Here is a 144,179-nt window from a genome sequence, read left to right as displayed (position 1 = left end):
ATGCAACAGAGTTTGGTTGTTATCTGCGAAGTGGGGTGCTAGGCAAACTCGTGATGTAGGGGAATGCAATGGGCCTGAAAGTGGTAACCATGGTAGTAGACAGTAACCCATAGTGCCAATGGCAGGAGGCGGTACTGGAAACTGGGTTCGAAAGCAGCTGATGTAGTAGCACAAAACAAAACACATGGAGGATGAGGTTATGTGATTTGTATGGTTGCAGGGGATCTTCCTAGCATAAAGTAATTTGGGATAGACCAAGAAGGCGATGAGTGAGGAGTGGAAGGGTTTGTTTATTTTCAGCGTGGTCTTTTATATTATTGGTAATACTACATGTACTTATTGTGGAGTGGAGTGTTTTAAGATTATGACGATGATGAGAGAAGGGAGAGGGCGAAACCCGGTGCCGGTACAAAGCCTACTCTTCGTGAATAACACCATGGGGGTGCCAAGCTTAATATCCCCATCCAATGAACGGATCACCATTAACAGTTCCACAAGACCTTACTTCACGAGACTCTTCGGAGAGGTTTGTTCTTTAAATCAGGACACTGGCGTGAAGTCTGGTGATCAGTATCTTTACACCACCACTTCTCCTCCTCTTACCACCCAAATACTGTAATGGAAATTTTTTCAACCAGCAGTATTTGAACCGGCTTACCCCTAGCCGAACGCCACCGTAGAAGCATGTGTTAGCGACCTTTTTCTTTTCTTCTTTTTTTTTTAGCTTCATATTAATCTTGCCGGCCGCGGTGGTCTAGCGGTTCTAGGCGCTCAGTCCGGAACCGCGCGACTGCTACGGTCGCAGGTTCGAATCCTGCCTCGGGCATGGATGTGTGTGATGTCCTTAGGTTGGTTAGGTTTAAGTAGTTCTAAGTTCTAGGGGACTGATGACCACAGATGTTAAGTCCCATAGTGCTCAGAGCCATTTGAACCATTTTTATTAATCTTAGGCTGAGAAATGGACAGCAGAGGATAAATGAATTTACTTCGCGAAAAAACAATTCACTTTTTTGGAAAGCACTGTTCATAGTGAAGATGTCACTATACGCCCACAGTACAACGAGGCATAGGGCAATGAGGATCCTTGTTAGACAGTATGAAGATAAAACATTGATTCCAACAAAGCAAAAAGTGTGTGGTCACATTAACTAGAAAATATCTTTTTCAACGTGACGACCTCGGCCACGGAGGCGACTTAACGGTTGGAGGGGTAAAACTGAAGTAAAGGAAAGAATTTCTGAGAACCGACTGGGAAGCATAGAGTAGTGTAATGTGTGGAAGGCAACAGAGTAAGCATTTAGAGGTAAAATACGTCTTTAAAGTGGAATAATAGAAATGGTTGTACTCATTGTTCTGTGTTGATATTAAAAAATGTATGTGTTTTGTATAAGAGTTGCCGTAATTAGCGTTTAATATTTAAGAAGCCAGACGCCAAATTACACAGCCTAAAATTAGAAAATAAAAATAAAAATTATATCTGCACCCAGAATCGAACTCTCAAACTCGCGTATCTTAACGTAAAACTCTAACTACTGCATTAATGACGACACCTGTAAGCAGACGACGGACTAGAAACGAGCTAATTCACTGTCTTTTCTCAGTGGTCGCTGACGACGTATATTTTTGCCCGTCACAACACGGATTTTTGTACTAGCCTTCAGGCAAGCGTCCCACTCACTTGTAAATAGTACGACTGCTGCACGAAGGCACTCACCCTTAGGATTTGCACCACGTCGCTCACAAACTGAAAGCCTGTGTTATATCTATACCACCTATGGGTGAAAATGTATCGATGGCAGAGACCATGGACATCATAGGTTTAGCGGCTCTGCTGGAAGCGGCAGTACGTACGTCATGCATGCCGGTTGCTTATATACACGCCTGGCAATTAAAATTGCTACACCACGAAGATGACGTGCTACAGACGCAAATTTAACCGACAGGAAGAAGATGCTCTGATATGCAAATGATTAGTTTTTCAGAGCATTCACACAAGGTTGGCGCCGGTGGCGACACCTACAACGTGCTGACATGAGGAAAGCTTCCAACCGATTTCTCACACACTAACAGCAGTTGACTGGCGTTGCCTGGAGAAACGTTGTTGTGATGTCTCGTGTAAGGAGGAGAAATGCGTACCATCACGTTTCCGACTTTGATAAAGGTCGGATTGTAGCCTGTCGCGATTGCGGTTCATCGTATGGCGACATTGCTCCTGGCGTTGGTCGAGATCCAATGACTGTTAGCAGAATATGGAATCGGTGGGTTCAGGAGGGTAACACGGAACGCCGTTCTGGATCCCAATGGCCTCATATCACTAGCAGTCGAGATGACAGGCATCTTATCCGCATGGCTGCAACGGATCGTGCAGCCAAGTCTCGATCTCTGAGTCAACAGATGGGGACGTTTGCAAGACAACAACCATCTGCACGAACAGTTCGACGGCGTTTGCAGCAGCATGGACTATCAGCTCGGAGACCATGGCTGCGCTTACCCTTGACGCTGCATCACGGACAGGAGGGCCTGCGATCGTGTACTCAACGAGGAACCTGGGTGCACGAATGGAAAAACGTCATTTTTTCGGATGAATCCAGGTTCTGTTTACAGCATCATGATGGTCGCATCCGTGTTTGGCGACATCGCGGTGAACGCACATTGGAGGCGTGTATTCGTCATCGCCATACTGGCGTATCACCCGACGTGATGGTATGGGTTGCCATTGGTTACACGTCTCGGTCACTTGTTGTTCGCATTGACGGCAGTTTGAACAGCGGACGTTACATCCAAATGTGTTACCACCCGTGGCTCTACCCTTCATTCGATTCCTGCAAAACCCTACATTTCAGCAGGATAATGCACGACCGCATGTTGCAGTTCCTGTACGGGCCTTCCTGGATACAGAAAATGTTCGACTGCTGCCCTGGCCAGCACATTCTCCAGATCTCTCACCAATGGAAAACGTCTGGTCAATGTTGGCCGAGCAACTGGCTCGTCACTATACGCCATTCACTACTCTTGATGAACTGTGGTATCATGTTGAAGCTGCATGGGCAGCTGTACCTGTACACACCATCCAAGCTCTGTTTGACTCAATGCCCAGGCGTATCAAGGCCATTATTACGGCGAGAGGTGGTTGTTCTGGGTACTGATTTCTCAGGATCTATGCACCCAAATTGCATGAAAATGTAATCACATGTCAGTTCTAGTATAATATATTTGACCAATGAATACCTGTTTATCATCTGCATTTCTTCTCGGTGTAGCAATTTTATTGGCCAGTAGTGTATGAAAATGGCAGAACAATCAGCCACAGAGTAGATGGGATTGAGCTCTATTCGGGTAGCCACCTCCAGCAGATAATTGCCGTTTACACTAATTCATCGTCTTCTCATTGTCATTGTCGGTGACCCCTGAGTAAGCCACTCCGCTCGACTGTACTCGGCTGAATCCATCTTCTCATCCTGCTGTGCTACCACGTACTTTGATAGCAGTACTCGACTACAGATAGACTGGAAAATATTTTCTTAGAATATCCGTGCCCCTTTCGCCTAAGCCTTGTATAACAATAACTTTTTCAATTTAGTATAAAATTTCAGTTTTATGGAATTGGTGGTTTTACACACAAATGTTCCCAGTCCTACTTAACAAACAGAAGGACAAAGTTGTGCTCGATAATAAATCCAAACAATGTTCGCAAAGTAGAAAATTTTAGTGACAGGGAAGCAATCACAAAGGGAATCCCACAAGATTCAGTTTTGGGTCCACTCGTATTCCTTAACTATGCGAATGATCTTCCTCTTAACACTCAATGAGCAGAACTGGTGCTTTCTGCAGGCGATATTAGATTCAGAATAAATTTCATGAGAAAGAGAGAGAGAGAGAGAGAGAGAGAGAGAGAGAGAGAGAGAGAGAGAGAGAGAGAAAGAGAGAGAGAGAGAGAGAGAGAGAGAGAAAGAAAGAGAGGATATTGTTAACAATGCTTCCGAAAGAATTATCGAGTGATTCTTTGAAAGTGGCTCCCCATAAATTTTGAAAAAACACACTATATTCAGTTCTGTAAAAAAATATAGTCATACCAGCAATTGATGTAGGACTTTAACAGGAGTCAGTAAAAAGGGCAGAGTGCCACAAATTTTTGGGAGTACATATTGATGATAATTTGAACTGGAAGAAGCACAATATCGAGCTTCTCAGGTAAATAAGTTCAGCTACTTTTGCTCTTCGTATAATTGTTGGAAACAAAGGAATCAACCTCATGATATATTTTGCATAATTCCACTAAAATATCCGATGCAACAATTTTCTGCGGTGTGTTACCACTTAGAAAGGAAGTATAGAGTGCACAAAAGCGAGCAGTAACAATCATATGTGGTGTTCACCCCCGGTCGCTATGCAAGTATCTGTTCCAAGAGTTGCAGTCGAATCGGTGTAAGATGATCACTGACATCTGACAGCCCTGTTGTCAATTTTCAACTGCGAAGCGCAAACGGCTCCGGGCGAAGGCAGGAGCCATCAACAGAGAAGTGACAACACTGAGGCGTTGCCATAGGGACGTTTACAATATCGTTGAACGTGAATGGTTGAGTTGGGCGTGTGATGCTGCTGTGCCCCGCCCACTATTCAAATGGCTCTGAGCACTATGGGACTTAACATCGAAGGTAGACTTAGAGCTACTTAAACCTAACTAACCTAAGGACATCACACGCATCCATGCCCGAGGCAGGATTCGAACCTGCGACCGTAGCAGCCGTGTGGTTCCGGACTGAAGCGCCTAGAACCGCTCGGCCACAGCGGCCGGCCCGCCCACTGTAACCGTCACAGTTCAACTTACGAAGACTTGACTACAGGCATTGTAGTTGCACTAACAAATACACATAATCACCAGTGTCATTCGTTATAAATATTCCGTCACAATTTGAGAAAAGTAGTTGTGTCCACACCTGCAACATCAAAGCAAAAAATTTCCATTATTATCCATTACTGAAGCTATCAGTTGCTGAGAAAGGAGTTCAGTACACAGGAACAAATATATTTGTGCCCAATAGCAAAGTGTCTGACAGGTAGCAAACCAACTAACTTTTAATTCTAATCTAAAATTCTTTCTACTGGGAAATCTCTTCTATTCCATGAACGAATTTCTATTTGAAAGCTGAAAGCCTGAAAAAAATGTATTTGCATGAGTATGACTAAAACACAATGCGTTCATTAGTGTTAAGACTAATCATGTCTACATATCCAGTAAACTGACTCGTTACACATACTTTCAATAAAAGAGTCGTTATAATGAACCATGGAGCATGTAACTAACTAGTTAATTGTCTCTGATTGTATCTTGTGATGGAGGCTGAACACCTGCAACTTCATCCATCAGTTCCTTGTACTTCTTTTTTCCTCTAGTAGACAGTACTTTTTCCTAGATAAAAGGATCTACCGAATAAAATTGCATTAATGTTTGATGGGCTGCAAATACTGTAGGTGTAGAAGTGTTTATTTGTTGTTGTGGCTTGGATATATTGTTTAATTATTGATGACTCGACCTTGTTACACTGTCATATTTAAAAAATACAACACACACTACATTTATTTGTTTTATTTTAGACGAAAACTCGCACTTCCTGTTCCAACTTTTTTTTCCGACAACGAATTGCTCACCCTCCTTAACAGTCACAGTCTGAAGACGTTACTCTCGCTAGCTCTTGACTTAATAGGGGCGGAAAATATCGATATAGTATCTCACTAAATTAAACAGGGGGCGTTTCACACTACTGGCCATTAAAATTGCTACACCAAGAAGAAATACAGATGACAAACGGGTATTCATTGGACAAATATATTATACTAGAACTGACATGTGAAAACATTTTCACGCAATTTGGGGGCATAGATCCTGAGAAATCAGTACCCAGAACAACCACCTCTGGCCGTAATAACGGCCTTGATACGCCTGGGCATTGTGTCAAACAGAGCTTGGATGGGGTGTACAGGTACAGCTGCCCATGCAGCTTCAACACGATACCACAGTTCATCAAGATTAGTGACTGGCGTATTGTGACGAGCCAGTTGCTCGGCCACCATTGACCAGACGTTTTCAATTGGTGAGAGATCTGGAGAATGCGCTGGCCAGGGCACAGTCGAACATTTTCTGTATCCAGTTAGGCCCGTACAGGATCTGCAACATGCGGTCGTGCATTATCCTGCTGAAATGTAGGATTCGCAGGTATCGAATGAAGGGTAGAGCCGCGGGTCGTAACACATCTGAAATGTAACGTCCACTGTTCAAACTGCCGTCAATGCGAACAAGAGGTGACCGAGACGTGTAACTAATGGCAACCCATACCATCACGCCGGGTGATACGCCAGTATGGTGATGACGAATACACGATTCGAATGTGTGTTCACCGCGATGTCGCTAAACACGGATGCGACCATCATGATGCTGTAAACAGAACCTGGATTCATCCGAAGAAATGACGTTTTGCCATTCATGCACCCAGGTTCGTCGTTGAGAACACCATCGCAGGTGCTCCTGTCTGTGATGCACCGTCAAGGGTAGCCGCAACCATGATATCCGAGCTGATAGTCCATGCTGTTGCGAACGTCGTCGAACTGTTCGTGCTGATGGTTGTTCTCTTGCAAACGTCCCCATGTGTTGACTCAGGGATCGAGACGTGGGTGCACGATCCGTTACAGCCATGGGGATAAGATGCCTGTCATCTCGACTGCTAGTGATACGAGGCCGTTGGGATCCAGCACGGCGTTCCGTATTACCCTCCTGAACCCACCGATTCCATATTCTGCTAAGTCATTCGATCTCGACCTACGCGAGCAACAATGTCGCGATACGATAAACCGCAATTGCGATAGGCTACAATCCGAACTAAGTCGGAAACGTGATGGTACGCATTTCTCCTCCTTACACGAGACATCACAACAACGTTTCACCAGGCAACACCGGTCAACTGTTGTTTGTGTATGAGAAATCGGTTGGAAACTTCCCTCATGTCAGCACGTTGTAGGTGTCGCCATCGGCACCAACCTTGTATGAATGCTATGAAAAGCTAATCATCTGCATATCACAGCATCTTCTTCCTGTCGGTTAAATTTCGCGTCCGCCACCGGCACCAACCTTGTATGAATGCTATGAAAAGCTAATCATGTGCATATCACAGCATCTTCTTCCTGTCGGTTAAATTTCGCGTCTGTAGCACGTAATCTTCGTGGTGTAGCAATTTTAGTGACAAGTAGTGTATATTATGTACTGACATGAGAATCGTATGCTTCAGCGGCAGCTAAATTTTGTTCTTAATTGATATGCAGCTTGATTGTTAAGCAGTCATTTTACTTCGTCTCCACTCAAAGAGCATATTATATTAGCATACAGAACTTTTCTTAGTCAGACACTGAGTTTACATGCATGTAACTGCTCAAGCTGATTGCTGTACACAAATTTTCTATGTAATATGCCGTTGCTTTAAAAACGCGACATGTACATTTGAACAGCGAAAGATAGTAGTTCCGTGGCAGGCGTTCCCAAGACGACCTGGCCAGATGGTGAAACCAGACCACGTCCTAAGCTATTAGGCTGAGCGGCAATTGCGTCCTGCCCTGACATATGTAGATGCGGCCACCACAAGACACAACATTTCGCTCCATTCATTTGAATACCAAATGTACGACGGCACCGTCGCAGCCCTGTCTTATTGTCCTAGTCTTGTGGTAACGGCGGGTAAGACAACGCCAGGCGCTGTAACTTGTCCGACCTCGACGCAGGAAAACTTTGGCTGAACAAGACAGTGAGGAATAGCTTCCTCTACCTCAGGATGTGCTGCGGCAGCCAGTGCGGTTCTCCGGCAAGAACGTATTGCAGATGCCACGCTTCGTTTAAAGATGTGATTCGCTAACAACTATGCTCTTTTTTACCGTCGACACTATTGTCAACGTGTCTGCGGCATTGCATGCGTATAAAAATGCAGAGAATTGATGTTTTTGCCACACGTTGGATATCAACTAGATCTGCAGGTCATGCATAACCTCACATAATTTCCACGCCAATCTCATGACTTTTTGCTGAGAATTCAAACCAGATAAATAAAAAAGCATACTTTCTGGTTCTATCTAATTGGTTAAGTCAACAACTTTGACACTGTAGTATATAGTCGTTAGTAAAACAGGTGGCTGCTACTGTCGCAGTTTCGAATCCTGCATCTGGCATAGATGTGTGTGATGTCCTTAGGTTAGATAGGTTTACCTAGTTCTAAGTCTAGGGGACTGATGACCTCAGATTTTAAGTCCCATAGTGCTTAGAACCATTTGAACCATTTGAAAACAGGTGTCAGCCTTGGGTTCGTAAGAAGTGTACTAGGAAAATGAAAAGTTGAAGTACCTTTCCTTATTTCGCGAAAGATACAATGTTAACCCAAAACGTGGGTCATACCGTTTGAGAGAATCAAAGAAGAAATTGTGGATAAACGTCGGGGATATGCAGCCACCGGAGACTTTCAGGTCGAAAATAGCGCTGGAGAGGCCTAGAGCACAGGCTGTCCAGTACTTTACAACATAAGGAAAAAGATCGTGGTGCTTGGAGCTATGAGAGTTATGTGCTTGGAACCAGGACAGAAATACTGCCATTAGGGCCTTCTATCGTATGAAGTTGGATGGAAGAATGATCAGGCTGTTAGAACCCTTGAAACAAGCAGAGAGCGGTCTGTCTTGAAATGTAAAAGCGTAATTGCCTTAAGAAGCTGAACATGCATGTTGGACAAAATGTGGCCTGACAAGTGCAACCGTTCACAAAAATAATTAATGCATCTGGCTATAAATGAAGTGAATGAGCTAAACGCTAGAGGACATCCCCTGTTAGCATCTTTATTTCTGTTGCGCTGAAGGGGACGTATGGAAATGCAAAACAAGTTAAATAAAATAACAGCAAAAGAAAGTGCAGGGTCTTAAGGACAAGTCAATACGTGGTGGAATGTTCTTTGTGTATCCGATCCTTCAGGTAGAAAGTATGTTAAGAGAGTTCTATGTAGTAACCACCAGCAATTATTCTGTGGTGCCCTCTTCATCGAGTTACGCAATTAACCGGCAGCTTCACAATATTTAAAGTGTGTTTCAAAATTTTGATTACATGTCTCGAAAACGTGTAGTGGGAACTGAGTATGTATTACGTTGAATAGCGATTCGTATCTGGAAACGTGCCATTTCCGTGCTACAGAAAGTGTATCACGTCCTTGCTTGAGTTGGTTGAAATAATAGTGAGCCTCATGGCAATAAACTTGGTAGATTTTTTGTTTCGTGCAGCACTGGCTTCAAAATAAATAATTTGTTTTTATTGCGATGAATGTTCTTTTTTTGGTCTGGCAACGTTTACTCTCACCTCCTTGCTCTCTACGACCTAAAACAGTGCTAATTAATAATGACAGAGTTATTGGATTTGTCAACAACTATTTCGTGTCGTTGATAAACTAAATGTGTCTAGCAAATTCCTAGGGTTTTCAAAACGAATGGGTTTGAAAATGAAGGGCAACAATCGGCGTAGTTTCGCAGTGCAGGTTAGGGCAGTGAGGATGAACATTCTAGCACTGAGGGTGCTCAGTGAGCTACGGAGATAAATGTCTCGAGAATTATTAAGAGAGGCGCAAAGACAAACATCGGTTTGGGGAACATATTGGGCAGGGAGAGACATGTAGCCAGAAGGAGTGACAGATGGACCAAGGGAGGCATTTGAGGTATTACAGGGGATGAGAAAATGTTGATTCTGGTTGGCAAATGGGATTAGAGGAAATAAGAAAGAGACGTGGATGTGTTACCTAAAGACCGCAATGTTAGGTGAAGTCTAAAGAAAGACTTTATCGATAAGGGCATGTCAAAAATCTGCTGCTGATGATGATGAACAGCCATCGGAGACTAAATAACCACCCCATTAAATAGGACGTAATGCACCCAATAAAAAGAGGTAAGACAGCATAATATGAATGTAATCACTATATTGTTGTTGTTGTGGTCTTCAGTCCAGAGACTGGTTTGATGCAGCTCTCCATGCTACTCTATCCTGTGCAAGTTTTTATCTCTCAGTACCTAATGCAACCTACATCCTTCTGAATCTACTTAGTGTATTCATGTCTTGGTCTTCCTCTACGATTTTTACCCTCCACGCTGCCCTCCAATACTAAACTGGTGACCCCTTGATGCCTCAGAATATGCCCTACCAACCGATCCCTTCTTCTAGTCAAGTTGTGCCACAAAATTCTCTTCGCCCCAATTCTATTCAGTACCACCTCATCAGTAATGTATCTACCCATCTTATCTTCAGCATTCTTCTGTAGCACCACATTTCGAAAGCTTCTATTCTCTTCTTGTCTAAACTATTTGCCGTCCATATTTCACTTCCATACATGGCTACACTCCATACAAATACTTTCAGAAACGACTTCCTGACACTTAAATCTATACTCGATGTTAACAAACTTCTCTTCTTCAGAAACGCTTTCTTTGCCATTGCCAGTCTATATTTTATATCCTCTGTACTTCGACCATCATCAGTTATTTTGCTCCCCAAGTAGCAAAACTCCTTTACTACTTTAAGTGTCTCATTTCCTAATCTAATTCCCTCAGCATCACCCGACTTAATTCGACTACATTCCATTATCCTTGTTTTGCTGTTGTTGATGTTCATCTTATATCCTCCTTTCAAGACACTATCCATTCCGTTCAGCTGCTCTTCCAAGTCGTTTGCTGTCTCTGACAGAATTACAATGTCATCGGCGAACCTCAAAGTTTTTATTTCTTCTCCATGGATTTTAATACCTACTCCGAATTTTTCTTTTGTTTCTTTCACTGCTTGCTCAATATAGAGATTGAATAACATCGGAGAGAGGCTACAACCCTGTGTCACTCCCTTCCCAACCACCGCTTCCCTTTGATGTACCTCGACTCTTATAACTGCGACTGGTTTCTGTACAAATTGTAAATAGCTTTTCGCTCCCTGTATTTTACCCCTGCCACCTTCAGAATTTGGAAGAGAGTATTCCAGTCAACATTGTCAAAAGCTTTCTCTAAGTCTACAAATGCTAGAAACGTAGGTTTGCCTTTCCTTAAGCTATCTTCTACGTGAGGTCGTAGGGTCATTATTGCTTCACTTGTTCCAATATTTCTATGGAATCCAAACTGATCTTCCCCGAGATCAGCTTCTACCAGATTTTCCATTCTTCTGCAAAGGATTCGAGTTGGTATTTTACATCCGTGACTTATTAAACTGATAGTTCGGTAATTTTCACACCTGTCAACACCTGCTTTCTTTGGGATTGGAATTATTATATTCTTGTTGAAGTCTGAGGGTTTTTCGCTTGTCTCATACATCTTGCTCATTAGATGGTAGAGTTTTGCTAGGCCTGGCTCTCCCAAGGCTGTCAGTGGTTCTAATGGAATGTTGTCTACTCCCGGGGATTATATGGAACTATATGGAACGAAGAAAAAGTTAGTAGATGTGATGGCGCAGGCAGCACTGTGTCAGTGTGTACTGGTGAAACCAGTAATTGTAACGTACTAGCATCAGACCTGATACCCACAGTAAGAGAGGTGCAGATTATACTCACACACTTGTAAATATCCCAGTAAAGCACTAGCATAAACCAAGAAGTGTTCTAAAAAGTTCTCCATGTCAATAACAAGGGTGAATTTTTACCACGGAGTTTTTAAGGAAGAAGTACGCAGAATATACTTGTCACAGACAGCACTCTGCGAATGCAGCTCCGAAAAAAGGACGGAATCGCTTGTTGTTCCACTATGACACCAACCGGGATAAAACAGATTCGATGCTGAAGAATTTGTGACCACTGGACAACTGTCTACGAGAGATCAGGTATTCCTTGCAACAAAAATCAATAAAATTTGTAAACTTTTTACAAATTTGCTACCGGAACACAAATGCCTTTAGATAATGGGATTTGCTTTTCAGTGTGTAAGAGTATCACACTGCTCCCAGTTTGCTATAGCGGCTAGACAACGGTGTTGTGGCTACTGCTGTGCTGAAGCACAGTTTTATCGCAAAGCTTGGATGATAATATGGAAGAAGCGCTGTATGAGTCCAGGTATTCCGAGTTGTGTGAATTAAGGATTGGCAGTTAACGACTAAGAGCATTATGTCAAAGAAAAGCCGGCCGCAGTGGCGGAGCGGTTCTAGGCACTTCAGTCCGGAACCGCATGACTGCTACTGTCGCAGTCTCGAATCCTGCCCCGGGCATGGATGTGTGTGATGTCCTTAGGTTAGATAGGTTTAAATACTTCTAAGTTCTAGGGGACTGATGACCTGAGATGTTAAGTCCTATAGTGCTCAGAGCCATTTGAACCATGTCAAAGAAAATCTCCGTGGAAAGTAGAAAGGTGTAGCCTGCGTTGCATAGCACACACATATTTACACTGAAGTGGCAAAAGTCATAGGACATATCCTAATATAGCAGAGGACCTTAATTTGTCTGGGGTCGTGCAGCAGTTCGACGTGGCATGGACTCAACACATCGTTGGCAGTCCCTTGCAGAAAGTATTGAGCCATGATGCTTCTACAGCAGTCCGTAATTGTGAACGTGTTGGCGCTGCAGGATTTTGTGCACGAACTGACCTGTCGATTATGTCCTACAAATTTTTGATCGGATTCATGTCGGACGATCTGCGTGGCCAAATTATTCGCTCGAATTGACCAAAATGTTCTTCAAACAAACGTGGCCTGGTGACACGACGAATTGTCATCCACAAAAATTTCATCGTTATTTGCTGCAAGCCGGCCGCTCTGACCGAGCGGTTCTAGGCGCTTCAGTCCGGAACTGCGCTCTGCTACGGTCGCAGGTTCGAATCCTGTCTCGGGCAGGGATGTGTGTGGTGTCCTTAGGTTAGTTTGGTTCAAGTAGTTCTAGGTCTAGGGGACTGATGACCTCAGATGTTAAGTCCCATAGTGTTTAGAACCATTTGAACAATTTGTTTGCTGCAAATGCTCTCCAAGTAGCCGAACATAACCACTTCCAGTCAATTATCGGCTGAGTTGGATCAGATGACCCAGTTCATTCATGTAAAAACAGCCAACACCGCGGACTGATGACCTCAGAAGTTAAGTCCCATAGTGCTCAGAGTGCTCAGAGCCACAGCCAACACCATTATGAAACTATCATCGGTTTGCACAACGTCTTATTGACTAGTTGGGTCGATGGCTTCGTGGGGTGTGCGCTACAGTCGAACCCTACCATCAGTTCTTATCAAGTGAAATCGGGACTCATCTGACTATGCCAAGGTTTTCCAGTCGTCTAGGATCCAAACAATATGGTTATGCGGTCAGGAGACGGGCAGCAGGCGGTCGTGCCGTTAGCAAAGGCACTCGCGTCGGTCGTCTGCTGCCATAGCCCATTAACGCAAAATTTTGCAGCACTGTCCTAAAGGATACGATCCTCGTACGTCCCGTATTGATTTCTGCGTTTATTATGCGCAGTGCTGCTCCTCCGTTAGCACTGACGCACGATGCGAACGCTGCTGCTCTCGGTCACTAAGTGGAGGCCGTCGATCGCTGCGTTGTCCGCGGTGAGAGGTAGTGCCTGCAATTTGGTTTTGTCGGCACGCTCTTGACGCTGTGGATCTTGGAATATTGAATTCCCTAACGATTTCCGAAATGGGTTGTCCCATGCATCTAGCTCCAACTACCATTCCATGTTCAATGTCTGTTAATTTCCGTCATGCGGCCCTAATTACGTCGGAAATTTTTTCACGTGAATCATCTGAGTAAAAATGACAGCTCCGCAAATGTACTGCTTTTTTATACCTTGCCTTGTTTACGCGATACTACCGCCATTTGCATATGCGCATCTCTCTATCCCATCACTTTTGTCACTTCAGTGTATATTGCACGAAAGGTGGAGAAAAAAAGAAGTGTAAGAGAATGTTGCACAAAAATATGGAAACCTTTTCGGTTCAGTACCATATTTTGAGGATATATAAATTAAATAATGTTGTAACTGACTTTTGACGATGGTTTGATAATAAGTCTTAAATACGTAATACAAAAACATAAAACTACGTTTGTAGTGCGCACGTATTCTTTTGTGAACGTTCCTCAAACGATTTAGGACTGCCACATCAGTACAAGATTCTGCTCGATATCTAATGGTGTCGTCGATGGAACGTTAAACCCCGACTTTACTTACTCTCATAAACAATACCATCATATCGTACATGGTCATCCAACCACCCTGATATAGTGGTCCAATATAAATCAAGCCACAGCATATGGTTCGTTGACGTATCAGTTCCAAACAACAAGCCACATGGAGAAAATAAATAAGTATACTGAGCAATAAGTATAATGATAAGGGAATGGGAAAGGTTGCCATTATCTACATCTGCATCTACATACAACTTCGGAAGTCATCGTTCGGTACATGGTGAAGGGTACCTTCTTCTACTGGTAGTCAATTTCTCTCTTTTATCCACTCACAAATGAAGCGAGGGAAAAACAACTGTTCATACGCCCTAATTTCTGTTATCTTGTCTTCAGGATCCTTTCGCAAAATGTACGTTGATGACAGTAGTACAGTTCTGTAGTCAGCTGCAACTGCATGTTCTCTAAATTTTCTCAGTAATATTTCGCTACGGGAGGATCGTCCTCCCTTCAGGGATTCTCATTTGCATTCACGAAGCATCTCCGTAACTCCCACACGTTTATTGAACCCACCGGCAACAAATCTAGCAGCACGCCTCTGAGTTGCTTTGACGTCTTCCTTTAATCCGACTTGGTACAGATTCCAAAAATTCGAGCAGTAGTCAAGAATGGGTCGCACTAGTATTCTATACGCGATCCCCTTTACAAAAAATGGTTCAAATAGCTCTGAGCACTATGGGACTAAACATCTGTGGTCATCAGTCCCCTAGAACTTAGAACTACTTAAGCCCAACTATCCTAAGGACATCACACACATCCATGCCCGAAGCAGGATTCTAACCTGCGACCGTAGCAGTCGCGCGGTTCCGGACTGAGCGCCTAGAACCGCTAGACCACCGCGGCCGGCGATCCCCTTTACAGACGAAACATATTTTCCTAAAATTTTCCCAGGAGACCGAAGTCGATCGTTAGCATTCTCCACTATCATAATTGCGTGCTCGTTCTGTTTCATATCGCTTTACAACTGTACTCCCAGATCTTTGAACAACGTGACTGTGTCAGCAGCACACCACTTACACCGTAATCGAACGTTACAGCATTGATTTTCCTACCCATCTACATTAATCTATATTATTAGACATTTAGGGACAGCTGCCACTAATCACATCAAATAGAAATTCTGTCTACGTCATCCTCTATCCTTCTACACTCATTTAACGACGACTTTTTGCTGTATACCACAACGCCAACAGCAAACAGTCGCAAATTGCTGCTCTCCCTATCCTTCAGATTGTTTATGGATATAAAAAGCAACAGAGGTTCTATCACACTTCCCTGCGGCCCTTCTAATGATCCCCCTATCTCTAGAACACTCGCCAGCGAGGACGACGGACGGCGTTTTATTACTTACGGAGTCTTCGCGCAAGTTACGTACCTCGGAACCTATTCCGTATGCTCCTATCCTCGTTAAAAGTCTGCAGTGGGACACAATGTCAAATGTTCCGAATGTCTAGGAATATGGAATCCGCCTGTTCTCCTTCATATATAGTTGGCACGGTATTATGTGAGACAAGGGAAAGCCGAGTTTCGCACGAGCGACGCTGTTTAAACCCGTGCTGATTTGTGTACAGAAATTTTTTTGTCTCAACAAAGTTTTTGTATCCGAACTTAGAATATGTTCAAATGTGTGTGTGTGTGTGTGTGTGTGAATTTCAGCATTAATTAGCTTTGTATTCGAACTTAGAATATATTAAAATGTGTGTGTGTCTGTGTGTGTGTTAATTTCAGCATTAAGGAGTCAAGTTTACAATAATGAAAATGGCCATAAAGAAGGACATAGTTGTACATTATACAAAAAAATCTTGAATTATTTATACTAGTATGTCGAAATTCATACAGATTATGAAAATGGGTACATGTTTATATGTAAGTAAGTATGTTCCACACTCCTCCTAAAACGCTCAACCTATTTCAGCGAAATTGGTACACATATCACTTACTGTCTGGAATGGAATCGGTGTTCCCACACACATAAGAACCATCCGCCTATCAATGGAGTGGGGTACAAGTGTGGGTGAAAGAAGTAGTTTAGCCCACGACGCGCGAATACAGTTACTTTTGTCGTCCATTATTTGAGAATGACAGAACTTTGAGACATGCAACAAACTTTAAACAAATTTTCAAAGCTTTGCGAAACAAGTATTGTTTACTTGTCCTCGTCAGCGCTTCTTGTAGGATGATATCTTCATGGCTGGTTTGAGTCTGTGAGTCTTTTATTGTAAGACTGTGTCGCCATTCTTGATTCTTCAGTCCGTGCATTTCGATGTTTTTCGGTTTCTCTGCTTCTCACGGTGCTAATTGTAGTTCGCTGGAAACTTGAACGTGCTTCGTGTTCTTCGTCTGTTTTGTTTTTTGTTTTCGCCGTTTTGATTCAGAACTGGCAAAATCTCCTCCTGTTTTATAATTGGGCATTGTTTAAAATGTAAATCAAACAAAACTTTTTATTAACAGTTACACTAATTACACTTTACACACTTTTTTTCGATTTATATTCAGTCACTGTATCACTTTGACTACTCACTCTTCACTGTTTCCTTTTACTCACTCACTGCACTACTATTTCGTTTCTTCCATTCGTCGCCGGCCGGAGTGGCCGAGCGGTTCTAGGCGCTACAGTCTGGAACCGCGTGACCGCTACGGTCACAGGTTCGAATCCTGCCTCGGGCATGGTTGTGTGTGATGTCCTTAGGTTACTTGGGTTTAAGTAGTTCTAAGTTCTAGGGGACTGATGACCTCAGAAGTTACGTCCCATAGTGCTCAGAGCCATTTGATTTTTTTTTTGAACCTCCATTCGTCACTGATAAAAACTGACGTTCGAACCCGCAACGGGTTTTGATTTATATACTCCGACCAATGGGTAGCCCAAACAGTGGCGAATTCCAGAACAGACCAGAAAGGCTTCGAATGGTCCAGAATGTTCCAGAACAGGTTCCTCAGCACTCTGGAATCTTTCTGAACGTTCCAGACCTTTCCCGAACATTCGAGAACGTCTCGCATCATTGTAGAACACTCCAGAACATTCTGGAATGTTGTGGAATGCTCTCGATTACTCTTGAATGTTCTGGAATGATCTATAAATTTCTAGAGGGTGAACTTCCCAGCCTTTATATCTTAAAAAAGCACGCCCTTCAAGTGAAAACGAGAACCTTCTTCACGGAGATTGGGTACAGCGCTGCCACACCATATAACTCCTTGATTGTATCGGGACTCGTTCCTGAGTTTTAGTGGCACGCACATTGTACACTTACTTTTACATGGTGAATGAACTTACTCCTACATTGTCCCTGTTTGATTTTGTGTTTATTGTGTGTGTTTTTCTAACCTATCTGCGCTAGTAAGGGATCTAACACTTCCCGCTCCGATCCATAGAACGCCCGTTTTGTTTCTCCTGACGACGACATCCTGATTGGTCCGTGCCTTGAGATCCAAAAAGGTTCAAATGGCTCTGAGCACTATCGGACTCAACTTCTCAGGTCATTAGTCCCCTAGAACTTAGAACTAGTTAAACCTAACTAACCTAAGGACATCACACACATCCATGCCCGAGGCAGGATTCGAACCTACGACCGTAGCAGTCTCGCGGTTCCAGGCTGCAGCGCCTAGAACCGCACGGCCACTTCGGCCGGCGACCCAAAAAGGGGACTGTTTTACCCAAGAGGGTGCCACTACCTTTTAGCAACACAGTAGAGCTGCATGTCTTCGTGAAAAAAGTACGACTGTCCTTTCCCCTTGCTTTCAGCCGTTCGCAAAAGCAATACAGCAAGGCCGTTTCGATTGCCGTTACAAGACCGGATCAGTCAATCATCCGGGTTGTCGCCCCTGCAACTACTGAAAAGGCTTCTGCCCCTCTTTAGGAACCTCTCGTTTGTCTGATCTCTCAATAGATGCCCGCCGGTTGTCGTTGCATACCCATATCGCCGTGGCACGCAAGCCACCCCACCATCGCCAAAGCATGGTTCATGGAGGGTGGACAATATTATATTCCACGAATTATATATCTCTTTAGAATTGACTTATGTGTATCACTGTAATAATATGACGAAACAACGAATAAATATTAGTATTATTATTACTTCTTAATACCTATTTTGTTTCAGTAAAGACGTTGTTCAACCGCGCATCTCTTTCGTCACGATAGACTAGATGATGTGACCAAAATTTTGACGTACTAGGATATGGGTGCAGAACTTACCGACTGTGATGACTGTAGCAGTCAGGTTAATACAAGTGTTGACGGGTTCAGAACTAAAGCATAGTTGCCCAAACTGTCCATTAAGTGGTCGCTTTAATCACGTGAAAAATGTGTGGGGGTCATAGTTATGTTGGAAAAAAGTTTGCAAACTGGCAGCAGAACTTACTTCAGGTATTGTAGGAGGACCTGCTCAAAAGGGCCCACTCCCTAGAGAAATGCAATTACTCGGTATAAAGAGCTGCAGGAGACCTAGGATTTTTTGTAACAAACCGCTATGCAGATATACCTCATGGTGGATATTGTTTTTAAAAATAAATTTGTCAAAAACATTAATCGAAAGTAACGACTAAAACTGCTGAAATGCTTCCCACTGCTAACACATCTTTCACTATATCACACGTTATTGAAAGGAGGAAGTTGCTGATTTAACTATTTTCTGGAGTTTGCTCCATGATTTAGATACTGTGTCAGATTTAACATTTTTCCTACTATTATTACAGAAGAAACGAGGTATTTTATCATACAGTTCCACTGCCCAGTTGCCTGTGTCAATTTTAAGTTATTGTTTTAATATCAGTAATTTTTAAAAAAAAGATATCCGCTATATTGATTGCAAAGCGAGATCATGAACATAAACGCCGATATTTTAAGAACAATATCATTTATTCCTTTGGCTAGTTTCGGTCTAAGGGACAATTATCTGACAGAAAGTATTATAATGAAATCAGCAAGTGATTACATACTTCGTACTATAACCTTAGGTATAAAAAAGTAGTATACACATACTTATCTCTAAACGACAACTACAGAAAATAAAGAGAAATATATAAGCAATTTGTACAAACATTAAGACAAAAAAAATACGTCGCACCACCAAGGAGTGGGACGGAAATCGATTGATCTGATGAACGTGTACAGACAAACAAATGACTATTCAGAAAAATTTGATAACCTGTTGGAGAGAACGATTTTTACAAACAAAGTGCTGATTCACTTCTGGCCCTTACTCAAGCAGTTATCCGACTTCACACTGACTGATAAAGCTGTTGGATGTCCTGAGGGATATCGTCCCACATTCTGTCCAATTAGTGCATAATTGTGAAAATTCTGAATTGGGAAGACCTGCTCATAGTGCACCAAGTCTTTTCAGTTTGGCGCTGAGCAAGGTAGGGTTTGAGAAGTACGGAGACAAGCAGTAGAAAATCTCGCCATATGCAGGAGGGGAATATTTTGCTGAAATGTAAGTCCAGGGTGGCTTGCCATAAAGTGCAACAGAATGGGGTGTAGAACGGCATCGACGTAACGCCGTGCTGTAACGGTGCCGCGGATGGCGACCTAAGGGGTTCTGCTGTGAAAAGAAATGGCACCTCAGGACTCCTGGAAGTTGAGCCATATGGTGGGCGACAGTCCGTTTCATATTGCTGTCCAGGGCGTCTCTTGACACATCCCCAGTCTGGAATCTCATTGACTGGCGTAGAACTGTCATCCGTGATGAGTGTTGCTTCGAACTGAGATCCGATGACCAGTAAAAACGTGTCTTGTGACGCCTCTGATAGAAGTGGGTCTGTCGCTCCCCATATGGCCCAACGTCAAGGTGTGATGGCCTGAGGTGTCATCTCATTTAATAGCAGGACCCCGTGTGGTTGTCATCCACGGCACCCTTATAGCACAGCGGCATGTCGACGATATTCTGCGACTCATTTCGTTGCCCTTCATGGCATGTCATCCTGAACTTACCTTTCACGAAGATAATGACCACCCGCACATGGCGAGAGTTTCTACTGCTTCTCGTCATGCTTGTCAAACCTTACCTTGGCCAGAAAGATCACCAGATCTCTCCCCAATAGAGAACATTTGGAGCATTAAGGGTAGGGCACTCCAACCATTTCGGGATTTTGACGGTCTAACGCGCCATTTGGACAGAATTTGGCACGATTTCCCTCAGGAAGACATCCAACAACTCCATCAGTCAATGCCAACTCGAGTAACTGCTTGCACGAGAGCCAAAAGTGGACCAATACGTTACTGACTGGTTAAATTTGCTTCGTTTTCTTGAATAAATCATTCACCTTTTCTGAAATTTAATTATTTGTATGCCTGTACATGTACATTGCACCTAACGATTTCCATCCCATTCGGATAACCACTTCGTGGTGCTTCTTTTTTTTTTGTCGTAGTTTTGTAGCGGCACCACCATTTAAGATGGAAAAGGGTTAGCTTCGGTGCAATATTTCTGAGTGCACAAATTACACCCAGGCGCAGGCCTGCTGACAGTAAGTTACGCTACCAGCGGTTGCGAAGTAGAGTGGAGGCCACAGGGCTATAGACCCACTGAAAAGAATAAATGCAGTGGTGTGTATGGCTCAGGTTACAAGCAGAAGGGGCTCACTTGACCAACCTAGAGTACATGACTCGGAGTAGCGTGTTAGCAAAACAGAGGCACACAGCTGCGTATAAATAGGCGCCTGTTCACTAATAAGGCATCCAAGTGTGACAGCTCTCTTGGACTGTGAGCGTGTCACACCAGCAGCAACACACAACAGCAGATGGGGCGCCAGTGTTCCAGTCCATGGCAGGTCGCTGGTTCGACTCTCTGAGGCCAGCACAGGGTCCGCATCCAGCCACCTGCGGTCCACGCCACAGCTTGCTACTGCGGGCAGTCTTGTTAGCTCCCAACACACGCCGAAGGCATACCGAAATGAGGGAAGCAGATTGTGGGCGCTTGTTGTAGCCGTGATCTCAGACACACCGGCAAAGAAGCACACAACAGGCAACCTTGCTAGAAGCACTGAGGCAACAGGGATGGAGATAGCTGAGTTGACTGCCGGCGCAGCCTGACGTCATCACAACTCCACGGCTGTACAAGGCCGACACGCAGTAGTGTGCTACACGGGTTACTGAGGTAGCCATTCCATGCCAAGGCATTTTGCAGACAACAGAGTGGTGTCCTCAGCATTAGGGGAACCAGTGACGCAGACCGACAGGAATGGGGGCACTGTAGCTGGAAATAATAAATCACTTGGGAAACTCGGACGAGTTTTCATACAATGCATCCTGACAGCCCATCCTCATCCAACATTCCTTTACATTTGGTGTCAGAATATCAGGCGTCGTCTGTACACTACGACGTTCAAGCCCACCACCTGCATTACAGTCACAAAATGTGGGGAGCGTTGAGCAAGTTTGTAGAAGTAAAAACTGGAGAGGTACTGCTGATCTCAGCAGTTAATAGCCAGTACGCTGAAATGACAAGGGAGGAATTACGGAGCTGCCATAGATGGAAGATAATGGTATGTCCAACCAGGGTGATAAGCATCAAGCCAGACACATGCATGGTGCAGTTATTTTTAGCCAGGAGGGAAGAAATAGACTGTCCAAAGGACATCATGGAGCTAAAATTGAACTTGCAACGGGTTGGGATGGATTGGATCTTCTCCACCTATGTAGCTGGGAATAATAAATCATTTGGGAAACTCGGACGAGTTTTAAAACGGTGCATCCTGACAGCCCATCCTCGTCCAACATTTCTTTACAGAGTGTTGTATTAACTATTCTCCTTGCATTCTAATTACTGTAGTACAATATCAAAACTTTCTATACCAGACGACGGCGCCGCTCCAGAATCGAAAGAGTTCCCATTGTTTCTGATGCATTCTCCGTATCATAAGAGACTGACTGCGACAACAAAGGTAGTGACACTTTCGATTCTTAAGACTAATTCGCCACTATCAACATGTAATGGCATATACCAGTAAACAGTTGAGTCTCACTTCGAGCGCATTTATTTTAGTCTGTTCGCAGTGGCTGACAAAAATAATATTCTTCAAAAAAAGTATTGTTTTGCTTCACAGATCAGGATTTTGTATGAAGCAAAGATACGATGACATTATATTAGATACTGAGTTGATCTAAGATCGATATTTGTACAACACAAAAAACAAACATTATGCAGCAACAGATTTAACAATGAAAGGATATAAAATTCAAAGTCTTTTCCAGGTCTCTGTTGATCCATTGTGGAATTGTTTTCAAGTCTTAGAAACAAACACTCCAAAAGCGGATTCACTCTTTGTGCTTTCGTTTTAGAATTCACGGGATCCAAATATTCATGGCTCCAGCTATGTAAGTGTCGATATATCCGATAGTCTATACATGGATTGCACAAGGCTCTGAAGATGGTATGAATGGGATACTGAAACTGGTTGTCTAAATAAAATAACTTCTCAAAACATAAGGCTGTTTGGCGATTTTCCTTCGTAAAAATCATTCCCAGGTTGTGAATGGTGTTTCTGATGCTGTGTACATTGCTATAAACAAAATTACATTGTTAACTGTTGATTTCGGATTTCTTGACAAGGTGGAATGAGAGGTCACCTATTCCAGTGTCTGTCGGTTTCTCAGAAAACGCTAATGGTATCTGCCTCGGGAGCAACGCGCAACATACTGGGAAGTCAGTACTCTTGCAGCCTGAGGACGGCACTTAACTTGAGAGTTTTCCTGCTACTTAATTGAGTAACCAGCTAACGGCGCTTGTGAGAAACTTGGAGGAAACTGTCGAAGGAAAATTCCAGGCCAGAAATAGAAATCGTCTAATCATGTAAAAAATTGCAATGGGAAGGACACTGAAGTCGTATTCGCGAGTAGCCCAGTCATTCTGAATTACACATTCGGTATTTTTCACGAAGAATATGAGGTTCATGCCAGTGCAGGTTCTTGTGTTTTATTTATATTGCAATCGTGAAACTGATCATTGCGTCTGTCTCTTTCGTTAAGAATGTCATGTAGTTATTTAGACGCGAGCGAAAGAATTATTCATTTAGTACAACCAATCTTCTTCTTCTGGCTCTCCAGGGTTAGGCTTAAGGCGTGTTCTGGTCCCACCATCTCTTCCACGGCCAGCCCACACATCTCTGCCAAGGGGCAGGTGGATGAGAGAAAGATGGAATATCAACGAAAGAATGACGTTCAGCAAGTCGGGGAGTGGAACGTCAGAAATTTGAACGTGGTAGGGAAGTTAGAAAATCTGAAAAGGGAAATGCAAAGGTTCAGTCTAGATATAGTTGGGGTCAGTGCAATGAAATGAAAAGAAGACCAGGATTTGTAGTCAAATGAGTATCAACAGCAGTAGATACTGGTACAACAGGATAGTTCAGGCCAACACTCCGGCGTCACAAGCCGAAGATGAAGAGAGAGAGAAAATATATCAGGATGTTGAAAGGATACTTCACCAAGGGAGATGAAAATCTAATACTCATGGAGGATTGGAATGCGATGTAGGGGAAGGAGTTGAAGAACGGGTTACGGGAGAATAAGGGCTTGCTGCGCGAAATGAAAGAGTAGAAAGACTAATTGAGTTCTGCAAAAAATATCAGCTAGTAATAGTGAACATTCTGTTCAAGAATCGCAAGAGGAGGAGGTATAATTGAAAGAGGCCAGGATTTACGGCAAGATTTCAGTTAGATTACATCATGGTCAGACAGAGATTCGGAAATCAGGTACTGGATTGTAAGGCGTACCCAGGAGCAGATATAAACTCAGATCACAATGAAGAGTAGGCTGAAGTTTAAGACACTAATCCTGAAGAAACGAAGCGCAAAGAAGGGGGTTACGGTAGTACTAAGGAGTGAAAGGATACGCTTGAAGTTCTTTGAGTTTATAGATACTTCGATAAGGCATAGCTCAATAGGTAGTTCATTTGAAGAGGAATGGACGTCTCTAAAAAGGGCAATCACAGAAGGTGGAAAGAAATATATAGTTTTAAAAAAGGTAACTACGAAGGAACCATGGGCAACAGAAGAAATGCTTCAGCGATCGATGAAAGAAGGAAGTACAAAAGTGTTCAAGGAGAAACGGAAATACAGAAACACAAGTCGCTTAGGAATGAATTAAACAGGAGGTGCACGGATGCTGAAGCTAAATGAATGCATGACGAATGTGAAGAACTCGAAAAAGAAATGATTGTTTGAATGACTGACTCAGCATATAGGAAAGTCAAAACAACCTTCGGTTAAATTAAAAGCAAGTGTGATAACATTAAGAGTGCACTGGGAATTCGGCTGTTAAATGCAGAGGATAGAGCAGCCAGGTGAGAAGAGTACATTGAAGGCCTATATGATGGGGACGACTTGTCTGATGATGTGACAGAAGAAGAAACAGGAGTCGATATAGAGGAGATAGGGGATCCAGTATAAGATAAAATGGTTCAAATGGCTCTGAGCACCATGGGACTTAACTTCTGAGGTCATCAGACCCCTAGAACGTAGAACTACTTAAACCTAACTAACCTAAGGACCTCACACAACACCCAGTCATCACGAGGCAGAGAAAATTCCTGACCCCGCCGGGAATCGAACCCGGGAACCCGGGCGCGGGAAGCGAGAACGCTACCGCACGACCACGAGCTGCGGACTCCAGTATCAGAATCGGATTTTAAAAGAGCTTATGATCGAATAAACCAGAAGGCATAGACAAGGTTCCTTCTTAGTTTCTAAAATCATTGGAGGAAAGGCAATAAAACGACTATTCACGATGGTGTGAAGATTGTATGAGACTGGCAACGTACCAGCACACTTTCGGAAAACCATCATCCACAAAATTCCGAAGACTGCTAGAGCCGACAAGCTTAACAGCTCTTGCATCCAAGTTACTGACAAGAATAATATACAGAAGAATGGAAAAGAAACCGAGTATCCGTTAGATAACAATCATTTTGGCTTCAGTAAAGATTAAGGCACTTGAGAGATAGTTCTGAGGTTGTTGTTGATAACAGCATCAAGACTGAAGAAAATTAAGACACTAACGTAGGACTTGTCGACCTGGAAAAAGCTTTCGACGCTGTACAGTAGCGCAAGATGTTCGATATTCTGAGAAAGATAGAGGTAAGCTAGAGGGAAAGACGGATAATATACAATGTGAACAAGAACCAAGAGTTAACAGGAAGAGTGGAAGACCAAGAACCAAAAGGGTGTAAGACAGGGATGTAACCTTTCACCCCTGCCATTTTTGGAAAACAATACGGCAGAGATTTAGTGTGGTGCGGGTTCGTCAAGTAGTTGGTACTTTTATAGATGTATGAGGCACTAAGTGTCTACGTAGAGGACACGCACTTCACGTAAATTGCGGCTGGTCATTTGTGGGAGCGGAGGTGATTCCTGATAAGGTCCCACACGTCATACATCGGAATTTGGCAGCCAAAACATCGACGTAGCTTACTATCACGTTATCAGGCCACTGTACCACGATTCTGGCTTCGCGAAATGGACATATCTTGATGGAAGATGCCATCACCGTCTGCGAAGACAACACACGAAGTAATGCAGTTTCAGTAATGTTCACGTAGTTCACAGCTGTACTTTCGATTACTACCAAAGGTCTCATCGAATCACAAGTGAATGACTCCCATATCACAGTACTCCCGACTGGCCTGTGTCTTTGGTACGGTGCATGTTTTTAGCACTCGTTCGCCTAGATGTCAGCGTATCTGGACAGGACCATCAACTTGGTGTAACAAGAAACGTGATTCATCCGAGGTTTCTATTCATCTACAGACCAATTTCGATGATCCTGTGTCTACTATAGTCGGAAGTGCCTACGTCAAGGAGTCAACATGGAAACACGTAGAGGTCATCTGATACGGAGCTCCCTGTTGATAAAACACCTTAACAGTGGGCTCCAAAGTGCTTGTGCCTGCATAAGCACTCTACCCCATCGTGAGATCTGCCACCAATCGTCATCTGTCTTACTTTACAGAGTGGAAAAACCTTCGACCTTCACGAGGCGTGGACATCAAACATCTTGTTGCCAGCTAGTTATTTCGCCGATTTTCAACCACTTCCAGTAGATGGTCACGACAGTAGCATGCGAAGAGCGAACCAGAAATTTGTGGTAAGGACTATGGGACCAAACTGCTGAGATCATTGGTCCCTTGGCTTACGCACTAATTACTCTAACTTAACCTGACTTATGCTAAGGAAAACACATAAGGCCATGTCTGAGGGAGGACTCGAACCTCCGACGGGCGGAGCCGCGCGAATCGTGACGCCCCAGACCGCGAGGCTATCACGCGCGGCGAAGAGCCAACCAGCTGTACTCTGGTATGGAGAGTACATGTGTAGATTTAGATGAAATTATAGGCGTTAGCTATATTGGTCTGTGATTGTACGGATCCTTTCGGTTATTCTTATTAGAAGTGCCTTGTGCTCTTCTTAAGTTACGTGTTGGCGTTGGAGAAGATTTTTAGATAAATATCAGCTAGTAACTCTATTTAAAATTCAAGACCTTTGTTTTGTTCCTTTTGAATATTTTTCATACTTTTTCAGTGCTGGGCATGCTCATTACAATATTTCTATCTCTTGTGATTTTGCGCAGCTGTCATAAATCGCTATGGCATTGTTCTTACGTGCGAAAGTACTTTCAATTGTGGCCATATGAGTCTGATACGATTGTTGTCAACGCAGCTTCCAGCTGCTCACAGATATTCCACGATTCCACATTGTTTATTGTTGTGGTCTTCAGTCCTGAGACTGGTTTGATGCAGCTCTCCATGCTACTCAATCCTGTGCAAGCTTCTTCATCTCCCAGTATCTACTGCAACCTGCATCCTTCTGAATCTGTTTAGTGTATTCATCTCTTGGTCTCCCTCTACGATTTTTACCCTCCACGCTGCCCTCCAATGTTAAATTTGTGATCCCTTGATGCCTCAGAACATGTCCTACCAACCGGTCTCTTCTTCTTGTCAAGTTGTGTCACAAATTCCTCCCCAATTCTATTCAATACATCCTCATTAGTTATTTGATCTACCCATCTAATCTTCAGCATTCTTCTGTAGCACCACATTTCGAAAGCTTCTGTTCTCTTCTTGTCCAGACTATTTATCGTCCATGTTTCACTTCCATACATGGCTACACTCGATACAAATACTTTCAGAAACGACTTCCTGATACTTAAATCTATACTCGATGTTAACAAATTTCTCTTCTTCAAAAACGCTTTCCTTGCCATTGCCAGTCTACATTTTATATCCTCTCTTCTTCGACCATCATCAGTTATTTTGCTCCCCAAATAGCAATACTCATTTATTACTTTAAGTGTCTCATTTCCTAATCTAATTCCCTCAGCATCGCCCGACTTAATTCGACTACATTCCATTATCCTCGTTTTACTTTTGTTGATGTTGATCTTATATCCTCCTTTCAAGACAAGGTTCTTCCGAGTCCTTTGCTGTCTCTGACAGAATTGCAATGTCATCGGCGAACCTCATAGTTTCCATTTCTTCTCCATGGATTTTAATACCTACAAATACATGTAAAAAACTAACACCATCACCAAGACGAAGGCTGGTTCGAATATCACAGTACATCTCCAGGCATATTTTTTTCTTACACTTGAACTAACTTACCTAGCGGGTCTTATGGCATAAAGAGTATGTCTCACAACGGTGATACTTTTTACATACACAAATTATTGTCAAAGGCGAAGGAAACGGTGAGTGCCACACAAAATACGAGGACCTACTGGGGAATGAACTTCGAACCTTCGGAACTGGTGCCTGGCACTTTTACTTATCTTCCGAGCCATTCAATAAATATGTAAAAACCGAAATTAAGCTCTCAAGGCACAAAATTTAAGTAGAGGCTGATGCGAGTGATTCTGATGCCTCGGTATGTGTAGCCATTAGCATAACTTCATCCAACGTCAGAATCCATATTTTCTTTGCCTTTTGCATGCAAATTTGCTATAATTTTGAAATGAACTTACCAAACCTTAACCATGGAATTGTGCTAAGCTTGGAATTAACCAGTTTTACGAATCAGAGCGAAATATACCGTTCGTCGTAACTGCCGGTTGCTGGTTGCGAGTTGACAGTTTGTGTGGAAAGTCTCACGTGGAAACGTGCAACACAAGAACACCTCGCAGAAGTCCTTACTTCTGTCACGTTCTGTCCTCTGCACTATAGATGGACAGAACGTTTGAAATCATCGTTGAGAGGAAGTTGCGGAATGCTCATCAGTACACTATTGGTAATGCACAATCATATTGTTTACTAACTCACATTCAGCATTTAAGACTACTATGGTGCAGAAATTAAAATAGAAACTGAGCTCCAAATGTAAAGCTCCAACTGTCTTTTCACTTTATTATTATTATTTTTTATTTTTACTGCTGCAGGGCGCTAGTGTGGGCGCTTTACATAGAGAGCACATTTTGTCACAAAATGAACCTGACGATGCACCTAATACGAAGACGTCTCTCTTACACCAGTTGAAAAATAAAAATTTCACATTGAGATAACGGCAACTGATGTCAAATTACTTAGTTTTATCACCCATTTAGACAATTCAAGTCAAATTACTTTGTTTTATTATCCATTTAGCAAGTACCAAACTTCGCTCACAATGCCTAAACTCATCTAGTCTGAACAGTCAGGCTCGTTTCACATTCATACTGATGTAACCATTCCTACGTTACTGATTGGCGACTCCATGGAGTGTCCTGTGCACCACGACCATATAATGGGTATACTTGGAAGGAGAGACAGCATTGGTCGTATTTTTTTTGTTTTATTAAACGCAAAATCGATTTTCGGTCACTTAGCGACCATCTTCAGTGCTGTAACATATAATTTAAATTCGTAGGCACTGGTGTCAACAAGCTTACAGCGATCGCATAAACTCTATGTGATCGCTGTAAGCTTGTCGACACCAGTGCCTACCGATTTAAATTATATATTACAGCACTGAAGATGGTCACTAAGTGACTGAAAATCGATTTTGCGTTTAATAAAACAAAAAAAAAATACGACCAATGCTGTCTCTCCTTCCAAGCATTTCTACGTTTCTTTTCCACATTAAATGGAAATGCCGTGTGGCTGGGGCCTCCCTTCGGGTAGACCGTTCTCCTGGTGCAATCTTTCGAGTTGACGGCACTTCGGCAACTTGCGTGTCGATGGGGATGAAATGATGATGATTAGGACACTTTTTTTTTTCACTAGCTGCTTATATTTTATGACCCACCGTCTAATTTCTTATGGTGGGTCGTATGTTGCCACTTAGCCGCTGTGACTGGGTCCGGGGTCCGGTGTGACTGAAAGTAACACCATACAGGCTCCTGTCCCCACTCACACCGTTGCTCGTGTCCCCCCACGAGGAGGCGGGCTCTATTTGTTTTGATCCATTCGATATTTTTTTTGTGCAGCATTAAAAAAACTTATAACTAATACAAAATCAAGTAAGATATTAATAAACAAAACGAAATTAAATATTTAGAAAGAAGGAAGGGAGAGAACTGAAAAGAGAAGGGATAGGTATAATATTGCGCGTCACCTGGTTGTGGGCGGCGGCCCGGGTCTTGGAATGACCCTCAAGACGCTGGCCGTCGCTCACCATGGCTTTAACATCTACCATCCTAAAAACTAACTTAACTAGAAGAGATTAGAGTACCTTAAAGCTAGAGACTAAGACTAAGACCTCCATGTACAGCCTGCTAAACTGTTTACGATATACAATAGAGAGGTAACTGATTTTGTGCTTGGCTCAAAGTTGCTAATGAAAGGGTACTTGTGGTAAAAGTAATAAGGTAATGACGCTAACGGTTTGTGTTGAGCCTACAAGGCTCCTAGTGGAGTACATCAGGCGCAAGCACCTCCCGGCCCCGCCGACAACACGACGTGAACGGTGGTTTTCCCCGATCTACCATAGGTATCCGTCGGGTTGGGCTCAAAAGAGAGGAACCACAATTAAGATCCTTCCATCCAGGACGTGCGCCGCCTCCTACCAGGGGGCGTAGGTCCTTTGAAGAGGTGTCTAACTTTAAGCTTCAGATCAGAAGTTATTAGTGTAGTGGAGGTTCAGGTATAGGCTGTGTAGGTTCGTTGTACAAACAGTTCACGCTGAGCCAATGAGACTTACAATGATACGTGGTGTGGCAGTTAGCACCTTCCGGCCCCGCCAGCAACACAGCCTGAACGGTGGTTTTCCCCGATCTACCATAGGTATCCGTCGGGTTGGGCTCAAAAGAGAGGGACCACAATTAAGATCCTTCCATCCAGACTGTGCGCTGCCTCTTAACGGAAAGCGTAGGTCCCTTGAAGAGGTACCCAGCTTTAAGCTCTTATTAGACATGGAGATGCTGTTAACTATTTACATATAAGGTGCAATCTGTTTTTAGGATTGTGTGTGACTTGTGCACCTCTTGTCGGTTGTTCCACTCTGTTCTTTGAATTTGACTTGGTTGACACTATGGATCATCCACGTTGGACGCTTCAATATCTGTGTTGGTGCCCTGGTCTGTATCTGTTTCTTCTTCATCACTCGTGGTGCTAATCATATCTGTGTCCCCCTGGGCATCGTGACGTCTGTTTGGACCGACTTGCCTTCGGTAGGGTCTATTGCGCAAGTATTCTATTTGTTGGATCTTCGAGATTTCGTCCGTTAGTTTGTTGCGTTCAGTACACCTTTCCGGGTCGCGTATTATGGCATATAGTTCGTTCTGTGTGTTCAGGCGATTTATGTGTACTGTGTGTCTTATGTTCGTGCGTTTTCCGCAGAAGAAGACAGTATGTTCAGGGGAACCTTCTTCCCCGCATGTGCATCTATTAGTCTGCTGCAGACCCACGCGGTACAGGTGCGTGGGATAAGGGCCACGTCCTGTGATGAAATGTACCATACCGTGGCTGGGATCAATATGTTTTAGTTTTAGTCTCTCCCGGATGTCAGGGAAGAAGTTGTATACACGGCGGCCCTTATCGCTATTGGCCCACTCGCTCTGCCAGGTATCCACTCGCCATGCTCTTAGTTGGCGTGTTGTCTCAATCGGTACACCAGTGATCTGCCGAACCTGGTCTGTTCTCCCCATCCTAAGCCAGTACATTGCTGCGCGGTACCTGATGGTGATATCTATGGGGAAGATTCCCATGACGACACATAGTGCGTCGTTTGATGTTGTGTTGAATGCCCCTGTTAGTCTAAGTAGAACACTTCTTTGGCCTCGACGTACAATGGTTCTGTTGGTTGAGAGATTTAACCTGTGGCCCACTGGCAGCAAAGCATAGTACTGACTCGAAGAGAGCGCAATGGTATGTTCGTGTCACTGACAGGGGTAGTCTGAATTGTTCCGAATTTAGCCTAGCCAGTTTGTGTAGTATCTTTTCTGCTTTGTTTGTGCATATTCGCATGTGTTCGTGGAAGTTCAATCGTTCATCAATTTATACTCCTAGATAGCGTGTGACTGCTAGTCTTTTTATGTTTGTGTCCCCGATTTTGACTTTTGGGTTCCTGCGCTGGATACCCTTTAGCAATGTATAAGTTGTTTTGTTTCCTGCTATCTTTAATTTATTATTTGTGCACAATTGGGTTATTGTCCTAAGTGTTCCATTGGCTCTTTCTTCTAGCTGGGCACGGTTGTTTGCTGAAACTACGACGCGTAGATCATCAGCATAAGCGACAACTCCATCTGTCAGGATGTGCTCCTCTAGTAACTGTAGGAGCGGTTCTATAACTATGTCCCAGAAAATGGGGCCACAGATCGACCCTTGTGGACAGCCTTTTGTAATTCGTTTAATCACTTTCTGGTTGTCCATTTGCCAAACGACCGTTCTGTCTCTGCAGTAGTCCATGAAACTATTATACAGAGACTCCGGTACCTGCAGGTGTCTGAGCATCTTGAACAAGGCCGGCCACCAGAGGTTGTCGAAGGCACCTGAGATGTCTATCATAATTGCAAGTGTGTATTTGGAAGGTGTGTCGTGTACTATTTGGATTGCTCTGTTAATTGCGTCGTCTATAGATTTCCCTTCCCTGAAGCCGTATTGGTGTGGTGTCAGTCCCCGTAATGTTCGGTGTGCTTGCAGTCTTTTGCAGAGTAGTTTTTCTTGTACTTCACCGAGTGTATTCATAAGGCAAATTGGTCTGTATGACTTGGGGTCTGATGGGTCTTTGTCTGGAGCCTTTTTGGTGATAACCGCCTTCGAGGTCTTCCACACTGCAGGCACACGGCCCAGCCTTAATGCATCGTTTAACAACGTTGTGAGAAACGGGGTGATCTGCGGTGCAATTTGTTTCAGTACCTCAGAGTGGATACCATCCGGTCCAGGCACCTTTTTGTTTTTGAGTTCTGAGATCGCTGTCGCCACTTCTTCCTGCGCAAATGGACAGGTGACGGTTGGTGTGGTGTATACTGTACCTACTTCGCGTCTCAGTGCTGCATGTTGTGGTGTGTCTGTGTCTGCGATGTCGTCGGGCAGGAGTTTGCTCAGCAGGAACTCCGCTGTACGTCTCCAGCCCTTAGTCATCTCACCATCCTCCTGTCGCAGCGTTCCCAGAACCAGTGGGCTCTTAATTTTCTCTGTCACGATTTTGTATGGTTCCCCCCAAATGTTTAGTTGTGTTTGTGCTGCTACATGGCTGTTCCAATGGTCTTTCCTGGTCTTATTCAGCTCAAGTTTATATTTGTCCTTGGCAAGCCGGTAGTCGTGTAGTCGTAATTGTCTTTCTCTATCTGAAATTGCTCGTTGGTAAAGCTTACGTTTACGTTTTGAGTCTTGTTTGAGTCGTGTTAATTGTGTAGTCCAGGGAATATTTTGGTTTTGTGTCATTCTTTGTGTGGGTATGCAGGTGTTCTGTGTGTGTGTGATGATATCTGTCAGCATGTGTGCTCTGTAATCAACACTGCCGGTGATGTCTTGCGGTATGTGCTCATGTATTTTTTGTCTGACCCTGTCCCAGTCTGTCTTGTCAAATAATAGTCTTTTTGGTAGTGTTTCTGTGTTGACATTTGGTGTACCACTTAACGTTAGTGTGATGATGTTGTGGTCGCTAGTAGTGATCTGGTCATGTACGGTCCAGTCTCGTACGTGGTTGATGGCGGCATTATTAACGAGGCTGTTGTCTATGTTTGATGAATGACCGTTGTGTCCGACGTGAGTCGGGTGATGTCCTTCCTTGTTGAGCACGTGAAGTCTGTTTTCTTGGATGATGTCACTTATTATTCTACTACCTCTGTCGTCAGTTCTGTCTGAATGCCACAGGGTTGATCTGGCATTTATGTCTGCACAGATGAGAAGTTTTTTGTTGCCAGCGTATTGCGCAACATCTCTGATGAGGTCTGCGTATGGTTTGATGCAATGACAGAATTGGGCGTACAACGACGCGATGATCCAAGTATCCCCCTTGTGTGTGACTTCAACTGTAACTAGGTGCTCGGAACAGAGTTCTGTAATTTTGACTGGATATATTTCTTTGTTTAGGATTATGACAGATGCCATGCAACCTGTCCTCTCCACAACTGTCACCGCACTTGGAGGAAAGTTGGGGATATGCCCTTGTCTAGTGTAGGGCTCCTGTATGCACAGAATGTCACTTTTTAGTTCACGTAGGACCCGTGGGAGCTCCGAATTTACAAGTATACTCAGCATAGCATTAAGCTGTGCTATTTGGGTGTTTAACGGTGGCGTAGCACTTGCTGCCAGTTTGCTGTAATCGAAGTATGTTCTCCCATGAGCCGTTACGTGATCCTTGTAAAGCTTGTCCATATCGAATGGTTCCTCCCTGCGGGCGCACACCTGCATGAGCAGATCTAGTAGGCTGTCTGGATCTGTTGGAATATTCTCCGTTTTGAGAATTCTCAGTTTTGATAAGGACAACATAACACCCAGTCCCTGAGAGGAGAAAATCTCCGACGCAGCCGGGAATCGAACACGGAGAGTTAGGCATGACATTCCGTCGTGCTGACCACTCAGCTACCACGGACAGAATTTCCATATTAATTAAAAAGGTTATCACTGATCAGGGAAGCCTTTACATTTACGTTCTGTTATCAATAGGATTCTTCACGAGAATATAATGGTTTTCACACAGTTTCGTTCTTTCAAAGGAGGAATCACAAGCTGTACAAGGAGGTCTCGGTAACGTGCAGACGTTATGGAACATCAGACGGGTTCCCTGGGTGTATTCTCTTCTAAACAGAACGGCCCGAGAGTAAAGGTGCTTGTGAATCCAAGCCGCACAGTCACATACGGCGAGTGCAATGGCTTTTCGTGCACAACACTAGCTTTAACAGTACCCCATATTCAGCAGTTCTGTGTAATCGCTACTTCCTGTAGCGTAAAATGTGCCTCGTCACTCCATAGAATGTCACCAACTTCGATGCGTGCCAGAAACCAAAGTGCAAATTCCGTTGCAGATCATGAGGTTTCTGTTGCTGCACTGTCTGGGCTTTCTGCGGATACCAGTGCAAAATACACCGATAAAATTTCCGTACTGTTGACCGTGGGATGTAAAATTCTCGTGGCACTGCATGAGTAATAGCACTACCCCGGGCACAAGCTGCACGGTCAGCTACAGCAACAGCAACCTAGTCAATAATTTCCACCAGGATAAGACCTTATTCTTCTGTGCTCGATGCACGCGCACAGCCCGAACTCTTACGGGACTCGGTAAGATCGTCTGCCACGAGTAATGAGTGTAACGGGCAGGGACACTACGAATGTAGTGTGTGGACATTAACGTGGGAATGTGGGTCTCACGGGGAGCGTGCAAGGGATAAATCCCTGCAGTCACACTATCCTCAGCGCCCTCGGTGGCTCAGATGGATAGAGCGTCTGGCAGGTAAGCAGGAGATCCCGCGTTCGAGTCCCGGTCGGGACACATATTTTCAAATGGCCCGTTGATGTATATCAACGCCAGTCGACAGCTTAGGGGCTTGATTTAATTATCATTTCATACTCTATAATTTCCACTAGGATAGGACGCCTTCCTCTTCTAGGGGCCACACCAAGCTCACCCGTGTTTCCGTCAGGCCTCTCCCCCGACCTTTCAGTCGGTGATACTCTTTCAATGTAATTACTACCACATAAAACAGTTTCACTAACAGTGCACGACTCTCATCCCGATAACCGTACTGTTCACTCACATTATGACTTGTCAAATGACAGGATGGATGTCATACAAACAGTGTACAGCGCCAGATTTGCATCTAGTGGCCAAAATTGGAACTCATTTTTTCCATTGGTTTCGCATTAGCGTTTTATCATATCTATCAAGTTTCTCTCTCATACGATATTTACAGCCCACCCTGGACCTCCGCGAGTAGTTGGCCTTAAATTAAAACCATTCGGTACTTCAGTATCTCATTTCTTTGCGCACTGATTCTTTCGGTAGAGTGTGTTAAACTTCAGGCTACTCTTCATCATTAGTAAATCGTGTTCTGAGTGAGTGCCTGCTCCTAGGTGCGCCCTACAATGCGCCAACTGGTTTCCGAATCTGTCTCACTGTGACGTAAGCCACGCGTCCTTCCCAGTTATACACACTTTAGGCTGTGGTGATAAAAGTCATGAGATGCCTCATAATATCGTGTAGGACCTCCTTTTTCCCGGTGTAGTGCAGCAGATTGACGTGGCATGGACTCCACAAATCGTTGAAAGTCCCATGCAGAAATATTAAACGGCGCTGCCGCCATGTGTGTGTGTGTGTGTGTGTGTGTGTGTGTGTGTGTGTGTGTGTGTGGTCTTCAGTCCAGAGACTGGTTTGATGCAGCTGTCCATGCTACTCTATCCTTTGCTAGCTTCTCCCAGTACCTACTGCAACCTACATCCTTCTGAATCTGCTTAGCGTATTCATGTCTTGGTCTCCCTCTACGATTTTTACCCTCCACGCTGCCCTCAAGTAGTAAATTGGTGATCCCTTGAAGGCTCAGAACATGTCTTACCAACCGATCCCTTCTTCTAGTCAAGTTGTGCCACAAATTTCTCTTCTTCCCAATTCTATACAATACCTCCTCATTAGTTATGTGATCTACCCATTTAATCTTCAGCATTCTTCTGTAGCACCTCATTTCGAAAGCTTCTATTCTCTTCTTGTCCAAACTATTTATCGTCCATGTTTCACTTCCATACATGGCTACACTCGATACAAATACTTTCAGAAACGACTTCCTCACAGTTAAATCTGTACTCGATGTGAACAAATTTCTCTTCTTCAGAAACGCTTTCCTTGCCATTGCCAGTCTACATTTTATATCCTCTCTACTTCGTCCATCGTCCATTTACTACTTTAAGCGTCTCATTTCCTAATCTAATTCCCTCAGCATCACCCGACTTAATTCGACTACATTGACTACATTCCATTATCCTCGTTTTGTTTTTGTTGGTGTTTATCCTATATCTTCCGTTCAAGACACTGTCCATTCCGTTCAGCTGCTCTTCCAGGTGCTTTGCTATCTCTGACAGAATTACAATGTCTTCGGCGAACCTCAAAGTTTTTATTTCTTCTCCATGAATTTTAATACCTACTCCGAATTTTTCTTTTGTTTCCTTCACTGCTTGCTCAATATACAGATTGAATAACATCGAGGATAGGCTACAATCCTGTCTCACTCCCTTCCCAACCACAGTTTCCCTTTCATGCCCCTCGACTCTTATAACTGCCATCTGGTTTTGTGCTGCCTCCATAGCCGTCCTTAATTGCAGAAGTGTTCCTGGTGCAGGATTCTGTGCACGAACTGACCTCTCGATTATGTTCCATAAATTTTCGGTGGGATTAATGTCCGGCGATGGAGCTGGCCAAAATATTTGCTCGAATTGTCCAGAATGTTCTTCAAACCAATTGTGAACAATTGTGCCCTGGTGACAAGGCGCACTCTGATTCATAAAAATTCCTTCGTTGTTTGGGAGCATGAAGTCTATGAATGGTCTGCAAGTAGCCGAAAATAACTATTTCCGATCCATGGTGGATTCAGTTGGTCCAGACGACCGTGTCCATTCCATGTAAACACAAGCCACGTCATTATGAAGCCACCACGAGCTTGCACAGTGCCTTGTTGACAACCTGGTCCATGGCTTCGTGAGGTGTGCGCCACACTCGAAACCTACCATCAGCTCTTACTAAGTGAAATCGGAACTCATCTGACCAGTCCAGTCATCTAGGCTGCGCCCGATATGGTCAAGATCCTAGGAAAGGCGCTGCAGACAATGTCGTGCCGTTAGCAAAGACACTCGCGTCGTTCGTCTGCTGCCATAGCCCATTAACGGCATATCTCGCCGCACCATCCTAACCGTCTGCGGTTAATTCTATTAGTATTGCTTTTGTGTTTTCACAGACAACTCTACGTAAACGCTGCTGCTCTCGGTCGTGAAGTGCAGGCCGTCAGCTGTACAATCAAATACCAAGTTTGGTTTATTATGTACTATGCCCCCACATAACAAATAGTCCCGTCACGGAAAAGCCACGTATAACACTTTTGTCCGCTACTGTTATACCATAACCTCAAAGCTGGAGGCAGTTCGTACAATGGAACTATTTTGTTAAAGTAATTATGGTGTAAAGCAACAGAGCAGTGTTACCCTCTGAGAGGAATTTTGTTATATTGACCGTGTTGTACCTAACGGAGGTGGCTTATCGGAAGTGAAAGTCAAAATTACGTAAATATTTAAACAGTAACAAACAATGTTTTACCTATTTACACTGTTCAAAGAATAAGGAAAACGGTCGCCAGCCTAATAAGGCATAAGAATGAGTAACATTCTTATTCGAGAAACTGAAAATAAGTAACTTCAATGGGCAATCACAGCCTATACTTCGTCTCACGGGAGTGCAATGAACTCTGGCACCTGCATATGTTCACACTAAAGAAAGGGCTAACAGTTATAAGAGAACATGGCTATTTGCATAATAGTAACAGAAAATGACATATACCTTCGCCTTCAAGGCTTGGTCAACTGAATGGTCTCAATAATATTACTACCAATATTCACTGTAGAATCATAAAATAGGCATAGGTTCAATATTACTTTTCAAACATTTTCCTATCTAACAAAAAATTGTAAATGTAGTTCACTGCAAAGTTAGTTACGGTGCATAGATTAAGTCTTTCACTACTAAACACCTTTCTACTTACAATGAAAATTAAATGGAATTCACTAACAGGTTACTTCTCACTGTCTTTTGAATAAAGAAATTATTGTTTTCATAAATAGTGGTCTTTCTATTAATCGTTATCTAGCATGAGCACAATAGACAAACTATGGATCCTGTTACAACATTAATATGCACTTTTAATACACAAGAGGAACCCAATATTGTACAGAATTTGACTTGAATGGCAAGAGTAATTGAAACTTTCTATAATTAAATAACTTTGTGCCTTTGAACTACTTTCAATGGAGCGGGGTCCTTAATCTTGACCACTGTAGCAGAGAAAACTAAACACACTTTCATTACATCAGTGAAACACTTAGCAAGCATGAACATATAGCTCTCAACAGTTGCAGTTTTCAACTTTTACTGTATTGAAACACAAAATTGAGGTATCTGTAAGATTCTTTCAACAAACATTATTAAATTTAGCACACTCTATTATCCTATTAATTTTAATATGCTTTCGATAAAGGACACTCGGCAATCACTTTAGTTCAAATGGAGAGGAACCTGAGAGGTGTTATGATAAGAAAAAATCAAGGTAGGTACATAAATTGATTTATAAATTACCTTATATTTAAGTACACTATAATATCCTATGATCTGATCCTTCGCTGTACATTACTGTAGTGTACCATTACAGTAATTGTGCAATGTGGTGGCGATTGCATGTTGGCAGGTGGATTTGCAGGTAGACTTTTTGTACTTTTGGTGGCGATGATGGATACCAATTTCAGAATAGTTCCAGCTCTTTATCCATCCATCCGAGCCATTGGAAAGCGTCAGGAAAAGCCTCTCTCGGAGCCAGCACAATACACAACTTTTACATGAGCAGTTGATAGTTTGGTAGCTCGTCCCCGACTGACACTTGGTTCCACCTTTTCTACCTACGCCAACCACAATTTGTGCGCGCTACACAGTTCCGTTCCCGAAGGGAACCACAACACCTTTTACATACAACATAAGTAAGAACCCTAAGTGAAAGTCAGCAGTTTACATAACAGCAAACAAACATTTTAAATAAAACAGAACATTTGCATGTATTGGTAGTTCTACACAAAATTATTTAAATAAAATTATTTAATTTTAAAGATAATCGAAGAGATTATATGACAAAGACAAAATATATAATTTGCTCTTATTACAGAGATTACACTTCATTACAGTATCGAATTAATGATACACTAATTACAGAAGTTCAAAGATGGGACGTTGAACAAAACAAAGCTAAATGAATCAACAAAAGGTATGTAGTGTGTAAAGATATGGTGTTACATGTGGTGAGAGGTAATGCCTGAAATTTGGTGTCCCTGTCACACTCTTTGAGCGGACGATTTGGATGGTGTTCGGTTAATGAAAAGGGGACATACAATTCACGGTTTTTGTGCGCGCTACACAGTTCCGTTCCCAAAGGGAACCACAACACCTTTTACATACAACATAAGTAAGAACCCTAAGTGAAAGTCAGCAGTTTACATAACAGCAAACAAACATTTTAAATAAAACAGAACATTTGCATGTATTGGTAGTTCTACACAAAATTATTTAAATAATATTATTTAATTTTAAAGATAATCGAAGAGATTATATGACAAAGACAAAATATATAATTTGCTCTTATTACAGAGATTACACTTCATTACAGTATCGAATTAATGATACACTAATTACAGAAGTTCAAAGATGGGACGTTGAACAAAACAAAGCTAAATGAATCAACAAAAGGTATGTAGTGTGTAAAGATATGGTGTTACATGTGGTGAGAGGTAATGCCTGAAATTTGGTGTCCCTGTCACACTCTTTGAGCGGACGATTTGGATGGTGTTCGGTTAATGAAAAGGGGACATACAATTCACGGTTTATTTCCCCAAAACAATTAATTAATTGTAATAAATTACACTGTGGCTTACAAATTACAGTGACTCAAACAAATCAAGCTGCATACAATATGAGGTAATAAAAATGTTATATGCCACAGGTGAACAGAGAAACTTATTTGTGTCGTTTGAATCACTGCCAAACAAAACTGTTTACAATTTGATGCATTAACAAATAATCATTGTGCATTAAACTACATACTTTCACCTAATACAGTTAAATTTTATAATGTATGATTTACAATTAAATTTTCAGTCGGAGTTACTCCTTCCTATACCTTCTTTAAAAGAGTGATAAAATTTCCAAAAGGTATCTCAATTAAAAATGCCCTAAAACCCTTAACTCAACAACACGTACATGACTAGCTCAAATAATAAATATATGTACGGCAAAGCCCAACATTTGCTTCCTTACAGAAAGTTTGATGATTTCAACAGCGCAGACCACATTCAAACTCTAGCCAACATGGGCCGCTTGCCAGTCAAAACATGTTACGACTGCAGCAGTGGGCAAACTTACATAGGTAATAAAAGAACACAGGCCACCTAGCAATCTTAGCAAAATCAGTTTACACAAAGGAGGAAGAGGGGGGGGGGACCTAATAAATACCATACGCAAGTGCACTTATCAAACCTACTACTAAAAATAGAGTATAAAAGGATCTCAATTAATGACAAAATCTGGGATAGGCCTGGCAATATTGCACCTGAGCGCTAGTAGCCAAAATAAGGTTGACAGATACACTCTTCATACTGTGAGTCTCGAAATATTGTAACACCCCACCCATCACTTAGCTGGTTTTGGTGTGTGTTCACCCCAACTAATTGACTAACAGATCAACAGAGAGTGCCTAACTGCCGCAATATCGGATAACGCAAAAATGTAATATGGCCCTGTGACTCTTGATTGAACTGCAGTGGCAGTGTTGACATTAATTTATTCAGAATTGATCCCTTTTAATTAAAAGGGGTGTACATTGATGTTATATTCAGCTATTGAACACCAGATGCAAATGTTGAACATAAAATTAATTAAGAAAGAGACTTGGGATTTCAACTACTTGATTGAAAACAGATGCAGTCGATTAGCACAAATTTATTTTAACTCCCAACCTTCAATCATCACATTACATGTCTCTCCTAACAGGCAGTGGTAATAAATTGTGTTTGCGTGGAGTAAAGCGCGATAACTCAAAAGTAATTCCTATCGACTAATCCAGGCGTAATGCAAAGTGCGAGAAGAATTCTACAATACACAGCCCATGAAACCGTCGTGGAAACTTTGCCGACGTGATCCAACAAATTAATCAGTGGCCAGAGCGGGCGCAATATCACCAAATACAGCGTGGCGGAGCGGCGTCATTGTGTGGATGTCGGCCGACTTCGTGGTGCTGCAAGGCTGCACTCGTCTATTTACTCTTAGCTATCTTGCTCAGTACATAGCTGAATCAAAAATTTCTATCTCCAAGCTCAATTGTTCCATTTGCTAAGTCCTAAACTGCAGACATGCTCACTCTTTCTCAGGCAAGCCGAGTAAAGAACGCCATGTCCGCACTCTAGGCTAGCTCGGAACGGAAGACCTCTACGGAGACTTCTCACAGTCCGCTCTTCACCTCGGTTTCCCCTCCAGCAAAATCACTTACGCCAATTGCAGCGCAAGTCGCGTCAATTATGCATTGCTTCCCAGCGCCGACCAATGCCTGCTCTGGGAAGTGAACAAATTCCCACAAAATTTCCCTTCCCCTCAACTTCTGTTATTTAGCTCCTCCGAGGCCACCCATCAAGGTTAGTGTCTGCACAACACCAAGTTTTCCGTAATTCTGACTCCCAGGAGAGTACTTCAAATTCCTCGGTCCTACATTCGCATCGGAGGCCGGCGTATTTCATTCTGTCGCTCTTCACCTGATTTGCTTCAGACTCTGCGGACCGTAAATTCAGTGTAAAGTTGCTATAGTCACGAACACGCATATTTTGACCTCTGTTGACTGCTCCACCGCGGCTTTCTCGCATGTTTCACAGAAAACAGGATGACGGACATCTATCAACAGACGTACAAGTTCTCCGTCTGTTTCCCGGTACACCAGCATGGAGTTGGGGTCAACCACCCACTCACTGTCACTCATCTTAAGGCGGCTGGAGGCCGTGTCCCGTTATCGCTTTCTCAGAGCTTGAGCCGCCCTAAGCTGCCTATTGTCGCTTCCCATAGCCGCTCCCCCGGCGGTCACAGTCAATTCTGAGTACTTCCCTGGGGTAAACTAGCCTCCAGTAAATCAACGCGTTTCCACGAAGTTTTCATGTCGTGTGACTTACTTTAAAACCATCACCTGACATTATTTATTCCAATACGTCCATACTATACCCTCTTCAAGATGCATTGTGCCTTGTCCATCATTTTTGTTCAGCCCTATTGTTCGCTCAACGTGAGTTAGGTGATCTTTAATGACTTCATGTAAGGGGCATAGTTCTTGCCATCTTACAATATTGAATTCAAAAATGAATGTACACATCTAGCTCAAACTATCATTACGGCTTCACAGTCTGTTGATTTCCGTCATGCGGACATAATCAGGTGGGAAACCTTTTCACATGAATCACCTGAGTACAAAGGACTTCTCTGCCAGTGCACTGACCCTGTGCACCTCGTGTACGCGATACTGCCGCCACCTGTACACGTGCATATCGCCAGCCCATCAGTTCTCGCCATCTGAGTGAACGAATCCACAAGAACAAGACGAGATCGCAGCAAACACTGGAGCCTTGCCGGTCACGTGGTCGGCGGGACGCTCTCGGTCGCCAGCCAGCCAGCCGGCAGCGTGACGCGGCCCTCGGCGGTGTCGCCCGCGCACCGGCTGGCTGGTCCTTGAGCGCGGCCGGCCGGGAACTCCCGTGGCCAAGGTCTGCGGCAGGCGGGCGGCTCCTGGCAGCGCGCCTCGACGGCAGCAGCAGCAGTAGACCAGCTCTCACAGCACCTGCCACCCACGCCGCGCCGCGCTGCGCCACACACAGGCAGCGGACATCTCACTGTCAGCCTCCACTCCGCCACAGCGATGGCAACCAGAGCAACACCCTACAGGACACCGGTACACTGTCGTACCGGCCTACGCGGCTCGCTTAACAATTCCCGTCTATACTTTCAACTACATCTACATCCACATGATTACTCTGCAATTCACATTTAAGTGCTTGGCAGAGGATTCGTCGAACCACAATCATACTATCTCTCTACCATTCCACTCCCGAACAGCGCGCGGGAAAAACGAACACCTAAACCTTTCTGTTCGAGCTCTGATTTCTCTTATTTTATTTTGATGATCATTCCTACCTATGTAGGTTGGGCTCAACAAAATATTTTCGCATTCGGAAGAGAAAGTTGGTGACTGAAATTTCGTAAATAGATCTCGCCGCGACGAAAAACGTCTTTGCTTTAATGACTTCCATCCCAACTCGCATATCATATCTGCCACTCTCTCTCCCCTATTACGTGATAATACAAAACGAGCTGCCCTTTTTTTTGCACCCTTTCGATGTCCTCCGTCAATCCCACCTGGTAAGGATCCCACACAGCGCAGCAATATTCTAACAGAGGACGAACGAGTGTAGTGTAAGCTGTCTCTTTAGTGGAATTGTTGCATCTTCTAAGTGTCCTGCCAATGAAACGCAACCTTTGGCTCACCTTCCCCACAATATTATCTATGTGGTCTTTCCAACTGAAGTTGTTCGTAATTTTAACACCCAGGTACTTAGTCGAATTGACAGCCTTGAGAATTGTACTATTTATCGAGTAATCGAATTCCAACGGATTTCTTTTGGAACTCATGTGGATCACCTCAGACTTTTCGTTATTTAGCGTCAACTTCCACCTGCCACACCATACAGCAATCTTTTCTAAATCGCTTTGCAAGTGATACTGGTCTTCGGATGACCTTACGAGACGGTAAATTACAGCATCATCTGCGAACAACCTAAGAGAACTGCTCAGATTGTCAGCCAGGTCATTTATATAAATCAGGAACAGCAGAGGTCCCAGGACGCTTCCCTGGGGAACACCTGATATCACTTCAGTTTTACTCGATGATTTGCCGTCTATTACTACGAACTGCGACCTTCCTGACAGGAAATCACGAATCCAGTCGCACAACTGAGACGATACCCCATAGGCCCGCAGCTTGATTAGAAGTCGCTTGTGAGGAACGGTGTCAAAAACTTTCCGGAAATCTAGAAACACGGAATCAACTGGAGATCCCCTGTCGATAACGGCCATTACTTCGTGCGAATAGAGAGCTAGCTGCGTTGCAACTGAAGCACACCGCAAAAGAAAAGAACATCATAACACACTCGCGTCCGGCATAATCAACATGCGAGACGAGAAAAAGCCTGTGATAATAAACTGAGGTGACAAAAATGGCCGCTCGGCCACTTCAGGTGCAATGGTAGCTAGAGCTTGATACACGGGACATGCCGTTTCGGAAATAGTTAGGGGATTCAATATTCTTAGATCCACAGTGTCAAGAATGTGCCGAAATTAGCAAATTTGAGGCATTACCTCTCGCCACGCACAGTGCAGTGGAAGACAGCCTTCACTTGACGACTGTGAGCAACTTCGTCTGCGCAGAGTTGTCAGTGGTTATAGACAAGCAACAGTCGGTGAAATAAGCAAAGATATCAAAGTTGGACGAACATATCTGTTAGGACAGTTGGGTGTTAATGGGCTATGGCAGCAGACAACCGACGCGATTGCCTTTCCTGACAGCAAGATATCGGCTGCAGCGCGTCTCCTGGGCTCGTGACCATATCTGTTGGACCCTAGACGACTGGGAAACCGTGACCTGGTCAGATGAGTCCAGATTTCAGTTGGTAGGAGCTGGTGGTAGGGTTCGAATATTCCGCAGACTCCACGAAGCCATGGACCCAAGTTCTCTACAAGGCACTATGAAAGCTGGTGGTGGCTCCATAATGGCGTGCGCTGTGTTTATAGGAAATTCACTGTGTCCTATGTTCCATCTTATCGGATCGTTGACTGCAAACGGTTATGTTCGGCTACTTGGAGCCCATTTTCAGCCATTCATGAAGCTCATGTTCCTAAACAAGGATGGAATTTTTATGGATGGCAATGCACCATGTCACTGGGCCACAGATGTTTGCGATTGGTTTAAAGGACATTCAAGCGAAGGATTTGACCGTTCAGATCGACCGTCATGAGCGCAACGAACGTTTATGGGACGTAATCGAGAGATCCGTTTGTGCAGAAAATCTTGCACCGGCAACGGCAATTATTGGCGGCTCCAGAAGCAGCAGCCTCACTACTTCTGCAGTGTACTTCCAGCGACTTTTTGAGTTCATCCTACATCGAGTTACTGCGCTAGGCCGTCAAACAATATATATTGATCATGAAACTTCCTGGCAGATTAAAACTGTGTGCCCGACCGAGACTCGAACTCGGGACCTTTGCCTTTCGCGGGCAAGTGCTCTACCAACTGAGCTACCGAAGCACGACTCACGCCCGGTACTCACAGCTTTACTTCTGCCAGTACCTCGTCTCCTACCTTCCAAACTTTACAGTTTGCAGTGAGTTGAAAATTTGGGTCGGACGGAAAATGTACTCGGATAGCCGAAGATGTTAGGGCGACTGCTCGCGTAAAGGGTTAAAGCCAGGGTTCGATGCCTGATCAGGAACAAATTTTCAACTTGAGCCACTGAATTATTTCTCTGCGAAATTGCGGTTGACATCGGTATTTCTCTCCAAATATTGCTTTTTACGACCGTTACATCCAAAATAGTGGTGTATGCTATATCAGTAAGATTTTACTGCTTTGATATTGGAACGTCTCTGCGGAGTCGTTTCATAGACGCTCGTCTCACTGGATTCTGTGCATCCTAGTCTGTCCACCTGCTGATTGCGGTTTAATTTATTAACCCTCCCAGAAAGACTGTGCAATCAAACTAAGGCTTTTTAAATGATATTATGTTTGATTTTTTTTGTGTTCCATAGTAAATCATGACCTGTATTTACTACGTTTTTCCCTTCACCCTACCCTATGTGTGCGTAAATGTGACTGAATGAGTGTTTTTGGGAGTGGTGGGGGACGCTGAGTTGGTTGTCGTCTGCTAGGAGCAGGTGATGTTTGCTTCTCGTTTGGAGGGCAGCACAGAATGCCCAACTTAGGTTCCCAGTGCCTGGACAGAGAGGTTTACCCCTTTTACTCTGAGATTGGTTTGTCTGTTCAAAATGGTTCAAATGGCTCTGAGCACTATGGGACTCAACTGCTGTGGTCATAAGTCCCCTAGAACTTAGAACTACTTAAACCTAACTAACCTAAGGACAACACACACATCCATGCCCGAGGCAGGATTCGAACCTGCGACCGTAGCGGTCGCGCGGTTCCAGACTGTAGCGCCAGAACCGCTCGGCCACCAGCGGCCGGCGGTTTGTCTGTCATGTCAGGTTGGTAGCGGAAGTCTACCCCTCTGGTAGCTTCCGTTTCACCGGTAGTTAGGCGAAGCTCCGTGGAGATAGGACACTGTGCAGCTAGCGATTGGTGAGTACACTTCATAACTCCTAGAGAGGGTTTCTGCTGACAGAAAGTAGGTCGAATTAGAACTTCCCTATGTTAAATTCATGGTATGTTGAAGTACTTCAGTAGTTATGTATTTTCGGAATGTGGCATAAGCATTTTGTTAAAAATCGGCAATGATGGTGGTTGAAATTAAAAGCGTGGAAGTTGCTTTGTTCCTTTTGGACAGTCGTGGGTATGTAGATGGAATGATTGAATTATTGTGTTCCGCTTCCCTTTTGTGTGTTTTTCCTTTGTAAATGCGCGATTCTACAATTTTTTGCGAATTATTTAGTTAAACTTTTTTATTCAGGCATCAGTCATGTGTGTTCATAGGATGTGCATCAAATTCAGTAACGAAATGAATGTGCTACGTAAAAGATAAACTCTGCGTCCTTTATCTTTCTCATTGATGCCAGTTTTCAAATTAATTTTCTATTCCTTGATTTTTTTTAGTTAACCTGCTTGCTTGTGATCAACAAAAAGGGAGGAAAAATCAAAGTGAACGGTGTACAGTCTCAAAACTACGAAATTATAACATTTAACTAAATAATACGACAATACGACACAGAATGCTGTTCATCTTGTTAGTTTCTTTAAAAAAATTGCATCCGTATAGTTAAATCATTAATTTAATTAAACTGATAATTTCCAGTTCGGTCTTTTCTTAAACGTTAGGAAGTGCTGGGGCTGGTGGTGACCCTGTAATTTATAAATTTATAATTGTCCTTGTGGGTTGGCTTAGCCAGAAACTGCGCACAAGGGTCACATCTCCATTATTCTTGGTACGTAACGTATGTTGAGCCTTGGCTAGGATCCGTTTACAGTTCCACATACATACTTCACAGTATGACCAGTGCAGATGGACAGTAGGATCCGAACATCTTGTGGAAATACAGGAAACGCTGCGAATAAGTGAGATAAATGGGGAGGGATGCTACTTTGTGGTGTGCGATAAGTTGAGAATCTGCGTCGGACGGAAAGCGTGCTAAGATAGCCGAGTCCATTATGGTGACCGCTCGCGTAAAGCGGGACATCCAGGGTGCACGTACCTGTCCAGCACAAATTTTCACTTTTTGCCATTGAATTATTTCAATACCCAATTGCGACCGACGTTGGCACCTTATTCGAAATAAAGTCATCCAGAGCGTATAAGAAAACTCTACAGAGAGCTTGAGAACCCCAATAAATGGTTATTGTTGTTGTGGTCTTCAGTCCTGAGACTGGTTTGATGCAGCTCTCCATGCTACTCTATCCTGTGCAAGCTTCTTTATCTCCCAGTACCTACTGCAACCTACATCCTACTGAATCTGCTTAGTGTATTCATCTCTTGGTTTCCCTCTACGATTTTTACCCTCCACGCTGCCCTCCAATACTAAATTGGTGATCCCTTGATGCCTCAGAACATGTCCTACCAACCGATCCCTTCTTCTGGTCAAGCTGTGCCACAAACTTCTCTTCTCCCCAATCCTATTCAGTACTTCCTCATTTGTTATGTGATCTACCCATCTAATCTTCAGCATTCTTCTGTAGCACCACATTTCGAAAGCTTCTATTCTCTTCTTGTCCAAACTATTTATCGTCCATGTTTCACTTCCATACATGGCTGTACTCCATACAAATACTTTCAGAAATGACTTCCTGACACTTAAATCTATGCTCGATGTTAACAAATTTCTCTTCTTCAGAAACTCTTTCCTTGCCATTGCCAGTCTACAATTTATATCCTCTCTACTTCGACCATCATCAGTCATTTTGCTCCCCAAATAGCAAAACTCCTTTACTACTTGAAGTGTCTCATTTGCTAATCTAATTCCCTCAGCATCACCCGATTTAATTCGACTACATTCCATGATCCTCGTTTTGCTTTTGTTGATATTCATCTTATATCCTCCTTTCAAGACGCTATCCATTCCATTCAACTGCTCTTCCAAGTCCTTTTTATTTCTTCTCCATCGATTTTAATACCTACTCCGAATTTTTCTTTTGTTTCCTTTACTGCTTGCTCAATATACAGATTGAATAACATCGGGGAGAGGCTACAACCCTGTCTTACTCCCTTCCCAACCACTGCTTCCCTTTCATGTCCCTCGACTCCTATAACTGCCATCTGGTTTCTGTACAAATTGTAAATAGCCTTTCGCTCCCTGTATTTTACCCCTGCCACCTTTAGAATTTGAAAGAGAGTATTCCAGTCAACATTGTCAAAAGCTTTCTCTAAGTCTACAAATGCTAGAAACGTAGGTTTGCCTTTCCTTAATCTTTCCAATAAATGGTAGTACTCTCTAATCACTAAATTTGCTGATGACTGTCTAATTTCGGCACAAGATGAAGAAGACATTAAACATATCACCAAGGAATTAATACAATGATATAAAAAATGGGGCCTTCAGGTCAACAGGGATAAACCAAAATACGTGGTAAAATGAAGAACGAATCAAGATTTGGCCCTGAAAGAATTGAAGGGAACGATTACACTTACTGAATAGTCCCAGTTTCTCGGAGTATTAATCACACGATGTGCTAAACAAGATGAGGAAACTACTTCAAGAATAAACGCTAGAAAATTCACTATTGGAACATTAAATGGTATTTAATTGGATCAAAAGTTGGAAATGAAGCGAACAAATGTCGATTGTTAAATCCCAGTTAATGAAAAGAGTGATGTCAAATGTAATCGATTTTTGGTGAAGGTCTGCAGGTATATCCGAAAGGGATACGATCAGGACTGAAGTTAGCAGGAAGCAAATGGATGTCACAATTCGAGAACTGATGTTTTGGAAGATAAACAGCTCATATGGTATGGACACACGAGAAGGATGTCAGAGGAGAGATTGCCAAGATAGATCATGGAATGGAAACCACCAGGAAGGAAGAAATGAAGAAGACCAACTACAGCATGGATTCAAGGCATTCAGGAATTAATTATAAGAAGAAATATGAAGAAAAGTTGTGGACAAATAACGGTAAACGGAGAACGAAAATTAAATTTGTTGGGTTACCGGAAAATGTAAATACATTGTGAAACAGGGTTTAATAAAAATATAAAAAGCAACGAATGTGTAGCTGCATGGAAACACGAAAAGTACAACTCTTTTAAGATAAAGCAGATACAGCTGTAGCGGCTACGCAGAGCTGGTGCAAAAACAGCGCATTTGAGCAACACGTAGCTGGCCGGGGTGGCCGAGCGGTTCTAGGCGCTACAGTCTGGAACTGCGCGACCGCTACGGTCGCAGATTCGAATCCTGCCTCGGGCATGGATGTGTGTGATGTCCTTAGGTTAGTTAGGTTTAAGTAGTTCTAAGTTCTAGGCCACTGATGATCTCAACAGTTAAGTCCCATAGTGCTCAGAGCCATTTGAACCAGTTTTTAAGCAACACGTAAAAGTTATATTTTGTTTTAAGTTGCGAAAAACTTTTACGGAGCCGTATGTGATGTTACCACACGAGTACAGAAGAGAAACCGAGGTCAGGAAGGGTCCTTTGAACCTGTCCCAGTGGTTTCAGATGGGAAGCCCCCCGATGGTGAAATTATTTCGAATCAACGAGTACTATTGCAATAATTTTTGCGGCATCGCATTACAATACTTCAACAAAATATGCTTCTTTGTATAACAAATTATGTACATTGAAGGACACATTCTCAACGTTTTAAACGTACAATTGTAATAATACACTTACATACTCTTGTTTCTAAGGCACATAAATAAAACATTATGCTCCACTGCCCATCGCGACGACGGATGCCGCCACCTGGTGTCGTTGTGGGCACTTGCCGCGGTATGAAAATGTATGTCAGCGGAGTAGACACGGGCGGGGGATCATCCTAGCGAAACAATGGGCTGCGATTGGGTAAATCGATTGAGATAAGCGACTTTGACAAAGGACAGATTACTATTACGAAGAGACTGTGAACGAGTATCGCCGGCCGTTGTGGCCGAATGGTTCTAGGGGCTTTAGTCTGGAACCGCGCGACAGCTACGGTCTCAGGTTCGAATCCTACGTAGGGCATGGATGTGTGTGATGTCCTTAGGTTAGTTAGGTTTATGTATTTCTAAGTTCTAGGGGACTGATGACCTCAGAAGTTAAGTCCCGTAGTGCTCAGAGCCATTGGATCCATTTTTGAACGAGTATCTCGAAAACGGCAAAGCTGGTCGAATGTTCACGTGCTATTGTCGTGAGCATCTACGGAAAGAGGTAGTAGGACAGTCAAACTACCACTAGGCGCTAAATGGTTGGACGGCCACGACTCTTCACAGAACTTGGGGTTCAGGGGCTCGTGTGCTCTGTAAAGTAGTAGTAGCATCCCTGCCGAAAAAGCACAATGCTGGTGCACGCAAAAATGTTTTAGAGCACACCGTTCGTCATACATTACTGAACATGGAGCGCTGCAGCAGGCTACCCCTACCTGTTTACATGTTGACCCAACAACATCCCCAATTACGATTTCGGTGGGCACAAGACCCTTCGGGATTCAGCCGTGGATCAATGGAAACGTGTCGACTCTTCTCGTGAATCACATTTATGCTACTCTAGGTCGATTGTGGTCTCCAAAAACGCCGTCATCGCGGTGAACGGCGGCTCGAAATATGCAACGCGCCTATATCGTTATTTGTTAACATTCGCGTTATTGCATTTTCATCCGTGACTTCACTGAAATGTGATTATTGTACTTTCATCCGTGACTTTATTGAAATATTAAGACTTACCAAAATACTGTACCGCCGGTTACTTAGTAATATGTAATTCAATACTGCCCTACTCTGGTAGTGCCCACAATGAGGTAAAATTATATAATGGATTTCACATCCATTTAAAAACATCGAGATTATGAGTAAAAAATAAAACTGTTTCTGCAAAGACGTGTGCTCTCCGGCTGTGCAGTAGAGCCGCGCTTCTTGTGAGACGAACAGCGTACTTTCTTGAAAAGGTAACATTATAAACAACTGTACGATGGACTAAAAAGTCATCTGAGTAATAATTTCAGAACTTTCCCATGGTACCAGCTGTGAACAGGACGGTAGTTTACCGACTAATTAGCTGCCGGCTGAACGATAGTTGATTTTGAATTTCAGGTTCCCGTATCGTACTAATGCCAGTGTTGGAATACACGTTCAGGCTCTTACCATGTCATAGCGTTAAATGTAAAGAGGCTACCAGTGAGTTAATAAACATTTCCAGCTTTCACCGTGTGGTTATCAATTTAAATAACAACACGTGTCCTTGATTCTCGGTGGCAGCCTGTTACCGCTAGAAGTCGTGCGTTGGGGGTTCGAGCATACGCGAGACATTAGGCAGTCAAACTTCCGGCGCTCCATACGTGCGTGGAACATGAAGAAACCCTAATATGTAGTGGAATACATACATGCATTTCACATATGTCCGCAGAGTATGGATTTTGACAGGAGATCAGTGTTGCAGACAAATGATAGTTCGCCATTCCTCTCCTGTCCAACATAACGCACCGTGACAGTCAACTCTTCATAGCGACGTAGCCCACATATCCTCTGTGGAGAAGCATTCTTCCCATACTATAGCAATCATTAGAAAGGCACGTTTATAATGTATGGCTGGCGGTATCGTTTCAGTGGACAGCTAACCAGCTGGCCTTGGGAAGGATTGCTATTTTCCAATAGAGTTACGCAACAGACTTTATTTCTGTACTGCGCAGGTGCAGCAAGGTAACTGGCTATGTTACTATTAAGCCGGAATTCAGGCTTCAAGTAACTGTTCGGGTCTGCTCTACAATAAGCTGACTGGACTGATGTACTTTTATATATCACCATGTCAGAAACATTCTGAATTAGTGACCCGGTGCTGTATGAAATTCAACTCCCCCAAAACATTCATATTTGTCAGCAATGTCCCGTTTACAACGGCAAGAACTTCGAAAGGGACTGTGCTGTCCCATCTTTATTATTAAGGAACACGGTAGGAACATGCGGAACACAATAGAAGACCTGGTCAGTGAGGACTGTATGCTGACTGCGTGGTTTACATCTTGCGCTTCTGCTCTATTTCACCACGTGTCTTGTGAGTACTATATCCCACGAGCAACTAGTCAAATCTCTAGTTAGAACATGCTGTCAATAAATACCTGCTCAGTATATCATAAGAACGTTTTTCGAGGTCCAGTGGTGATCAGGACACGGGAAGAGATGACAGTCTCTTGGTAATAAGTAAGAGGAAGGTGTCAGGCGGAGAAGGGACAGTAACTGGGCGACAATCTGCATAGTATTGTCATATAAGAAGGCTTTCTCATCTAAGACTGCGAGTCCCATTGATATCGGCCAATTATGGACGATCTTTGATGAGGAAAGTGGTTTCGTGCGAAAATTTCATATCCAATACAAAATATATGTGTACAGCAAAATTGAATCATAAACCTATTCTTGAGACTCAAAATGGCTCTGAGCACTATGGGACTTAACTTCTGAGTTCATCAGTCCCCCAGAACTTAGAACTACTTAAACCAAATTAACCTAAGGACATCACACACATCCATGCCCGAGGCAGGATTCGAACCTGCGACCGTAGCGGTCGCGCGGTTCCAGACTGAATCACCTAGAACCGATCGGCTACTACGGTCGGCTCTTGAGACTCAGAATTAATGAGCAAAATTGTAAAATCACCTGTATCACCATTATGTAATCAATCTGAAACCTTCCGGAGTCGGTAGGTCTCTTCCTCTTACATGCCCATCTTTCGTGATTCTTGAACCAATTGTTAGCGATGAAAGTACGCTCTGTGCAAAATTCCAACAGGCAGCTTCCTCTTTCATTCCTTTCCCCCTAGTCCTCATTCACCTACTGTTTTTTCTTCTCTTCCTTTTCCTGCTATCGAATTCCAGTCCTCCATCACCATTAACTTTGGTCTCTTTTATTTATCTGAATAATTTCTTTTATCTTATCACACATTTCTTTAATTTCTTCATCATCTGTGGAGCAAGGTGGCATACGTATGAACTTGTAATAGTGTCGGGGATGTGGGCCTAACATCTATCTTGGCTACGGTAATGCGTTCACTAAGCTGTTCATTGTAGCTTACTCTGTTCCTATTTTCTTATTAATTATTAAACCTCCTCCTCCATTAAACCTTTTTGATTTGGTATTTGTAACCCTATATTCACCTGACAAGGAGTCCTGTTCCTCCTGTCATCAAACTTCACTAATCTCCACTATACCTAACTACAGATTACCCATTTCCCTTTTTAAGTTTTCTGGCCTATCTGCCCGATTAAGGTATCTAACATTCCACGCTCCGACCCCTAGAACGCCAGTTTTGTTTCTCCCGACGATGACATCGTCCTGAGTAGACCCCGCCCGAAATCCGAATGGAGGTCTATTTTACATCCGGAATATTTTACCGAAGAGGATGCCTCCATTAATTAACCATACAGTAGACCTACATGCCCTCGGGAAAAATTACAGTTGTACTTTTCTCTTTATTTCAGCTGCTCGCAGTACCAGCACAGCAAGGCCGTTTTGGCGGATGTCATAAGGCCCGATCAGTTAGTCATCCACACTGTTGCCCACGCAACTGCTGAAAAGGCTGCTACCCCCTTCAGGAACTAAACGCTTGTGTGGCCCCTCAACAAATACCCCTCCGTTGTGAGTGCACCTATGGTACGGCTATCTGCATAACTGAGGCTTGCAAGCCTTCTCAGCTACGGCAAGTTCATGTTTCATGGGCTGGTTACAGATGCGGCAGAGACAGAAATGACTGAAGAATCAATATTGAGTAACAGACAGCTACAACGAGCAGATTCATAAGAATAATAAATGAGATACTGTTTGGCCAAAAGTTGAATGTTTGCTGTTACTGTGTTGTCGTAGCCGAAGTGCAGAAGCAAAATTTGTGTTGAATCACAAAAACCCAGCGGAATGACACCATGAGTGTTTTGCTAAGAGCACATGCCACATGATTTTCGGTGTATCCGTACTACTGTAGGCCAAATAAAAGGCCACAGTGATCACTTTAAGGGTCTCCGTACCATGTTTTTGGTTCCCCTGTTTACTTTTCTCGACTTGTGATCCTGGAGTCTTCTTTGAAGACAGATTTGGTGTAGTGTTGGCATGTTACTAGAGGAGGCCAAAAATGCACGCGTTTTAGCTCACGCAGGCTGGCGTGAGGAGGGAAGAACTATACTGACGTGAGGTCTGGAACATGACACGGAATTAGAATTCAGGAAGCGGACATAATTAGTTTGATACTTAACTTTAATCCATAAATGGTGAGCGTCGCTCTTGGCGGTACATGATTACAGTATCAATAGTAACTGGTACTGGCGCCTTGCTAGGTAGTAGCAAATGACGTAGCTCAAGGCTATGCTAACTATCGTCTCGGCAAATGAGAGCGTATTTTATCAGTGAACCATCGCTAGCAAAGTGGGTTGTACAACTGGGGCGAGTGCTAGGAAATCTCTCTAGACCTGCCGTGTGGTGGCGCTCGGTCTGCAATCACTGATAATGGCGACACGCGGGTCCGACGTACACTAACGGACCGCGGCCGATTTAAAGGCTACCACCTAGCAAGTGTGGTGTCTGGCGGTGACACCACATTTCGCTTGTCTGCTGTACTCCAGGCCGCGTTTCTTGTTTTAGATGCAAATACCGCGCAGTTCAGTACCGCGAGCAGTATGAACTGTTGGCTTCAAAAACGTTCGTGTCATCATTAAACAGCACACATACGCCAGAGGAAACACCAAGAACCTGTAGAGCCAACATTAAGCGACTCGATTTGTTTAAGAGAGGTGACGGTGTGAGCGTGGGGTAGATCTGCTATTCTGTTATTCTGCGCAACGTATTAATCTGAGATGTACCCTTATCCTGTGGCTTCTGCAAGATGCAATTTCCACCCCCACACTACTACATAAGTCAGACAGACACTCCTAACGTTCTAAAGAGAAATGCCTGAAAAACTTTCAGCAATAAATATCTTCTGGAGTGGTCCGCTGTAAGGAAATGACACAAGAATTCACAAAATTTCTTACGTAACTAGTGGGATACTTGGGTACTGGAGTAGTGCTAGTTAGTGTAAAAAAAAAAAAAACATGAAATTAACGAAAATTATTATTTATTTTGTAAAAATACTGAGAAATTACAATGGCACTTTTAGTTATGAATTGAACATGTTATATCTTGGTTCTTTTATGAAACGTCCCCTTAGAAAAATTATACATGACTGTGCTTAAACTGACACACAATATTTTTTTAGCGCAACGCAATCTGACTTACAGTAATCCCTACAAGAGAATGGCCCTGACTAAATTAACCTATACGTTTTACAAATCACTTACTTTACAAAAGTCTTCGTTACTCGAACTACTGCAATACAGCGAGTGCCACTACTGCCAGCTAAATAAAAGATTCAAACTACGGAAGGCACTAACTACTGATAGGCGTAGTTAGCAAATGAAAGATTTTGATAGAGGACAAACAATGTATTTACCTTAATAGTCATAATATATATAGCTGTTCATGCCATCCAGTCTTACAAATTTCAAAACTCCGCCATTTCTCTCCCCACATCCACCACTGCTGGCGGCTCACCTCCAACTGCGCAACGCTACGCGCTGTTAACATCCAGGTGCCCAACACCACAATGGCAGACAACAATGCAAACCAGCCACAGACTGCACACAGCACAGCCAGTGATTTTCATACAGAGTGCTACGAGGTGTTACCAATAAATAAAAAAAACCTAAACAGCATACCTACAAAGCCCCCATGCTCCCCACAAAAAATTTTACAAATTGTTTTGGGCAGTGGCCAATAATAATTTGATAACGTTTTTCATAATTACAATAACAAAAAAATCAAACGCACACACTTATTGACACAATGTTCGTCAAAAGCCAAAATTTTCTCACAGTCCATAAAGACTGTCCTGATCATCCATCACAGTAAAATTGCAGAGTTTTTTTTTTTTCAAAGTCTGAGCAGTAAAATAAAATGCACACGGAAGTAGTGGATTTCCATGCAGTCTTGAACAAGTAGTGTTGTCCTTCCAACAGAAAGACAGTGCTGATTCTTGACATGCAAACAGGTAATGGGCCACAACAGAGCAAACTCACAGCAGAGTCAGTCCAAGTTCAAGAATATTGGTAGGTAGGTCATCACAGAGCAGACCCACTGTAGTCCTGGTAGAGAGTATGGTATTGGTGGGCCACCAGAGGCGCAGACCCATTGCAGTCCTTGTAGAAATAATGGTATCCTTGTAGAAATAATGGTATTGGGGGGTCATCAAAGGTGCAGACCCACTCTAGTCTTTGTAGAGACGGCTAGCCACCATCCGTTGCGACTCTGCAGGTGCACAATCAGCATTGAAGAGTCTTGCGGATAATATAGCAAGTCCATACCCACCACTTGTGCACTCACAAAGTTTTTGGAATTGTCCTTAGAAACAGCAATGCTGTTATCCAGTCCCTTGCTGAATTATTAACACACGTGCAAACACTAACAGTCCCTACTTCTCACATATTGTCCATATACTATGACCAACAGAAACGTGTGCAGTGAAATGGAACTTACAAGTTAATAATATGATGATCTGGTGTCAATTACAATTTTATAACATAAAAATACAATTACAAAGGTACAAACTACATCATTAAAGAACATAACAATACAGATAACATTTGTAGTACTATGGGCTTTACAAAAGAATCGAAATAACATATACATCAGTGTTACAGGAATTATGAGATAAGTACATACATAAAAGATCAGAATAACTTTCGATACATCAACTTCACACATGAGCATTAAAACAAAACAGAACAAATAATGTCTAAACATGTTTACAAAGTGAATAACATAGTATAAAAAAAATTCTACAACATAACAACATCAGCTAAACACATAAAGACAGGAAAAACACAAATACGCAAGGGTACACAAACTCATAGGGGGATAAGACAAATGGAAAGGACAGGGTTTGTTTTACTGCAGTATTTTGCATGGAGATCTCCCTTCGTTCATCTTTATTCTCAAAAAGTCCTATTTAAGCCTGCTTTCTGTATTCAGTTCACATCCTCTTTCAAAAATAGTTTTCCTCCACTGTACACTACTTTTTTGGCCAAACCATTTTCTTATAGCTTCTCAATGCATTTCTTCCAATTCATCATAGTTAGTTTCTTATATAGTCTATCCCCTCTTACGCTAACTTAAATCTACTGAGCTCAGATATATATACCAAGGGACGAGGCAATGCAGCAGCACATAACAAATTAACACAAACAGCAATGACAAAAAAATGGAAATTGGCAAAGCAAGCAGCAGTAAATGTAATAACTTATATCTAAATATGACAAACCCACAAGCAAAAAAATATTACAGTAAAGATGGCCATGTCTAATACCTATGTGAGATCTTAACACTAGAGTGATGCATCACAAAATCTTACTCTTTGAGAAAGTTACCAAGTTGTTAAAAAAATTATTTATGCAATTTCTGTGAAGGGAAATGTCTATTTGTGCTCTCTTTTCTAAGAAAGTACATCATAAACGTATTCTTTACTGGGTCTGTAGACAGAAAATAGTGATATTAGTACATCTATTAAATTTTATTTGTAACCAATGCTGCAGTGCAGCTACAAACTAGATATTAAACAAAATGAGCAATGTCTCAAATAGAAAGACAATAGAGTAAAATGTTTCTCATCATTTCATTAGGTATTTTAGTAAATATCATAAATTAAGAGCTCCACAGTGTAATCATATGTTTTCAAGTTTGAGCGTGTCGTATTTGCGATGCTTTCTACAAAGAAATGTCAATAGCGAGGATAATGGCCTCCTTTTTTTTCACCTGTGCCTCTGAAAGGCACACATTAATGGATTTTTTTCAGGCGACTGTCGCACAGCTGGGTGCCCATGACTCATTACGTGAAGGTGGTCACTTAACTTTCTTACTGAAATATTTACGACACCAGTTTGCACTACAGTGACAGTCTCATATAAACATTTAACAGGTCGAGAATTTGCATTTCAAATCTGTAGAAACAAAATCCTGTAAATATAACAGTGTCAAAAAAATTTTTGCCAGCATACTGATACATTCACACATATAGACATATTTCATAACTCTTAAAGTACGATTCTCGGTTTCCAACATCCTTTTTCACAAACCACAGTCCCTAACCACTACTCATTATTCCTTGCTTTATTACACATATACATATTTGTAGACACTTCTTCAATATTTCATCATAATAAATATGTAGCATAATCAAATTCCTCATATAGCATCAGCTCATTGATCATAAACATACCACAACAGCGTAATACACATTGTCATCATAACATCATAAAACCTCAGCCAAATCTCAAAATCGTCTTAGCTTCCTCCAATAATTTCAAAACCTAAAAAAAATTCTCTGCTCATGTCAAAAGTTTCATCTACCTCAAACGTAATTTAAAAATCATGATCCCATACCAAACACATCATTCTAAGCTCTCATAGTATCACAATGGTTCCGAAAAAATATGAACAGTTCACAAAGTACAGACGAAATACAATTTCATAAGTGTGAAGTTATCCAACTGTGTAATTACGTAAACATCTGTCATTGATGTAGTAAAATAAATATTTGTGTCTCTCAGTTAAATGACCAGATAGCTGTGTAATTCTGTGTTAGAGAAATATGGTACCGATGTGTAAAGTTGTATAAGCAAATACCATATTAGCTAGGACTCCTTGTGCTTGCCAAACACATGGTACACAAAGTAAGCGTGTACCCCCCTGAGGATGAATGTAATTATACCCTCAGGTGTTACAGATTACAGCAATGGAATGAAATGTATCACGGAAAACCTTTGTATCGTTGTACTTCAAATATCTTTGAAAATAAATGATTTAAGTACAAAATTAATCACTCAAATACGTGTCCTGTAGCACTAAATGTGCATCTTGCTGTAAGATAATCTCTGTGGAAGTGTCGTAGTTATTGTCCTCCGAAAGCTAAGTTCTGCATAAGCCAATGTACTTACCTCATGATAAACAAATGTGAAATGCTTTGCATATAGATATCGTAGTTATTACGCTTATTGCTGTGATGAAGAAAGTACTGTGCTGTAACGTATTGTTGTGCTATGGAAAAGGCAGTCTCATTGTAGCTATACCACAAAAGTTACTACTAAAACATGTTTTACTTTCCAGAATAATACAGAAAAACTGTGCAGATATAAAACAGAAACACCGCAAAAGCAACATTGTAAATTGTCACTCATTAGTAGTGTCGTGATAAAATCGTGTAGCTGTCACATAAACTAACCACTGTGTCATCTGGTATCTCACAGAAAGTACTTTAAATCCAGAATGTATTTTCAAGTAAACCAAAATGTTGCATTAAAATCTCATTAGCAGTACCAGTATATGTTCTAAGTATGTAAGCCTTATAGTCGTTACGTAATCGGGCAACTAACAAGCAAGAATGTACACACACAATAACACTGTGACGTCTGTTCACTATAACAATGCATTCGTAATTTCTGTTTAAATAAGTTCTCTTGGTTCTTGACTGGATATTTAACTTCAAACATTGTTGCATGGTAACAGTTTCTAAGTCTGACAATGCATAATACAAATGTGAAGTGAGAAGTTTTATGGCAAAGACAAAGTTAAAAAGCAGATTATCTCTCAATAAACGGTTTTGCATGTGAAATGTGGTGTAAACCATTACTCTTCCTAGTACGCAGTGTTTTCAACTTCGACACAATTATCATGTGGTATACGTCGGTAAGGAATACTGGAATTTTTCTCAAGGTTAGCGTCTATGTAATTTTTCCCTGAGCCAGCCGGCGCACATGGCTGCCTGCGGTGCGAGTCATTGTCTGTCTCTTTGTTGGGGTGCATCGTTATTGGGATTAGGAGACCTAACTTCTACAAATTCACCTTGTCGAGAGTGCCCTGCCCTGTTTGAATCCCGCCAGTTCTGATGGAATTCAGGTCTGTCGTTTTGTCGGTAGTTTACATATTTTCTTGTTTGTCGGGCATGTGGTGGAGAATTTCTACCGGAATCGTAACTGCACGCTGAACTGTTGCGTCTGAAGTTATTCTGTCTCCCTTGATAATAATTGCTTTGGTTTCCATATCGTCTATTTCTATGGTTATCTCTGTCATATCCATAATTACAGAAGTGCGATCTCTCTCTGTAACTATTACTCTGCCAGTGGTTGTCATATGGGTGGTGTCTGTTTTGTACACGATTTGCGTTGTAAGAATAGCCTTGTCGTGTCCAGTTATTATTTCTTTCATGGCGGGATTGTGACGGATGTGATCTATAATTGCTACGTTCCTGTTTTCGCGTTCCGCGATTGTCAGTGTCAATTTCTAATTCTTGTAAGAGTCCCTGAAAAGCTTCAATGTCGTCTTTGCAACGTCCTGCCAAAATAATATGTCGTAAATGTTGAGGTAATTTGATTAAGCAAATGTGGATGAGTTCTGAGGGGCTGTATGGGTTTGACAGGTACTGATTCTTGTGTAACATGTCTTCAAAATATTTCACAAGATTGGAAAATTCAGATTGTTCGAAATGTTTCATCATTATGATGCTATGTTTTACTCGGTCTTGTGTAGCTTGAGACCAATATGCTGAGAGGAAGGCATGATAAGATTCTCCTTCACTGTGGCAATCGTGAATGACTGATCGCATTCTTACAGCTGGTTCATTCTCTAAATAGCCGCACATAAATTCTAATCTGTGCTCTAATGACCAGTTGGGAGGAAAACAATGAGAGAATTGATGAAGCCACGCTTGTGGATGAATGTCGTTGCCGGAATTCTTAAATGTTTTGAATTTACGTGTAGTAATGAACAGCTTATAGTCAAAGTCATCATGTCGGCGAGTCGCATATCGGTCATTGTTACTTCGTCTCGGCGGTTCCATTTCAAAATTCGGTGCACCTTGCCAATTTCTTTCATAATTTCCGAAATGCGCTGTGTTATTATTTTGTGGCTGTTCCGTATTTCTATGTCCCTCTCCCCGTATTGGGGCGCGAGTGTCCTCTGAAATAGGTAATTCTTGTATCACCTGTGTCAGCTGATCTTGTACTTCCCGGATTTGTCTTTGGTGTTGCGTATTAATTTGATTCTGATTTTGTTTGAATTTCCTAATTTGTTCGCACTCTTCTGTGTCATTAAAGACTACCGGTTTTGTGTCATTCAGATTATCATCTACCTTCATAGATAAATTATTTAGCTGATCCGAAAGTTCAACTACTTTCTCTGATAGTGTACTTATTTCCTCAGTGTGTTTTTCTGAACCAAGTTTCGGAGTGTCCATTTGTGTCGAAATCGTATCTACTGTATCCTTTAAGTTTTCCTGAGTTTTTGCAAGTAGCGTAACCGAATCGGTAGATGCAACTGAGTCAATTTTAGCCCACAAGGTCTCATGATTTTCATGTACAATGGTTTGCAGCTCTTTTATGGCTGCTTCGTGATTCTGTAATGCATTTTCATGCCGCGAAAAAATAGGTTGAAAGTGCTCACAAATTTGTGTTTTTACGTCATTACAGACTTTCTGACATTTCGATTCAATGTTATGTAACTCAGTAGTTAAATCTTCACGTGTTTGTTCAAGTGCGGTGTCTAACTTTTGAAGCTTTTGCTGTGTTTGTCTCTGATTTTGTTCTATTGTGTCTCACTTTTGAAGATTTTGTTCCATTGTGTCTCACTGTTGCTGTGTTTGTCTCCAATGTTGTTCCATTGTGTCTAACTTTTGAAGATTTTGTTCCATTGTGTCTAACTGTTGCTGTGTTTGTTTCTGGTGTTGTTCCATTGTGTCTAAGGTTTGAAGCTTTTGTCCCATTTGTTGCATTAATTGTAATAAAAATGCACTGGTGTCTGAAGCATGTTCCTCAGTGCTATTCGGCAATGCATTTGAACCGGCAATATTCGCATTTTGAAAAGCAGGAAACGTGTCTTGACTAATTTGAGAAAACGGTGAGGACGCAAAACCTGAATCTACAGTATTTGCAATATTGTGTTCTGGCATTTCGGATTCCTGAGGCGAGCTGTTGCCGACCGATTGATCGATAATGCTTCCCTGTTCACTATTTGTTTCACTGCCTACACCATTATGTGCAGCCCGCTCCATTTCCCTATGCACAATTACCAAATTAACACTTTGAACATTAGTTAATTCATTACACGGTGGCGCTAACACACTGCTTTCGTCTTCACTGTCATTTCTCAGTTTACTTTGGAGCCTAGTATTACGTTTTTCGCACGCCATTATTGTCACAATATTTCACACGAAAACACAGAAAAGCACAATTTGAAGAGCAAAATAAGAAAACACATTAACATAGTATTGAAAATAATATCTCGTTAATCGCAAGCGCAGATGCGAAATACTTGGTGCAAATCTACATGCATGCCACAACTGTTTTTCTGTACAAGAATGAAAAACTGCAACTAGAAAGGAAATTCTCTCTACAATTACGCGCTAGCAATAAACAAAGGCTGCACTAATTGCACAGACTACAAGAAAAAAATCAGAAGATTCCAGTGAGGTATCCTCGGCTAAGGGTCGACATATGAAACGTCCCCTTAGAAAAATTATACATGACTGTGCTTAAACTGACACACAATATTTTTTTTGCGCAACGCAATCTGACTTACAGTAATCCCTACAAGAGAATGGCCCTGACTAAATTAACCTATACGTTTCACAAATCACTTACTTTACAAAAGTCTTCGTTACTCGAACTACTGCAATACAGCGAGCGCCACTACTGCCAGCTAAATAAAAGATTCAAACTACAGAAGGCACTAACTACTGATAGGCGTAGAGAACAAACAATGTATTTACCTTGATAGTCATAATATATATAGCAGTTCATGCCATCCAGTCTTACAAATTTCAAAACTCCGCCATTTCTCTCCCCACATCCACCACTGCTGGCGGCTCACCTCCAACTGCGCAACGCTACGCGCTGTTAACATCCAGCTGCGCAACACTACAATGGCAGACAACAATGCAAACCAGCCACAGACTGCACACAGCACAGCCAGTGATTTTCATACAGATCGCTACGAGGCGTTACCAATAAAAAAAAAAAAACCTAAACAGCCTACTTACACTTTTCGGAATGTGGAGTTACCTCTGAAGGATCGGACTCGCTAATGAAATTTCTATACAAAGTTTAAGATTGTTATTGACTTGGCAAAATGGCTGAGAGGCGCGCCTACTCAACTTGAATAATTATCCTTTAGAATGTTGCTAGGTACAGTCGAGGCTGTCACGTGTGAAATGCAGTGAAGTGTACCGTTGTGGAGGAAATATGGAGCTCGCAATAGCTGTAGCGCACAACACCGTAAGCTGCGATGACTGTTGTCTGCGCCACTCGCTGATGGCAAATAAGATAACTCTTGTTCTATCTGGATTGACCTTCGCCAATCAAACTCTCCCTACGCCTTGATAACGTCAAGCATTCCTATTCGCCCCTAGTCTAACTATTGGCGTGATACACCGGTCAAATAACCAGTCCACCGCGATGCCACTCAAAAATTCGCTTGCAGGCGTTTAACTATAACTCTGTCCGTTCACACCGCACAATAAGTGTGTCGGCCAACACAGTGAACAACGCTTAATCGCAAGGACTCAATATAGAGTCGCACTTCGATTCGCCCTCGACAGAGGTGCTCTCCCAGTGAAGTATTGAGGAGAGACTTGTTCCTCGCTCCAAGAGCGACAACGGAACGGTGCCTCTCCACGCCAGACGTGAAGGGGTATATCTTTCGGTGTCTTCCATTACTCCTTCAGCCCAAGGAGTCAGAAATATCGTCTGCCACTCAGCATGTGCACTTGTTATTTGCATATCGTTTACATGAATTCGTACAGCATTGACTTTTTCTCATTGAGTTCGGGTTCAAATGAAGTGTCTTGATGTGCAGAATAAGATTGTGAGGGCGGAATATGTAAGCAATAAAGGTCAGGAGACCACGACGTCTTACAACAGCTACAAATTGTTTAATAGTGTCGCTCACGGGTAAGACAAAATTGTGACCTCCGAAAACGACGTTCATCGCTCTTGGCAGTCTAAGAAAATATGTAAATACCTATACAAAGAAGAGTACCAAAGCGAATCGAGAGCATGGAGAATCAACGTAAGCAAGCATCCAAGTTCATCTCTTTTTGATCAGCAACGGTAATCGCTGCCCCCTGTCAATCATGTAGTCGTATCTAAGTAGCTATCAAGCAACCAGTATTCCTTTTCTTTGGTGTTTGTTCCCCACCTCCAATATGAGAGGGTCCACTAATGAGGGGTAATTACTCAGCCATGATTTGGCAAATACTTTTCTTTTGATTTAGCTGTCAGTTTCCCTTCCCGACAGCAGTCGTCAGATACCCAAGGATTAGCGTCACACACGCCAATTGTTCGTGGATCAGGTAAAGTTTGTTCTGTGTGTACTAGTAGTATCATCTGATTGTGTATTGTTTTTGTGAATCGATGTAGCAGATGATGCACGGATTCTACCCAGCTGTTGTTCAACTCGTTATCTCGCAACTGGGCATGCTCCACATTACATAAAGGTCACAATTAGCTCGTTAATCCACATCTTTTTCTTCTCATGGCATTACAACGCTGTTTGGGTTTTAGTCTCCTCAAAACGTTTCCCTCCATTCTGCCCTCTCCAGGTGCGGCTCTTCACCAGCCACCAATCCTATATCCTCTCTGTCTTCTTCCAGCTAATCTCCATCCATAAATCTTTCAGCACCCATCCTAAGAACACGTCCAAAACTGGCTATTCCACTACTTTCTGTCGATCTTACAATGTGATCGACTTGTATAATGCTGTCTTACTCAGCATTTTTTCTAGATCTGCGCTATACACAATCTCTCCATAGATCTATCGCATTGCGTTCAAATTTTCTTAACTGCCGCTTGCCAGTACTCGTTAATGTCAAGGTTTTACGACTGTAGGCTACTACTGGCTTGAATATGACCTCATATATTAGCAGTTTATTCTTTTTTTTTTTTTTTTTTTTTAATCCAGGAAGCCGGTAACTTCGTGAAACTGCGTTAGCAACTATTGCTGCTTAAGATACGTGATTTTATTTCATTAATATTATCCCAGAAATTCAGAGTTCTGTACGTCGTTAAGCTATATAAAGGACATTACTAGACAGCAGCAGGAAACCGAGTCAGGCTTGGAAGATGTTCCCAGCAGTGGAATATAAACGTCGAGCGAAGAAATCTTAATCAGCACTAAAGCGGAGCAGTTTGTAAGGTTTGTAAGCACACAGAGCGGATGTGCAGAAGTTATATGACAAGAACAGGTGAGGTTTCCCTGCCTTGTAAAATGGAAGCCTGTAACTTGTTAAATGGTATTGGTTTTATTCCCAACTCCTGAAAACTAATTGCGGGCAAGACGCTCCCTTAAGATCTACCACATAAATTTGAATTGCGGGTAGAGTTAAGTGGATAATGCTAAAGTATGGCCCCGAGCATAGACTTTAAAGTGGGGAATTTTCGTAAATCTGAATGTGATTGACGCTATCTGCCTGGAATAATTTATTTGCATATGCTTTACCATGAAAGTATCTCCCTGAACCCAGGTAATCGCAACTAGCTTGATATGAAGGTACCAAACAGGGACAGTTCTTAGTTAAATACTCAAATTTATTAACACAAGGATCAAGTTACAATTGGCCGAGCGGTTCTAGTCGCTTCAGTACGGAACCGCGCTGCTGCTACGGTCGCAGGTTCGAATCCTGCCTCTGGCATGGATGTGTATGATGTCCTTAGGTTAGTTAGGTTTAAGTAGTTGTAAGTCTAGGGGACTGATGACCTCAGATGTTAAGTCCCAAAGTGCTTAGAGCCATTTGAATCAAATAACGATATATAAATTCAACTATGAAAAGAGTGACATCTCTGTTACCAAACTCGGGATAAGTTTGAGTGGACAGCAGTGTTACGGCTCATTTATGAATTTATTATTTGCCCTGTTGGGAATTTAAATTCAAATAAAGTACAACGATAATTCCACTCTATACAACCCTGCAAATTCCTTACTGAAATAATGTAGGTCACTATCACCCAAAAATATTCACACATTCATACACGTGCGATGAGCTTGACACAGGTGATCGTCCTGGATTCCGCCAGTGGGAAATCGAATTCATTTATTCTGCCAGTGCTGCGAATTATGCTCGCCGTAGTAAGACGATATTGCGCCGCACTGTACAATTCAGGAGTGCTGCACCCTGGTGAAGAAGAGGGCGTCAGCACCGTGCCGCAACGCAAAGATGTTGCAGATGCAACTGCGATGCAGCGCCTAGTCGGTCCGTTCTCTACTGCTGCCATCCACGTATTCGATCCGGACACCTCCTCGACCAAAGCGCAATATGATGCCGACACCTTCGCATCCGAACGCCTAGTGCCTTCTCTCATGGCGCTCACTTCTTGTTGTTGTTGTGGTCTTCAGTCCAGAGACTGGTTTGATGCAGCTCTCCATGCTACTCTATCCTGTGCAAGCTTCTTTATCTCCCAGTACCTACTGCACCCTACATCCTTCTGAATCTGCTTAGCGTATTCATCTCTTGGTCTCCATCTACAATTTTTACCCTCCATAATGCCATCTGATACTAAATTGGTGATCCCTTGATGCCTCAGAACATGTCCTACCAACGGACCCCTTCTTCTAGTCAAGTTGTGCCACAAATTTCTCTCCTCCCCAATTCTGTTCAATACCTCCTCATTAGTTATGTGATCTACCCATCTAATCTTCAACATTCTTCTATAGCACCATATTTCGAAAGCTTCTATTCTCTTCTTGCCTAAATTATTTATCGTCCATGTTTCACTACCATACAGATACTTTCAGAAAATACTTCCTGATTCTTAAATCTATATTAGATGTTAACAAATTTCTCTTATTCAGAAACGCTTTCTTTGCCATTGCCAGTCTATAATTTATTTCCTCTCTACTTCGACCATTGTCAGTTATTTTGCTCCCCAAATAACAAAACTTATTTACTACTTTAAGTGCCTCATTTCCAAATCTAATTCCCTCAGCATCATCCGACTTAATTCAACTACATTCCATTATCCTCGTTTTGCTCTTGTTGATGTTCATCTTATATTCTCCTTTCAAGACACTGTCTATTCCGTTCAACTGCTCTTCCATGTCCCTTGCTGTCTCTTACAGAATTACAATGTCATCTGCGAACCTCAAAGTTTTTATTCCTTCTCCATGGATTGTAATACCTACTCCTAACTTTTCTTTTCTTTCCTTTACTGCTTGCTCAATATACAGATTGAATAGCATCGGGGATACGTTGCAACCCTGTCTCACCACCTTCCCAACCACTGTTTCCCTTCCATGCCCCTCGACTCTTATAACTGCCATCTGGTTTCTGTAGAAATTGTAAATAGCCTTTCGCTCCCTGTATTTTACCCCTGCTACCTTCAGAATTTGAAAGAGAGTGTTCCAGTCAACATCGTCAAAAGCTTTCTCTAAATCTACAAATGTTCGAAACATAGGTTTGCCTTTGCTTAATCTACCTTCTAAGGTAAGTCGTAGGGTCAGTATTGCCTCACGTGTTCCAGTATTTCTACGGAATCCAAACTGATCTTCCACGAGGTCGGCTTCTACTAGTTTTTCCATTCGTCTGTAAAGAATTCGCGTTATTATTTTGCATCCGTGACTTATTAAACTGATTGTTCGGTAATTTTCACATCTTTCAGCACCTGCTTTCTTTGGGATTGGAATTATTATATTCTTCTTGAAGTCTGAGGGTATTTCACCTGTCTCACAGATCTTGCTCACCAGATGGTAGAGTTTTGTCAGGACTGGCTCTCCCAAGGCCGTCAGTAGTTCTAATGGAATGTTGTCTACTCCCTGGTCCTTGTTTCGACTCAGGTCTTTCAGTGCTCTGTCAAATTCTTCAGGCAGTATCGTATCTCCCATTTCATCTTCATCTACATCCTCCTCCATTTCCATAATATTGTCCTCAAGTACATCGCCCTTGTATAGACCCTCTGTATACTTCTTCCATCTTTCTGCTTTCTCTTCTTTGCTTAGAACTGGGTTTCCATCTGAGCTCTTGATATTCATACAAGTGGTTCTCTTTTCTCCAAAGGTCTCTTTAATTTTCCTGTAGGCAGTATCTATTTTACCCCTAGTGAGATATGCCTCTACATCCTTACATTTGTCCTGTAGCCATCCCGGCTTAGCCATTTTGCAGTTTTTCACTTAAGCCTCACTTAAGCCGTCTTAATTGGTTTCTGCCAAAACAGTGCTAGTTGCCGATTGAAAAATTAAGAAGCACCGTTGCCCAGTTATGATTCTTTTAATTATAGAATCCCACCAAAATAGAGCACCTTCTTCAAAGCCCAATCACAACAGGAATATCTCCCCTAATACCAAAAATAAATTGACTTCAGAGCTGCTCTCTTGACTTGACAGACTATTGCGTCAACGCTCTTTCTCCCAAACTACGACGTTAGCCTCGCATCTCAGGGGTCGACAAATAAAGCGAGAGACGCTGCGAGGTTAGACTTCGTGTCCTATAGCCCAGGCTTTCTACAACCGATAGATGGCTGTCTTCAACGGAGATTCGTAAGAAACGGAAAGATGCCCAGTCCCCGCCTCCTGCGCTGTGCTCTGCACTGCTCCCCTGACAGGACATCAGCTTGTGCTGTCGCATAAAGCCCCACGGGACGGGCGTTTCGGCCCCAGTTCTAAGAATTCACCACACAGGTTTTTCCGTTCCTTGCCCTTTTAGCCGTCGCGTTCCGTGCTCACCTTTTCAAATCCAATGTGCTGATTATTTGCGTGCTCACCAGAATAATTCGCAACCCAGTGAGTCTATATCCGTGTTAATAAAGGGAAGAGATGACAGCTGTGTATGAACCTCGAAAATTTACTTTCAAAATCTTTTCTTAAAGAATTTATTTACTAGCGATTCGTCAAGAATATTAACACACTATGCGCGTGGAAGTAGTTGCCAAGGAATAACTGATCGAAATAAATTAAATTTCAACCAATGGAAATTTTATTCATAAAAGCCTTTTCAAAAGAGATTTAAAATTTATAAGCAGAAAGCACCCTCGAAATATCAAGTTACAATTTAACAAATGTGAATTTTATTCCTAAAGCTTTTTCAAAACAGTTTAAAATTATAAGCAGAAAAGCACCCTCGAAATATCATGTTACAATTATTCAGAGGCAGATTTTTTATTTTTTTATTTTTTTTTTTTTTTTTTTTTTTTATTGTGGTAGAAGCCTTCGGGCTGGGAAGCTTCCGCTCCCTTTCAACACGGCCGTAGTCACGACCGCTCACAACGACCTCTGAAAAACTACACTGGTGGAAATCTGCTACACACCAGATTACTTTAAACTAAAATTTTTAACAACTCACACAAACACATTAACTATGCACCCCGTAAGAGGGATGGAAATGGTACAAACGCTCTCACTAAGAGCTTATTTTCGACCAAAAGCGCAATTTGTTTTTTAAAAAGGGCTCTTACGCTGGATGGGTGGCAACTTTATGAAAATGGCTATTTAAATAAAACCCATGAAATTCAGAATTACACAAAGTGTACAACATGCTCTACATTACACATATACCGCTTCGCAAGATAATAGACAAGACAAAAATATACTTCAGGAATTCGGCCTTTTCCTTAATTCTATAAATTCGTTAACACCGAATCCGACAAACATGAGAGAGGCAGCTATTAACGTATGGCCGACCGGCAGACAGACAGATCGACACTAACTGCCTAACAAATGCGAACGAGAGACAAACGAGCAAGCTGGGGACGAGAGACTGACCAACAACACAAGTAGAATTTAACAAGTAACTGAAACAACATATCACTAATCACTCAGCTTCTAATAACTGCGATTTGTGGCGAAGACCTGGTGCAGCACCCCCAAAACGCTCTCCCGAACCGTCCGCTGCCAGCCGCTTCAACGGACGCAGGAAGGTGCGCCGATCTCCCGTCTCACGGCGTCGCAGCTCGCCCCGGCCAGACCGATGTCGTGGGTTGACCCCTGCTGCTCTCGTGTCGGCCGCGAAGCCACTACCCCTTTCTATACGACGCTGCTACTGTACTCACGTGGCGATCTCACATGCGCCGACGCTCCAGGCGGAGATGATATCTTGTGTCCCAGTGCGCGACCGACCAACCAATCGATCCAACCGCCAATGCCCATTGCCTGTGCCAACTCGAGCAGACTGGTGGCCTAACACATATTAGCATTCTGTACGACAGACAGACGCTAACCGCCTCACCAATGCGGACGAGAGACAGACCCAGACTAAATTGGCTGACCAACCGACCAGACTCGGCGACTCAGACTGGCCGATTCTCCTCTTAACGTACGGCAGACCGACAGACAGACAGACACTGACTGCCCGACACTGAGCCGGCTGACCAACTGACTAGACTCAGTCTGCAGACTGACGTCCTCCCGAGGGTTTTTTTTTTTTTCCTTTACTGAGTTTCGATTCCCCCTGAAGGGGGCGGGCTGGCAGCAGTTTATTACGCCGCTCGTCCTCCCGAGCTCATAGCGCCGCTTAAGTGCACGTGAACAGGCAACCTTTCCGCTTTCCCACTAGAGGGAGACACCAAAGCTGCGACTGCCAAAGCGGTGCCACCGCCAGAAACTGAGGGCGACTGCTTTACACTACGCGCTGCGGCGCGCTCTTCATAACAGCAAATTATACTACGGTTCAGTGTAGAACACTGTACTGTCAGTCACGATGAGTCCATCTCAGCAATAAACTTTCTCATACCGATGTACCCTGTTGTCAGTCTCGAATTGCAAAATCACACTCTAATTTTGATGAAAATGGCACGCATTGTTGGCTACCGTGTTTCCTGTCTACTATAGGACATTTATAATCCAACTAGTTGATTGTCTCATTTTGTGACATGTTAGGGAAATATTGAAAACCAAATATGAGGCTGATATTGGCGGGTGTTGGTTGATTTGGGAGAGGTGACCAGACAGCGAGGTCATCGGTTCCATCGGATTAGGGAAGGATAGGAAAGAAAATCGGCTGTGCCCTTTTCAAAGGAACCGCCTCGGCATTTGACTGAAGCGATTTAGGAGTCACGGAAAACCTAAATCAGGATGGGCTTACACGGGTTTGAACCGGCGTCCTTTTGAATGGAAGTAAAATGCGCTAACCACTGCGCCGCCTCCCGCGGTCATTGTAAGTGCTCAAAAATGTTGCCACCTACTTCGATTCACATGTTTATCCACACACAGAATGATTAGACGCAGCTAAGAAGTATTTCCGATATCCTCTGCTGACATGCATTGGCGATACGCTTAGTCATGTTATCGAGGGTTTTGGCACTTCGTTATAAATTTCATTCTTCAAGCAATTCCACAGGCGAAGGCGATCTTGCAGCCCAGACTATGAGCCGCTTCCTCCGATTCACCGACGATTCTGCAGGCGATCTAACACTTCCCTTGCTACTGCAAAAACAGTGTTTGCACAACTACCTTGTTGAAACCACGTTGTCTGTCGCAAGTCGAAGGGAAGGTCTGCTGGCAATACTGGTAGCTTGGCCTCCAACAATGTTCGATATTTATCACCATTTAATGTGTCATCGATAAAGCATGGAGCAATGAATTTGTTACCAACTATTCCACATTAAACATTCACATGCCTCTGACGCTGATGTTCAGCTTGATGCGACCAATTTGGGTTTTCCTCATTCAAGTAATGCATGTTGTGTCGATTGATCTTACCGTGGTTCGTGAAAGTCGTCTCGTCAGAGAACAGTACTCGAGCTAAGAAACTGGGATCTCTCCGTATTTGCTGAAGCAACCACTGGCAAAATAGTACTCGGTCCTCGAAACCTTTTCCATGAAGTTCCTAATGGAAGGAAATAAAGGGCGGGGCGAATGAAAGTCGCCCAGAAGAGAAGATACGATTGGACGTGAATGTATGCATATAACCACACCCTGTGACGCGCACACCACGTACGACCGTCACGAGCTCCACACCAGTTCAGAGCATAACCGTACATTATCTCCGCAAACTCGTTGGAATCTGTTCTCACGTATTAGGGTAAACTGTTCAGATTCACGTTAGAGCATGCTGTGGAAGCTACATCCTGCATAGATGTTGGATGTACGTGTTGTACATAAACAATAAAATAGGTGACTATGGATTATCATAAATAACCACGTCTGCAACAAAGTGTGGACAGTTATTTTTAATTTTTTACGTGGCCCTAAAAGTGAACCTATTTATCCATGTACAAATATTTCTTCGAGACAAACATTTGTTAACAGCCTTCGTTCAGTTATTGCTAACAGTTACGATCGTAGCTATGAAATTTATGCAGTTGTTAGTACTTCTATGCTTCAGTTATTGTTAGTGAACAAATATGCTAATACTACATATTTACTTTCGTTAGTGTGTTGGATTATGTGGAATTTGTAAGAAACAGCGTCCCTTAGTCTCTCCTTTATGAATATAGCAGGTTGTTTCACAACAATCAAAATAACTGAAAATTGTATCTATATGCTAAGCCTATTCGATTTGACGCAAAAAGCGTCGATTTCGCTGCTTGTCAAACAGATTCTCATCCGACCTCGTAAACCTGACTAGATTAAAAGCAAAAAAGAGTCACAGAAAATTCTCCTCTTTAGGACGGAGTAACACTTATCATCTACACCATCGAGGTTATCACCGAGCGAGGTGGCGCAGTGGCTAGACACTGGACTCGCATTCGGAAGGACGACGGTTCAATCCCGCGTCCGGCCATCCTGATTTAGGTTTTCCGTGATTTCCCTAAATCACTCCAGGCAAATGCCGGGATGGTTTCTCTGAAAGGGCACGGCCGACTTCCTTCTCCATCCTTCCCTAATCCGATGAGACCGATGACCACGCTGTCTGGTCTTCCCCAAACCAACCAACCAACCAACCGAGGTTATCTTTATTGATATTACAGACAACACTGATATCCATCACGCATATTTGCAGATGCAGTATGGATTGAACACTAAGGTGAAAAAAATCATTGGATAGCGATACTTGTGACCGAGTGGTTCCAGGAGCGCGCGACCGCTAAGGTCGTAGGTTCCAATCCTGCGTCGGGTATGGATGTGTGTGATGTCCTTAGGTTGGTTAGGTTTAAGTAGTTCTAAGTTCTAGGGGACTGATGACCTCAGATGTTAAGTCCCATAGTGCTCAGAGCCATTTGAACCATTTGATAGCGGTATGCACGTATACAGAAGGCGGTAACATCGCGTACAGAAGGTATAAAAGGCCAGCGCCTTACCAGAGCTGTCACTTGTACTCAGGTGATTCATGTCAAAAGGTTTCCTACGTGATTATTGTTGCACGACGGGAATTAACAGACTTTGGACGCGGAATAGTAGTTGGAGATAGACGCATGGGCCATTCCATTTCGAAAATCATTAGGGAATTCAATATTCCTAGATCCACAGTGTCAAGAGTGTGCCGAGAATACCACATTTCAGGCATTACCGCTGACCACGTACAACGCAGTGGCCGACTGCTTTCACTTAACGACCGAGAGCAGCAGCATTTGCTTAGAGTTGCCAGTGCTAACAGACAAACAACACTGGATGAAGTAACGACAATAATCAATGAGAGACGTACTACGAAAGTATCCGTTAGAACAGTGCGGCGAAATTGGGCTATGGCAGCAGACGACTGACGCGTGTGTCTTTGCTAACAGCAGATATCGCCCGCTACGTCTCTCCTGGCCTTGTAGCCTTAGCGGTTGAACCCCCGACGACTGGAAAACCTTGGCCTGGTCAGATAAGTCCCCGATTTCAGTCGGTAAGAGCAGGTGATAGGGCTCGAGAGTGGCGCAGTCCCCACGAAGCTTTGGACACAAGAGGTCAACAATTCACTCTGCAAGCAGGTTGTGGTTCCACAATTGTGTGGGCTGTGGTTACATGGAATCGACTGGATACGCTGGCCCAACTGAACCAATTATCGGCTGGAAGTGGTTTATGCTTGGCTACTTGGCGACCATTCAAAACCATTCATAGACTTCATGTTCCCGAACAACGATGGAATGTTTATGGACGACAATGTGTCATAAACATTCTGGACAATGCGAGCAAATGTTTTGGCCGTCCAAATCGCCGGACATGAATCGCATTGAACATTTATGGGAAAAAAATCGAGACGTCAGTACGTGCACAATATCCTGTACCGGCAATACTTTCGGAATTATGGGCGGCTATGGTGGCAGCATGGCTCATTATTTCTGCAGGAGACTTCTGTTGCGGCCACATGTAGTAAGCGTTGCTTCACGCAATGGAGAATGGCAAATCAGAGGCACGCCAGCGACCGAGGCATTGCGAAGTAGGCAGGCACAGATAGCCTTGCTGACAGCAGCAGTCTACCAACAGACTGACGCAAGGACGCACACAGACCGAGCACTGAGTGAAGCCTGGAGAGTGCTGAGTAAGGAGAAGTGAGGTCAGCACGCTAAGTTACTCTGCAATGTATTGCGGGAGTAATAACAAAAAGCTACTACAGAGGGTAAAAAACGTCCTCCTGCCGGATATAAATAGTGGAGTGCAGGCAGCAACAGACTGAAGCCATTAGGAAGCAGTTCGGGTCTGAGGACGGTCGTCGTTCGTGTCTGAATGTTCAATCTTCGTAGGTGACGATTCCAGAAGTCAGTTCCAGTTCACAGATGTCAACTTCAGCTCTGGAGGTCGGCCCGAGTTCGGTCGGCACCATGGCTGACTAACTACGGCGAGAACTTCCAGCAGGACCAGCTGCAGTGCAGTCTTCGTTACAGGCGTCGCCGCTGACTGACGCGCGGACTTCACGGCAATCCGGCCCCACGGCGCGTGGTCCGTCAATGACGGGAGCTCGCGGACATCGCGACTGACGGCTTCCCAGCCTCTGGTGCAGCAGGCGTCGGCAGCTGACCTCACGGCGACGCGGCTCTGTGGGCATGCCCGTACTGGGGCGCCGGGCGGCGACGAGTTCATCTCCACCACAGGGCATCCTGGCTTCAGCGGAGCACTGCTGGCCTGAGGCTCCCGAGTGCGATCAGCGGCGCGCGTTGAGCGCTTTGTCGGAGAATCTACACAGCAGCAGCCAGGCGGAGGGATACGCAGGGCTGGGCAGCGACGACGAGGGAGAAATTGTAAAGAAAGTTCAGTAAATAATTGTAAAACTCCACGCCGTCTCAGTCTTTGGCGCAGCCAGTGTCTGCTGCTAACAAGTGGTGCAGAAGACGTAACACTTCTAACGACTTGTTGACTCCATGCCACGTTGAGCTGCTGCACTACACGGTGAAGAACGAGAGCCGACGTTATATTAGGAGATATCCCACGACTTTTGTTACTTCTGGGTACTACTCTTAGTAGAAAGAATTACTCTACATGAAAATGAAAACCTGAGAATTATAAAGGTATGTTTGCTCCTATGATAAATTTGTACCACTTAATTTTACCGTCAGTTATTGCGAGTAACATTTCAATGGTTGTAGGTAGACGACATCTACTTGTACATATACATGCTTCCTCTGCAATTCACGTATAAGCGTTTCGCAGAGGGATCATAGAATCATTTTCAAACTATTTCTCGGTCATTCCGCTCTCAAATAGGAGATGGGGAAAATGAACACCTAAATCTGTCCATTCGAGTTCTGATTTCTTTATTTTAATACTAGGACAGGTAGAAGTCAACATATTTTGGCATTCACAGCAGAAAGTACATATTGAAATTACGTTAAAAGATCTCGTTGTGACGAAACACATCTTTGTTTTAATGACTGTCACTCCAACTCGCTTATCATATCCGAGATACTCTCTCCCTAATTTCGTGATTATACAAAACGAACGACTGTGTGGACCAGTGAAGAATCTGTATATTTCTCAACGCGTTCGTGGTGTGAAATTCAGGGTGGGATCTGTAATATGCCATTTGTTACCCTCGTCATAAAGGGTATGACACAGTTGTTTTCACATACTGCCAAGAATTCAACCTCCCTTCAACAGTTACCAAATCACTCCGCGTGTCATATGCAGTAGCTCCCCACTTCATGAGTCCAGCAGTTGGAGAGGAATAGGCCTTGAGAATAGCTACTTCCTTTGACCTTCCTGCGACCTTTCACGGACACGTCGTCGATCTGGCCGCCACAACAGAAGCGAGAGGCACCACTGAACGTTAGAGAGTACACTCTGCAAGTCGCTATTGTCTTGTAGTATGCTGCCAGCGTAACAGAGGCACGGCTGTTCTATGTCTCAAAGCAACTTAAAGTGATCAGTTCGCGGCGCCTCAAGACGTTCATGATGTAACACTTTTCATTTCCGTCAGAGTATATTCTAAGTAAAGTCTTTACCTCTTATCTGGCATGTCTCTGTCCTCTGTCCACTACCAGAAAGAAAATTGTATTTCTCCTAGAAGTCTGTGCTCCTTTTAAACCCAGGGCTTCTTTTTAAGGTGATCACCTTGTTGGGAATTTTTTCTGGGTGCGGTGTTTGCAGAGGAGGAATCATTTATCTCAGCTCTACCGATCCTTCTAGTACCACGTCTTCCTGTCCTTTCTACTAGGTGTGATCCCCATGTTCCTCGCCGAATATACGAAGGACCTTGTAATACATCAAATTATCTCGCTAACTTAAATAACGTAATATAAAAGTATATACTAGCTTGCTATAATTAAAGTGCAGCTACTGATGGAGGTCCAGGGTGAGCCGTAATTATCGTATGTCAGCGAAACTTTGTAGATACTTTAATGCGTTAATGAGGAACCGATTTCACTGGAAAAAATTATTTTCAATTTTTGGCATCAGATGCATATCTGGCGCCGTATAGCAACTCGTCAATTCCTCCGGTGCTCATACTCAACAAATTGTGCAAACGGCGGTTAATAGTAACATTAGCACTAGTTTGATCTTTACTGCCCACGTCCCACTCCTAATCCATTACACATGGAAACGTTTCTATACGTCTTTCTTGCATTCACAGCGCCAGATTTGCAACTAGTGGCCAACATTGAAACTACTTTTTTCCGGCATAAATCGGTTCCACGTTATCATATCTACCAAATATCACCACCATAAAATATTCACAGCCCATACTGGACCTCTATGAGTAGCTTCACTTTAGTTATAACCACCCGGTATAAAGTCGGTGGGGTATTTTTAATCTTCTTTCGTAAGAAACAAGGGAGTCTGAGAGTCCTTTTTGCAACTGATTTCTTCTCCTTCAGTTGTCAAGATGCATCTAAGGAAGACATTTGTTGTTTGAAGTTACTTGCGAATAAAGGATTTTCTCGTGAGTTAAGTGATGTATTGTTCATTTAATATATTCCTTATAAGTCACTAATTTTCTGTTTCAGCTGATAATGATGATGAGGTCCCATACTCTGAGGAGCGTAGGGAACAATGCTGGAGACCCGCACCACCGACTAGGCAAGGTCGTAGCGGAGGTGCCATTGCCTTCCTCCGACCGTGACGGAGATGAATGATGATGATGAAGACAACACAACAACACTCAATCATCTCGAGGCAGGAAAAATCCCTGACCCCACCTGGAATCGAACCCGGGACCCTATGCTCGGGATACGAGAACGCTACCGTAAGACCACGAGCAATGAAACGATTATTCGCCTCCACTTGTTGTTAGATGGATATCTGTATCCTCTCTTTCAGAACCTGGAGTCTAGTACTGTTTGTATACGAAGTATGATTAATTGTATTGTGCTTTGGGACATTTTAACATAGTCAACCATCATCCAACTTACAGCAATATCTGGTCTGGTTTGATTTGAACAGGAAAACCCAAGATAACAGAGCGCATTTTCTGGCTAAGTGGGAAATTTCGTTTGAGTCAACCATTAAGTTCAAATTAAACGTGAGGATTTTTGCTCCTACTGTAACACTTGTGATATATCTTGCCACAGGACAATCAACGTTCTACCTTGTCTCCAGAACTTGCTTTACGGGAAGAACCACTACTTCCTCATTTAAATTTACCATTCCACTTAATTTTCAGTATTGACACCAAGTCTCAAACGTTGAAAGGCGGCAAAGCGTTCGGCTTGTTTTTGTTTCACTGAATTTGAAAATTCATTTCTAAGAGAGCGTAGTGAGGAGACATGATCGAACAGTAATAGGTACGGAGAGTAAATACGATTTCAATGACTGTATGTGCTGGCCGGCCGTTGTGACCGAGCGGTTCGAGGCGCTTCAGTCCTGAACCACTCTGCTGCTACTGTCGCAGGTTCGAATCCTGCCTCGGGCTTGGATGTGTGCGATGTCCTTAGGTTAGTTAGGTTTAAGTAGTTCTAAGTCTAGGGGAGTGATGACCTCAGATGGTAAGTCCCATAGTGCTTAGAGACATTTGAACTGTATGTGCTGACCTCATTATAACTTCTTGTCTTAATTAGCGTTTCGGATTTTAACCTGTTGTGGGTCTATTCTTTGGCTTTCTGAGAGAGTTTGGAAATCGCATTCATGATGGACTCAGGGCAAACTTTGCGGGACCGACGGGAAAGGGAGGGTCCGGTACACAGCACGACTCCTGCCATCGCGGAAATGGAGCTGGGCCTTGCCCGAAATGTGTTATCTGTGTGGAAGCTGCGAGGCCGGGCATGGGTCTATAGCCCGTCCCCACTCTGGCTGGGGGAAGCCCAGCTGTGGAGTGACAGAAAGAATCTGTGTCAACAGGAGAGCGGCGTTCTGCCGTACTCAGAATAATGCCTTGAGGAGATAACCGTGAAACGTCCCCTTTGAACAATTATACATGACTGTCCTTAAACTGACACACAATATTTTTAGCGCAATGCAATATGACTTTCAATAATCCCTACAAAAGAATGGCCCTGACTAACATTAACCACTACTGCCAACTAAATAAAAGATTCAAACTACAGAAGGCACTAACTACTAATAGGCATAGTTAGCAAATGAAAGATTTTAATAGAGAACAAACAATGTATTTACCTTAATAGTGTTGAAAAATCATAATATACATAGCAGTTCATGACATCCAGTCTTACAAATTTCAAAACTCCGCCATTTCTCTCCCCACATCCACCACTGCTGGCGGCTCACCTCCAACTGCGCCACGCTACGCGCTGTTAACATCCAGCTGCCCAACACTACAATGGCAGACAACAATGCAAACCAGCCACAGACTGCACACAGCACAGCCAGTGATTTTCATACAGAGCGCTACGTGGCGTTACCAATAAAAAAACCTATACAGCCTACTTACATAGCCCCCATACTCCCCACAAAAAAATTTTACAAATTGTTTTGGGCAGTGGCTAATACAGATTTGAAAAAACTTTTCATAGTCACAATAACAAAGATATGAAATGCACATACTTATTGATAAAATGTTCGTCGTAAGCTAAAATTTTCTCACAGTCCATAAAGACAGTCCTCATCATTCATTACAGTGAAATTGCAGTGTTTTTCTCAAAGTCTGAGCAGTAAAAGAAAATGCACATGGTAGTAATAGATTTCCATGCAGTCTTGAAGAAGTAGTGTTGTCCTTCCAATGGAAAGACAGTGCTGACTCTCGACATGCAGACAGGTAATGGGCCACAACAGAGGAAACCCACAGCAGAGTCATTCGACGTTTTGAAGAATATTGGTAGGTAGGTCACCACAGAGTAGACCCACAGTAGTCCTGGTAGACAGTATGGTATTGGTGAGCCACCAGAGGTGCAGACCCACTGCAGTCCTTGTAGAGATAAGGGTATTGGTGGGCCATCAAACATGCAGATCCACTGTACTCCTTGTAGAAATAATAGTATTGGTGAGTCAGCGAAGGTGTAGACCCACTGTAGTCCATGTAGAAATAATGGTATTGGTGTGTCATCAAAGATGCAGACCCACTGTAGTCCTTGTAGAGACGGCCAGCAGCCATCTGTTGTGACTGTGCAGGTGCACAATCACCATTGAAGAGTCTTGCAGATAATATAGCAAGTCCAAAACCAGCACTTGTGCACTCACAAAGTTTTTGGAATTGTCCTTAGAACCAGCAATGCTGTTGTACACTCTCTTGCTGAATTATTAACACATATGCAAACACTAACAGTCCCTACTTCTCACATATTGTCCATATACTATGACCAACAGAAACGTGTGCAGTGAAATGGAACTTACAAGTTAATAATATGATGAACTGGTGTCAATTACAATTTTATAACATAAGAATACAATTACAAAGGTACAAAATACATCATTAAAGAACATAACAATACAGATAACATTTGTAGTACAAGCTTTACAAAAGAATCGAAATAACATATACATTAGTGTTACAGGAATTATGACATGAGTACATACATAAAAGATCAGAATAACGTTGGAAACATCAACTTCACAAATGAGCATTGAAACAGAACAGAATAAATAATGTCTAAACATCTTTACAAAGAAAATAACATATTATCAGAAAAATTCTACAACATAACTCTTATTAGCTAAACACATTAAGACAGGAAAAACACAAATTCACATAGTGTAATAACACATATATACAGGACAGGGTTTGTTTTCAGTGTGACATTTTGTACTGCAGTCCACCCCAAAACTTCATTCCATATATCTTCCCTCTTCTTTCAACATTTGTTTCGTCCAAAAAAATTCTATCCAAGCATGCTTTGTGTATTTATATGTTCACACATTTCTTACCTCATTATTTATTTTCCATTATCTTACCTCATGATTTACTTCCAAGAAAATCCTACCTAAATCTGTTGTCCCTAAACCCTACTTTTTTGGTTCATATCCTCCTTCAAAATACTTTTTTGGCCAAACCATTTTCTTATAGCTTCTCAATGCATTTCTTCCAATTCATCACAAATTGTTCTCTTATATGGCCTACCCCATCTTAAGCTAACTTAAATCTACTGAGCTCAGATGCTAAACTAAGGGACGAGGCAATGCAGCAGCACAAAACAATTAACACAAACAGCAATGACAAAAAAATGCAAATTGGCAAAGCAAGCTAGCTGCAATATTACAACTAATATAAGGCAATGAGCAGCAAACAAGAAAAATAAATCAGTAATGAAACTGGCTTAACAGAGTAATGTAAAGTGAAATTTGGTGGCACTATGCCTGGCAAACAGCAGCAGCAAAAGCAATAACTTATATCTGAAGATGACATAGCTCAAGCAGAAAAAATATTACAGTAAAAATGGCCATGTTTAATACCTATGTCACATCTTAACACTAGAGTGACGCATCAAAAAAACTTACTCTGTGAGGAAATTTACCAAGTCATTAAAAAAATTATTTACGCAATTCCTGTGAAGGGAAATGTCTATTTGTGCTCTCTTTTCTAAGAAAGTACATCATAAACGTATTCTTTACTGGGTCTGTAGACAGAAAATAGTGATATTAGTACATCTATTAAATTTTATTTGAAACCAATGCTCCAGTGCAGCTAGAAACTAGATATTAAAGAAAATGAGCAAATATGTACAAAGGAAGGCAGGAAACATCATTCATTAGCCATATGGAATTTCATAAGGTAGTAAAAAAATCTCTCAACTAGAAAGACAGTAGTCATAATCAGGTGTATAGACATAAAAATATTGCCGGCCACAGTGGTCTCGCGGTTCTAGGCGCTCAGTCCGGAATCGCGCGACCGCTACGGTCGGAGGTTCGAATCCTGCCTTGGGCATGCATGTGTGAGTGATGTCCTTAGGTTAGTTAGGTTTAAGTAGTTCTAAGTTCTAGGAGTATATTGAGCAAGCAGTAAAGGAAACAAATGAAAAATTTGGAGTAGGTATTAAAATTCATGGAGAAGAAGTAAAAACTTTGAGGTTCGCCGATGACATTGTAATTCTGTCAGAGACAGCAAAGGACTTGGAAGAGCAGTTGAATGGAATGGACAGTGTCTTGAAAGGAGGATATAAGATGAACATCAACAAAAGCAAAACGAGGATAATGGAATGTAGTCAAATTTAATCAGGTGATGCTGAGGGGATTAGATTAGGAAATGAGACACTTAAAGTAGTAAAGGAGTTTTGCTATTTAGGGAGTAAAATAACTGATGATGGTCGAAGTAGAGAGGATATAAAATGTAGACTGGCAATGGCAAGGAAATCGTTTCTGAAGAAGAGAAATTTGTTAATATCGAGTATAGATTTAAGTGTCAGGACGTAGTTTCTGAAAGTATTCGTATGGAGTGTAGCCATGTATGGAAGAGAAACATGGACGATAACCAGTTTGGACAAGAAGAGAATAGAAGCTTTCGAAATGTGGTGCTACAGAAGAATGCTGAAGATAAGATCATGTAACTAATGAGGAGGTATTGAATACGATTGGGGAGAAGAGAAGTTTGTGGCACAACTTGACTAGAAGAAGGGATCGGTTGGTAGGACATGTTTTGAGGCATCAAGGGATCACAAATTTACCATTGGAGGGCAGTGTGGAGGGTAAAAATCGTAGAGGGAGGCCAAGAGATGAATACACTAAGCAGATTCAGAAGGATGTAGGTTGCAGTAGGTACTGGGAGATGAAGAAGCTTGCACAGGATAGAGTAGCATGGAGAGCTGCATCAAACCAGTCTCAGGACTGAAGACCACAACAACAACAACAACAACAAGTTCTAGGAGACTGATGACCAAAGATGTTAAGTCCCATAGTGCTCAGAACCATTTGAACCGTAAAAATATTTCTCGTCATTTCATTAGGTATTTCAGTAAATATCATAAATTAAGAGCTCCACAGTGTTATCATATGTTTTCAAGTTTGAACGTGTCGTATTTGCGATGCTTTCTACAAAGGAATGTCAATAGTGAGGATAATGGCCCCTTTTTTTTCCACCTGTGCCTCTGAAAGGCACACACTAATGGCTTTTTTCCAGGCGACTGTCACGCAGCTGGGTGCCCATGACTCATTACATGAAGGGGGTCACTTAACTTTCTTACTGAAATATTTACGACACCAGTTTGCATTACAGTGACAGTCTCATATAAAAAATTTCACAGGTCGAGAATTTGCGTTGTAAATTGTAGAAACAAAATCCTATGAATATAACAGTGTTCAAAAAGTTTTCGTCGGCATTGTGATACATTCGCACATTTACACACATTTCATAACTCTTAAAGTACGATTCTTGGTTTCCAACATCCTTTTCCACAAATCAGAGTCCCTAACCACTACTCATTATTCATATACATATTCGTCAACACTTCTTCAATATTTCATCATAATAAATACGTAGCATAATCAAATTCCTAATATACGGTAGCATCATCTTATTGATCATAAACGTACCTCAACAGCATAATACACATCGCTGTCGTAAAAATAACATCATAACACCTCAGTCAGATCTCAAAAACGTCGTAGGTTTCTGCAATAATGTCAAAACCTAAAAAACTTCTCTGCTCGTTTGAATAGTGTCATCGACCTCAAACGTACTTTAAAATCATGCTCCCTTACCAAATACATCATTCATAGCTCTTATAGTATCACAATGGTTCCGAAGAAATGTGAGCATTTCACAAAGTACAGACAAAATACAATTTCATAAGTGTGAAGTTACCCAACTGTGTAATTGCGTAAACATGTGTCACTGATGTAGTAAAATAAATATTTGTCTCTCTCAGTTAAATGACCAGATAGCTGTGTAATTCTGTGTTAGAGAAATATGGTACCGATGTGTAAAGTTGTATAGGCAAATACCATATTAGCTAGGGCTCCTTGTGCTTGCCAAACACATGGTGCACAAAGTAAGCGTGTACCCCCCCCCCCCCCCCCCCCCGAGGATTAATGTAATTATACCCTCAGGTGTTACAGTTTACAGCAATGGAATGAAATGTATCACGGAAAACCTTTGTATCATTGTACTTCAAATATCTTTGAAAATAAATGATTTAATTACAAAATTAATCACTCAAATACGTGTCCTGTAGCGCTAAATGTGCATCTTGCTGTAAGATAATCTCTGTGGAAGTGTCGTAGTTATTGTCCTCCGAAAGCTAAGTTCTGCATAAGCCAATGTACTTACCTCATGATAAACAAATGTGAAATGCTTTGCGTATAGATATCGTAGTTATTACGCTTATTGCCGTGATGAAGAAAGTACTGTGCTGTAACGTATTGTTGTGCTATGGAAAAGGCAGTCTCATTGTAGCTATACCACAAAAGTTACTACTAAAACATGTTTTACTTTCCAGAATAATACAGAAAAACTGTGCAGATATAAAACAGAAACACCGCAAAAGCAACATTGTAAATTGTCACTCATTAGTAGTGTCGTGATAAAATCGTGTAGCTGTCACATAAACTAACCACTGTGTCATCTGGTATCTCACAGAAAGTACTTTAAATCCAGAATGTATTTTCAAGTAAACCAAAATGTTGTATTAAAATCTCATTAGCAGTACCAGTATATGTTCTAAGTATGTAAGCCTTATAGTCGTTACGTAATCGTGCAACTAACAAGCAAGAATGTACACACACAATAACACTGTGACATCTGTTCACTACAACAATGCATTCGTAATTTCTGTTTAAATAAGTTCTCTTGGTTCTTGACTGGATATTTAACTTCAAACATTGTTGCATGGTAACAGTTTCTAAGTCTGACAATGCATACTACAAATGTGAAAAGTTTTATGGCAAAGACAAAGTTAAAAAGCAGATTATCTCTCAATAAACGGTTTTGCATGTGAAATGTGGTGTATACCTTTACTCCTCCTAGTACGCAGTGTTTTCAACTTCGACGCAATTATCATGTGGTATATGTCGGTAAAGAATACTGGAATTTTTCTCAAGGTTAGCGTCTATGTAATTTTTCCCTGAGCCAGCCGGCGCACGTGGCTGCCTGCGGTGCGAGTCATTGTCTGTCTCTTTGTTGGCGTGCGTCGTTATTGGGATTAGGAGACCTAACTTCTACAAATTCACCTTGTCGAGAGTGCCCTGCTCTGTTTGAGTCCCGCCATTTCTAACGGAATTCAGTCTGTCGTTTTGTCGGTAGTTTACATATTTTCTTGTTTGTCGGGCATGTGGTGAAAAATTTCTCCCGGAATAGTAACTGCACGTTGAACTTGATAATAATTGTTTTGATTTCCATATTGTCTGTTTCTATGGTTATCTCTGTCATATTCATAATTACAGAAGTGCGATCTTTCTCTGTAACTATTACTCTGCCAGTGGTTGTCATATGGGTGGTGTCTGTTTTGTTCACGATTTGCGTTGTAAGAATAGCCTTGTCGTGTCCAGTTATTATTTCTTTCATTGCGGAATTGTGACGGATGTGATCTGTAATTGTTATGTTCCTGTTTTCGCGTTCCGCGATTGTCAGTGTCAATTTCTAATTCTTGTAAGAGTCCCTGAAAAGCTTCAATGTCGTCTTTGCAACGTCCTGCCAAAATAATATGTCGTAAATGTTCAGGTAATTTGATTAAGCAAATGCGAATGAGTTCTGAGGGGCTGTATGGGTTTGACGGGTACTGATTCTTGTGCAACATGTTTTCAAAATATTTCACAAGACTGGATAATTCAAATTGTTCGAAATGTTTCATCATTATGATGCTATGTTTTAGTCGGTATTGTGTAGCTTGAGACCAATATGCTGAGAGGAAGGCATGGTAAAATTCTCCTTCACTGTGACAATCGTGAATGACTGATCGCATTCTTACAGCTGGTTCATTCTCTAAATAGCCACACATAAATTCTAATCTGTGCTCTAATGACCAGTTGGGAGGAAAACAATGAGAGAATTGATGAAGCCACGCTTGTGGATGAATGTCGTTGCCGGAATTCTTAAATGTTTTGAATTTACGTGTAGTAATGAACAGCTTATAGTCAAAATCATCGTGTCGGCGAGTAGCATATTGATCATTGTTACTTCGTTTCGGCGGTTCCATTTCAAAATTCGGTGCACCTTGCCAATTTCTTTCATAATTTCCGAAATGCCCTGTGTTATTATTTTGTGGCTTTTCCGTATTTCTAAGTTCCTCTTCCCATGTTGGGGTGCCAGTGTCCTCTGAAATACGTAATTCTTGTATTACCTGTGGCAGCTGATTTTGTACTTCCTGGATTTCTCTTTGGTGTTGCGTATTAATTAGATTCTGATTTTGTTTGAATTTCCTAATTGGTTCGCACTCTTCTGTGTCTTTGAAGACTACCGGTTTTTGTGTCATTCAGATTATCATCTACCTTCGTAGATAAATTATTTAGCTGATCCGAAAGGTCAACTACTTTCTCTGATAATGAACTAATTTCCTCCATGTGTCGTTCTGAACCAATTTTCAGAGTATCTACTGTGTCCTTTAAGTTTCCCTGAGCTTTTGCAAGTTGCTTAACCGAATCGGTAGATGCAACTGAGTCAATTTTAGCTTGCAAGGTCTCATGATTTTCATGAACAATGGTTGCAGTTCTTTTATGGCTGCTTCGTGATTCTGTAATGCATTTTCATGACGCGAAAAAATAGGTTGGAAATGTTCAAAAATTTGTGTTTTTACGTCATTGCAGATTTTTTGACATTTCGCTTCGATTTTATGTAACTCAGTAGTTAAATCTTCACGTGTTTGTTGAAGCGTGGTGTCTAAGTTCCGAAGATTTTGTTCCATTATGTCTAACTTTTGAAGCTTTTGCTGTGTTTGTCCCATGTGTTGTATTAATTGCAATAATAATGTATTAGTGTCTGGAATCTGTTCCTCTATGCTTTTCGGCAGTGCTTTGGCACCGGCAACATTCACATTTTGACAAGCAGAAAATGTGTCTTGGCGTATTTGAGAAAACGGTGAGGACGCAAAACCTGAATCTACAGCATTGGCAAGATTGTGTCCTGTCATTTCGCATTCCTGAGACGAGCTGTTGCCGACCGATCGATCGATAATGCTTCCCTGTTCACTAATTGTTTCACTGTCTACGCCATTATTTGCCGCCCGCTCCATTTCCCTATGCACAATTACCAAATCACTAGTTTGAACATTAGTTAATTCATTACACGGTGGCGCTAACACACTGCTTTCGTCTTCACTGTCATTTCTCAGTTTACTTTGGAGCCTAGTATTACGTTTTTCACACGCCATTATTGTCACAATATTTCACACGACAACACAGAAAAGCACAATTTGAAGAGCAAAATAACACAGTAACGTAGCACTGAAAATAGTATCTCGTTAATTGTAAGCGCAGCTGCGAAATACTTGGTGCAAATCTACATGCATGCCACAACTGTTTTACTGTACAACAATGAAAAACTACAACTACAAAGGAAATTCTCTCTGCAGTTACGCGCTAGCAATAAACAATAGCTACACTAATTACACAAACTACAAGAAAAAAATCAGAAGATTCCAGTGAGGTATCCTCGGCTAAGGGTCGACATATGAAACATCCCCTTTGAACAATTGTACATGACTGTCCTTAAACTGACACACAATATTTTTAGCGCAACGCAATCTGACTTTCAATAATCCCTACAAAATAATGGCCCTGACTAACATTAACCTATACCTTTCACAAATCACTTACCTCACAAAAATCTTCGTTACTCGAACTACTGCAATACAGCGAGCGCCACTACTGCCAGCTAAATAAAAGATTCAAACTACGGAAGGCACTAACTACTGATAGGCATAGATAGCAAATGAAAGATTTTAATAGAGAACAAACAATGTATTTATCTTAATAGTGTTGAAAAATCATAATATACATAGCAGTTCATGACATCCAGTCTTACAAATTTCAAAACTCCGCCATTTCTCTCCCCACATCCACCACTGCTGGCGGCTCACCTCCAACTGCGCCACGCTACGCGCTGTTAACATCCAGCTGCCCAACACTACAATGGCAGACAACAATGCACACTAGCCACAGACTGCACACAGCACAGCCAGTGATTTTCATACAGAGCGCTACATCGCGTTATCAATAAAAAAACTTAAACAGCCTACTTACAACCGACTTTCGAAAAAGCTTACAAAGGCCGCAGCATTATACTGAAGCGTCAAAGAAACTGGTATAGGCACGCGTCTCCAAATACAGAGATATGTAAACAGGTATAATACGACGTTGCGGTCGGCAACGCCTTTATAAGACAACAAGTGTCTGGCGCAGTTGTTACATCGGTTACTGCTGCTACAATGGCAGGTTATCATGATTTAAGTGAGTTTGAACGTGGTGTTGTAGTCGGCGCACGAGTGATGGCACACAGAATCTCCGAGGTAGCGATGAAGTGGGGATTTCCCCGTGGTACCTGATTCTTACTGGAATTAAGGAAAACGTGGAAGGGAGGACCCACCAATACAACTTTCTTTTCACACAACCTGTTTATTTAACAACAGATATAACAAAAATTTTTTTTACTAAATGAACAAATTTACAAAATGCTTTTGACCTTAAACCTTGAGATGAATAATCCTTTGCAAAAGAATTCAAACAGCAAACAATATGACAGTGATTACAAGACGTCCAGACCTGCAGCCCGCCCGTTATCGGGTGAAACAGCGGTGTTTACTACCGTGATGGACACAGTCTCTCTTATAAAATGCCCTTCTGCAACACATGAAAGCTATATAAGCACCATTGATGATGAGAGTGATTCAGTTGCTCAAAACAGATGACATCAATTTAATTTGAAAGCTGTATGTCGAAAACTTTGGGTTAGGATGCGCACCTGTGCTTAAAGGTTAAACAGATTAGGAAACAATATGACAATGATAAAGCTTACTTCAAGTAATCAACCTCTTAATTTCAATCGGCAACCACAGTGCGACTGGATCCCAACCCGTCCCTTTTGACGATCTTATTTTGACTAAAGCCCTGGTGGCAGTTGGCTGTTAATATTTTTAAAATTAGACTGATTGTCAGTTATTAAGACCGCTCTGGAGCAATGTCTTAAAACATTACTTGTGAACACATTACAAGAGAACTCACTCGGCGGAACCACACCAATAATGACCCGGTCTTTCAAACACATCAATGCACAGCTTAATACAACAGGTTGTTCAGATTACAACTAATGACTGAGAAATGCAATTACAATCAATGAACTGAACCGGTTAACATCTAAATCTATCCACAAGGTCCCTCTTTTAACGGCAACCTGTGCCTCAGTACAGTTGTTCCGGTTGTATTTACGACCAGGAGCTGATTAATTAGAAAATTAATGGTTCAAATGGCTCTAAACACTATGGGACTTAACATCTGAGGTCATCAGACCCCTAGACTTAGAACTACCTAAACCTAACTAACCTAAGGACATCACACACATGCATGCCAGAGGCAGGATTCGAACCCGCGACCGTAGCAGCAGCGCGGGTCCAGACTGAAGCGCCTAGAACCGCTCGGCCATAGCGACTGACAGAACATTAACGATCGGGTACAGTCAGAATGGGAAGGCAATATAATAGCGGGACAAATTTTCAAACGACAACTAGTGTCTTAGTACAATACTATAGCCTATATTTACGACCAAAGAGCTGACCGAGTAAAACTCCGAGGGTCGGGTACAAAGCAGAAAATAATAATGAGACTGGTAGACAATGACACAAATCACCATGAGGATTACGGAATATTACTTCCCTTTATCAGCAAGTAGTTCCATAGATCCACGGTGCGTCGCAGCCGATGAAAGCCAGGTAGAGGGCAGCCAAGCCACGAGCGGTCGTCCGACACGAAATGTTCCCAACCAGCCGACGGGATGGTGTAGTCGACGCTGAGCCGGTGAAGTACTCCGGTAGCTCCTTGCGCAGCTCTTGGCTTCGGCCTCTCGAACCTCGTAACCACTTCTCGTCTCGACGTTACCGCCGATCGCCAAATTTCGTGCCTCCACTCGGGCCAGCGAACCCCCTATGTATATCGGCAAACAAAGACCTTCTAAGGACGTAACCCACATATACCAACTCTTCCTCATAGATACTGGCTATGGGGGCCGCAAGAGGGATAGTCGATGCTACACCTGAACCAGTGGCGCCAGGCAGAACAGTCTACTAACTCAATGACGCCACGGCTCACCCCGTACGACCATTTCACGAGTGTACCGTGAATATCAGGGATTCTGTAAAACATCAAATCTCGGACATCGCTGCGGCCGGAAAAACATCCTGCAAGAACGCGACGAACGACGACTGAAGAGCATTGTTAAACGTGACAGAAGTGCAATCCTTCCGCAAATGGCTGCAGATTTTAGTGCTGGGCCATCAGCAAATGTCAGGTTGAGAACTATTCAACGCCCGCCGCTGTGGACGAGTGGTTCTATGCGCTTCAGTCCGGAACCGCGCTGCTGTTCCGGTCGCAGGTTCGAATCCTACCTCGGGCATGGATGTGTGTGATGTCCTTAGGTTAGTTAGGTTTACGTAGTTCTAAATCTAGGGGACTGTTGACCTCAGATGTGATCAAAAGTATCTGGACTCCTCTAAAACCACATGTTTTTCATATTAGGTGCATTGTGCTGCCAGGTACTCCATATCAGCGACCGCAATAGTCATTAGAAATCGTGAGAGAGCAGAATGGGGCATTCCGTGGAACTCACGGACTTCGAACGTGGTCAGGTGATTGGGTGTCACTTGTCACACGTCTGTACGTGACATTTCCACACACCTAAAAATCACTAGGTCCACTGTTTCCAATGTTATAGTGAAGTGGAAACGTGAAGGGACACGTACAGCACAAAAACGTACAGGCCGACCTCGTCTGTTGACTGACAGAGACTGCTGACAGTTGAAGAGGATCGTAAAGTGTAATAGGCAGACATCTATCCAAGCCATTACACACGAATTCCAAACTGCATCAGGATCCACTGCAAGTACTACGACAGTTAGGCGGGAGGTTAGAAAACTTCGATTTCATGTTCGAGTGGCTGCTCATAACCACACATGACGCCGGTAAATGCCAAACGACGCCTCGCTTGGTGTAAGGAGCGTAAACATTGGACGACTGAACAGTGGAAAAACGTTGTGTGGATTGTCGAATCACGGTGCAGGGTGTGGGTATGGCGAATGCCCGGTGAACGTCATCTGCCAGCGTGTGTAGTGACAACAGTAAAATTCGGAGGCGGTGGTGTTATGGTGTGGTCATGTTTTTCATGGAGGCGGCTTGCACCCCTTGTTGTTTTGCGTGGCACTATCACAGCACAGGCCTACATCGATGTTTTAAGCACCTTCTTGCTTCCCACTGTTGAAGAGCAATTCGGGTTGGCGATTGCATCTTTCAACACGATCGTTCACCTGTTCATAATGCACGGCGTGTGACGGAGTGGTAACACAATAACATCCCTGTAATGGACTGGCCTGCACAGAGTCCTGACCTGAATCCTATAGAACGTCTATGGGGTGTTTTAGAACGCCGACTTCGTGCCAGGCCTCAGCGACTGACACCGGATTGAATGTATGCCTGCGAGAGTGGAAGCTGTCTTCAAGGCTAAGGGTGGGCCAAACACCATATTGAATTGCGGTATTACCGATGGAGGACGCCACGAACTTCCAAGTCATTTTCAGCCTGGTGTCCGGATACTTTTGATACTTAGCAATCATATACAACCGCTCACTCACCGATAGATCTGTACCTGCAGACTGGAAAATTGCGCAGCTCGCACCAGTGTTTAAGAATTGTAGTAGGAGTAATTCATCGAACTACAGACCTATATCATTGACGTCGGTTTGCAGTAGCGTTTCGGAGCATATACTGTATTCAAATATTATGAATCACCTCGAAGGGAACGATCTATTGATACGTAATCAGCATGGCTTCAGAAAACATCGTTCTTGTGTAACGCAGCTAGCTTTTTATTCGCACAAAGTAATGGCCGCTATCGACAGGGGATCTCAAGTTGATTCTGTATTTCTAGATTTCCGGAAAGCTTTTGACACGGTTCCTCACAAGCGACTTCTAATCAAGCTGCGGGCCTATGGGGTATCGTCTCAGTTGTGCGACTGGATTCGTGATTTGCTGTCAGGAAGGTCGCAGTTCGTACTAATAGACGGAAAATCATCGAGTAAAACTGAAGTGATATCAGGTGTTCCCCAGGGAAGCGTCCTGGGACCTCTGCTGTTCCTGATTTATATAAATGACCTGGGTGACAATCTGAGCAGTTCTCTTAGGTTGTTCGCAGATGATGCTGTAATTTACCGTCTAGTAAGGTCATCCGAAGACCAGTATCAGTTGCAAAGCGATTTAGAAAAGATTGCTGTATGGTGTGGCAGGTGGCAGTTGACGCAAAATAATGAAAAGTGTGAGGTGATTCACATGAGTTCCAAAAGAAATCCTTTGGAATTCGATTACTCGATAAATAGAACAATTCTCAAGGCTGTCAATTCAACTAAGTACCTGGGTGTTAAAATTACGAGCAACTTCACTTGGAAAGACCGCATAGGTAATATTGTGAGGAAGGCGAGCCAAAGGTTGCGTTTCATTGGCAGGGCACTTAAAAGATGCAACAAGTCCACTAAAGAGACAGCTTACACTACACTCGTTCGTCCTCTGTTAGAATATTGCTGCGTGGTGTGGGATCCTTACCAGGTGGGATTGACGGAGGACATCGAAAGGGTGCAAAAAAGGGCAGCTCGGTTTGTATTATCACGTAATAGGGGAGAGAGTGTGGCAGATATGATACGCGAGTTGGGATGGAAGTCATTAAAGCAAAGACGCTTTTCGTCGCGGCGAGTTCTATTTACGAAATTTCAGTCACCAACTTTCTCTTCCGAATGCGAAAATATTTTGTTGAGCCCAACCTACATAGGTAGGAATGATCGCCAAAATAAAATAAGAGAAATCAGAGCTCGAACAGAAAGGTTTAGGTGTTCGTTTTTCCCGCGCGCTATTCGGGAGTGGAATGGTAGAGAGATAGTAGGATTGTGGTTCGATGAACCCTCTGCCATGCACTTAAATGTGAATTGCAGAGTAATCATGTAGATGTAGATGTCAAGTCCCATAGTGCTTAGAGCCATTTGAACCATTTGAACTATTCAACGAAACATCATCTATATGGGCTTTCTAAGCCAAAACCCACCTGTGTACCCTTGATAATTGCACGACACAAGGCTACATACGACTCTGAGAGGTGACACGTACGTAAGCATTCTGTCTGATCACCTGCATCCATCCATGTCCATTGTGTATTCCGACGGAGTTGGGCAATTTCAGCAGGAAAATGCGACACCCCAAACGTCCAGAATTGCTACAGAGTGGCTCCAGAAACTCTCTTCTGAGTTTAAACACTTCCGCTGGCCGTCAAACCCCCCAGACATGAAGATTATTGAGCGTTGTCTGGAATACCTTGCAACGTGCTGTTCAGAAGTGACCCCCCCCCCCCCCCTCCCTCACTCTTACGGATTTATTGACAGCGCTGAAAGATTCATGGTGTCAATTTCCTCCAGCACTAGTTGAGACATTAGTCGTGTCCAGGTCACGTCGTGTTGCGGCACTTCTGGGTGCTCGCTGGGACCCTACGCGATATTAGGCAGGTGTACTAGTTTCTTTGTTTCTTTAGTGTATCAGGTAGCCTCGAGCACTGTTTTTAACTTTCCCAGAATCTCGAAAGCGAGAAATGCTGGTGGGACAGAAAAACGCCGACTGGTAAAAATGACGTCATGAGGCATATCACATAGAGGGAAGGCTTTTTCATTTATTTATTTTTTTATGAGAAGATAGGAAATTAGAGAAGTCATCGGAGCAAATATCTATAGATCTCCCTCGATCGATATGTCGTGAACAGCCGAGGCTCCATCCCCTACGTTCCTTTGTTATTGGTTCCATTGTTATCCATTTCCAGTCTAGCTGTGTTGTGCTACGCATGCGTTCAAAATTCCTCGTATCTTCCAAAATTCTCGTTTCCTCGTTTGCGTTTACTTTCGTTGTGCGGTCAGTGGATTTAAAACGAGTGCTGCATATCGTACGGTGGTGTATTTTATGTCTGACGTCAAAAAAATGATTCAAATGGCTCTGAGCACTATGGGACTTAACTTCTAACGTCATCAGTCCCATAGAACTTAGAACTACTTAAACCTATCTAACCTAAGGACATCACACACACCCATGCCCGAGGCAGGAATCGAACCTGCGACCGTAGTGGTCGCGCGGTCCCAGACTGTAGCGCCTAGAACCGCTCGGCCATCCATGGGATGAATCATGGCAGTCACTCCCTACACAACTATGAAGTCTGACAAGAATGTTGGTCGGGGAAGAAGTCGTTCAACTTCTGAATTTCTGTTTGCAGTTGGTGTACCTCAACTGGTCATCTAGCAAAAAAGCAAATAATGCTGCCTTAAATAGCCTTATTCCAAGGGATCTCAATTTCGACGACCCTAAGTGCTTAAAGGTATCACTCACTGGATATGAGATTCTGTGGCTTTATGGAAAGTGGAAGAAATTCACCGACATGCCCGAGTGGAATGGTTTCATGAAAGATGCCACAAGTCACCGACAGTCGGTTCGTTGAAAATTAATGTGCCTCCCATTCTTAAATTATCCTCCAACTTTGTACAACACAATATGTACATCTCTTCAAACAACATTGAAAAAATGCATAAAACATGGTCAAAGGTGGTGGTTTATCACTTTCGATCAGGCGTGAAGGCGATGGATATTGTACGAAACAAGGCAGTGATTTAGAACGTGTCATTGTACGGTTAGGTGGGTTTCACCTTGTAATGTCCTTCTTGGGGTACATCTGTATAATAATGGTAGGAAGTTCCTTGAGAGCCTTACGGTCGACAATATTTACTGAAAACAGTCTGGATAAAGTTTTAAATGGGCATGCGTACACTGCAGCCACAAATATTGTCCAAAGGGTTTGGAGGACAAAAAATTGGATTCAACATACTCTAAACTATATGCGCAATATAAAAAAAATAAGGAGTTTCCAACAGCCGTTCGCTTGCATAACATGACCTCAAACACGACTATTCACCTGGCCTAACAAGAAACGTAATATATTGGACCAGATGGCACATTTCCATTGATCCACTGTCCAATCTCGATGATCCAGTACACACTGCGTGGTAAATGACTATGTCGTCTGTTACAGAAGCCCATATTTAACAATGTGCGCTGAATGGTGCTCTTCGAAACTAACGACTGTTCCATCGTTGTCCTCTGTTGTCAGATCTGCCACAGATCGCCGTTATTCTGCTGCCGAGAGAGGGAGCGGTGTCGATAGAACTCTGGACTCGAATTCGGGAGGACTACTGTTCAAACCCGCGTTCAGCTATCCAGATTTAGGTTTTCCGTAGTTCTGCTAAATCGCTTGGGGCAAATACCGGAATGGACCCTTTGAAAGGGAAGAGCCAATTTTCTTCCGTAAAGCGCGTTTGTGCTCCGTCCCTATTGACTTTGATGGCACACTAAACCCCTCCGCCTATCCTGCTTTACAGAGCGGGCTAGCCTCTGACTTCCACATTCTGTAATGAGGTCTGAACGCCCAACAACTATTCACCTACTCGTTGTTTCACTGTGTTTCAGCCACTTTCCATAGACGCTCGGTACCAGGTACTGGGCCATAACAATCTGCTCTTTGTCAAATTCGCTTACATCTGTGGCTTTACGCACTTACAGTCCGTATGATTGGTAGAATAATTTGCCTGTCCTTGGCATATATAATTTCATTAACGTGTCATGTGACTATACCATCTACCAGGCGGAATACAATCTCGTGTTGGGCAGCAGTCGTAATATTGTCACGTAGAAGAAGCTGTAATTAGATGCATGACGAACACTAACTTCACTCAACGAATGTTTATTCAGCACTTGCACATACAAGAGCTCGGAGCGAACTGCCTCCGGCCAGAACACATACAGTATCTACAGGGTGGTCCATTGATCGTGACCGGGCCAAATGTCTCACGAAATAAACGTCAAACGAAAAAACTACAAAGAACGAAACTTGTCTAGTTTGAAGGGAGAAACCAGATGGCGCTATGGTTGGCCCGCTAAATAAAACTGTGTTTTATTTAAATAGTAACCCCCATTTTTATTACATATTCCTGTAGTACGCAAAGAAATATGAATGTTTTAGTTGGATCACTTTTTTCGCTTTCTGATAGATGGCGCTGTAATAGCCACAAACATATAGCTCACAATTTTAGACGAACAGATGGTAACAGGTAGGTTTTTTAAATTAAAATACAGAACCTAGGTACGTTTGAACATTTTATTTCGGTTGTTCCAATGTGATACATGTTGATTTGTGAACTTATCATTTCTGAGAATGCATGCTGTTACAAAAAATCAAATGGCTCTGAGTACTATGGGACGTAACTTCTGAGGTCATCAGTCCCCTAGAACTTAGAACTACTTAAACCTAACTACCCTAAGAACATCACACACATCCATGCCCGAGGATGGATTCGAACCTGCGACCGTAGCAGGAAACATGGCGTAGAGAAAAATCCAGTAATTTGTGTGCCCTACTCTATCATTTACATAAGAATTACAGTGCAAAAGACAAACACATACAAGGTATAACATACATTACAAAAACAACACTAGAGAAAGAAAAAAAACAAGTTCCAGGGGGTGTCAAGTTGTGCTTGCACATTGCACAATGTTCACAACTGTGCTGAGAATGAGGCACTAAATCACATTGTTAGAAATATTCGAAGAACTTCACAAATTCGTTGGTTTCTCTGAGGGGGTTGGTATGTTGAGTCATTTGCATTGATGCACGTGGTTCCATGTCTTGAGCATCGGAGGGGGGCTTTTGGGATGGGGCCACAGTACTGACACACAAAGGGCTAAACATCGGGTGTTGTTGCTACGTTGTTGCATCAGCAATAGGGTGTGCTGGAGCATTTGCAGTACGCTGTTGAGATTGCAGCAAGACCCACGCATGTGATCACGGCAGTACGGTAGGAAGACATAGTGATAGGTTCTCCTCACATCGATTAATTATCTCTGAGGTCTACTAGTTGGGATGCATCACTAGTCCAGATCTCTTCCCTCCCTGGACAGTACTTTCCGTTTCCCAATATTGCAGTTCAACGAGGGATGATGGCACGTGGAGTGACTCCACAAGTGTGTGAGGTCATCCAGACAGGATCGAACTAGGAGCGACGATTGCTACAACTGCTCTCTAAGTGAGAGGAGAAGTTAGAAATGAGGCCATTTGTTAGAGTTTGTGGCATGATACTGCTTTGTGTATGCAGATCAGCCAATACTAGCGAGTTGTAAAAACTCAAACAGGTGAGTATATAGCGTCCCTTTCTGTCATGAGGCACATGAGGCGCAGGTTCTGACATCGTACTTCTTCGTGTACTCACGACAACGTGGTCTGCCGCAGGGAATCCCTCCAAACGGCTGCCACGTCCGGAGAGTTAGCTGGCTGTTGCGTGCTGGTCGCGTGTCAGTGTCAACGGCCAGCCTCACTTTCGCTTGTGGCCCAGCGAGGGTTGTCCCCCACTAATTCCTCAGGTATCTGGCCCGGCGACTGTCAGCTTGAAGGGACGGACGCTCACGCGCCCCTCCTGTCAGGTGCTGCGTTGACGCTCCCCTTCTTGCAGGTAGCCGATGACCTCTTGTTTTTGCTCCAGCTGGCCTCTGCATTGCCACGATACCCGTCATCTGCACAATTCTGACAAAAATCTTATGCCTAACTTTTTCTCATGACCTTCTATGTTATAATAAATTTACATAACGATACATTGATGGTCTGTCATTTCAGACACACAGACACACAGGACAAGTAATCTAACTTGGCTCACTATAGTCTTTCCCTTACAATGGCATTCCAGCATCTCAAGCAATTTTTATATTGCGAAGCTAACGCACTATAAGACAAGCGCTGTCACATCAATCCAGATACCACTTTAGTGCTTCTCTGCGCCTTCGTATGTACAAAAGCACTAGCGACGCGTCCCGTCTTCACGTCGGTAGCGCTAACTATTCACGTCCGCGGCCAGACTTTCTGGCGCAGCGGTAATAAGTTATACTTACAAACTTTCTCTGTGAGTCAGTATATCTATTAACAAAAGGCTTATCAAAATTCCTAAAGTATACCCTGAGATAAGCTTTCACATAACGACAGGAAAATGCGGCGGGGTTCTTTAATTTATAGTATGTATAGACGCCACGTGATGAAAAGAGGGGTGCGTAACCGTAAAATCAAAATGGAAACTCCACACGTTGACGTAACTTAGAATGACTTGTGGAAGCCCTTGTTTATTAATCTTTTGAATCTAGTGTACGTCCTACAGCTCTGCAAACTCTTTGGGAAAACCAAATGCAAATCAATCACTTACATGAAGTGTGTCACAGGAGTTTAGCGTCCGAAACTAATGCACCCTGAAGCATTTATCTCATTCCAATTGAATGCGTGAGGTCGGTAGTGATCAGACAGTTCTGAATATTCTCCACATCAAATCCGAGCGAAAATAGGTGGTTAACCAATTACACATAATTATGGATACACGGTGGATGGAGTAAGGGCGACTTACGTGACAAATGTTTGTCCTCACTGTGTTGGATATCTAGTGAGCACACACTTTAATGTGAATGCAGATATGTAAATTATTATTGGTTAAAATTCAACAGTGAAAGACAGGTACATCATATAGTATCTTCTATTTTGTTTTGAGCAGCAACTGATTTTCATTTACGAATTACGAAACAGCTACGGAATCTGTCAGTAGATAAGTGACTAATTGTGAAAACTAATTAATGGTCGTCTAAGGTCCCGAGACTCCATCGATATGGAGACGAGTTCGTATTTCGCTACTGAAGCTATGGTTATGCCGACTCTCGAATACAGCTGTTACATCGCTTTCTGGCCCTCGACTTTCATTTTTGGAAATTTGTTGTTGTGTGTATTGATGTATAATGCGATCTGGTTTCGTTCATCAATGCTGATTTGGATGGACATTACTTGTGGTCGTCAAGTACGATCTCTTCTCCGTTTGAGGCTACCGACGTAGAGTGGATTTGGTTACCATACGCTATGTGGTTCGTGGCAATGTCCTGATTGATTTAACACTGGCATCAACTCTTAGCTTCTGGTAAACCTTCCGGGATGTAAGGTCGTGGTCCATGAAACTCTTCAGCTCCTAACGTTTCGTCCAGAGCTGCGCTGGACATCTTCAGAGGGGTGTTTCTCCTCCGGTGAGTCTTGCCGACTGACTACATACCATGATCAACTCTTAGGTTCTCACGTATGGTAACGGGGTAGTGCCATCGATATTGATTTTTATTTGTTAATCTGAGATACAGCAAGGGTATACTTCAATGCTTGTTTATAAACTAAAAAGAAATAGCGAGTATTTCATTCACACCCAAATATTGAGGGGTTATACATTTCGAACAAGCTGCAGTGTAAAAAATACAAATCCCTTAGTTTCCCCGCCTAAGTAGAAGACTTCAGCCCAGAGTAATAAGCTCGACTTCCGGCATAGGAAGTCACCCTCATTCTGCCAACGACCTTGTCAAAGAGGGCCGAGGAACGGACAGAGGTTCAGGGCACTCTCTTATTCTAGGGGTGAAAAATTGCCCCTGAAGGCGGAAGAATCAGCAATGATCAACGGCATGAGGATGCAGAAGGCAATGGAAACCGATGTATTAAAGACACATAACGTGTATCCACAAGAGATGTGGCCTGGAACTGAATAAGTGTCATGATGGTCTCTCCGTTGGCAAAAGATCCCGAAATAGTCCGCCCATTCGGATCTCCGAGAGGGGACTGCGAAGGGGGAGGTTACCATGAGAAAACGATTGAATGATCAACGAGTCGGGGCGCGGAATGTCAGAAGCTTGGACGTGGTAGTGAAACTAGAAAATCTGAAAAGGGAAATGCAAAGGCCCAACCTAGATATGGTAGGGGTCAGTGAAGTGAAGTGGAAAGAAGACAAGAATTTATGGTCAGATGAGTATAGGGTAATGTCAACAACAGCAGAATATGGTATAACGGGAGTAGGATTCGTTATGAATAGGAAGATAGGGCAGAGAGTATGTTACTGTGAATAGTTCAGTGACAGGGCTGTCCTTATCAGAATCGAAAGCAAACCAACAGCGACATCGATAGATCAGGTATACAGGCCGACGTCGCAAGCTGAAGATGAAGAAATAGACGAAGTGTACGAGGATATTGAAAGGGTAAAACAGTATGTAAGGGGGGATGAAAATCTAATAGTCATGGGGCACTGGGATCCGGTTGTAGGGGAAGGAGAAGAAGAAAAGGTTACAGGAGAATATGGGCTTGGGCCAAGGAATGAGAGAGGAGACAGACTAAATGAGTTCTGTGACAAGTTTCAGCTAGTAATAGCGAATACTCTGTTCAAGAATCACAAGAGGAGGATGTACACTTGGAAAAGGCTGAGAGATACGGAAAGATTTCAGTTAGATTATATGATGGTCAGACTGAGATTCCAAAATCAGATTCTGGTTTAAAAATGGTTCAAATGGCTCTGAGCACTATGCGACTTAACTTCTGAGGTCATCAGTCGCCTAGAACTTAGAACTAATTAAACCTAACTAACCTAAGGACATCACACACATCCATGCCCGAGGCAGGATGCGAACCTGCGACCGCAGCGGTCGCTCGGCTCCAGACTGTAGCGCCTAGAACCGCACGACCACTCCGGTCGGCTCAGATTCTGGATTGTAAGGTGTACCAAGGAACAGATATAGACTCAGGTGACAATACAGTAGTGATGAAGAGTAGGCTAAAGTTTAAGACGTTAGCGCAGGAAGAATCAATACGCAAAGAAGTGGGGTACGGACATACTAACAAGGGAACCTCCCCATCGCACCCCCCTCAGATTTAGTTATAAATTGACACAGTGGATAGGCCTTGAAAAACTGAACACAGATCAATCGAGAAAACAGGAAGAAGTTCTGTGGAACTATGAAAAAATAAGCAAAATATACAAACTGAGTAGTCCATGTGCAAGATAGGCAACATCAAGGACACTATGAGCTGATGAGCGCCGTGGTCCCGTGGTTAGAGTGAGCAGCCACGGAATGAGAGGTCCTTGGTTCGAGTCCTCCCTCGAGTGAAAATTTTACTTTCTTTATTTTCGCAAAGTTACGATCTGTCCGTTCATTCATTGACGTCTCTATTCACTGTAATAAGTTTAGTGTCTGTGTTTTGCGACCGCACCGCAAAACCGTGCGATTAGTAGACGAAAGGACGTGCCTCTCCAATGGGAACAGAAAACATTTGATCGCAAGGTCATAGGTCAACCGATTCCTCCACAGGAAAACACGTCTGATATATTCTTTACGTCACGTGACAGGAAGATGTTGTCGACCCACCTAACTTGCACACTTGGCGAATTGGTAAAAAGATTCTTCTACCTTGCCCGATTTAGGTGTTCTTGTGGATGTGATAATCACTCCCAAAAAAGTGATGAAAACATAAGAGTTTGTCACATAAACTGCAACAAATGAATGCAACAGTTTCACAGTCGCACGGTTTTCCCTGTGCTCTGTCAAAACATATGTTTTTTACGTTTTCAAATATTTCCGTGCGTAGACCGTCAGATCCTGTATATGTCCAAGCAAATCTTAACATGTCCTGGAATTTTGGAGAGCGAAGTTGATTATGTGTGAGTGACTGAACTTTGATAATTATCTGAAAATAAAAAATTAAACTTTTCACTCGAGAGAAGATTTGAACCAAGGACCTCTCGTTTCGCAGCTGCTCACGCTAACCACGGGACCACGGCGCTCGTAAGCTGACACTTTTCTAGATGTTGCCTATCTTGCACATGGACTACTCAGTTTGTATATTTTGCTTATTTTTTTCATGGTTCCACGAAACTTCTTCCTGTTTTCTCGATTGATCTGTGTTCAGTTTTTCAAGGCCTATCCCTGTGCCAACTTATAACTAAATCTGAGGGGGGTGCGACGGGAAGGTTCCCTTGTAAGAAATGACGAGATACAGTGGAAGTTCTCTAAGGATATAGGTACAGCAATAAGGAATAGGTCAGTAAGCACTACCGTTGAAGAGGAATGGACATCTCTAAAAAGGGCCATCACAGAAGTTGGGAAGAAAAACATAGGTACAAAGAAGGTAACTGCGAAGAAACCGTAGGCAACAGAAGAAATACTTCAATTGATCGATGAAAGGAGAAAGTACAAAAATATTCCGGGAAACACAGGAATACAGAAATACAAGTCGCTGAGGAATGAAATAAATAGGAAGTGCAGGGAAGCTAAGATGAAATGGCTGCAGAAAAAATGCGAAGACATCGAAAAAGAAGTGGTTGTCGGAAGGACAGACTCAGCGTACCGGAAAGTCGAAACAACCTCCGGCGATATTAAAAGCAAGGCTGATAACATTAAGAGTGCAATGGGAATTCCACTGTTAAATGCAGAGGAGAGAGCGTATAGGTGGAAAGAATACACTGAAAGACTCTACGAGGGGAAAGATGTGTCTGATATGATAGAAGAAGAAACAGGAGTTGATTTAGAAAAGATAGGGGATCCAGTATTAGAATCAGAATTTAAAAGAGCTTTAGAGGACTGAAGATCAAATAAGGCAGAAGGGATAGATAATATTGCATCAGAATTTGGGGAAGTGGCAAAAAAACGACTACTCACGTTGGCTTGTAGAATGTATGAGTCTGACATTCGGAAAAGCATTGCAGGAGCTGACAAGTGCGAGAATTATCGCACAATCAGCTCAACAGCTCTTGCATCCAAGTTGGTTACAAGAATAATATACAGAAGAATGGAAAAGAAAATTGAGGATGCGCTAGATGATGATCAGTTTGGCTTCAAGAAAGGTAAAGGCACGAGAGAGGCAATTCTGGCGCGCAGTTAATAATGGAAGCAAGACTAAAGAAAAATCAAGACATTTTCATAGGATTTGTCGACCTGGAAAAAGCGTTCGACAATGTAAAAGATATTGGGAGAGACGGATCATATACAATATGTACAACAGCCAAGAGGGAATAATAAGAGTGGATGAGCAAGAACGAAGTGCTCGTATTAAGAAAGGTGTAAGAAAGGATGTAGCCTTTCAACCATACTGTTCAATGTGTACATCGAGGAAGCAATGATGGAAATAAAAGAAGGTTCAGGAGTGGAATTAAAACCAAGGTGAAAGGATATCAATGATACGATTCGCTGATGACATTGCTATCCTGAGTGAAAGTGAAGAAGAATTACATGATCTGCTGAACGGAATGAACAGTGTAATGAGTACAGAGTATGGAATGAGAGTAAATCGAAGTAGTAGAAATGAGAACAGCGAGAAACTTAACGTCAGGATTGATGGTCACGAAGTAGATGAAGTTAAGAATTTCAGCTACTTGGGCAGTAAAAAACCAATGACGAACGGAGGAACGAGGACATCAGAAGAAGTGTAGCTATGGCAAATAGGCATTCCTGGCCAAGAGAAGTCTACTAGTATCAAATATCGGCCTTAATTTGAGGAAGAAATTTGTGAGAATGTACATCTCCAGTACAGCATTGTATTGTAGTGAAATATGGACTGAGGGAAAACCGGAACAGAAGAGAATCGAAGGATTTGAGATGTGGTGCTACAGGTGAATGTTGAAAATTAGATGGACTGATAAGGTAAGGAATGAGGAGGTTTTGCGCAGAATCGGATAGGAACTGTCGAAAACACTGATAAGGTGCAGGGACAGGATGATAGGACATCTGTTAAGACATGAGGGAATGACTTCCATGGTATCAGGGGGAGCTGTAGGGGGCAAAAACTGTAGACGAGGACATAGATTGGAATAAATCCAGCAAATAATTGAGGACGTAGGTTGCAAGTGCTATTCTGAGATGAAGAGGTTAGCACAGGAGAGGAACTCGTGGCTGGCGGCATCAAACCAGTCAGAAGACTGAGGACAAAAGAAAAAAGCTTGAACGAAGTCGTGTTGTGCTACCTATCGGAGAAGTTTCAATCAACATGAGCTCTATTTGTGTCCCACTAATATGAATACAGTTTCACGATAGAACATCAACGTAAAGACAATAAATGTGACAATACGCAGCAGATATCCTACTTTACACTACTTTTATTTCATCTAAATCTGGCCTGCTTTTAATGCAGTTCTTTCAACATTTGCCTAAGCGACTATTGTAATGTTTAAATTAACTTGCTTGCTATAACGAAGCCGTTATCTTTACTCAGCGTTCAGACATTTCTGGAATCCTGCACAGCCATCTGCCTGCACGGCAGCCTCGATGGCTCTTTTGACGGAATTCGTCAAGTCTTCAGCATTTCTACCGATATCAAAGTCCATCACAGAGATTTGCTCCTGCGGAGAAGCAGAAACCCGTTTGGATTATAGTGATTGCGCATCATACGCCATTTTATGTCGTCAACTCTGCAGGCAAGAGTTAAAATTTAACAGTGACATTATGCTCTACTGTCGCAGCGTTATTGAATACTTTAGAGATTCTAATTTTTCTCGCTGACTTTTTAATGGCTAATGTTTTAATTATTTTCGATATCACCGCTGCCCTGGAGTTAAGTGGACGGATTTCCTTCTTAATTTAGGATGTGATCTCATAGTTCCATTGTTGCTTCATCTAGTAATAATAGGGGTCTCCAATTTTACGTGTCACTATGCCACATGGGTGACATGGCAGCAGTGTCATCCATAATGATAATCAGACGTTTACCCACCCTTGGTTTTGTAGTGGTCTTCAGTCCAAAGACTGGTGTATTGCAGCTCTCCACGCTACTCTATCCTGTGCAAGCCTCTTCATCTCCGAATACGAATAACTACTGCAATCTGAATCGTTTTCAACCAGCTTACTGTATTCATCCCCGTTCTTCCTCTACAATCCTCCCCCCTCCACACACTTCCGTCCAATAATAAATTGGCGATCCTTTGATGCCTTAGAATATGTCCTATCAACCGATGCCACAAATTTCTTTTCTCTCCAATTTTATTTAGTACGTCCTCATTGGTTACGTGATCTACCCATCTAATCTTCGGCATTCCCCTGCAGCAACACATTTCAAAAGGTTCTCTTCTTGTCTGATCAGTTTTTCACCCATATTTCATTTCCATACAGTACCACACGTCGGACAAATACCTTCAGTAAAGACTTCCTAACACTTGCATCTATATTCCATGTTAACAAATTTCTTTTCTTTAGAAACGCCACTGCCAGTCTACATTTTGTATCATCTCTACTTCAGCCACCACCAGTTATTTTACCGCCCAAATAGCATAACTAATCTACTTTTTTTCTAATCACTTTTCCTAAACTAATTCTCTCATCATCGACTGTTTTAATTCAAATTCATTCTACAATCCTTGTTTTGTATTTGTTGATATTCATCTTATATGCTCCTTTCAAAACACTTCCAAGTTTTTTACTGTGTCTTATAGAATTATAATTGAACTTGATTTAAATATTCTTCTATTTTACTTTTAATGTATAGGCCTCACGCACCGAGGGCTTTGTACAAATTTAATTTGCATATAGATAGTTCATCCATCTCAGCAGTCGAGGCCGGATGGTTTGGCCGTGCTGTTCTAGGCGCTTCAGTCTGGAACCGCGTGACCGCTACGGTCGCAGGTTCGAGTCCTGCCTCCGGCATGGATGTGTGTTATGTCCTTAGGTTAGTTAGGTTTAAGTAGTTTTAAGTTCTAGGGGCCTGATGACCACAGATGTTAAGTCCCATAGTGCTCAGAGCCATTTGAACCATTTTTGAAACAGCATTCGAGAATCAGAAAGATTTTTGCGTGTTATCGATACTGATACTGGCGTGTTATCGGTTCTGGGAATTCCAAAACTTTCGAGAATATTTTAATTTTAAGTTTAACTTATTAGCGTAAATTCACATTTGCTATTGTAATTTTTCATTTACTTGATTAATTTTTAAGTTATATTACTGGAAATAGCACATGCATTGACTTTGTCTGCTGTCGTCCCTGTTACAAATACTGATAAGATTTGACGTAAGTCTCCAGAGAAGAAATCAGTAAAGCCATTCATATGGCTACTCTTATTACGCAGAAGTATTGTTCTGTGGAACACTTCAATGCATATTTTTATGAGATATCGGGAACCTCATCCCAACCAATGGGAGTGCAATCCTGCATCAGTTACCAATACTACTTTGAAACATTACAGATGCTGTGCGTGGTGAATGCATAGTCTGTCAGCGTGGTAGTCGGGCTAAATGCCAAAGGCATCGTTTTCACAGCGGCGGGGACTTCATTTCATTGCAGGTCAGCAAATTAGCACAAAATATTTGAAAATTTTATACATAAACCTCTACCTATTACTGAATCCCTCCAGATAAAAATAGCTACAGTAGTTCCTGAGATTTTTGACAGATTACGAATGAAATGTAAGTCTGTAACGGCAAAACAATATTTTTAATGCAATACAATTAGAGTTTAACAATTTTCGGATTTTTCGATTTACTTGTACAGCGAAACCTTGCTTCTTGCAAAATTTTAAGATTCTAGGTCAACGGCGAGCGTGCTATTGGATCTTATGAGTGAGTTTTTCTAGTATAAAAAATGTGACATAGAAGGATATATCTATCGATTAAATTCACTTAGAAGTTGAAATGTTTTACACTGCTAAGTGGCAATAGACTTTAGTACATGCCGTAATGGAAACTTGATATGTCTACCCGTTCCTGAGTATTAACAGATAGATAGACAGACAGACAGTCAGTTAAGAAATTACAAAAACAATATTTTTTTCTTGTGATACAACTACAGATTAACAATTTTCGGATTTTTTGCTGGCCTTAGGTTTTGACTGAATTGACTTAGAAGCTTACATTTTTTACAGAGCCAAAAGCAGTAGACTTTAGTATGTGACATACACTACTGGCCATTAAAATTGCTACACCACGAAGATGACGTGCTACAGAGCGAAATTTAATCGACAGGAAGAACATGCTGTGATATGCAAATGATTAGCTTTTCAGAGCATTCACACAAGGTTGGCGCCGGTGGCGACACCTGCAATGTGCTGACATAAGGAAAATTTCCAACAGATTTCTCATACACAAACAGCAATTGACCGGCGTTACCTGGTGATACGTTGTTGTGATCCCTCGTGTAAGGAGGAGAAATGCGTACCATCACGTTTCCGACTTTGATAAAGGTCGGATTGTAGCCTATAGCGATTGAGGTTTATCGTATCGCGACATTGCTGCTCGCGTTGGTCGAGATTCAATGACTGTTAGCAGAATGTGGAATCGGTGGGTTCGGGAGGGTAATACGGAACGCCGTGCTGGATCCCAACGGCCTCGTATCACTAGCAGTCGAGATGACAGGCATCTTATCCGCATGGCTGTAACGGATCGTGCAGCCACGTCACGATCCCTGAGTCCATAGATGGGGACGTTTGCAGGACAACAACCATCTGCACGAACAGTTCGACGACGTTTGCAGCAGCATGGACTATCAGCTCGGAGACCATGGCTGCGGTTACCCTTGACGCTGCATCACAGACAGGAGCGCCTGCGATGGTGTACTCAACGACGAACCTGGGTGCACGAATGGCGAAACGTCATTTTTTCGGATGAATCCAGGTTCTGTTTACAGCATCATGATGGTCGCATCCGTGTTTGGCGACGTCGCGGTGAACTCACATTGGAAGCGTGTATTCGCCATCGCCATACTGGCGTATCACCCGGCGTGATGGTATGGGGTGCCATTGGTTACACGTCTCGGTCACCTCTTGTTCGCACTGACGGCACTTTGAACAGTGGACGTTACATTTCAGATGTGTTACGCCCCGTGGCTCTACCCTTGATTCGATCCCTGCAAAACCCTACATTTCAGCAGGATAATGCACGACCGCATGTTGCAGGTCTTGTACGGGCCTTTCTGGATACAGAAAATGTTCGACTGCTGCCCTGTCCAGCACATTCTCCAGATCTCTCACCAACTGAAAACGTCTGGTCAATGGTGGCCGAACAACTGGCTCGTCACAATACACCACTCACTACTCTTGATGAACTGTGGTACCGTGTTGAAGCTGCATGGGCAGCTTTACCTGTACACGCCATTCAAGCTCTGTTTGACTCAATGCCCAGTCGTATCAAGGCCGTTATTACGGCCAGAGGTGATTCTTCTGGGTACTGATTTCGTGAAAAGATTTTCATACTACTGCCGGTCTGCATGTTACATCATTCATACGTCTGCCATTGTCAATTGTTTTGTCGCCCAAACAGTAAAACTCATCAACTACTTTTAATGTCTCATTTCCTAAACTAATCCCATCAGCATCGCCTGGATTAAATTTGCTACGTTTCATTACCGTTGTTTTATTTTTGTTGATATTCGTATTATTTTTTACTACTCGTATCTCAAGACACTATCCGTTCCGCTGAATTGCACTTGCAAGTCCTTTACAGTCTCTGACAGAATTAGAGTATTACTGCAGACGTCAACTTTTAACTTTTTTATATGATTTTCATCGCGAAACCAGTTGTGTATGGAACCACTAACAGCTAATGCAACTACAAAAAAGTTGTTTTGAATATTTTAATAGCTTAAAAAATAAATAGTTTTCTCAACGTTTTTCTTTCTTTTTCTTGAATTATAATGTCCTTTGCATATTTGTTCTTTGTTTCCCTTACTGATTGATCAGTGTACAAATTGAACAAAATCGGAGAAGACTACAACCCTGTGTCTCTCTCTTCTCAATAACCGCTTCCCTTTCATGACTTCGACTCTCATCATTACCGTCTGGTTTCTGTAAGAGTTTCAAATAACCTTCTGCTGCTTGCAATTTACGCCTGCTATCTTCAGATTTTCAAAAAGTGAATTACAGTCAATATTATCAAAAACTTCCTGCAAATCTACAAATGCTATAAACGTAGTCAACCTCTCTTCTAAGATAGTCGGTCAGTAGGGTCTTGTTTTTTTATTCATATCCTACGAATACAAACTGATCTTTCACGAGATAAGCTTCTGCCAGTTTTCGTGGCAGAGTTTTGCAACCATCACTTATTGACAAGATGGTTCCGTAAAATTCACACCTGTCAGCAACTGTTTTGTTAGGTGCTGCAATTATTACATTCTTCTTTAATTCTTAGAGTATTTCACCTCTTTGGTATATCTTGCACAGAAGGTGGAACAGTTTTGTCATGGCTCGTTCTTTCAAGTATTTATTTAATTCTGAAGCAATTCGTCCACTTCAGGGCTTTGTTTCGACTTACATCTTCAGAGTTCTGCCAAATTTTTTTCGTAGTATAATTTCCCACGTAATTTCGATTTATTTTCTCTTTGTGTACTCCTACAGAAGCTGAAGAGCAGAACAATCCAGTGGGTGGGCCATGTAGCCCGAATCCCAGAAGAAAGACAGATCAAGCAGGTATCTAAGGGGAAACCAAACACCAGACGTCTCGTAGGACGATCAAAGCAGTGTTGGATGGACGACCTGCTGAAAGACGTGGTCGCCCCGAGGACTGAAGACACGTAGAGGGACCGAGCACAAAACATAAAGGAGCGGAGCAGTCTGCGGAAGCAGCGCGTGGTCTACAGGGTATGTGCGTATAACATTTCTCAAAATTTGTTTTCCTTATATAAACCCTCTGTATATTCCTTCTGTCTTTCAGACTTCCTTGCTTTGACTGGAGCAGGCTTGCTATCTGAGTTCTTAATACTCATACTCTTGCGTTTCTTTTTTCCAAAGTCTTTCTGTAAGGTTCATGTATCTTTCCTTTAGTCGTGCATGCCTCTGCAGCCTTGCATTCCTCTCCTAGTCATTCGCTTACAGTTATTGTCAGCCTTATTTATTTTTGGCTTCTGCATTCGCTTTTCACACTTCATTTGCCATTTTTATAATATCTCCGTTCATCTATTAATTTTAATATGTCCTGTGTTATCCAAAGATTTCTGTTTTGCCGATCTCTCAAGCCTACCCGTATTAGAGTTCTGTTGTGTTCCTTTCCACTGTGTGACTCGATCGTGGCGGAATTCTTCCAACAACTTCGAGATTTTTATTATGTTTCTGAAATTTCTTGTTTTATTCTGCAGTTCATAACCAACAAATTATGATACAGGCTACATCTGCACCTGGAAATATTTTGGAATTTGAAGTCTGGTTTCGAAAGGTCTCTCTTACCATTATGTATCCTATTTGATACGTACCGTGACATCGAGCGTCCCTCTCCTCCAGTCTATTTTGCCTCCACTTCCTTTTTCTACCATCGAACGCCAGTTCCCCATTACAATTAAATTTACATCTCCCATAATTATTTGAATAACTTGTTTTATCTTATCATTTATTCTTTCAATCTCTATATTATCTGCGGAGCTAGTTGGTGTATAAACTTGTACTACTGAGGAGGCTGTTGGTTTTGTGTCTTTGTTGGCTACGATAATGCGTTCACTATAATTTTCATAATAGCTTATCCGCATTCTTAGTTCCTTAGTCATTATTAGGTCTACTCTTACAGTACCCTTATTGCATTTTATATTTGTAATCCTGTACCACTACTGCACTACATAAAAGTTCTCCTATAGCTACCTTAAACATTACTCTCTTTAAACTCTCTAACCTGCCTATCTCAGTGAGGCATCTAACACTCGCCCTCCGATCCGTAGAACGCCGGGTTTGTTTCTCCTGGGAACAACGTCCTCGTAACTAGTTCCCGCACGGAGATCGGAATGGGGGCTATTTCACCTCCAGAATATTTTACCCAGGAGGATGCCATCATCACTATGGCATACAGCAGAGCTGAATGACCTAGGAAAATATAACGACTGTAAAATCGTGCGCCGGCCCGCGACTCGAACTCGAGACCTTCGACTTCCACAAGCAAGTGTTCTGCCGACTGAGCTACTCAAGTACGACACAGGACCACTCCTCACAGCTTTACTTCCGCCAGCATATCGTCTTCTCAATTGGTAGAGCACTTGCCAACGAAAGGCAAAGGTTAATCCGCCAGGAAGTTTCATATCAGCGCATACTCCGCTACAGAGTGAAGATTTCATTCTGATAACGACTCCTTGCTATCAGCCGATTGTAGTATAAACAGAGCAAACCCACAGAGAAACGCAGGCTTTCGCGCCCCGATCGATAAAATTTTTCTGGGTTTGAAACTTCCTGGCAGATTAAAACTGTGTGCCCGACCGAGACTCGAACTCGCGACCTTTGCCTTTCGCGGGCAAGTGCTCTACCACCTTTTTTTTTTTTTTTTTTTTGTATCCAATGTCAGGCTTACCACCTTTGCTGACATACATTTTGTTGTACTATCGCATAAATAGTGTCTACAAAGTCCATATGTTGACAAATAGTTGCTAATTAGAAAATTAAGTAATTAAGGAAATGAATAAAACTGAAAATGCCCGAATGAAAGACATGAAGACATTGCGGATAGTACAAATACAAAAGAAACATGCTCCTGTAGAAATGAAATGAAATTCGTGTCGGGGCGACACCTGCTCACGACCCGACGTTCGCTAGAGCAAGAGAGCCATCTATCGACTCGTTCTCCAGACGTTGGTGTAAGACTTGGTCGTCTTCTCGAAATTAGCTAAGGGTCCGTAAGTGTGATCGATGTCTATCTCGGCTTCTTCGTCTATCTCATCTCTCACCCGTCACACCCCATCTGGCCGGCGGGTCGGTAAATGTAAGTCGCAAGTAATTAGCGAAGTCTTGCCTATATTTCTTATGCTGTTGCAGCTTCGTGTGTCCATCCAGGAGAAAATGCCAAAAATCAATTTTGTCCTTTTCCGATTCGTTATACACGTAGCCTACCACCATTCCCCGCACCCATGTCACTGCATTGTTTTTTTGGATCGGGAAATAAGATTCTTGGGGGAAAAAAAGTGTGTCTGATGAAATTGTGTGAGGGGCGGAGCGTAACAGGAACGCCAATATCTGTTGTGCCAAGTGCCACACTGGAGCCGTCCCACTACATGCTAAACGATGTTCATCATTGTCCACTGTTGCGCAGCCTAAACATAGTGGAGTGTCTGCCAAATGAATCGCGTGCCGCCGTTGATTCGTTGCGAACTTCCTATTTATCACCACATACCATGTTGAGCGTACCGACGTCGGGAGGTAAACGTTCCGTATAACGCGCCATATCTGTCGCCAGTTCTTGTCTGGGTACTTCTTTTCCAGGGTATTCCTGGGGCACCGGCGCAGTAAGAGTTGGTATACGTCTCGCGTCGTCGGTAGTCGTGTTGTTGGGAAGGAATCTCTGACATAGCTAAGCTCCAAAAAAAAAAAAAAAAAAAAAAAAAAGACTTGAAATGTGACAGCTTCGGTGAAATATGGCCCACATTGATTGGGGGAAGCATTGAAGTGGGCGCTAGTACATCGGCCAACGCACCCGAGATATTGCGAAATTGACCGCGCCACTGTCGGAAAATCGTACTGACGAATAACGCCCGTGCCTTTTCATATACGTTCACTAGACCAAGTCCACCCTCTCCAGGTGGTAGCGTAAGCGTTGTGTATCGGATCTTAAACAGGTGTCCCACACTCACGTAGGTTCCGAAAGTTGCTTGTATCCGTGATGCCATTGTGCGCGTTAAAGGCAGGACATGCGCTACGTGAGTGAGTCTCGGTGCTAGGTATACGTTAACATAGGTCACCCTCTGAATCATATCCAACGCTCTTAATTTCTATAACAGCACCATTGTCCGCATCAGTTTCAATATGCGTCGGTAGTTATCCGCTGCTGTCTGCTGCACATTCGTGTGGAACGTAATACCTAGGCATTTTACGGTCTTAACTAAGATGAGCGGGCCTTCCTCCCCCGGTTGTAATCCTCGACCGACATTCATGCAGCGTGATTTTTGTAGATTAAGCACGCTTCCTGCCGCCATCTCGTATCGCTGTATCCATGCCAACGCCGTACGTACTTCTTCGCCTGTCCGTGCCACCAGCATCACATCGTCAGCTAAGCGCGGCAATGAAACGTCAGTTGTGGCAACGGCACTCCCTCCAACCGTCTTCGGAGACCATATAGACAGGGTTCCAAAGCCATTGCATACAAAAATATCGAAAGGGGGCAACCTTGACGAACTGACCTTGAAATAACAATGTAGTCAGTGCCCCGCCCATTCACCGAGACCTTTGATCGTACGCCGTGTAACAGTCGCGTGATCACTAGGATGAAGGCCTGTGGGATTCCAAATCTGCCCATCACCGCATGCAAAAAGGTATGATCCACTCTGTCGAGAGCATGATCGAAGTCAATAGCGACGAGTGCCCCACGCACTCGGCATGCCGCTGATAATGCGATGATATCTCGGTAGTCACCGAGCGCCGTATGTACGTTACTCTTACCGCCGAGGCAAGTTTGATCTACGAGGAGTCTATCAGAAAGTGAAGACCGCAGGCGAGCCCCAAGGATGCGCGCGAAAATCTTATAGTCGCAGTTCAAGAGAGTGAGTGATCTATACCAACTAAGCTACCGAAGCACGACTCACGCCCGGTACTCACAGCTTTACTTCTGCCAGTATCTCGTCTCTTACCTTCCACTGGGTTTGCCACAAAAACACCCTGAAGAGGATCACCTGCAACAGTGACGGAAACGTTGGTAGTTTTACATGCTGACAATGCGGTCACAAACACAGAAAAATTTTGTTGATAGCGCAAACCCATGTTGGCTAATGTGACAAGGCGAGATTAATGAATCATCCAGGCGTTTACTCTTACAGCTACTGAAAGGGCTACTGCCGTCTTCAGGAAACGCAGGTTTATCTCTGACTTCGTCGTAGTCAGTGTAAAATTTGCGCTATGGTCAGTGATGATGCCGGATTGCAGCCTGAGGGTCTGGCTGAAGACGAAATTTATTTCTGAAAAACGGGGCTACGTCCGCGAAACTAGTAGCAAGAACGAAAGGTAAATAAATCAAACAAGGGCAGCATAAATCAGTGTGCCACTATGTTTTGAAACAGAGCGATCTTGTGAATTGATAGCACTAATGTTTCGTCCCCTGAGAATATCCGTTCACATCGTACAACCACCTTGTGAAATAGCAACACTAATGTTTATTTCGCTGAGGCTATATCCTCATTCCGTACAGCAGTCTTGTCAAGTTGTAACGACGATGTTTCGTTCAACCAGACTACGTTTTCGTATCATACTGGAAGAATGCATTTTTCCGTACTCAGACTTCGTTATGTGTGCAACCGCGCAGAAGTCTGAAATTTTATGAATAAAAATGAAAAGCTTCTGTGACTTTCGGCGAGGGTCGTAGCCGGGGAAAGTCCGTTAAAGACTAAGGTGTTTAAAAAGCTTCGACAGCTACAGTATGCAAAGGTACGACGACACACTGAACACTAAAAATGGTAAACATAGAACGTCTGCAACATTTCGAATCAGTTAAATTTATCCACATAACATGGATGTTATTTCAGGGCTGCGACTGTATTGTAAGGTTTTTCTGAAATAATATTACAAGTGATTGTTGCAGTGTACATTATTTCATAAAAATTTCGATTATGTTTGGTTACACCGTTGCAGAATTCCATGGGATCGTAGAGTCTAACCGAATATGATCATTCTAGTGGGATGTACCTATGGAAACAATTGATTATGGATTCGCAAACAAAAGCCCACAGTAATGGAAAAAATGAAGTTTTAATTCATGCAAGGACAGCCGTTGAGATAAAGTTCTATGATGGAGACAGTTAATGGTGGTTGTGAACCATATTACGATCAGAACTATCATTGGAAGTTTGAAATATGCTAGAGAAGTGACTTAAGTTCTACTGTTTACTTGGAGAGTAAGTTCCTTCGAAAATACGTGGAATGCTTTTTCAGAGCCAAAATGAATCTTTGACCCTGCAGTGGTGTGTACGCTATTTTTGAAACTTCATGGTAGATTGAAACTGTGAGCCCCACTGGGGTACAGTCCCCGAACCTCTGCCTTTTGAGAGCAGTACTGAGCTATCAGAACAAGACTCACGACCGCACAGCTCTACTTCAGCCAGTGCCTCTGTAACGCCTTCAGAATTTAGTAGATGCTCTGTTACATGTGTTGCTGGACTAGTGCTCTTGAAATTTAGACATCTTTACCATTGGCAATATGATGATACTAAATGCAGTGCTACCTTCTGTGTGTTGTTACACAGTGCTCTCAATGTCAGCTAACTATCCAAGCAGACTGAATAAGATGTGTCAGATCACGGAAGCGATTAAATATTTTCAACAAGCAGTGACAATTTCTTTCAGTAGAAACTGACCTGTACCCAAGCTGCTAGAGATGGTGATACAAAAAAATATTTGAGTACCGTGACGAAACTGTATTTCTGATTTATCAGTACATTTTTTTTTACTCATAGGGAAAGCCCAAATACAAAGATTGCCGATGTCTAAATTATAGCTACCTATACTAACACGTTCTGCAGCCGTTCGGATGAACTACCTAAAAAAGTTTCCAGATATTCCTTATTTTCGGAGCTGCGAGGAAGGCAGCTAAATAGCAACGGCGTTTGCCTCAGCGGTACCATTAGGTGCTGTTAGGGATGTCCCCCCTCGAAAGTTTGCTGTAATGCGCTTGCTTTCGGTTAATGCGCCTAGCCAACTAAATCCATCCTGCTGCTCACTGCGCCCAGTCGAAGCGAGTTTGCATTCTTTTTCCTGCAAGTGCAACTGTGTTGTACATGGCATCAGCGTCTCACTAGGCAGTACAGGCATCTTAGACAAAAAAAGAAAATAACACTTGGTAATCTGGTATCTGTTCAACTTCGTTCAAACGTAAGATATGATAACTCTACTTACTAGTATCAAAGGAACATTATTTCCTCGTAGTTCATAAGCTATTACTATACTGATCAATGGCCAATCGTCAGCGAAGTGGTTTGCTTGGAGAATGGAAGGACCGAGCAGTGGGAAATTGAACATCATTCGTAGAAATGACACATTTTATCTGAGCTCTCAGTGGTGCGATGAAGAGAAAAACAAAGAAGAACAAAGTACACAAAAAAAGAAAAACAAAGGAAAAACAAAGCGATGAAGAGAAAAACAAAACAGTGAAATTACAAGTACCGGGTACTTCTGCAGAACGATAGATCCTTTCCGCAGTGACACATGGGAAGACAGGATTCAAACTTCGGCGTCGCCCACTAGTGTGGGTGCGCGACGGCAAGCGGACACATAACAAATACAAATACACGGGCCAACTCAGTGTCACTTTGATACGGTAAAATAAGTAAATAAAAACTACCTTCATTAACACATTACAGCCGGCCGGTGTGGCCGAGCGGTTCTAGGCGCTTCAGTCTGGAACCGCACGACCACTACGGTCGCAGGTTCGATTCTTGCCTCGGGCATGGATGTGTGTGATGTCCTTAGGTTAGTTAGGTTTAAGTAGTTCTAAGTTCTAAGGGACTGATGACCTCAGATGTTAAGTCCCATAGTGCTCAGAGCCATTTGAACCATTTTTTAACACATTACATAGTACACTATGCGATCAAAAGTATCCGGACACTCCCAAGAACACAAGTTTTTCATTAGGTGCATTTTGCTGCCATCTCCTGCCAGGTGCTCCATATCAGCGACCGAAGTAGTCATTAGACATCGTGACACCAGAATGGGGCGCTCAGCGGAACTCGCGGACGTCGAATGTGGTCACGTGGTTGGGTGTCGCTAGTGTCACACGTCTGTAAGCGAGATTTTTACACTCCTAAAAGTCACTAGAACCACTGTTTCCGATGTAATAGTAAAGTGGAAACGTGAAGGGACATGTGGACCACAAAAGCGTACAGGCCTACATCGTCTGTTGACTGATAGAGACCGCCGACAGTTGAAGAGGGTCGGAATGTGTAATAGGCAGACATCTATCCAGACCATCACACAGGAATTCCAAACTGCACCAGGGTCCCCTGCAAGTACTATGAGAGGTCGGAGGCGAGAAAACTTGGATTTCATGGTCGAGCGGCAGCTCATAAGCCACACATCACGCCGGTAAATGCCAAACGACGCCTCGCTTGGTGTAAGGAGAGTAAACATTGGAAGATCGAACAGTGGAAGAACGTTATGTGGAGTGACCAATCACGGTACACAATGTGGCGATCAAATGGCAGGGTTTGGGTATGGCGAATGTCCTGTGAACGTCATCTGCCAGCGTGTGTAGTGCCAACAGTAAAATTCGGAGGCGGTGGTGTAATGGTGTGGTGGTGTTTTTCATGAAGGGGCTTGCACCCCTTGTTGTTTTGCGTGGCACTATCACAGCATAGGACTACATTGATCATAGATGTTTTAAGCACCCTCTTGTTTCCCACTGTTGAAGAACAATTCGGGGATGGCGACTGCATCTTTCAACACGATCGAGCACCTGTTCATAATATACGGCCTGTGGCGGAGTGGTTACACTACAATAACATCCCCGTAATGGACTGGCCTGCACAGAGTCCTGACCTTTGGGAGGTTTTGGAACGCCGACTTCGTGCCAGGCCTCACCGACCGACATCGATACATTTCCTCAGTGCAGCACTGCATGTGGAATGGGCTGCCGTTCCCCAAGAAACCTTCCAGCACCTGATTGAACGTATGTCTTCGAAATTGGAAGCTGTCATCAAGGCTAAGGGTGGGCCAACACCATACTGAATTCCAGCATTACCGTTGGAGGGCGCCACGAACTTCTAAGTCATTTCTAGCCAGGTGTACGGATACTTTTGATCACATAGTATTTTTATGGAACCTAGCACTGTTGTGCGAGCTATCGATCCTCGCGACACGCGTCATAAACCTTTCTTATTTACAATTTCCATGCAGCTCCACACACTGACAAGCTAAAATGTTGGTATCACCTATTTCAAAGCGTGCTGATCCACGTTTAGAGTGCAATACAGCAGCGATTCCGCGTGGTATGGATTAGACAAGTCTTTGGTAGCTTTATGAACGTATGTGGCACTGGATGTCTACGCACAGGTGACGCAGTTCCCGTAAATTCGGACCGCTGCCTGAGAGCGATCTATATGTGTCCCACCGCTTTGAGATGCGAGGTTGGTGCCCAAGACATCAACGTTAATTTACTATCATCGTTCTCAAACCACTCTACTATGGTTTGTCCTTGTCGATCGAACAGTTATCCTGCTGGAAGATGCCATCGTCGTCGGGGAAGACTCAGTCAGGGAGGGATTTATTTGTTTTGCAATAATCTTCACGTAGTCCACAGTTGCCATTGTGCCTCCGAAGGAGGAAAGGTTATTAGAGTTTAAGTCCCGTCGATTGCGAAGTCATTAGAGATGGGACGCTATCGATTACCACCACGGCTCCTACGGAAAACGAGGTAAATAGTAAAATTCTGGCCTCAGCAGCCGGCGTCCGTGGTGCAGGGGCTGTTTAAAGTATCTCTTTGTCTGTATTAGGGACTATCCGTTCACAAGAATCGAGGTGGTGTAACAGGAAATACACTGAAACGCCTATGAAACTGGTAGAGACATGCTTATTCAAATACAGAGATATGTAAACAGGCAGAATACGGCGTTGCGGTTGGCAACGCCCATATAAGACAAGTGTCTGGAGCAGTTGGTAGAACTATTACTGCTGCTACAATGACAGGTTATTAAGATTTAAGTGAGTCTGAATGTGGTTTATAGTTGGTGCACAAGCGATGGGACACAGCATCTCCGAGGTTGCGATGAAATGGGGATTTTCCCGTACCACCATTTCAAGAGTGTACCGTGAATATCAGGAATCCGGAGTAACAACAAATCTCCGACATAGCTGCGGCTAGGTACCAACGACGACTGAAGAGAATCGTTCAACGTGACAGAAAGGCAACCCTTCCGCAAATTGCTACAGCTTTCAACAAATGTCAGCATGCGAACCATTGAACGAAACATCATCCATACGGGCTTTCGAAGCCGAAGGCCCACTCGTGTACCCGTGATGACAGGACAGCACGACACAAAGCTTTACGCCTCGCCTTGGCCCGTCAGTACCGATACTGGACTGTTGATGACTGAAAACATGTCGCCTGGTCGCACGAGTCTCGTTTCAAATTGTATCGAACGGACGGACGTGTACCGGTATGGAGACAACCTCATAAGTCCATGTACCGTGCAAGTCAACAGGGGACTGTTCAAGCTGGTGAAGGCTCTGTTTTGGAAATTTGTGGTAGGGTCTTATGGGACCAAAATGCTGAACTCAGCGGTCCCTAAGCCTACACACTACTTAATTTAACTTTAACTTACGCCATGGACAACACACACACCCATGCCCGAGGGAGAGCATGGGTGACAATGCGCCCTAGGCCGCGCGGCTACACCACGCGGCGGAGGCTCTGTAATGGTGCGGGGCGTGTGCAGTTGGAGTGACATGCAACTCCTGATAGTCTAGACAGGTGACACGTGCCTAAGCATCCTGTCTGATCACTTGTGTCCATTGATGTCCATTGTGCTTTCCGACGGACTTGGGAAATTCCACCAGGACAATGTGTTACCCCACACGTCCACAATTGCTACAGAGTGGCTGCAGGAACATTCTTCTTAGTTTAAACACTTTCGATGGGTAGCCCCTCTCACTCTTACGGATTTATTGACAGCCCTGCAGGATTTAGGGTATCAAATCCCTCCATCACTGCTTCAGACATCAGCCGAGTCCATGCCACGTCGTGTTGCGGCACTTTTGCGTGCTCACGGGGGCTCTACACGATGTTAAGCAGGTGTACCATTATCTTTGGCTCCTCAGTGTATGATTAAACTGACAAAGCGACACGTTACCATTGATCGACGGTCTAATCTCGATAATCCTGTGCCCACTGTAGTCGTAAATGACGATGGTGTTGCACCAACATGGGAAAACGTAGAGGTCGTTTGTTGCAGAGTTTCATGTTCAGCTTTCTGTACCGAACAGCACCATCCATATCCACGTTCTGTGATGAGACGTAGATGTCCAACACACTGTCGCCTACTCGTAGTTTCATCGTCCTTCAACCACTTTCCACACATGATCACTACAGTAGCGCACAAACAGCCGTACAGCTTCACCGTTTCCGAGATGCTCGTTCTCAGGCGCCAACCGCAGTTATCTGCCGTTCCTCAGAATCGCTGCCGGCCGGTGTGGCCGTGCGGTTCTAGGCGATTCAGTCTGGAACGGCGTGACCGCTACGGTCGCAGGTTCGAATCCTGCCTCGGGCTTGGATGTGTGTGATGTCCTTAGGTTAGTTAGGTTTACGTAGTTCTAAGTTCTAGGGGACTGATGACCACAGATGTTAAGTCCCATAGTGCTCAGAGCCATTCAGAGTCGCTTATGTCAATGGATTTCCCGATTTGTGACTGCTGTCGTCCCTGCAGTGATTCCCCATTCGTGTCTGCTCCGTTTACATGCTCTTCCTTATCGTGTCAAGCGCCTGCGAAGCCACAAGATGGCATGGGGATTGTTCGTAATATTTTGGCTCATTAGTGAATACGGAATCAGCAGATTGGCACCACTCGTAATACTATACTGACATCGCAGAATTACATTTATCCCTCACTGTAATAGATTCATGGCTCCAGAATGAGATTTTCACTCGGCAGTGTAGTGTGCGCTGATATGAAACTTCCTGGCAGATTAAAACTGTGTGCCGGACCGAGACTGGAATTTTGGACCGTTGCCTTTCGCGGGAAAGTGCTCTACCAACTGAGCTACCCAAGCACCACTCACGCCCCGTCCTCACAGCTTTACTTCTGCCAGTACCTCGTCTCCTACTATCCAAACTTTACAGAAGCTCTCCTGCGAACGTTGCAGAACTAGCACTCCTGAAAGAAAGGATATTGCGGAAGTTTCATATCAGCGCACACTCCACTGCAGAGTGAAAATCTCATTGTGGAAGCATCCCATTGGCTGTGGCTAAGCCATGTCTCCGCAATATCCCTTCTTTTAGGAGTGTTAGTTCTGCAAGGTTCGCAGTAGAGCTTCTGTAAAGTTTGGAAAGTAGGAGGCGGAATACTGGCAGAAGTAAAGCTGTGAGGACGGGGCGAGAGTCGTGCTTGGGTAGCTCAGTTGGTAGCGCACTTGCCCACAAAAGGCAAAGGTCCCAACTTCGAGTCTCCGTCCGGCACACAGTTTTAATCTGCAGGAAATTTCATATCAGCGCAGACTCCACTGCAGAGTGAAAATCTCATTCTGGAAGCACCCCCTAGGCTGTGGCTAAGCCATGGCTCCGCAATATCCTTTCTTTCAGGAGTGCTAGTTCTGCAAGGTTCGGTGGAGAGCTTCTGTAAAGTTTGGAAAGTAGGAGACGAGGTACTGGCAGAAGTAAAGCTCTGAGGACGGGGCGTGAGTCGTGCTTGGGTAGCTCAGTTGTTAGAGAACTTCCCCGCGAAAGGCAAAGGTCCTAAGTTCGAGTCTCGGTCCGGCACACAGTTTTAATCTGCCAGGAAGTTTCAGATTCATGGGTGTCCGAACAGAAACCTGGGGTCTTGTGTAGGACACAGTTTCCAGCTAGACCGTGTTAGTAGTTATACATCGAATCAGATACCAGTCATTCCATGAGAGAGAGTCACCAATTTTCACTGACTTCTGTATTTACAAAGCGGGCTAGGTTCACCAGGAGGTGAAAGACAGACTCATTCAAGCAAACAGTTTCGACTGTATAGCTAACTAGAAACTTTTTGTTTTAATTTATTTGCGTATTTAACCTTATTAGCTTAGGTCTCTCTGGAATTTATACATGTAGTATTTTCTTTCTACGTCATATTCATCTAAGAAATAATAATAATTTTAACAGGATAAATAGAAATTAACAGATTAAAAAATGTTTTCAATGTATGTAGAACAATGTGGATAAAATTTTCTGACTAAGAACTAATCAAGCTATAATCGCAGTACTACTACTACTTCTGCTGCTATTGCTGCTAATAATAGTAATACCAACAACAATAATAATAATATCAATGATTTATACAATGTCTGTGTTTGTACAGTGTCTATGCATTACATTATAAGGTCCTTCAGGCACTACTACTACTACTTCTGCTACTGTTGCTGCTAATACTAGTAATAATAATAATAATAATATCAATGATTTATACAATATCTGTGTTTATACGGTGTCTATATATTACATTATAAGGTCCTTCAACCATCCATACAATATAATATATAATTACAATAATAAATATATAATTACAATAATAAAAATCTGTCTCTCCCGCTGCGGGAATCGCAAAGTGCGAGCTTATACGATATGGACAGCAAGATGTAAAGAAAATGTGGGTCGGTCCGCGAGGCGTACACAGAGCCGAAGTGGTTAAAGCGATCGCTTGCGATATGTGGGAAATCCGGGTTCGAGTCTCCATTGGCCAAAAATTTTCAATAAAAGGTACAGCTGACGTCAATACGTATTCGCAATTTGCGAATCCATTTCGTAATGGTAATAACTAACAATAATAGTGCCAGGTACAAAATGTGTTTATAGGTGTACGAAATGATATTTTCTGTCATAGTGAGCTATTAGGAGAGAAAAGTAGGTAGACAGCACCATCTAAGAGCATTAAGAAATGAAGATCTGATTGGAAAATGGGTGTAATGATGTAATTAGTCAGTACAGTATAAAAGGTAAACACCATTTTTGGTTCATTAGATTTGTTGTTAGCTGCAGATGTTCTTTCAGTTCTCTTACACAATGAGGGAAGTTATTCCAGACTCAGGATCATGCTACTGAAAAGGATTTCGTGAAAACGGCTGAGTGATAGGTTGGGACAGAATGGATTTTGCTCTGCTGGGAACGAGTATTTTTGTTTTTCTGTTCAGACTAGAACATTAAGGTCAAGGAGAGATACACTGCAGTAACAGGTCATGGAATAGCGATATGCACATATACATACGGCGGCAGTATCGCGTGCCCAGGGTATAAAACGGCAGTGCATTGGCGGAACTGTCCTATGTACTCAGGTGATACAGGTGAAAATGTGTCCGACGTCATTATGCACATATATGTACATGGGCAGGATACCCGTGCGTAAGATGATGAAACATGATCATTGAGCCGAACGTCACAAATATGTCAAAACCAGGAATTCATCACAATTACAGGCGTCGTAAGCTTTGCTGACAAAGATATTGCAATATACATCGCTGTAATCAACAATTGGAAGTATAAACGTTTGTAAAAGTTTCTCTTTCCGGTCAAAAGACAAGATATTTTTATTGGATAAATTCTAGTGTCCGATACCACCCGTCGTCTTTGACCAATGACGTCATACGTAAGGCAAAGATGGTGCCATGGACAATCTATGAACGGAACGGATCACACTCTTTAACATACGAATGTAGCACGCCATAAATTAAGACATTTAACGCGACTATTATTTACGCGAGAATTTCATTTAAACGAGTTGACGATGACTGAAATAAATAAGAACACGAGAGAAATTACGAATGCATATATTACATTATATTTCCCACACGTACTGCAAAAACGATCCAAATAATGAACCGTCGAATAGTTGGAATCGGCAACTGGAAGCAGAATTTTCGCTGAAGAAACAAATGACTCATCCATAACGAACAGCGTCAGAAATCAAGACCTTATAAATCACGACTACTTATAAATCACGACTACTTTCATTAACAAAAGATGCCGAAAACAAATTACGAGATGAAAGCAAAACAATCTACATCGAATTTTTAATATACGCGCGTAACGAGGAAATCCAGAGAAATCATTTAACGTTCATCGACAGCAATCTGCGGCACAAACAAAATAACATCACACATTACGTCATTGGTCAAAGCCGACGGGTGGTATAGGACATTAGAATAGACCCTTTTTATTTGCTCTCTGCATGGTGAGATGCTGATGCCTTCTTTCAGACCGCAATTATGTTCTCAGCCCCATTTAGCTTTTCACATGTTGTTACTGTTATACTCTTTGATGAGGGAGGGAAGTTGATATGTCTCCTATGTTGATTTAGGGTTACTTATTTTGGGCTAGTGAGCCGAGAATGATACAACCAGGACCGCACGCCAAATATGGAACTACGAATGGGGTATGTCATTATGTAAAGTACCAAGACATAATATAAGAAGTTTGAACTGACAGACGCAGAACCTATGTACAACTTCGGGTGCTTAACGCACAGAAATGATACACAGCGAGCATGTGAGAAACTGTCAAAAGGAGCAATGAGCATACTACTAAAAGACGGTTATAAACAGTCACTAGTCGAAATCACCATTATTAAAGCATAATAATACATATTTTGTAGTCCAAAGGGAAACGCCAGATGAAGAGAGTAATACAGTTGATCGAATCTCTGCATAAGTGACGGGAATGAACGAAAAAAAAAAGGAAAAGAAGGAAAACGACCCATAAAACTAGTAAAAGCGTACAAGGAACGGGTACCAAAGTTAATGAAGGGAGGAAGGTAGATTGGAGTTAACGTACCGTTGACCACGGGGTCATTAGTGGCGGAGCACAGCCTTAGGTAGGAAGGAAATCGGCTGTGCCTTATTCAAAGGAACCATTCCGGCATTTGCTTGAAGCGATTAAGGGAAATCACGGAAAAACTATATCAAGAAGGCCGTACGGAGATTTGAACCGTCATTCGCCCGAATACGAGTCCAGTGTGCTAACGAGTGCGCTATTCCGCTCGGTCGCAGTAAGTGAAACGGAAACGGTGTCGAGTGCAATTTGCAGTCTGGTTACAAAGAAATTGGGTTCAAATGACTCGGGACAAAACAAAAGTTGGGACTGTGGCTGTTAAAGTACCACACAGCCACTAGTTGTATTTCTAATACCGGTACACGAATACAGTGATTCCATTTTTAATAAAGCATACGTCGTACCACATCAGAAATTTATCAGTTGAGTGCACAGTCCGGCTGTTTATCGGACGAGAACTCGAACATTTACATGCTTAATCTCTGAAGATCTACATTCACTTGAAAACGGACGAGTATATGCCGAAACTGGCGATGAAAGTTAAGATTATCAATTGGCGTGGGGTTGGTATTTTACCTTCCACAACGCCAATAACAGTGTGCTACAACACATTCAATACTAAGAAAAACATTAATGGTAAATAACGAATACGAAATATATTTCTTTCTGAAATTTAGCTCATGGTAAGATAGTTATTGATCTGTCTACGAAACGACCTCACAAGAACTACTAGAAGCTAGCAGGACGCCAAAAACTGTCATACGAAAAGTTGCTTTTTACAACGGGAGTAGTTTACCCGTCTGAAAAAATGTTTAAGACTGAGGAGGAAACTATCGAGGCTGCACGCTTGCAACACATTGTTTTTCTTTATTAGGAGAGCAAAAGAATAATGCAACATCTAAAACGTATACTGGAAATACATCTTGAATTTTAAGTCGAGAAATAAGGTATAAATGGAGAGGCTTTGAACAGAATCGGAAAGAAAGTAGTTCATTAGAAACCGATTATTAACAGAAGGAGGAGCATCAGTTGACCAATAGACGTCACCAGAGGTGGATCCGCCAATATAAAAGGAGAAAGAGATTTTGTATTGTCGTTAGAGAAGTTCTAGAAGTAGAATGAGGAGATCGATAAAGCTCTGTGACTCCGAATGTAGACCAGTCATTTGGCGTCACCTGCGTAACAAAAGCATCAGTGACATTTGAAACCTTCTAAAACTGCCCAAGTCCGACTGTTGGTGATGTGACTGAAGTGGAAACGCGAGGGACAACCACAGCTAAACAAAGATGATCAAGTAGACGTCATATACATACTGTCAGAGACGGTCCTGTATTGACGAGGGTGGCTGTAAAAAATCGTACGAAATCAGCGCAAGGAATTACTTGTGAGTTCTGAAGTGCCACCAAGTGTCCAACGAGCACAATGAATGTGAGTAAAAAGTTAAAAAGAATGGGGTACGTAGCCCGCTCGGTTAGTCGTGCGGTCTTAACGCACTGCTTTCAGGGCGGGAAGGTGAGCCAGTCCCCGGCACCAATCCGCCCGCCGGATTAATATCGAGGTCCGGTGTGCCGACCAGTCTGTGAATGGTTTTTAAGACGGCTTTCCATCTGCCTCGGCGAATGTGGGCTGGTTATCCTTATTCCGCCTCAGTTACACTATATCGGCGATTGGTGAGCAAACACTTTCTCCGCGTACGCTTACACCATAATTACTCTTCCACGCAAAGACTGGAGTTACACTCATCTGGTGTGAGACGTTCCCCAGGGGTGGGGGCTTCTTCTGGGGGCCGAACCGTACAGTAATCCTGGGTTCGTTGTGGGTCGGCTGTGGGGTGAGTGGACTGCTGTCGCCTGTTGTGGGGCTATGGACCACTGAGGGCTACGGCGGGGACGAAGCTTCTCCGTCTTTTCTAGGTCCCCGGTTCCATACAATACAATGGGGTACGTGTTCGAGCACAGCTCCTCATGAGCCACACTTGAGGTGAGGTAAAGAGCACCGCCACTAGACAGTGGGTGGCTGGAAACGGGTGTTCTGGAACGATGAATCACAATATACTCTGTGGCAATCCGATAGAAGGGTTTGTGTTTGTCTAATGTCTTTACGTACCATCATGCGTAGTGTCACAGTGAAGTAGCGAGGAGGTGTTGTTGTCTTATAGGGGTGTAATCCCCTAATTGCGCTTACGACAACGCCTAATGCGGATAGATATGAACACTTATTACGGCACTGTATACTGAGTATAGTAAGTTTGGAGACAAGATCGTTATGTATCAGCATGATAAAACACGCCATCATAAAGAAGCATCTATGAGGCAGTGGTTTGTCGACGATAAGATGCCTGAAATGGGCTGATCTGCCCAAGGTTCTGACCTGAACGTAATGAAAGACATTTGAAACTAGCTAGAACGAAGGTTTTGCTCCAGACCCCTGCATCCAACATCACTGCCTTCACCTCCACAGACATTCAGACTTTTGACTGAATATCTCCCCCGTAATAGTAGTAGTAGTAATTGTTTGTGATAGAACACTTGGCATATTTATTTTTTTAAACTCATATTCTCTCCTTTCTCCGAGCGTAAGGTTGCGGCTAGTAGCATTTTAATTAATAATAAGTTTTGTTTTATAATGACTGAAGCGGTGATAGAAAATTTGTACCAAGGTCCGGAATCGAACCCAGGTCTCTTGATTACTAGGCAAGTACGTTAGCTACTAAGCCATCTTGTCACAGCAGTTCACCAAATTGCACGGATTACACTGGCATGCTTCACTACTCAATCTAAATTCTCACTGCCGCCCCAGTCTAAATTCACGAATAATTCACGAATGGAATTTACGAGGCTGTCCATGATCTGGAATAGCACATCAGCATCGTACGTAAGTTGGGGATTCAGCCTGAAACCCATGTACAGGTACTTGCGCAAATGAACTGACACAATTCTAGATACTTTACTGGTCTTATACAGATATGATTTTATGTATATAGAATGGTGCTGAGGTGCTATTCTGGAACATGGAGAGCCTCAGCAACTCTGTTTGTGTCTTCTTCTTCTTCTTCTCATTACAACTCTTTGTGGGTTTTAGCCTCATCAACAAGTTACCGCCATTATGCCCTCTCCGGCGCGGTTCTCCGCCATCCTCTTACTCCGAGAGATTTTATATCTTCTTCCACATCATCTATCCACCGTTTTCTTGGCCTTCCTCGCTGTCTTCTTCCGGTTGGCCTCCATTCAAATACATTTTTAGTAGTTCTTCCAGTACCTATCCTGAGGATATGCCAAAGCCTGGCTGTTCTCCTACTTTTTATAATTCTTACAATATCAGCTCCTTGTAGAGGCGGTACAGCTCAGTTTTCGTTCTAGCTCTACAGAGACCGTTATTATCCTGAACTGCCCCTTAGATCTTGCGCAGCACTTTACGTTCAAATATCCTGATCTGATGCTGATCAACACTCGTTAGCGTCCATGCTTCGCACCCGTAGGTTACAACTGGCCTGATCATAACCTTATGTAGTTGCAGCTTCAGCTGCCTATTTAATTACCTAGAGGCCAACAATTTCTTTAACATGTGGAAGCATCTATTGCCACTTAGGATACGCAGTTTTATTTCAGTTCACATGGAATTTATGCTGTTGATATTATAGCCAAAATAGTCTAAGTTCTGCACATATTCAGAATGCTCTGTTTGTGTATAAGGAGGAATTTAAGGCAGACTGGAGCGTCAGTGAGAATTTGGATTGAGGAGCGAAACGTGCCAGAGTAATCCGTGCAGTCGTGCGAACCGCTGTGGCCAGGTGGCATAGTAGCTAACGCACCTGCTTGTAAACAGGAGACCTGGGTTCAATACCCGGCTTTGGTACAAATCTTCACTTGTTACTTGAGTTCAATCATATCTGTATGAAACCAGTAAAGTCTCTGAAATTCTGTCACTTCATTTGCAAAGTAAGTACAGGAATGGTTTTCGCCACCACTGAGAAACACCTGCACCAAATAGAAAGATCGATAATTCACACCACCTTTGTATTCCTTTTCGAAGTACAAAATGTATTTTTGAAAATTTTGTTTCCCATTTACACAGGGTTTCAAGTTAGTCAGTGTTTTCGTCGAACCACGAGGTAGGGCATCTGGCACAGGCAACTGGCGGACCAAGTACCTGCAAGACGGTTTCCAGATGACACACTGGATTGCCTCAAACGTCCACAGTAATTCTAGGCTGCAGTAATGAAACTGACTGTCAAAATAAATACAATCGGAATAGATGGTTCTTGGGTCAGCAAAACTACAGGATCTAAATCTGCGTCTACATACCGCGAGCCACCTTATGGGATACAGTGGAGGACACATCTTGTACCGCAATCTTTGCCCTAATTTTCCGTTCCATTCGCGAGCAATGCATGCGGGGAACAACTGTCGATAAACCTCGATATCAGCGGTAATTTGGACAATTTTGCTGTCGTGGTCGTTTCACGAGACGTGTGTGGGAGGAAGTAATATCTTTCCCGACTCTTCTTGAAACGTTCGCTTTCTGAATTTCAAAAATGAACCACAACTTGAAGCACGTTGCCTGTGTTGTAGCGTTGGTTGAGCCGCTCCGTAACTCTTTCGCTCCAACTAAGCGATCCCGTGGTCAAACGCTCCCGTCGTCGTCAAATTTTATCTGCCTCTCTTGTAAATCTAACCTGGTAAGCGTCACAGACCAATGAACAGCACTTAAGAATTGGTCGAAGAAGTGTTTTAATGACCACGTACTTCTTGAACAAATTACGTTTAGTTAAATTCTTGCATTGAATCTCAACTTGGCATCTGCTTCTTCCACAGTTATTTCCATGTCATCATTCGACTTGTCATCCCTACGGATGATTACTCCTAGATTCTGTATGATGGTAACTGTTTCCGGTGTTTTGCCGTCGGTAGTGTAATAGAACTGTAATAGATTTGTTCGCCTATTTAAGCGTGATAACATACGTTTATTTACGTTCAGTGTCAACTGCTACATTCCTACATACATTTATTTTCTGTAGTTCGCTTTCTTGATAACGGTGGACTGTTACGTACAGAATTACGTTCATGTGAACCTTTAAGGTGACGAATTTTTTGCTTTTTTTTCCTATTCTAAATATTGAACTAAGTTTTTCCTTCTCTTTATTTGTTTCTATTAGGCTACTATCGCTCTATCATTTAGATTCTTTTACAGTCTCTCATGTAGTTTTCCTATGGTATGTTTTCCCACCTCAGGGGAGCCTTCCCCAGCTGTGACGACCAAGCGAGGTGGCGGACTCGCATTCCGGAGGACGACGATTCAAACCCACATCCGGCCATCCAGGTTTCGGTTTTCCGCAATTCTAAATCGGTTAAGGCGAACAGGGCATGGCCGATTTCCTTCCTCATCCTTCCCCAATTCGAGCTTGTGCTCCGTCTCTTATGACCTATAAGTCGACAGACACTGAAACTTTTCTTGCCTTTTCTTTTATTGTGACGGAAAAAGATCCACAGGTCGTCGTTATTTTAATTTTTTTTGACTAAGTTTACATTATCCGTATCATCTGCTGTTATTAGTGCTGTTAAACGTCATATACTACTCACACAATAACAAACAATACAAGAATTACAAGTACAAAAAGGTCCTATTACTGATGTCACCACCTTTATTTTTCCTCCAGCACCTTCTACTACTGAAGCTTACGTTACTGACACTAATATTATTACTTATACAACGATTTTTTATCACAATATTAGGGTCGTTTACCATCGGAGAACAGCTAAATAGCGTTTTGTATTTTGTAGTTTCACTGTTTCTCTTCCCTGTAGTGTGAGATGGACACACACACACACACACACACACACACACACACACACACACACACACACTAATTTACTACCGTCGGAATGTCGGGATGTGCCTAGTTTCTCTTTACACTCATATGTTGTTGTTGTTGTGGTCTTCAGTTCTGAGACTGGTTTGATGCAGCTCTCCATGCTACTCTATCCTGTGCAAGCTTTTTCATCTCCCAGTACCTACTGCAACCTACATCCTTCTGAATCTGCTTAGTGTATTCATCTCTTGGTCTCCCTCTACGATTTTTACCCTCCACGCTGCCCTCCAATACTAAATTGGTGATCCCTTGATGCCTCAGAACATGTCCTACCAACCGATCCCTTCTTCTGGTCAAGTTGTGCCACAAACTTCTCTTCTCCCCAATCCTATTCAATACTTCCTCATTAGTTATGTGATCTACCCATCTAATCTTCAGCATTCTTCTGTAGCACCACATTTCGAAAGCTTCTATTCTCTTCTTGTCCAAACTATTTATCGTCCATGTTTCACTTCCATACATGGCTACACTCCATACGAATACTTTCAGAAATGACTTCCTGACACTTAAATCAATACTGGATGTTAACAAATTTCTCTTCTTCAGAAACGCTTTCCTTGCCATTGCCAGCCTATATTTTATATCCTCTCTACTTCGACCATCATCAGTTATTTTGCTCCCCAAATAGCAAAACTCCTTTACTACTTTAAGTGCCTCATTTCCTAATCTAAATCCCTCAGCATCAGCCGACTTAATTAGACTACATTCCATTATCCTTGTTTTGCTTTTGTTGATGTTCATCTTATATCCTCCTTTCAAGACACAGTCCATTCCATTCAACTGCTCTTCCAAGTCCTTTGCTGTCTCTGACAGAATTACAATGTCATCGGCGAACCTCAAAGTTTTTATTTCTTCTCCATGAATTTTAATACCTACTCCTAATTTTTCTTTTGTTTCCTTTACTGCTTGCTCAATATAAAGATTGAACAACATCGGGGAGAGGCTACAACCCTGTCTTACTCCCTTCCCAACCACTGCTTCCCTTTCATGTCCCTCGACTCTTATAACTGCCATCTGGTTTCTGTACAAATTGTAAATAGCCTTTCGCTCCCTGTATTTTACCCCTGCCACCTTTAAAATTAGAAAGAGAGTATTCCAGTGAACATTGTCAAAAGCTTTCTGTAAGTCTACAAATGCTAGAAACGTAGGTTTGCCTTTCCTTAATCTTTCTTCTAAGATAAGTCGTAAGGTCAGTATTGCCTCACGTGTTCCAGTGTTTCTACGGAATCCAAACTGATCTTCCCCGAGGTTGGCTTCTACTAGTTTTTCCATTCGTCTGTAAAGAATTCGTGTTAGTATTTTCAAGCTGTGACTTATTAAGCTGATAGTTCGGTAATTTTCACATCTGTCAACACCTGCTTTCTTTGGGATTGGAATTATTATATTCTTCTTGAAGTCTGAGGGTATTTCGCCTGTCTCATACATCTTGCTCACCAGATGGTAGAGTTTTGTCAGGACTGGCTCTCCCACGGCCGTCAGTAGTTCCAATGGAATATTGTCTACTCCGGGGGCCTTGTTTCGACTCAGGTCTTTCAGTGCTCTGTCAAACTCTTCACGCAGTATCATATCTCCCATTTCATCTTCATCTACATCCTCTTCCATTTCCATAATATTGTCCTCAAGTACATCGCCCTTGTATAGACCCTCTATACACTCCTTCCACCTTTCTGCTTTCCCTTCTTTGCTTAGAACTGGGTTTCCATCTGAGCTCTTGATATTCATACCAATCGTTCTCCTATCTCCAAAGGTCTCTTTAATTTTCCTGTAGGCGGTATCTATCTTACCCCTAGTGAGATAGGCCTCTACATCCTTACATTTGTCCTCTAGCCATCCCTGCTTAGCCATTTTGCACTTCCTGTCGATCTCATTTTTGAGACGTTTGTATTCCTTTTTGCCTGTTTCACTTACTGCATTTTTATATTTTCTCCTTTCATCAATTAAATTCAGTATTTCTTCTGTTACCCAAGGATTTCTACTAGCCCTCGTCTTTTTACCTACTTGATCCTCTGCTGCCTTCACTACTTCATCCCTCAAAGCTACCCATTGTTCTTCTACTGTATTTCTTTCCCCCATTCCTGTCAATTGCTCCCTTATGCTCTCCTTGAATCTCTGTACAACCTCTGGTTCTTTTAGTTTATCCAGGTCCCATCTCCTTAAATTCCCACCTTTTTGCAGTTTCTTCAGTTTTAATCTACAGGTCATAACCAATAGATTGTGGTCAGAGTCCGCATCTGCCCCTGGAAATGTCTTACAATTTAAAACCTGGTTCCTAAATCTCTGTCTTACCATTATATAATCTATCTGATACCTTCTAGTATCTCCAGGGTTCTTCCATGTATTACGCTCATATAGACTACAACATTGCCTTTGAATAGCTGTTTGGTATGATCCGCTAGATCATTTACGTATATTGTCAACAAGAATATCTCCACCATCGACGATGTAATGTAACACTCAAAAAATACAACTCTGTGGTCCTGAGGATGATCCCGTGTAATTGCTTTAGCATTATCGTCCTCCAAAAAATTGGGAACTGTCATGTATCTGTCTGTATTGTAGGGACGACTATGTAAGTGCTTGTGTTGATTCGTTCTATGTTTGTATTGATGAGGTGAGGGTTAAAACCAATGATATAACATACCCTACCGCTTGCAGATAGTAACTAGGAAACCGTAGAACTTAACGACACCGTCTAGTCGAAGAACCACCATAATCAGCTTTACCCACTCTCGCTCCGTGAGACACTACTGACGAGTTTGGAATTTAGGAAATACATTGAGACATAGCCTACATTCTTCAATGTTTTCTTATTGTTCACAGATTGTAATCTGTCACGAGTCTCGTGATATTGGATAGTACTGCCATGCATGCATTCGCTGGTAGCATTCGATCCAGTTACTGCAAGTACAGAAGTCGGACCCCATTGATAGTATCATTTCGCCGCACAACTGCACAATACCACCAAGTACTGGGTAAAATATAGCGCAGCTGCAGAAAACCTTTTTTGTCTTCAACGAGAAATTGTAGTCACAGTAACGAGTACTCAGTTTCAGAACGCAGCAAAGATGCTGTTTCTTAGTACATAGGGTTTTCTTCACCGTGATATAATGGTCGATAACCTCAGTGTCGGTGATATATATGGCCCAAGAAAATGTACAAACAAATAAGTACATAGCTCAGTTCTTTTCACTATAGGGATTTCCTTCTCGTCTTTTCTTCGATTTACTGCCAAGAAGAATGAACGTGACAATCCCTTGACCAATTCTGAGCCAGTGACATAGAAGGAAATGCCAGTGCAACTGTAACCAGCCCGTAACGTAGAAGTAAAAATATTTAGAGTATATTAAATCGAAGCATGTGGAAGTGGTTCTCCGAGCATGCGGCTCTATCAAGAAAGGAAACGCATTACAGTAAATGTGTTACGATTGTGTGATTTTACTGTAATGTTTCGTTTCTTTTACGAAAGTGAGTAGTGACCGACAGATTAGAAACTTCATGCAGGTAACGTTTAGAACAATTTTGAGAGTGATGAATGGGCATGTGAGGTAGCGATAGACCGTTCCCTTGCGAGACGTGAGACTGGGTCAGCCTAGGATTTGATGTGCGCGCCGACTGGTTAATTGATTTCTGCAGGGAGACAAAACGATAGTATTCTTAGCGTTCTAATACCCGCACTGAACTGACTTTATTGAGCGGCTTCTGTCGCTGTGATGCTACGTAATTTTGATTTTACCATGGCCTTAGTGATGGTTAGGACTGGTCCCGGTCCAACAAACTGACTCGTCGCATCTGCGCTGGCCAGCCTATCAGCTTGCTCATTGCCACTAATTCCTGAGTGACCACGGACCCACAGCAGGCATTACCTTCAAAAGTGCTTCATGGTATTCTGCAACTATCTTTTGTATCGTGGCAGGAGCTGGTAGAGATTTCAGAGCTTCTTGACTGTCTGAATGAATGTAAATGCCACGATCGTTGTAGCACTTAAAGCTATTAGGGCACACTCTTTATAGCACACATTTACTCCTAGACTGCTATGGCCAGCTTCCATAAAGAGTTTGCTGTCTCAAGGATATCCTGTAGCCTGTATTTTACAGTCACAGTACTTTCGACTATTTCGGACCTATCAGTAAACCAGATTACGGTCCGTTCTTCCACTGCTCCCTACTTCCAACAGTTGCCTAGAAAGGTTTATTGAGGCAGGTAGAAGTTATTATACAGTCATCCGGAATTTCCCTGACTTATGTTGCTGCGGGATTCTGGATATTCTAAAGGTTTCCTATTATTAACCTGTGTGCTCCTGCAGTTACCTCTATTGTAGCCAACACATGTCCGTATGGTATCCATTCCAGCAGTGGATGTGCTGCTAATTCCGCCTGTTATGGCTAAGCAGGCCAATCTTCGCTTCATACGCCGGATCAGTAGCCATTAGCCTCGAACACAAGTCAGGGTGGATGTCTGTCTCAAACACAGTATTACATATACGGCTTCTTCAAGTTCGCCTACAAAACTTATAATCCACTGCCCGCCCCGACCACCACCAGCACCATCACCATAATCAACATGAACATGAATTATTAGTGAGACTGGGTGATTTGTCGTTCTACCACAATATAGACTTCAGTCCATAATGGAGACCTTAAGTCACGCTATGTCCCTATCAGATCACTTTTTATTATATTGTATGTTAACCGGGAGCCTAGAAACGAAGGAGAGGTTCCGTCCCCGCTGCAGCCGCAGTGGTTCACAACCCCACCACGACTACCGCAATCCACTTCACCCCTCCCCACACTGAACCACTCTTTCAGGGTTATTTTGCGGTTCGGCCCCGGTGGACACCCCCCACCCCCCACCCCCAGGGAACGTCTTACACGAGACGAGTGTAACCCCTATGTTTGTGTGGTAGAGTAATGATGGTGTACACGTAAGTGGAGAACTTGTTTGCGCACCAATCGTCGACATAGTGTAGCTGAGGCGGAATAAGGGGAACCAGCCAGCATTTGCTGAGGTAGATGGAAAACCGCCTAAAAACCATCCACAGACTGGCCGGCTCACCGGACCTCCACAGAAGTCCGCCGGGCGGATTCGTGCCGGGGACCAGGCGCTCCTTCCCACTCCGGAAAGCCGTGCATTAGACCGCACGGCTAACAGGGCGGGCTAGATCACTTTACGAGTGAACTACTCCGTGGAAGCGCGAGAATATGCTGATGCTACACGGAACGGTGCAGATCATAAACGTGTACTGTTTCTTTTGCGTGTCGTTGTTTACATATATACTCACAATTCGTTATGTCGTTCGAAGCTGTGCAATTCAGATAACGGGATAAAAATTATCTCCTTATTTAACATTCGCTCCGAGGCAATTGCAGCACTTACAAGGAATTGCTGGAACTACCAGACATTAAAACAGTTACTGAGTTTGACCGGCGGGAGTGGCCGTGCGGTTATAGCCGCTACAGTCTGGAACCGCGTGACCGCTACGGTCGCAGGTTCGAATCCTGCCTCGGGCATGGATGTGTGTGATGTCCTTAGGTTAGTAAGGTTTAAGTAGTTCTAAGTTCTAGGGGACTGATGACCACAGTAGTTAAGTCCCATAGTGCTCAGAGCCATTTGAACCATTTTGAAGTTATTGAGTTCAATTCAGTGTATAAACATATGAACTCTTCATAAAGGTCCATATTATATATTTAATTTATGCAGTATTTTCAAATTTATGGTTTAAGATTTATGTCCTGTCGTTTCTTTACAGGGCCTACCACAGCTCCATCTCATGGTTCCGCAACACTCGCATCAAAAACAATTCCTAACATTTCATCATGATAAGAATACAGGACTTACTTATCTAGTATCCTGTCTGTGCCCACTATTCATCTATAGAACAAAGACATTCGCAAACTCCTTTGCTGCTACTGCCCGCCTCTGGCGTAAGGTACCCTTCACTTTGCACATGATTCAGTGCTTTTTGCATTTAAGAAAATTTTGAACTTTCTTCGTTAACCTCATAACATTTCCTTTAAAAATTGTTACTTATGGACTGTCAAACACTAAAGCAAATGCTCTTACCTCTTCCCAATTATGCCACTTTCTCTTGTTGTTTCTCAATCACGCCATTTGCTTTCCCATCTCTGTATTCTGTCATGTTCCTCCTTCTCTCGTTTCCCATATTCACTTTCATTGTAGCCAGTCCATCAGGTTAAATCTACAAGAATAATTGTTTTGTATTTTTCTGCTTCTCGTGAACTAAGATAAATTGCAGTTTTCTCGGCTGCCGCTAGTACTGCAGTGTGTATCAAAAAGAATCATCCGATTTTCCACATCCATATTTCTGAAACCAATAAACGTGTTGAATGAATTTTGTTTTTTGATGAACGGGAAACTCAAAAAGTTGTTTTACATACCTTTTCATAGATGTTCAGTATGCCCCCCTTGCGACGCGCGGCATATTTCAATGCGGTATTCAAATTGTTCCCACACTGCAGCGAGCATGTCTTGAGTTACAGCTTCCACAGCTGCTGTTATGCGATGTCTCAGTTCATTCATTGTCGTTGGTAAAAGAGGCACGTAAACAGAGACTTTCATAAATCCCCATAACAAATAATCACATACAGTTGAAACGTCCCCGTAGAACAATTTATACATGACTGTGCTTAACCTGACACACAATATTTTTTTAGCGCAACGCAATCTGACTTTCAAAAATCCCTACAAAAGAATGGCCCTGACTAACATTAACCTATACGTTTCACAAATCACTTATCTCACAAAAATCTTGGTTACTCGAGCTACTGCAATAAAGCGAGCGCCACTACTGCCAGCTAAATAAAAGATTCAAACTACGGAAGGCACTAACTACTGATAGGCATAGTTAGCAAATGAAAGATTTTAATAGAGAACAAACAATGTATTTACCTTAATGATGTTGAAAACTCATAATATACATATCAGTTCATGACATCCAGTTTTAAAAATTTCAAAACTCCGCCATCTCTCTCCCCACATCCACCACTGCTGGCGGCTCACCTCCAACTGCGCAACGCTACGGGCTGGTCACATCCAGCTGCCGCTGCCCAACACTACAATGGCAGACAACAATGCAAACTAGCCAGAGACTGCACACAGCATAGCCAGTGATTCTCACACAGAGCGCTACGTGGTGTTACCAATAAGAAAACATAAACAGCCTACTTACACAGTCAGCTCTGGTGACCTTGGAGGCCAATAATGTAAGGCTGAATCATATGGTCCAGTGTGACCGATCCATCGTTCAGTAATCCTTTGATTGAAAATTCCAGCACTTCCATATGCCAGTGTGGCGCTGCCCCATCGTGTTGGTAAATGAAGTCGTTCGAATCAGTCTCCAACTGTGGGAAGAGAAAGGCCTCAAGCATATCGAGATATATGGTTCCTGCAACAGTCATTTCGGCAGAGAAAAATGGACCACACACCTTTTCCTCTGAAATTGCACAAAACACATTAACTTCTGGAGAGTCCCTTTCTTGATGTACAACTTCATGTGGTTGTTCCGTACCCCATATTCTCACGTTATGACGGTTCACGTTTCCATTTAAATGGAATATTGCGTTATCACTAAACACTAAGCGTGGAAGAAAACTGTCACCCTCCCTTTTCGCAAGGATGAAATTACACAACTCCACACGTTGTTGTCTATCACCTTCAGGAAGAGCTTGCAGTAGCTGAATTTTTTATGGTATCATGTGTAAACGTTGAGGCAACACACGTCAGATGGACATCGGGGTCATGTGGAACTGCCGAGCTGGAGGGCGGACGTATTTCTGCGGACTCCTTGTGAAACTATGGCGGATGCGTTAGACGTCTGTGTCAGACACTCGGGGACGGCACGGCGATTGGCCTGTTTCTCGGAATTGTTGATTCCATCGTCTAATGCTCTGTGCTGTAGGAGCATCGACACCATAACTAGTGCGAAAGTAACGTTGAACAGTTATTACCAACCCACACTGCGTAAAACGTAGAAGACAAAACGCTTTCTGTTTGCCCGACACCATTTTTAAGATAACGGAAGTGGGCGCACACTGCTGCTACCTAGCGGGAAACATACAAAGCTCGAGAGTTTGCTCTTTCCAATGCACAAATCTCAAATAACATAATAGTTATGATTTTTTAAAATCGGATGATTCTTTTTGGTACACCCTGTATTTCCAATATTCTGGTTATAGCTATTTCTGATCATTGTATCCCAAATCAACTGTAAAGGTGCTTGTAATATTTCTCATAATAACCATAATTTAAAATGTGGAGAATGCCCAATTCGATGTACGAGGGCCTGATAATCCTAACCTTACCAGGACAAATAAATAAATAAATATATTTTAGCTATTAATGTCTTATCGTCCGCAAATAATAACTTTTACTTCGTTGTATTTCTATCGATAGAAACAACGATAGAAACGTAGAAAATAATGTGCTATAGTTTCCAACATTTGCAAATTGTTGACGCAAACGGTATTCCTGCCTTCAGACTGAAGAGCGTACTGCAAAAAATAACGACAGATCAAAGATGTGAAAAAAATATTCAGGTGAGATCCCGAAGTTACGAAAGGACGCTTGGAAAATGTGGATAATCACATATTTCAGTTTCTGTTGTGTGTATACGTGTATCTGGCTGCGTACGCTCGTACCCGCACACCCACCCGCCCTGTATGTGTGTGTGTAAAAAAAAAAAAAGAGAATTTTAAGACAAGGGGCAATGGCTTCTTTGAATGATGCCGAAACAAGTGTGGAACGTACGTCAACAGTAGCACCGTTTATATACCACGCCGGTGGCGCTACTTTGCATGGGGAGGACATTTCATCGGGCTGTGTACGAGGAGTATGAGAAGGATAAACTACGGCGTGTAGAGGTAGGAGGGAGAGATCGGGGGAGACAGAGAGATAGAGAGAGAGACAGAGAGAGAGAAAAAATGAGTGCGGTGGTGGGAAGGGGGGGGGGGGGGGGGAGGCGGCTGTCAGAGCAGAGGCATTGGCACGTTTCCACGCGACGGCGCTGAATCACGCCCTTATATTTAATTCTGCCGCGGGTTATACACTTGAGCAGTAACTGCATTACACGGCAGCGAACTTTTTAGGCGCGCTTGGCAGCATGGCACGGGGCTGACTCTTTCTAAAAGCGGTGCAGAGTGTTTGTAACCCACGGAAAACTGACAGCGAATTCTGTTACGTTTGTCACCTGTCTGTCGGATTCGTTGACACTTAAACACTAAAATTAGTCGACTGTTCTTGAAAATATGTCAGCTCTATTTCACTCATAATGGTAGTCACTTTAAGATCTGATCACATTACAGATCCGAAGCGCAAACTTCCACCTTAAGGCACGTACTGTCACAAGAATCAAAATACCTCACAGAGTCAAAGCTACTTATCGGGCCACAATTTCTCTTCGTTAACTTTCTCTAAGCGGTCCTCTTGTCGGTCATCATCCGCATAGTATACTGAATCGTGCAATGTCTTTGGTTAGTCGCAAGAGTTATTAGACTTCTCACAAATTTCGGCAGGTTGTCTTCATGTGCTTCTAAGACACCAAAACCTACTCTGTGGTTCCACTCAAAAATTTTTTTTTTTCGTGTAACCGATTTGTAGCTTATATTCGATGAGGTTTCTTAGAAGTTAGATTAAGGAAAGGCAAACCTACGTTCCTAGCATTTGTAGACTTAGAGAAAGCTTTTGACAATGTTGACTGGAATACTCTCTTTCAAATTCTGTAGGTGGCAGGGGTAAAATACAGGGAGTGAAAAGCTATTTGCAATTTGTACAGAAACCAGATGGCAGTTATAAGAGTCGAGCGACATCAAAGGGAAGCAGTTGTTGGGAAGGGAGTGGGGCAGGGTTGTAGCCTCTCCCCGATGTTGTTCAATCTTTATATTGAGCAAGCAGTAAAGGAAAAAAAAGAAAAATTCGGAGTAGGTATTAAAATCCATAGACAAGAAATAAATGCTTTAAGGTTCGCTGATGACATTGTAATTCTGTCAGAGACAGCAAAGGACTTGGAAGAGCAGTTGAACGGAATGGATAGTGTCTTGAAAGGAGGATATAAGATGAACATCAACAAAAGCAAAACAAGGATAATGGAAAGTAGTTGAATTAAGTCGGGTGATGCTGAGGGAATTAGATTAGGAAATGAGACACTTAAAGTAGTAAAGGAGTTCTGCTATTTGGGGAGCAAAATAACTGATGATGGTCGAAGTAGAGCGGGTATAAAATGTAGACTGGCAATGGCAAGGAAAGCATTTCTGACTAAGAGAAATTTGTTAACATAGAGTATATGTTTAAGTGTCAGGAAGTCGTTTCTGAATGTATTTGTATGGAGTATAGCCATGTTTGGAAGTGAAACATGGACGATAAATAGTTTGGACAAGAAGAGAATAGAAGCTTTCGAAATGTGGTGCTACAGAAGAATGCTGAAGATTATATGGGTAGATCACGTAACTAATGAGGAAGTATTGAATAGGATTGGGGAGAAGAGAAGTTTGTGGCACAACTTGACTAGAAGAAAGGATCGGTTGGTAGCACATGTTCTGAGGCATCAAGGGATCACCAGTTTAGTATTGGAGGGCAGCGTGGAGGGTAAAAATCGTAGAGGGAGACCAAGAGATGAATACACAAAGCAGATTCAGAAGGATGTAGGTTGCAGTAGGTACTGGGAGATAAAGAAGCTTGCACACGATAGAGTAGCATGGAGAGCTGCATCAAACCAGTCTCAGGACTGAAGACCACAACAACAACAACAACATAATTCTGGTTCTTAAGATGACATATCTGGCGTTGCGAATTTTAAATGTCGTAAGAGTTTAAGGTGATTAACATAAAAATGAGCACATACTATTTTATAACATGGGAAGCCACAGCTGTTCAAATTCATCTTAAATTGAACTTGAATAAACCACAAAAAGCTGTTAGTTGATGATTTACTTACAGGATCGGTTTCGCTGCGTTTAAGTAGGATTTCCAGGTAACTACAAGGGCGTTCAATAAGTAATGCAACACCTTTTTTTGGCCAGTTTCGGTTGGCAGAATGCGGAATTTGCTGTGGAACCTCGTGGAACATACACGCTTCAGACCCTATAGTTTCATGATCCGATACGTCGCGGCTCCATATGAAACCCTCAAACTGGTGTCTGTAATGGAAGTGTGTTCCAAGCAGAGAGCTGTCCTTGAGTCTCTTTGGGCGGAAGACCAGAGCATCGCGGATATTCATAATTGCTTGCAGAATGAGACCTGGCAGTGAACAAAAGCATGGTGAGTCGTTTGGCGAGGCGTCTATGATAGTAACATGGTCTCGCAAACGTTCCCTGTCTCTCTAGTGCCAGCCAGCGGCAAATAACCTTGACTCGTGCAAAGTTGGGACGTGCGGATTCTCTCATTCGAGAACATACAGAGCGACGAAGTACTATCTGTGCGAAGCTGCTTGCGCGCTGTAAGCCTCATCGTGACAATTTTTTGCCGAACATCGTCGCAGGTGGCAAAACATAGGTTCATCATTTCGAACCGAAAACAAGACGGTACTCCATAGAGTGGCGCCACACCATCTCCTCTCCGATGAAAAAGTTCAGTGATGCACGTGCAGCCAGTAAAGTCACGGAAACGGTCTCCTGGGGCCCTAAAGCGGTTATTCTGTCTGATGTTCCCCATCTTGGTTGACTCTGAAGTGTATTGTGCTATCCTAAGAAAATTGAAGAGGCGACTTCAGCGTGTTCGTCGCCACAAAAATGCACACGAACTTTTCCTTCTCCATGACAACGCAAGGCCTCACACAAGTCTACGCAGCCGAGAGGTGCTCACGAGAATCAGCATAACAATCAGCATTTAAGCATACAAATTTGGGTGCACATACAGCGATATTGAGATGTTTCTAGTATATTGCTGACAAACACATCATAGGCATACCACTTCATCATATATGGTTGAATTTGGTGTTAACGACACCGTACCGTTTGCAATTAGTCAAATGTTGAAATGAAAAGAAAATAGTGGTTGGGACGGTATTTCGAAGAAATGAGTTTTCCGACAGATCTCGGCGCACCATTGTAAGGTACATTAAAAACCAGAGAACTTTTATTTTAAGTGTTTTTTATATCTGTTACCGTTTCAATGGTATTCATTCAGAAATACTAAATCAGTTTCGTTCAAGAGGATGTTTTGCCCCCTTAGCGGCCATATGGGCACGTAAAAAATCCATGTGACCCTTATTTGCTCTACGCAGCAACATATTCAAAGCCGATACAACTGGAAGTGTATCCCTTGGGTGGGCTTACTGTCTGTGATTTGAGGTGTAGTTGGAACAGGATTAACGATTGCACGCATCGATAATACAGTCAGGTATCAGGAGTTTATCCTTTTACTAATTGAGTGGCAGTACATTTTGGAAAGGGAGCCTTCCAAGATTGTAAACGATCCATGGTATCGCACCATCGGTATTTTGAACTATTCTGTAAATATTGTACACAGTTCTGTACCCTATTTTCTATAAAAAAAACATATTATCTAAACTGTAAACTGTAAAGTTGCACAGGGGAGGAATTTGTGATGGACCTCTTCAAACCAGTCAAAATAATAAAATAAAGGTATTAATTGTTCCAACTTATGGGGCATATGTTTTGGAAAAACATCTTTTAAAAGAGTGATTCCACATCTATGGACCATCTTTGAGGTCCCAAAAACTCTATGTGAGGGATCCAGTTTGGTATAATACTTCTAAAAAATCGCTCGTGTTTGTTTTTATGCTGTATAATTTCAGTAAAATGAAGATGCAGTGCATTGAAATGTGATACAGTGCATAGAAATGATTAGCTTCGACGAGGAAAAACTTCTTCTATTAGCACGGAAAAATGGTTCGAAGGAATAAGAAGCTTGTATAATGTCAGTTAAGAAGAAGAAGCAATGCCACCACTATATATTCATTAAAATTATCACGAAACGAACAGAAGACAAGAAACCACGGGATTTTTTTCAAGCAGCTGCTGTCGATGTAGCCCAACGAACCACTTGCAAGTCAACGAAATTACAGAATGAGCAATAAGTTTCAATTAGGTGTTAGGCTGAAATCCACAGAGGTTTAGAAAGTGCTAATCGTTCATTTTAAACAAAATTTCTACTAACAGCATCTGAGAAATAAAGCTTTTCCAACTACGTTAGAGTACATAAGTCAGTGCTGAAGCTTTAATTACACTTCATCTGGGTAGTTGGAAAATCAGAACTGGAAAAAGAGTCCAGCAACAGTCTTATAGGATGTTTTTCGATCACTAAGCCAGGTAGACGAGAAATGGTCCGACGGATCCACCTTCTTTTTACCTACATCATTTTGCTGTTTGCCTGTAGCGGAGATAAATATCAGCAGAAGCTCACAGTGTCTTTGAAGGATAACACGGAAATCATTTATAACAAGATCAAAATAATGAAAGTGATTCAAGTAATTTATGTATT

This window comes from Schistocerca americana, chromosome 3, assembly GCF_021461395.2.
Source record: "Schistocerca americana isolate TAMUIC-IGC-003095 chromosome 3, iqSchAmer2.1, whole genome shotgun sequence".
Classification (NCBI taxonomy): Eukaryota; Metazoa; Arthropoda; class Insecta; order Orthoptera; family Acrididae; genus Schistocerca; species Schistocerca americana.
This window is presented reverse-complemented; position numbering follows the sequence as displayed.